The sequence below is a fragment of the Microcaecilia unicolor genome, chromosome 7 (assembly GCF_901765095.1).
Source record: "Microcaecilia unicolor chromosome 7, aMicUni1.1, whole genome shotgun sequence".
NCBI lineage: Eukaryota > Metazoa > Chordata > Amphibia > Gymnophiona > Siphonopidae > Microcaecilia > Microcaecilia unicolor.
The window spans coordinates 275,688,156-275,832,334 of record NC_044037.1 but is presented as its reverse complement, the minus strand read 5'-3'; the positions used below and the strand labels follow the sequence as shown (position 1 = coordinate 275,832,334).

The window sequence follows — 144,179 nt, the reverse complement described above, 5'->3', positions numbered from 1 at the left end:
AAGACTAGTAGAGACGTCGGGAGCGCCGCCTCCTTCACTGACGGTGTGCCTTTGTTCGCTGCCGGAGGTAAATTTAAAAGGGATCTTGTTGGGGGGGGAGAAGAGGGGCGGGCAGTTGGGACATGGGAGAGGGTGAGGTAAGCATGGCGCGGCTCCTGCCATGCTTACCTCGCTTACCGTGTTGGCACGGCCCTGACTGGGCTCCAGGTCCTCATGCAGCTGTTCACACGGTGCACCATGGTCTTTTTTTATTAAACCGGCACCTAGATACACATTATTCATCAATCAGGTCCAGGACCTGTACATTCTTTGCACCTGCCTGCAGCCTCTCCCTCTCCTCTGTTGCGCCTGTCTCTGAAGCGCCATCAACCAGCCTTTGAAGAACTCAGCCATCACTCTCCACTGCATGAAGTTGTATTTGGGTCACAAAGAACAGCATTAACCTTGTCGGGGAAACAAAAAACTCTCCCCCAGGCAGAAAAGTCCAATAAAGTAAACAAATTCAGCATTCAGTATAATCAGTCCAATCTCTACAGAGAAGGTTTACTGCTATGCTTCGTGACCCAAATACAGCTTCATGCAGATGAGATTGAAGGGGGGCAGACTCAAGAAAAATGTCAGGAAGTATTTCTTCACGGAGAGAGTGGTGGATGCTTGGAATGCCCTCCCCCGGGAGGTGGTGGAGATGAAAACGGTAACGGAATTCAAACATGTGTGGGATAAACATAAAGGAATCCTGTTCAGAAGGAATGGATCCTCAGGAGCTTAACCAAGATTGGATAGCAGAGCCGGTAGTGGGAAGCGGGGCTGGAGGTTGGGAGGCAGGGATAGTGCTGGGCAGACTTATACGGTCTGTGCCAGAGCAGGTGGTTGGGAGGTGGGGCTGGTGGTTGGGAGGCGGGGATAGTGCTGGGCAGACTTATACGGTCTGTGCTAGAGCCGGTGGTTGGGAGGCGGGGCTGGTGGTTGGGAGGCGGGGATAGTGCTGGGCAGACTTATACGGTCTGTGCCGGGGCTGGTGGTTGGGAGGTGGGGATAGTGCTGGGCAGACTTATACGGTCTGTGCCAGAGCCGGTGGTGGGAGGTGAGGCTGGTGGTTGGGAGGTGGGGATAGTGCTGGGCAGACTTATACGGCCCTGAAGAGCACAGGTACAAATCAAAGTAGGGTATACACAAAAAGTAGCACACATGAGTTGTCTTGTTGGGCAGACTAGATGGACCGTGCAGGTCTTTTTTCTGCCATCATCTACTATGTTACTATGACACGTGCACGTTTCGACCTCTGTGTTGTAGACTCCTAATGCAGGCTCTATAGCTGAAACATGGCCCGTGCCAAGTCCCTCTGATGGCATAAGTGGCATCTTTCTCCAGGCACCCACTTTATAGAACTGCTCAGATAAAGTTCCTGAGAAGTTTTTTATAAATTAATGGCTAAATATTCCGAGGTCTTCCTTTCTCCTCCAGTTGTGGATGAATTTTTTAAAAATAGATTTCTGTTCTAGTGACAGAGAATAGATTCTGATACCATATAGTCAGTTGCGTGGGAACTAGACACTTTAAATTTTGATAAGTGCCTTTATCGGTCAACCTCCCGCAGTTCTTACAGCCCCTGTACATTACTACAAAGAACAGGAAGGAAAAGTGAATAAATCGCTCCACATATTGGAAAGGGTTCTCAAAGGAATGCTGTATGACTTCAATAAAAAGTTTTATATTTTAATGTGTTAAATTATTTACACAAAGCTTCTCATCCTGTGGCTTAGCAAAAGAGAAAAGGGAAGACTGTGGACACAATTCCTTCATAACCCAATGGTCAACCACCTCCCCCAATCCCATATGCATTTTCCAGGATCCCCCTTATGCTTTGAGGAGCCCTTTTACAAAGACGGGTAGGCGCCTATGTGTGTCCAGTGTGCGTCAAATTGGTACTACCGCCCGGCTACTGCGTGCCCCGGGCAGTAATTCCATTTATGATGGGAGACCAAAACACGCGGTAGAAAATATTTTCTACCACGTGGTGCTTACCTGGCCGTAATCGCAGTTTACGCACGCTGGCCACATACCGCCCTGTTAGCGCATGAGACCTTACTGCTAAGCCAATGGGTGGCGGTAATGTCTCAGGCCAAACATGGATGAGCGCTGGTTTTAATTTTGCCGCTCATCCATTTTCGGCCACAAAAAATGTATCTTTTCCAGCGCGCTGAGAAAATTGACCTGCGTGATTCCAAACCAGGCACCTACACCAGCACAGGCCACTTTTAGGCGTGCCTTAGTAAAAGGGCCCCTGAGTTTGCCCTACAGTGCTGAAGACTCGGGTTTTCCTGGAACAGTCACCAGCCAGAGAATGTGGTAAAGGTGGTTAGCTTAGCGGGGTTTAAAAAAAGATTTGGCCGGCTTCCTAAAGATAAAGTCCATGGACCATTATTAAAATGGACTTGGGGAAACTCCACTGCTTATTTCTGGGATAAGCAGCATAAAATGTTTTGTACTTTTTTGGGATCTTGCCAGGCATTTGTGACCTGGATTGGTGGGCTGGATGGACCTTTGGTCTGTCCCAGTATAGCAATACTTATGTACTTTCTGGGTCCCCCTGATTTTGCACTGTAGATGAAAGTCTGTGTGGTGCTAGAATGAGTAATTCTGATTGGTCTGGGATTAATAAACAGAGGTATATGCTCCCGAGAGAAAGCAGAAGGAAAAAAAGAACTCTAATATTGTATAATTTTGTTTACACCTGGGAATGTCGTTAACTTTTCTTCTTCAGTGGGCAGTTTCGGTAACAAATTGGGGTTGGTTTAAAACAACTGAAGGGGTGCAGCAGCAAAGTATGAATATTATAAAAGAATTATTCTCTTAGGCTTCCGCAGGGCCGCTGAGAGACTGGGCCAGGCCCAAGACAAGGCCGCCTCTGGGGCCCCCCCACCCGAGGTCGCCGGGCCCCCTCCACCCGCCACCGGGCCCTCTTTCCACTCCAGGGCCCTCTGCACTGACCTTAAGCGCCTCACCTTCGAAAGCGCAGCAAGCAGCGGCAGACCACTCCTTCCTTCCTTCCGTGTCCCGCCCTCACGGAAGTTACATCAGGCGAGGGCGGGACACGGAAGGAAGGAGTGGTCTACTGCTGCTTGCTAGGTGAGGCACTTAAGTTCAATGCCAGGGAGCAACGGAGGGTGGGCGGGCCGGACTATGGCGGTGCTGGGCCCCCCCGGAGGCCCGGGCCCGGGGAATTTTGTCCCCCCTGCCCCCCCCTCTCGGCGGCCCTGGGCTTCCACAGCTGGCATCATAATTGTTGCAGTTGTCTGGGTCTTGCCACATCTGAGTAAACACTTACTCAGATGTAGCAAGACCCAGAGAACTGCAATAATTATTAATGAATTGTTTTCTGATTGGGAGCTACTGTGAGCTAAAGAACCTGAAACAGAAGAGCAGGATTAACCTCTCCTCCAGGTAAATTCTGTTTAGTCAGCCTTTTAATTGCTCTGCTTTGTATATAAATGAGAGGGAAGCTCCCTATGGATTCCACTGAAAGGTTAGCAGCTTCTCAGAGCATTTGAGATGAATGTGAAAATCCTGTAAGCATAAATGAGCCTTTTGGCAAAAAACATGCATATTTTATTGCTAGGTGGACATTTAACTTCAGGTACAAAGAGAAATGAGGCTGTAAATCATATTGTGAACGTGTGAAAAGAAATTTTACACAACCCAGCAAAGGAAGGATTGTTTTAAATATTAGGGAGAGGAAGGGAGTTTCAGCTCACATCTTTTTCCGTAGTAGGCATTTTCCTGTCCCTTTTCTGAGGGAAAACTGAGAGCAGAAGAAGCCTCTGAAGGTACATGAACTTTACTTTCCTGAAAATTTGGTGACCTAAAGCGTGAGACAGAAGACAGATTGTGGGTTTATTGATAAATTCTACTATTTTTTAAAATTTCATTAAAAAGCAAAATTTAATTTTTTTTTTTTTGTTGCATTTGTACCCCGCGCTTTCCCACTCATGGCAGGCTCAATGCAGCTTACATGGGGCAATGGAGGGTTAAGTGACTTGCCCAGAGTCACAAGGAGCTGCCTGTGCCTGAAGTGGGAATCGAACTCAGTTCCTCAGGACCAAAGTCCACCACCCTAACCACTGTTGCTACTATTTGAGATTCTACATGGAATGTTGCTATTCCAACATTCCATGTAGAGGAAGTTGGCCCTTGCAGATCACCAATGTGGCTGTGCAGGCTTCTGCTTCTGTGAGTCTGACGTCCTGCACGTACGTGCAGGACGTCAGACTCACAGAAACAGAAGCCTGCACAGCCTTCTACATGGAATGTTGCTAGTGGAATAGCAACATTCCATGTAGAATCTCAATAGTAGCAACATTCCATTAAGAATCTCCAATAGTATCTATTTTGTTTTTGTTACATTTGTACCCCACACTTTCCCACTCATGGCAGGCTCAATGCGGCTTACATGGGGCAATGGAGGGTTAAGTGACTTGCCCAGTCACAAGGAGCTGCCTGTGCCTGAAGTGGGAATAGGACTCAGTGCCTCAGTTCCCCAGGACAAAAGTCCACCACCCTAACCACTAGGCCACTCCTCCACTAATTAGCTTGTTTAAACAGTCTAAAAGCCATTTGCCTAAGCTTCATTTGTTACAGCCCTAGAATAAGGTAGGTATTAAATTGGTGAAAGAATCTAAAATCCTTTTGCCCTAGTTTAATTTTGTTAGTTACAACTTTAGAACAACTAAGATAGGTATTAAGTTAATGAAAAGTCTGAAAAAAATTGTCCTAGCATTTTGTTTAGTGCTTAACTGCCCTAAACAGAAAGGGCACTTTTCTTTTGGATATTGAACTGAATAGGTTGTTAATTAAGGTATTGTGTTATAAAGGTAGAAGAGTTGAAAGGTCACTCTAGGAGACTAATTACAGAACTAATTACCAAAGGAGCTTGCTAGAAGCATTTCCCCTATATAGCAGGGGAAATTTAATAACTGGACAGTCCGTGCTAGCACTGCTACTTTTTAATATATTTATAAATGATTTAGAGATGGGAGTAACTAGCGAGGTAATTAAATTTGCTGATGACACAAAGTTATTCAAAGTCGTTAAATCGCGACAGGATTGTGAAAAATTACAGAAGGACCATACGAGACTGGGAGACTGGGCGGCTAGATGGCAGATGACGTTTAATGTGAGCAAGTGCAAGGTGATGCATGTGGGAAAAAAGAACCCGAATTATAGCTACGTCATGCAAGGTTCCACGTTAGGAGTTACGGACCAAGAAAGGGATCTGGGTGTCGTCGTCAATAACACACTGAAACCTTCTGCTCAGTGTGCTGCTGCGGCTAAGAAAGCGAATAGAATGTTGGGTATTATTAGGAAAGGTATGGAAAACAGGTGTGAGGATGTTATAATGCCGTTGTATCGCTCCATGGTGCGACCGCACCTTGAGTATTGTGTTCAATTCTGGTCGCCGCATCTCAAGAAAGATATAGTAGAATTGGAAAAGGTGCAGCGAAGGGCGACTAAAATGATAGCGGGGATGGGACGACTTCCCTATGAAGAAAGACTAAGGAGGCTAGGGCTATACAGCTTGGAGAAGAGATGGCTGAGGGGAGACATGATAGAGGTATATAAAATAATGAGTGGAGTGGAACAGGTGGATGTGAAGCGTCTGTTCATGCTTTCCAAAAATACTAGGACTAGGGGGCATGCGATGAAACTACAGTGTAGTAAATTTAAAACAAATCAGAGAAAATATTTCTTCACCCAACGTGTAATTAAACTCTGGAATTCGTTGCCGGAGAAAGTGGTCAAGGCGGTTAGCTTAGCAGAGTTTAAAAAGGGGTTGGACGGTTTCCTAAAGGACAAGTCCATAAACCGCTACTAAACGGACTTGGAAAAATCCAAAATTCCAGGAATAACATGTATAGAATGTTTGTACGTTTGGGAAGCTTGCCAGGTGCCCTTGGCCTGGATTGGCCGCTGTCGTGGACAGGATGCTGGGCTCGATGGACCCTTGATCTTTTCCCAGTATGGCATTACTTATGTACTGACACCATATATCACTTAACCACTTATTTTTTTATTTTATTTAGATTTTGCTCACACCTTTTTCAGTAGTAGTTCAAGGTGAGTTACACTGGATATTTCTCTGTCCCAGGAGGGCTCACAATCTAAATTTGTGCCCGAGGCAATGAAGGGTTAAGTGACTTGCCCAAGCTCACAAGGAGCAACAGCAGGATTTGAACTGACCACCTCTGGATTGCAAGACCAGTGCTCTAACCACTAGGCCACTCCTCCACTCAGCAACATTCCATGTAGAATCTCAAATAGTAGCAACGTTGAATGTTCCACTGCACTAACCGCTAGGCTACTCCTCCACTAGCAACATTCCATGTAGAAGCCTGCCCTTGCAGATCGGCCGCGCAGGCTTCTGTTGCTGTGAGTCTGACGTCCTGCACATACGTGCAGGACGTCAGACTCACAGCAACAGAAGCCTGCGCGGCCGCATTGCTGATCTGCAAGAGCAGGCTTCTACATGGAATGTTGCTAGTGGAATAGCAACATTCCATGTAGAATCTCAAATAGTAGCAACAGAATCTCAATAGTAGCAACATTCCATGGAGAATCTCAAATAGTAGCAACAGAATCTCAAATAATTTATTTAGGTTTTGCTCACACCTTTTCCAGTAGTAGCTGAAAATGAGTTAAGTTCAGGTACACTAGGAAGTTTGAAGGCTCATAATCTAAGTTTGTACCTGAGGCAATGGAGGGTTAAGTGACTTACCCAAGATCACAAGGAGTAGCAGGAGGATTTGAACCAGCCACCTCTGGATTGCAAGGCTGGTGCTCTAACCACTAGGCCACTCCTTGGTTAATCATGTGTTGATCACTTGTTCAGGTAATCATCATGTTTTTTAAATCACGTGATATAAAATATTTTAATATTAATAATCACATCTACATTTAAACATGAGTTGCTTAGGGCTAGATTCTATAAATGGTGCCCAAAGATATGCCCCAACCCCCGGATTATATATAGTGTGCTTTGAATTAGGTGCCGAAATCGGCGCAGATTCTAAACCACCATGCGTAACTTAATTGGCTTAACAAGCTAATGAGTGCTGATAACAGCATGTAACAAGCAATAATTAGCACTAATTGGCACTGATTAGAATTTAGGTACACAGCTTGCTTCTAACGCGCTGAGGCAAAAGGGGCGTGGTTGCGGGCAGGGAAATGGGCATTTCATGGGCGTTCCAAAATTTAGGTGCCTAGTTCTAGAATATGGTTCAGTGCACCAAAATCTACACACGGAGTTTTACGCCAGGTTTTCCTTGGCGTAAATGGAGGCACGCAGATATCGGTGCTGAAATATCAACTAAGCATATTCTGTAATGGGTGCCTAAATGTAGGTGCTGATTATAGAATACGCTTAGTCGGCCCTGATTTCAGCGCCGATTTGTTAGGTGCCATATGTAGAATCTCCTCCCAAATGACCTTTATAGAATACTAGTAAAAAAGCCCCGTTTCTGATGCAAATGAAACGGGGGCTAGCAAGGTTTTCTTCAGAGTGTGCATGTGGGAGTGTGTGTCCTTGCCCTCTGCCCTCTCTCCCTCCCCCTCCCCCCTTGGAGTCCAGTCCTTCAGTGTTAAGTTTCCTGCTGTTCTGTGTTACTGAGAGAGTGAGGGCATCTCTCTCCCCTCCCCCTCTGAGTCCTTCACTGTTACAGAGAGAGGGATTTCGTGCTGTGCTGTTTTCCTTCACTCATGGGGAAACCGGATATCTCTGGCGCTTCACACTTCTGGCTGGAGGCTTCATAGAACGTTGGTCTTGCCTTTTATATATATAGACTAGCTTAGCATGCATTTCACACCTAACTGATGGCAGTTAGGCATGTGAATGCAGGTGTATCATTGTGCCTAATTTCTGAAAGTGCCCCTGTAAAATGTATAGAAAAAAATGTATTGTGCAAGTGTATGTAAGGGGAGTTTTTGAGGACCTGTGATTACAAAGGAGCCTTTATGCACAGTCATTTTAAGAGGAGGAGTAGCCTAGTAGTTAGTGCAGTGGATTTTGATCCTGGTGAACTGAGTTCAATTCCCACTGCCACTCCTTGTGACTCTGGGCAGGTCACTTAACCCTCTTCCACCTAGCATATGCCCTCTATCTGTCCCCCTTCCATCTAGCATCTTCTCACTCCTCCAGCCAGCATATGCCCAGTTTCTATTCCCCCTTCTCTCCAGCTTCTGCCCTCTTTCTCTCCTCCTTCCATTAGGCCAGGGGCATAGCCAGACCTCACAGTGGGAGGGGCCAGAGACTGAGATGGGGGACAGCATTTTAGTCTGCTGTCCCCCCCGCCGCTCCCTCCCCACTGCTGCAGCAAAGTACCTTGGCTGGCGGGGTCCTCAACCCCCGCCGGCTGAAGCCTTCTCCAGCGCCGGTCTCTGGCACCGCTGTGTTGCCTGCCCTGCTCTCTCTTCTTCCTCACATCCTGCACACTCCTTTTTTCAGTAAAAGGAGCATACAGGACGTACATAAGTAATGCCACACTGGGAAAAGACCAAGGGTCCATCAAGCCCAGCATCCTTTCCACGACAGCGGCCAATCCAGGCCAAGGGCACCTGGCAAGCCTCCCAAACGAACAAACACTCTATACATGTTATTCCTGGAATTGTGCATTTTCCCCAAGTCTATTTAGTAGCGGTTTATGGACTTGTCCTTTAGGAAACCGTCTAGCCCCTTTTTAAACTCTGCCAAGCTAACCGCCTTCACCACGTTCTCCGGCAACAAATTCCAGAGTATAATTACGCATTGGGTGAAGAAGAATTTTCTTCGATTTGTTTTAAATTTACTACACTGTAGTTTCATCGCATGCCCCCTAGTCCTAGTATTTTTGGAAAGCGTGAACAGACGCTTCACATCCACCTGTTCCACTCCACTCATTATTTTATACACCTCTATCATGTCTCCCCTCAGCCGTCTCTTCTCCAAGCTGAAAAGCTCTAGCCTCCTTAGTCTTTCTTCATAAGCCTCCTTAGTGGCTTATGAAGAGAGAGCAGGGCAGGCAACTTGGTGGTGCTGGAGACTGGCTTTGGACAAGGCTTCAGCTGGTGGGGGTTGGGGACCCCCACCAGCAAAACCAGGGGCCCAGAGGAAATTTGGAGGGCCCCAGGTTCCCATGGCCCCACGTAGCTATGCCACTGCAACAGATGTCTGCCCTTTCTCTTCTCCCTTCCATCTAGCATTTGCCCTCTCTCTCCCCACTTCCATCCAGTATATTTCTTCTTTCTTTTCCCCTTTCCAATTAGTGTGTGCCCTATTTCTTTTCTTCCTATCCAGTGTGTGCCTTCTTTCTCTCCCCTTCCATCCAGCATCTTCTCTCTCCCTGAAGCATCTTCCCTCTTTCTTCCCCTTCCATTCAGCATCAGCCCTCTCTCTCCTATCTTCCATCATGTATTCCCTTTCCCCATCCAGCATCTGCCCCCTTTCTCCTCTTTCCATCCAGTACCTGCCCCTCCCCCTTCCATCTAGCACCTGCCTGCTCTCTCCCCCACCTTCCATCCAGCATCTGCTTTCCTCTCTCCCTCTCTTCCACTGCCGCCCTGCCACCCTGCCACCACTGTTTCATTAAAACCAACTGTGGTAGCAGTAGGGTTACCATATGGCTCCAGAAAAAGGAGGACGGATTGAGCCAGCCGGGTTTTACTTCCATTGCTTTCAATGGAAGTAATTGAGCCAGCCGGGTTTTACTTCCATTGCTTTCAATGGAAGTAATTGAGCCAGCCGGGTTTTACTTCCATTGCTTTCAATGGAAAGCAATGGATGTAAAACCCGGCTGGCTCAATCCGTCCTCCTTTTTCTGGAGCCATATGGTAACCCTAGGTAGCAGCAAATAAAAGCAAATCTATTGTGTGAGACTGCACTGTGCACAGGTATGACTGCAAGCCTTGCCCCCTTCAATGTCACTTCCTGTTCCTGGGCACAGCCAGCAGCTATGTCTGTGTACAGTGCAGCCCTGTGCGATAGATGCACTTTTGTTGCTGCTGCCGATTTAAAGAAACAGCAGTGGTGGGGTGACGGTGGCAGGGATATGGGAATGTCCCAATGCCCCTGCTACATTGCAGAACATTTGAAAGAGGTGTAGAAAATATGGGTGCCATGGCACCTACAGCTCCTTCCATTCCGATACCTATGCCTTCATTGCAAGGAAGTGCTGGAAGAAGGGGGTGCAGGATGAAGGAAATCTAAGGAAATATTTCTTTACAGAAAGGGTGGTGGATATATGGAATTGGTGGAGAAAAGGATGGTATCAGAAATGAAGAAAGCATACGACAAAATTGAGGCTCTCTAAAGGATAGGGATTGCTGAGCTTAGAACTTGGTATAGATGGGCATACTGGATAGGCCATGTGGTCTTTATCTGAATTTTCTCTGTTTCTATAAGTGACTACGTGTGAGAGACTCAAGCTAGCTATAACATCTAATAATTATCATGAAAAAATTATTTATTGTGATTCAACTGTAGGCCTAGGTCTATGAAATCAGATTGTCCTGTGCCAATAAAGCAAGGCTAATTTAGCTCCGGATATTCAGTGCTGGATGATTTACGGGCACTGGCACTGAATATCTGGGGCTAAATTGTACCACAGTGCCTGCTGGAACTTATGCAGGTCCTGGTCGATATTCCTCCATGGCCCACATAAGACAGTTATGTGGGCCTTGGTTGAATATCGGCTGGGACCCGCATAAATTTCCCCAACCTTTTCAACGTACTTGGAGACCCCTCCTCCCTCAGTCCATGACTAAAGGAACCCCCCTGGAATGGCCGCATAACCTCCTTGCTTTCAGTAGGCCCCTTAGGCCTGTCTTAGATCTCTGGTAGTCCAGTGGGGGTGATGGGGGCAGGAGCAAACTCCCCTCACTCCTGTCAGTGGCAGCTTCTTTAAAATGGCTGCCGTGACCCTTTGAGGCAGCCTTGTGGTACTGCTTTGACTATTGGGCCCAATATGTCTGAATGCAACCTAGCACCAGTTTCCCTACTGTCAATATATTTTACCCAAACTCTTAACCTTTTCTCATATCTGTCCCATGTGTGAGCAAAATCCATCAGTGTTAGCCTCCCCATACTTTTTTTTGGAGCCCTGAGGCAATAGCACCACTGTTGTTTGGGGTTTTTGGAATGAGACAAAACCCATTTTGAAATTCAGTACGTGTATCATCTGTATCAGTAAAAGACAGTAGGACTCAGTGCATTTCCTTTGAGGTGGTATTAACCTAGCACTTGAAAGATAAAACTATGCCCCTGAATAGTAATCATTGCTTAGTACTTTCACATCTAAATAATCTTTGTACTTTTTGTTGCATAGTTTTGTTTGAATTGAAAATGCAAAGTATTTTGCTTACAGCCCTTTTTTTCCTTGTGCCTCATGGAATCCCTCAGCAAATCCTCAAATATTGTTCTCAATCTCAATGATATTAAGGATTTTAACTTTTATTTCCCATTTAGACCTTTGATGCATTGTGTGACTAGAATTATTTTATAGTTGCAACTTAGATAGAATACTGTGATAAGTACCATGAGTAACAATACAGATTTATAAGTATTTTTGAATTAAAAAAGGGGTTCATAGTCAATATTTTATTTATTTATTTGTTACATTTGTATCCCACCTTTCCCCACTTATTAGTAGGCTCAAAGTGGCTTACATAGTTCCGGAGAGGTGGTTACAGACTCCGCTGTGAACAAATACAGTATAGGGGTACTATTACAGTGACAAGTACAGTAAAGAAGTATCGGTAAATAGGTTGGGGTGATTCAGACAAAATGTTTTAGGGTGTGATCATGCGTCGGGGTTGAAAACTGTCCGTTTCCTGATTAAAATGCCATATTTCATTATTCGGTATTTATGTCAGATACTGTGGGGTATGCCTTCTTGAGTTTTAGGTTTTTTCAGAATTCTAGATGATTATTCGTAGATTTCAGGCGTTTTGGTAGAGAATTCCAGAACTGTGTGCATATGTAATATTCGATAAGTAGACCTGAATGTCAGTCACACTACAGAGACACCTTCAGAACGATGGCCTAAATCTCTCTGGTATGAGTAAAGACTGACGAAATCATCAGCATTTAATAGCAGTCATGCAGCCTATGATGTGAATGTGTGGTCTTAGCCTGCTTCCAGCAGACTTCGTAACTATTTTAACGAAAGAAATGTCCGTTTCATAAAAGAATACCTAGGCCCTTTCACTTGAAGAAGCAGCATCCGGGTTCTCGTAAGCTCACAAATAACACATTTAGATACCTTAAAGTCCTATAAAAAGTACCGCAGCCTTCGGAAAATCCAATTTTCTTCCCCCCTCCCCCCCATTGAATCTGCTCAGACTCTGCCTTCGTTAGAGAAGACAGACTGAATGGTCTTGGAAATACTTGTTCGGTCTTAAAGGTAGTCTTATTGAACAATTGTCAGGATCACGCCGCTCTTTGCTGTGGTTATTCTGGCTAAACATTCAATGTGATACAAATTCATGACCATGAACTGCACTTTTTGTTGTGGCCCCGCCCCAGCCTCTGCTTTGGTTAGTCACAAACTCAAGAGTCCTTTTTCCGAAAGGGTAAGGGACTAGCTAGTAGTCCTTCAATTGTCTCCCACCAGTAGGACAAAGGAAACCTGGAGGACAACATGACAGTGAGAGAGAAGAAGGGGACAGAGGAAATACACTGACACACAGAAGAACTTAAAAAATAAATCCATCTTTACTTGCACAAGCAATAGGTTACCAGAAGACAAGGATCTCTGTTGGGTTTTTTTTTTTTTAGTTCAAACATTTTTATTAATTTAAAATAAAGCTAACAAAAACAGAGTAATAATTCATGTCCTACTTGATGAGACTGAGAACAGTAAATGCTAACTAAAGAATGATCAGCTTTCATGCAAGCATTCGAAAATTGCTTCACTGTCTGCTATAATGCGAAGGATTTCTACAGCCTATTCATTTGTTTGCTGCTTTCATTTCAAATTTCTATAACATGCATGCAGTGTTCCACCAATAATAAACAATTAATCAGTGCGAATTTTTTTTCCAGTTGGAGAGAATCATCTAAGGAGACAAAGAAATAAGCAAATCCACTAGACGTCTGTGCATTGGATTAGGGTCCCTTCCAAGACCCGAGACTTAAAGATCAGTAATCCAAATTTCAAACCTTTGACATATAGAATAGTAGCTTCACACTTGCTGTCTCTTTCCCAAGTTCTCTTTCTTATTGGGTTGAGGCCAATCAGTAATACTCTAGATCAAGCAGGTTTCATAAAAGTCTGCAATACACGTAATAATGCTTGGCTTTCCATGATAACTTACATCTAGCATCATAGGGCCAGAATAGGTGTATTCTGCTTTCACTAAATGCTAAAAAGGCTTTTAATCATACCGAGTGGCAATACTTGATGAGTGTGTTAGAATGGTTTCCTAGCCCAGTTTGGATGCATCTGTGGTAAGGACAATTTATATTACTATGCCATGCTTTGTATTGTTATTTGACTATTTTTACTGCTGTAATTGTTTATTGCGTATGTTCAACCTATTCTTGCTGTACATCGCCTTGAGTGAATTTCTTCAAAATGGTGGTAAATAAATCATAAATCAATCCATTTTGGAGGAACTTGGAAGGGTATTCCTTTTACTAGAGTCCTGCAGAAATTTGATGGCACAGGCTACATCTTGGAGATTTTGGTCATCCTGAGTCCACTGATCACTCAGGGTCCATTGGGTCTGGCTCATTTTGAGATCTGCCAAGGAAGTTTCGTGCACTGTTGAAGCCACGTGGCTCAGCGTCCTCAACATGCCCAATGCTGATGTCTGCTGACTTCTTTGGATCTCTCTCACAGTGGACACCAGAGTGGTAATCCTTTCCTATGGAAAAAAAGGCTTTCATCTGAGTTCAGTCTAGCAGAACTCTTGTGAATTCCAATTGGGGAGATGGGCTTAATTGGGATTTTGGATAATTTATGATGTATCCTAATGACTCCAACACCTGGACAATTATGCCTATAAATCTTTATGCTCCTACATGAGACATGCTATAGATCAGCCAATTCTTTAGAAAGGGAAACACACGCACTCCTAACTTGCAGTGGGAGCCTCCATAGCTGGATATTTTGTGAATATGGAGCTGAAGAGAAGCCAAAGAGTAAAATGCAATACTGGGAGTGATGTTTCCCTAATACAAATATGCGTTACAATTTGACTTGGATGTATCTATGTGAGTGTATGAATCTCTCATTTTCAGAAAACATAACCAATCTCCATTTTTGGAGGTAAGGGAGGAGGGTGCCCCGGAAACAATCTTGAACTTTTCTCAAAGCACAAAATTACTCAAGGCACTTACAGTAGGTCTAGGATAGGACAGAACCTTCTATCTTCTTTGTTATCAGGAAATACTTAAAGTCAAATCCCCGTCCTCTTTTGCCTAGTGGAATGGGTTTTACCATTTTGGCCACTAAGAGGAAAGAGAGCTCCTTGGTAAGAATTTCCTGATGTGGAGAGTTTGACCAGGATACTCTTAATGAGAAAGTTTGAATAGTTGAAGTCTGTCTTCCATACAGATGCTATTTAGAACCTGGCAGTCAGAGATTATGAAGGAAAGTGGTTTATAAAACTCCTCAGCTTTCTTCCTACTGGTGGGCTGTTTGGAAAGGATACTGGAATTCTGGTTATATTCTCCGAAAGACAGTTGTGGTCAAGGAGCAAGCTCTAGCTTTTGGGCTTTCTTGTCTCTAGCATAATAGAGATCTCTGCTGAGTTGGACTTGAACGAGAGGAATGAAAATATGTATACCTATGAGAATAGTAGACTCTCATTTGCTACACACTCATATATCTCCTGGAGGAAGAGAAGGCTGGTTCAAATATGGTCTAGGAGCGGGATTTAAAGAATTCACAGTGTTCCTTAATGAGGGAAGCTTTTTCCTAAACCTTATCTCTGAAGAGACTTTCTCCTCAGCAAAGCATGTCAGCAAGCTTTTCTTGCCCATCATATCTCAGGACCAAATCCTGCAATCATGAGAGCCTCTGTGCTCCAGTACCTAGTGCAGAAGCTCCCTGTGCTGTGTTGAGAACATCATAGTCTCAAGCCATGTGTTTCCCCCATCCTTTTCCTAGTGAATGGAATTGCATGGCTTTGTCATGAGGTAGAGAGTTTTCAAACTCCTCTACCTTGCACACAATGTTTCACATGCTTTGGCTCATGTGGGGCATGTTCATAGTGATCTGAAAACATTTTCTCTCAAAAGTCTCTAATGCCTGGGCCTCCCTCCCCAGGGGGAACCAAGGAGTGAGACTTGGAGCTTTTGGCCCTTTTGAGAGTGGATTCAACCACTAAACAATGACAAGAAAGCTGCTGCTTCTTGAATCAGGGAACCTTCTGAACTCTATACGTGGAGGAGCATAATCAAAAGGGGCGCCCAAGTTTTCCTGAGGACGTCCTTGCAGGATGTCCCGGCAAAGGGGCGGGGAAACCTGTATTATCGAAACAAGATGGGTGTCCATCTCCCATTTCAATAATATAGTTGGGGACGCCCAAATCTTGACATTTAGGTCATCCTTAGAGATGGTCATCCTTAGACATGGTTGTTTCTGATTTTCGGCGATAATGGAAACTAAGGATGCCCATCTCAGAAACGACCAAATGCAAGCCCATTGGTCATGGGAGGAGCCAGCATTTGTAGTGCACTGGTCCCCTTGACATGCCAGGACACCAACCGGGCACCCTAGGGGGCACTGCAGTGGACTTCAGAAAAAGCTCCCAGGTACATAGTTCCTTTACCTTGTGTGCTGAGCCCCCCCCAAACCCCACTACCCACAACTGTACACCACTACCATAGCCCTAATGGGTGAAGGGGGGCACCTAGATATGGGTACAGTGGGTTTTGGAGGGCTCACAATTACCAACACAAGTGTAACAGGTGGGGGGGGGGGGGGAGGATGGACCTGGGTCTGCCTGCCTGAAGTGCACTGCACCCACTAAAACTGCTCAAGGGACCTGCATACTGCTGCGATGTACCTGAGTATGACATTTGAGGCTGGCATAGAGGCTGGCACAAAATATTTTTAAAGTTCTTTTTTGAGGGTGGGAGGGGATTAGCGACGACTGGGGGAGTAAGGGGAGGTGATCCCCGATTTCCTCCAGTGGTCATCTGGTCAGTTCAGGCACCTTTTTGTGCCTTGGTCATAAGAAAAACTGGACCAGGTAAAGCCGTCCAAATGCTCATCAGGGACGCCCTTTTTTTCCATTATGGGTCGAGGACGCCCATGTGTTAGGCATGCCCAATTCCCACCTTCGCTACACCTCCCACATGCCCCAGGGGAACTTTGGTCGTTCCTGTGACAGAAAGCAGTTGGGGACTCCCAAAATCAGCTTTTGATTATGCCAATTTGGGCGACCCTGTGAGAAGGTCGCCCATCTTCCGATTTGTATTGAAAGATGGGTGTCCTTCTCTTTCGAAAATAAGCCTGATAGAGTTAACTTTCATAGTGATAAAAATATGGGAAATTCTCTCTGTACGTTCTGTGAACAGGCACTTCCTTGGGGTAGTTGAGAAATTGGAGGATATCCAATGTTTCTGACCTGGATTCCTCCTCCATGTCTAACTTAAATGGAATAGTATCCAACATTTCCCAAACACTATCAATAAATGAGAGTTTTTCAGGTGACTTTTTCATTTCATAGGGAAGAATAGGATCCAATAGTAAGCCAGTTGATCCTGTCTCTTCAGAGTATCACATAGGTTCATAATTGAGGCCCAAGGAGTGCTCAGAATCTGTCCAAGTCTGTGACTGTGCCTGATGGTCAACTGAGGTCAATCTTGAGTGAAGGATTCTAAACACAGATGATCTCCTGTGTCTCAGTGAAGCTTCTTCCCCCAATGTGCTGGTGGGGCAGCAGAAGCCCTGTGAAGTTTTAGCATTGATGAATCTCCTTCAGGCAAGCAAGAGGGTTTGAAGGAATTCACTCAAGGTGGTGTACAGTAAGAATAGATCAAACATGAGCAATAGGCAATTACAGCAATAAAAATATTCAAATAACACCTTCAGGCAAGCAAGAGTCTTGAGTATCACAATGAACACTCTTTGAATCAACATCAACCATCTTAAAGTCGTCATCATCAACCATCTTAAAGTCGTCATCATATCAAGCAAGGAGATGTTCTAGATACTCATCAATCTTGTTGAAATCCTTCTCAAAACTTCCAATGCCAAAGGTGTAGAGAGATCTGCACACATCCTCCTGATTCACTTGTGGAGTGTCAGTGACTTGGTTTTGTGTCATTGGAGACTGTCATGAGTCATGACTCTGTTGTCAAAGAGGATGAACGTTCCTTTATGCAAATGCTGACAAGGTATGATGCTAATGCTTCTTGGCTTCCAATGATGTTCAGCATCATGGGTCACAGGCATTGATGAAGGAGAGGATGAATCCTTCATCTTCTTCTGGTGGGAACTGGTCAATGCTTAATCCTTGGAGACCGATTTGATGCTTGACTTGAGGGATGATCGATGCAATCCTGCTGTCGATACATCCTCAGCATCTGATACAGTATCTGATGCTTCTTATACTGATGTCACTGATGCTTCTCATACTGATGGGACACAGAAGCACCAAGAATCCTTTTATGTTGTTCTTCTCAGCCATAAAGCACTCTGTTTGTCATCTGGTAGTATAGGTGACATCACAAGGGATCATGATTGGACCCAAGGCACTGCAAGCATCAGTTATGAAAATCTGCATTGGATAGGTCTTGTTGCATTGGCCATATTTTTAAAAGACACCGGGTCTTTCTTTTGAGACATATCATAGAAAAAAGTGCACAAAAATCAAACAACTTCATTTTTGAAACTTGATTTAACCATGTTGCTCCTTGGCTTGCAAAGAGGCCTGATCAGATGAAAATAAAAAACAAACAAACCCTAAGAAAACTTAGAAACAGCTGAAAAAAAAAACCTATTGAGATTAGCTAGCAGGACAATATCTGGAGAGGCCCAGCATGACAATGAAAAGCATAAAAATGTTTAATGGAAGTTTGTTTTAGATTGTGCGAGGTGTACATATCTTCACAGACCCATGGAAATGGGAGGTGCCGTACAACAGTAACATAGTAAATGATGGCAGATAAAGACCTGTATGGTCCATCCAGTCTGTCCAACAAGATAAACTCATTTTACGGTATGTGATACTTTGTATGTATACCTGAGTTTGATGTGTCCTTTCCATTCTCAGGGCACAGACTGTAGGAGTCTGCCCAGCACTCTTCTTGTACTAAACGTTCTGAAGTTAATGTTGAAGCCCCTTAAAATGTACACTCAAGCCCATCCATATCTATTCAGTCATGATCAGGGTGTAGACTGTCTGCCCAGCACCGGTTTCGCTTCCCAGTTACCGGCGTCTCCGGTAAGATTCTGTGGATTCATTCCTTCTAAACAGGAATTCCTGCGCTTGTGTGGTAGGACTTCTCAAAAGCTCCCAGGTTAAAAACAGAAGAGGAAGCGTCTCCACAGGGGCTCCATTGGATGACATTATCAATTTTTGTCAGAACTTACTATCCTGCTTGTCCTCCGACAATAATTTTTTTTTGCAAGTATACATGAAACTTTTCTTTTGCATGAGTTTTATTGCTTAAACCCTTGAACGTTCTAATTTTTGTGGTTTCCAGACTAGAAAGCCATAAAACTTATGAATCAATTTACTGGACTCTTAAAAGGCCATCTGAGACTACATTTTGTAAAAAAAACTCTGGCATGAGTTACAGTTATGATAAAGCTTGTTACTGAAAGTGCCACTTTCCAATGTATGATAAATGTTTTTTGCTTTTTCAGGCTAGGTATAGTTTAGGTTACTTGAAACGTATGTTTGTTTATTTACCCTCATCAAGACTCAAGGCATCTCTCAATCAGACAAGCTTCATATCAATGGAAGAGACAGAATTCTTTCAGAATAAAAGAGTTCTTGCAGCTGATGGCCCTGGTGCAAAATGAATTTTGTTTATTAGACAAACATAACAATTATCCGAACATGAACACAAGCTTTCAAGACCATGTGGGGGGCCCTGCTGCAGATGTGAAGAAAAGGCCAATGAATGGCATCATTGTCTCTAGGGGGCCCTTTTATAGATCGGCGGTAAGCCCAACGTGGGCTTACTGAACGCTCTTCCAGGACTACTGCCGGCCCAACGCGCCCGCCACCGGTTGTTCCACCCTGAGCGTGTACCATCTCCTCTTCAATCTGTTCAAAATTCTGCTGCACGATTAATTTTTCGCCACAGTCGCTATGCCCATATCAGCCCTCTTCTGAAGTCACTTCACTGGCTCCCTATCCGTTTCCGTATACAGTTCAAGCTCCTCTTATTGACCTATAAGTGCATTCACTCTGCAGCTCCTCACTACCTCTCCACCCTCATCTCTCCCTACACTCCTTCCCAGGAACTCCGCTCACTAGGCAAATCTCTCCTAATTGCACCCTTCTCCTCCATCGCTAACTCCAAACTCTGTCCCTTTTATCTCGCTGCACCTTATGCCTGGAATAGACTTCCTGAGCCATTTCGTCAAGCTCCATCCCTGGCCGCCTTCAAATCCGTGCTAAAGGCCTACCTGTTTGATGCTGCTTTTGATTCCTAACTTGTCACCTGCTCGTAACCTTTATCTTATCTTCCACTCTTCTATAATTCCCTTTCCCTATGTGTCCTATCTGTCTGTCCTACCCTTATCCTTTATTGGTCCTGTCTGTCTGTCCTGATTTAGATTGTAAGCTCTTTTGAGCAGGGACTGTCTTTTCTTCATGTTCAATTCGACTGGTAGCGCTATAGAAATGATTTGTAGTAGTAGTAGTAAATGGCTTGTGTGGTGATAGCCCGGTGGTAACTGGGCATCATCACACGCTGCCCGGTTACCGCTGCGTTAGTGTGGGAGCCCTTATCGCCATCTGCTGTGGTAAAAAGGACCAGGGCAGGTGGGAAAAACGCCCCCGCTATTAGCGCAGGGACCTTTTTCCTGCAGCTTGGTAAAAAGACCCCTAGATAATTCCTACATGGTTCCAATAAACTTGTTCAAAATCTGCATAGAGTCTGTTAAAAAACAAACAAACAAACCCTCACAAATAAGTGCATAAGAGGCCATCACAGATAACAGGAAAGAGAAGCTTAAGCAAAACAGTTTTAAAAGGCTCCCAAACCATTAATTTATTAAGGGCAAAATGAGCAAATTTTAGTAGTAGGCGAATTAATAATATCCCAGACTGAATTTGCATGAACAGAAAATCCTTGTTTCTTAAACAGATGGCTCTGTTTTTCTAGGAAAGTAAACTAGTGATGGAAATGAAAATACAATTATATTTAAACAGCAGAAGGAAATCTCTTTACAGGGACGTAGCCAAGAGAGAGGGGGCCTTGGGGGCCCTCCCACTTTGGGCTCTAACTCTCCAAAATTGCAGCTGCTGGAGCCCCTACCTTTGCCGCTTCAGCTGCTGACGCAGGCTTTCTCACGCATGCTCAGTTCAGCAACTGAATTCAGCATGCGTGGGAGTGCCAGCATCTGTGGCATAATCACGCCGCCCGTAAGAGCCAACTTTTCAAAATGATTGAGGGCGGTGAATTTTTTTTTTTTTTTACAGGTGATGCATTTCCCCCTCCCTTTCTCCCTCCCCTCCAAGTTCCAGGTCCCCCTCCCTTCCTCCAAGTTCCAGGCCCCCTCCCTCCTACTTCCAGGGTCCCCCTCCTTCCCTCCCTCTGGGTTCCAGGGTCCTTCCCCCTCCCTCCAAAATTTAAAAGACATCTTACCTCGTCGGGGTTACGCCGGCAGCAGCAGTGAAAAGCGTGCAGGCTCGGCGCAAGGGCGGGACCAGAGCTGAGAGAAGGGAAGGGCTGAAGCACCGAGCCTGCACGCTCTTCACTTCTGCTGCCGGCGTAACCCCGACAAGGTAAGATGACTTTTTTAAAATTTGGAGGGAGGGTGGGAGGACCCTGGAACTCGGAGGGAGGGGGAAGAGGGACCCTGGAACTCGGAGGGAGGGAGGGAGGGACTTTTAAAATTCTGGGCTGGTGAAGGGAACTTCCGGTGGATGAAATATTGGGGGTGCTTGAGCACCCACAGCACCCACAGAGTCGGCGCCTATGATGCCGCCTACTTCTGCACCAATCAGGCAACACGGGCAAGGGCTCAGGCAGGGTTTAGGTATCGCTGTCACAAAGGTGTGATTTAAATGCGGTGGTGTTAAGCAGCGTTTAAAAACTCATTCATTTCTAGAAACCTTTATTTATTTATTGGGATTTATTAACCACCTTTATGAAGAGATTCACCCAAGCCAGTGTACAGTAGGTACAGTTTTGTTAACAGCATAACAATAGTAAAATAATCAAGAATAAACTAAATACAATCAAATAAGGTAAGTTTAAAAACAGCAAATTTAAACCTAATAATAGAATTACCGTGAAACGTATCAAAAATATACACATTTGACAGCACTGAAATTCAGATAACAAAGATATAATACAATGTTAGCATAATATTAATGAAACATCTAAAACATCTAATAAGCACACATAGAACATTCAAGTATCATAGCTACAATACTAATGCTTTTCTACAATACAGCTTAACATATAGCTGAGAGGTCAAATGCAGATGTATAGATGGGGCCAGATGTGTGGTACAGAGTCAGTTGGGATAAACAGATGGGTGGCTAAACTCAAGACAAGTTCTTTGAATAGTTAAACAAGATATATGGAAGTGGTCTAAGTTATAGTGGGTGTAGCAAGCTAGTCCAGGTGTAGAATGGGTGTATAGTCAGTCACCCTATATACAAAAGGCTTGGGAGACAAGCCAGGCTTTTACCTGCTTCCTGAAGTAGAGATAGTCTTGAGTTAGATATAGCCCTTCTGGGAGTAAATTCCAGAGCGTGAGGGCTACTCTTGAGAAGGCTTGAGAAGTCCAAAGTCTCCAAATTCCCCAAGTTCAACAAACCATCAATACAAAACAGCTGTCACATTCAAAAGTTGATACTTGAAGCTTGAACATTGCAGAACCTCAGTGTTGCAGGTGTGCACGCTGCTGAAGAGTACCATGGGGTAAGTCTTACCGAAATAAGAAGCTAAGCAAGTACAGTCTTCTGAAGATGTATGAATGAAACAGTCAGTGTTGAGACCTAAAGAGATTTAAGAGGCCTGAAAAATGTTAATTTTTTTTGTGGTATCATGGTGTGAATGAAGATTTTGTGTGGCACTCAATGATCTCCACACAGTGTGAGGCTCTTCTATGCTGGGTACTGGACTGTAATTTTCAAACTTCAAGTATCAACTTTAGAATGTGACAGCTGTTTTGTATTGATGAACTTTGAGAATTTGGAGACTTAGGACTTTAGAACGATCTTTAAGAATCTTTCCGGTAGCGGAGGAGCATACTGTGCAGAAGACCCACATCAACATATGAACACTTTATATGGAAGTAATTGCTGCGGGGAGCGGGTGCTGTTTTAAAATGTTTGGGACTATATTGTGAAATACAGATGTTGTATTTTTTAACAGTGGTAGTTAATTGGTGAATGTAAGATAATATGTTGTTAGATAAATGAATTAGTCATCAGTATTTTTATAATGAATATGCATGAGACAGATTTTCATATAATGGAGGCGAAAGGCATGCAAATCTACCTCATACATATTCATTACACAATATATAAATTGTTGATAACTTTTAACAAATCATCCATGAAAGTTATAAATCCATCTTTTATTAAACACTTTAAACTTGTTAAAATATTGATCACAGCATGACTCAATCAAGACCATACACAAAATCTTCCTCTGGGTAACTAAATTGAAGACTAAAATACTGTACAATCATTGCATTCCATTGAATATCCCATGTGTGCTGCTTATCAGTCTTGAATTACTTATCAATTTTCAAACGTTACCCAGGGCAACAATAAAACTACCCCAATGAACCCTGAAGTCAGAGTGCAGTCAAACTGCATTAATTTCAGTAATGTCACTGATCTTTCAGGTCAACAATTGAATTCCTCTTGAAAAATCCCTGCATCTTCAATAAATTTCCAAAAGAGATCCAGACAATAGTTGTACTTTCCTTTTTATATATGAAGTTGTTCTCCTTAATGTCCAACACTCAGAGTCCTTGGGGTAGAAGCCAAAACATGCTCTTCCTTCCTGAAGAACTTAAATCATCATACCAATTGCTCAAGCAGTGCCTCACCAGGCATGTACAATTTTCTATGTGAACTTGGTCTCAAAATAGACCATGTTTCATATGCGCTTCGTCAGGAGACCAAAATCATCTGCCTTCACAGAAAAGGAACCCACAGATACCTCTATAATGGTGTCCCACTGTTGGTCGAAGTGGATAACAGGAGTGTGACAAGGTAGTCGGTACATTCGTCTCTAAGACTCCTGAGACAGGTGCCTTTTGCGCTGAAATGCAGGACTGGGGAAGACAAAGCCATAGTGGAGAGATGAAATTAATTCTTTGCTTCAGTCTTCATCAAGGAAGATTTGGGAGAGATACTGGTGTCAGAAATGGTATTCAAAGCTGACGAGTCGGAGAAAAAGAATGAAATCTCTATAAACCTGGTGGAAGTAATGGGGCAATTTGACAAATTGAAGAGTAGCAAATCTCCTGGACCGGATGTTATTCATTCCAGAGTACTGATAGAACTGAAAAATGAACTTGCAGAACTGTTGTTAGTAATATGTAATTTATCTTTAAAATTGAGAGTGGTACCAGAAGATTGAAGAGTGGCCAATGTAATGTTGATTTTTTAAAAAAAGGTTCCAGAAGAGATCCGGGAAATTATAGACCGTGAGCCTGATGTTTGTACTGGGAAAAATGGTAGAGACTATTATAAAGAACAAAATTACAGAGTATATTCAAAAGCATGGATTAGTGAGACAAAGCCAACATGGATTTAGTGAAGGGAAATCTTGTCTCACCAACCTATTACATTTCTTTGAAGGGGTGAACAAACGTGGATAAAAGTGAGCCGGTTGATATTGTGTATGTGGATTTTCAAAAGGCGTTTGACAAAGTACCTCATGAAAGACTCCAGAGGAAATTGGAGAGTCATGGAATAGGAGGTAGTGTCCTATTGTGGATTAAAAACTGGTTAAAAGATAGAAAACAGAGAGTAGGGTTAAATGGTCAGAATTCTCAATGGAGAAGGGTAGATAGTGGGGTTCCACAGGGGTCTCTGCTGGGACCGCTGCTTTTTAATATTTATAAATGACCTAGAGATGGGAGTAACTAGTGAGGTAATTAAATTTTCTGATGACACAAAGTTATTCAAAGTTGTTAAATCACAAGAGGATTAGGAAAAATTACAAGAGGACCTTATGAGACTGGGAGAGTGGGTGTCTAAATGGCAGATGACGTTTAATGTGAGCAAGTGCAAAGTGATACATGTGGGATAAAGGAACCTGAAGTATAGCTATGTAATGCAAGGTTCCACGTTAGGAGTCTTCGACCAAGAAAGGGATCTAGGTGTTGTCGTTGATGATACGTTGAAACCTTCTGCTCAATGTGCTGTGGTGGCTAAGAAAGCAAATAGAATGCTAGGTATTATTAGGAAAGGAATGGAAAACAAAAATGAGGACATTGTAATTCCTTTGTATTGCTCCATGGTGTGACTGTACTTCGAATATTGTGTTCAATTCTGGTCACCGCATCTCAAAAAAGATATAGTGGAATTAGAAAAGGTGCAGAGAAGGGCGACGAAAATGATAAAGGGGATGGGACGACTTCCCTATGAGGAAAGGTTAAAGCAGCTAGGGCTCTTCAGCTTGGAGACAAGACGGCTGAGACAAAATATTATAGAGGTCTATAAAATAATGAGTGGAGTGAAACGGGTAGACGTGAAGGGTCTGTTTACTCTTTCCAAAAATACTAGGACTAGGGGGTATGCAATGAAGCTACAAAGTGGTACATTTAAAACTAATTGGAGAAAATTTTTCTTCACTCAACGTGTAATTAAACTCTGGATTTCGTTGTCAGAGAATGTGGTAAAGGCAGTTAGCTTAGCAGGGTTTAAAAAAAGGCCATAGACCATTATTAAAGTGGACTTGGGGAATCAGAACAGACTGGATTAAGATAAACTAACAGGCTCAACAAGGCAGGACAGAGGTAACTAAACACAATAGACAAAATAAGGATCGGATCCAGACGAGGCAAGGAAAAGAAGGCAAAGGGGCCAGAACTGGAACCCAGACAGGACAAGGCAAGCCTCGGAACTGGATTAAAATTGGGACTGGGACAAGGCAAGACAAGGCAACACACAGAAGTAGATTAAAACTGGGTCCAGAAAAGGGCAAGACAAGGACAAGGCAAGAACTGGATCCGGACAGGACTAGACTGAAAGAGACAAAACAAAGCACAACTAGACAGGCAAGACAGTGCAGGAGCTAGGCAACAGAATAACAGAAGCAAGACAATACACAAGGCAGGAACAGGATTCAGGATTCTGGAACGGGCTTGGCTTGGCTTGACTGGAACAGGATACTGAAAGGGACTTGGTTTAGCAGGGAACTGGGACAGAACTAGCTCAAACATAGAGCAGGAGCAGAACCTGGCTCAAACACACACAGGAACAGAACTTGGCAGAAACAGAGCTCAAGAGCCAAGAAGCAAACATGGCAGGAAAAGGATTAAGCAGACTAAGGGAAGACAAACAAACAAAGAAGCAATGTGCTTACCAGCATCCACAGCTGGATAGCAGTGAAGTAATCAGGTATGATGCTGGCTTGTACAGACTCAGAATAAACAGACAAGAACCACACACACAGGAAACAGAACAGGGAATACAGAAACAGAGCTTGGCTAAACACAGAGGTTGGCTTAAACACAGAGCTTAACTATAGCAAGTGTCAAAAGCAGGAGCCAAGGGTAGAATCAAACAGATACAGACACCAAGGGCAGGGTGTGGCTCTACAGCCACGCTTTCAGGAAACAAGGTTCAAAAGCAAACTCACAGAAACAAAGGAAAGCATTGAAACACAAGACTCAGAGAAACACAGCATAGACCTTCAGGAGCAAAACACTCAGGAACAAAGCCAAGCATGGATATGATCATAGGCGCCGAATCCGTGGGTGCTGTGGGTTCACTGACCGGAAGTTCCCAAAGTCCCTCCCTCCAAGTTCCAGGGCCCCCTGCCCGTCTGTCCATCCCTCCCTCCCTCCTTCTGAGTTCCAGAGCCCCCCCACGTTCGCCCCTCCATCCCTCCGTCCATCCAAATTTTAAAATCCATCTTCTTACCTCATCAGGGTGTTAAGGCGCCAGCTGCACGTAGTGAAAAGCGTGCATGCTCGCACTTCAGCCTTCCTTTGTCTGTCTCTGAGCTCTGGTCCCGTCCTCATTTCCTGTTTCCGCTTGGGCCGCCGAGAGTTGAAGTGATCTCGTGATACTTCAATTCTCGGTGGCCATTTTGAATCGGCGCCGAGATCAGCAACAGGAAGGATGCATGCAGGGCAGCGCTCCGGGCAGGAAAGAGGGGGCTCTTTCCTGCCCCGAAGAGGTCACTAGACCACAGGACAGTAGTAAGGTAAGGGGAGGGTGGTAACGGGGAGGGGGAGTGATGGGGTGTGTGACAGGGGGAAGAGAAAATGTGACAGGGAGTGGAGCGAAGGTGTGAAAGGGGCGGAGTGGGGTGTGAAAGGGGGGCGGGGTGGGGTGTGTGGTGGGGCGGAGCATGTGTCTTCCTTTTTGGGGGACAAAATATGGTAACCTTAGTGCTAGGATAGAATAGAAGGAAACAGAGAAAAGGGGATTCTGTGCTGGAGCCACTGACACTGGCAATGCCACCACTGAAAGGGGAAGGAGGGTGGATACCAATTTTAGTTTTCACCTGTCAACCTATGTTCAACCCTTCTCTCCCCACCAAGCCCCACACACTGATATTGCCACTGTTTCATACTGTAAATGCACACTTTTCACCTTGTTGTCGTCATTGGAACTCAGCTTTGTAAAGAAATTATGTATGGACGTGAAGCATGATGTTGAATGCTATTAATGTATTAATTTGCTAATGGTTGGAGATTTCTTAGTAACCCAATACATGTGATAGGCTTCAGAGGATGTGACAAATTAATCACTAGAGAGATAAAAACAGACATGGCCCAGAGTAAGAAAGGTATAAAGAGAACAAAAGCTAAAAGAAAATAATCTCTAGTGGGAAGGAAGAAAGATTGTGAAAGCAATACATTTCACACAGAAACGCTGCAAGTTATGCCAGAATACTGTTTATCTTCTAGTGAAATAATATCTCTACTGTATCTTCAAATGTAATACTAATTATAAACTCTCACATACCAGACAGAAAGACAATCTCTGCCTGTTAATGAAAAAGAACAAAAAGTCTTTTCTCTGGGTGAGGCTGGTGCAGGAGAATCAGCTTCTTTCTTTGTTTTCAGGAACAGCAAGAGAGTGACAGGGCCACATTTACGAAGTGCACAAAATGAACATGAACAAGTAGGGAAAGCATGTGGAGCACGGCTCTTGGAATTCTTTCTGATCCTTCCTTTGTGTCTGTGTATATGTGTTTGTGTGTATTTGTGTTTCTCTGTGTTGTGTGTGTCTCTGACCTGAAGGGGAGAAGTGAGGGAAGGTTTGGATGGAGCCGCATCCAAAAACTCTGTTGGTTTGGAACAGGGGCATAGCCAGACTTCGGCGGGAGGAGGGTCCAGAGCCTGAGTTGAGGGGGCACATTTTAGCCCCCCTGGCGCCGCCGACCCCCTGCCACTTTTGACCCCCCCCTGGCATCGCCGCTGCCGCCACCACTTTTTTGACCCTCCCCCCGGTGCCCCTCCCTTTTCGACCCCCCTTCCCGCTGCTGCCAAACCTCCCCCTCTGGCAGAAAGAGGGGGGTCAAAAGGGGCGGCAGCAGCGGAGGGGGGCAGGGCCAAATCTGGGGGGGGCCCATGCCCCTGTGGCCCCACATAGCTACGTCCCTGTTTTGGAAAGAATAATAAAACAAACCAAGCATAATAATACGTCAAACCATTAGACATCACTGTCAACAAATTTCAAAGGGTGAACTTTAAAGTTTAACCACAGGGTACCACTATCTCACAGCACCAGGTATTGAGGTGCTTCTTTTTATTTTATTATTTTTATTAGGATTTATTTACTGCCTTTTTGAAGGAATTCACCCAAGGTGGTGTATGACATAGGTAATAGATAATATCCACTGAAAAGAAATGTTCAAATAACAGTACATATCATGGCATAGTATGTGCGACACAATCAAACATATAAATGGCGAGTGTCGTACTGACTCGCAAATGCGCAGTAGAGACCCTCTCTGCCCCGCCCCGCGTCAATACTTGATGACGGGGGTGGAACAGAGAGGGTCTCTACTGCGCATTTGCGAGGGACGAAATCACCGTCGCTAACGCTCCCCCCACCCGGAGTCGCTGCTGCCTCCCACCCTCCACCCGGCCGGGCCCTCGCTCCGCTATTGAAACAGCGAGGGAACGCAGCACACAGCTCTGCTGAGCTGCCGTCCTTCCTTCTTCTTCTCTGCCTGTGTCCCGCCCTCGACGACATTACATCACACGAGGGCGGGACACAGGCAGAGAAGAAGAAGGAAGGCCGACGGCAGCTCAGCAGAGCTGTGTGCTGCGTTCCCTCGCTGTTTCAATAGCGGAGCGAGGGCCCGGCCGGGTGGAGGGGTGGCGGCGACTCGGGGGGGGGGCGAGCTCGGCGGTGGGGGGGGCCTTGCAGCGGCGACGGGAAGGGGCTTTCAACCCCCCTTTTCCTATACTAGCCCGTTTTTACGGGCTCAATGGCTAGTACTCAATAAAACATCTTAATAGGCAATATAGGATATAAGCAAAAATTGAGTATCTAGAAAGGAGTTGTGAAAGGATTGTGAAAAATTACAAGAGGACCTTACAAGACTGGGAGACTGGCCAGCTTATTTTCGAAAGAGAAAGACGCCCATATTTCGACCCAAATCGGTAGATGGGCGTCCGTTTCCCGTGGGCGCCCAAATCGGTATAATCGAAACCCGATTTTTGGCGTCCTCAACTGCAGTCCGTCACGGAGACGAACAAAGATCACTGGGGCGTGTCGGAGGCGTGGCGAAGGCGGGACTGGGGCGTGGTTATCGGCCAAGGAGAGATGGGCGTCTTTAGCTGATAATCGAAACAAGAAGGGCGTTTTTGACGAGAATTTGGTCCGCTTTATTTGGACCCTTTTTTTTTCAGGTCCAAGTCCCAAAAAAGTGCCTCAACTGACCAGATGACCACCGGAGGGAATCGGGGATGACCTCCCCTGACTCCTCCAGTGGTCACTAACCCCCTCCCACCAATAAAACCCCACTTTACAAATTTTTTTTCCCAGCCTGTATGCCAGCCTCAAATGCCGTACCCACCTCCATGACAACAGAATGTGTTCTATCCTCTGACAGCCTTTCCCTGGTTCTTATGTGGCTCTCGGGTGAGTGTGACACCTTTTCTGTTAAGGGCACTGCAGAGTCACATCAGCAATGCATTGTGGTGGGTGTAGGGTATTGGGCTCCGTGATTCCACTAGCTTGTGTTAAATGCTCACGATGTTGGTACTTGGTAGGCTCTACTCCCATGGTGCTTTTCCCTCTGCTTACTGGGTCAGAGTGTGCCCTGTTTTGTTTCCAGTAGTCCATGAGGTAGTGGCCATTTGTGTAAGACACTTTTAGATCCCTTTCATGTGTTGGCCATGTTACAGCACTTAGTTCTTACCTTGAATGTTGCTGAAAGAGGGCATTGTACACCATTCTGCCAGCTCGGACATACTGCTAATCTCAGTACCAGCGAGACTCATTGCCAGTGGGGCACAACCTCTGATCTGCAGTTAACTGTGAGTAAAGGTGCTTATTCAAATAAAGGACGTTTTCAGCGAGATTAGTCTTCAGGTGTCAACTGCTGTGCCAAGGTTATACACCAGCAACAAGTCCTGTCCCTGGAGCCCTTTTAGTAGGTACTGCAGTGCACTTCAGGCAGGCAGACCCAGGGCCATTCCCCCCCCCCCCACCCCCCACCCGTAACACTTGTGGTGGTAAATGGGAGGCCTCTAAAACCCACTGTACTCACATGTAGTTGCCCCCTTCACCCCTAAGAGCTATGGTAGTGTTGCACATTTGTCCCTCCCACAACCAAATGGCTTGGATTGGGACATTTCTGAGCTGGGCGTTTTTAGTTTCCATTATCGCAAAAAAAAAAAAAAAACGCCCATCTCAGAAGGGACCAAATCCATGGCATTTTGTCCGTCCAAACCGTATTTTCAAAACGAAAGATGGACGCCCATCTTTTTCGAAAATACAGTCTGTCCTGCCTCTTCACATACCCGTTTTCAGACAGACGCCCATGGAGATGGGCGTTCACGTTCGATTATGCCCCTCTGGGTGTCTAAATGATAGATGATGTTTAATGTGAGCAAGTGCAAAGTGATGCATGTGGGAAAGAGGAACCCGAATTATAGCTACGTCATGCAAGGTTCCACGTTAGGAGTCACAGACCAAGAAAGGGATCTAGGTGTCGTCGTTGATGATATGCTGCGGCGGCTAAGAAAGCAAATAGAATGTTAGGTATTATTAGGAAAGGAATTGTGTGTATGTGTTTCATTTGTATGAGTGTATTATTATGTATATGTGTATATATAACCATGTGTATGTGTGTGTTATTCTTCAGTGTATCAAAGTTTTTATGCTGCACAAGCTAAATTTGGGGTGAACTTATTTTTTTTAGAAACCCAAGTCTGGTCTGGCCCATTTTCCAGCCAGGATTTCGGACTTTGCAATAGCCAACTCCATCTAAATACAGGCCACTTACATACCTGGTCAGCAGAATCAGTTGGCCAACAAGATCAGCCGACTATTTCAGCCTCACAAATGGTCCCTCGTAGAAACATAGAAATATGAAGGCAGATAAAGATTATATGGCCTATTCAATCTGCCCATCCATATCATCACTATCCCTTCCTCTCCCTTAGGGATCTTATGTACTGTTCCAAACTTGCTTGAATTCAGATGCAATCTTCATCTTCACCACCTCCACCAGGAGGCTATTCCACAAATTCACCAACCTTTCCATGAAGAAGTATTTCTTTAGGTTACTCCTGAGTCTGTCCCCTTGCACCTTCATCCTATGCCCCTCCATTCCAGATATTCCTTTCAATTTATGACATAGAGGTATTTAAACAGCTCTATCATATATCCCCTTTCTCCCCTTTCTTCCAAAGTATAAATATTGAGATCTTTAAGTCTGTCCCCATACATTCTCTGGACTGACTCCATCCTGTTTATTTCTTTTTTGAAGGTGCAGTCTCCAGAATTGTACACAATATTCTGAACTAGTAAAAAAGGCCCGTTTCTGAAGGCAAGGAAATGGGCCCTAGGCAGGCAATTCCCCCCCTCCCCTGTGCTACGGCCCCCTCAACCCCCCCTGTGCCGGCAAAAACCGCCCCCTGCTGCGGCGCCGCCGTACTGGACTACCTGTTGTGCCCTTTGCATTGTTCATCTTCTCTGGAAGTTCCTCTGTGTGCGTCTGATGTCAGACGCACGCAGAGAAACTTGCAGAGAAGATGAACAACGCGAAGGGCACAACAGCACTTCGGCTGTCGGGGGTTTGGGTCCCCTGTCAGCACAGGTAGTCCACAACAGCAGCGGGGGACAGTTTTTGGTGGGCTGGGGGGGTCAAGGGGGCCATAGCGCGGGGGGTTACAGATGATTCCGAGGCAGCGCATGTTTCCCTACTCCTCTCCTTGCCTTCGAATCAGCTGTCCTGACGTCAGTGACGTCAGTGCGTGTCTGCCTAGCAGACCACCACCTCCAGGGAGCCACGGTCCCAAGCACAGAACGTTGGAGGTGAGAATTATTATATTATTATTATATTATATTATTATTATTATATATATACATATTATTATATTATTATATTATTAGATCACTCTTGGCTTCCCTTTTCCCAATTATGTATAAAATTTGGCCTCACAAATTCTCAACACTATAAATGGATCCAACTCAAACATTGTGTAACTAATACATTAGATATAAGTAAATTAACTACTGAGTTCCCCACTTGCTGGAAACTCTGCAAATCATTTATGTCTTCCAAAAACGTTGCATCTACATGGTACAAAATACTTCAATTAGCTAAATTCAGCTCACCAACTAGTACCATGCAATCATGGGAACATGATCTAAACACCCAACTAAATGAAAAAGAATGGGAAAAATTCTGGTTCAAAACTACTCATACCACCAAATCAGCGTCCATTTCACAATCCATGTTCTACCTAGCACACAGGGCCCTATGGACTCCAGCTAAACTCGCCAAAATGAATACGACAAAAAACAAAAATAATATGAATAAATGTTGGACATGTGAAAAAGATGTTGGAAATCTCAAACATATTATTTACTCTTGTTCATTTGTTCAAGATTATTGGAACTCTGTATGGAACACAATATCATCTACCTTGAATATTCAAGATGTTTTAACATATAACATAGTCATATTTGGATCCCTAATGATATAATCACCACTAGACAAATATCAAGCACAATTATTAGACATAATGTTACATCAAGCCTTAAGAACCCTTTTCTTTTGTTGGAAAGACCTTACCAAAGTAACGTATTTAACTTGGTGGAATTCTGTGTGTATATTAGCTAAATATGAATATGCTGCGGCTGAAAAATATAACTCACTTGTTAAATACAATAAAATATGGACTTCTTTACTAGATCAACTACATAATAACCTCTCTTAGAGTTGAATTTATGTATGATCATGACTTGTTATAGCAATAATTCTTGTATAATCTTAGTCTGAACATGTATGCTGATGCTTTGTTATTGTTAATCTGTTATACTGGTTATTTACTTTTATTTTAGCCATTTGTTATTGACTACAAAACACAATAAAAATATTGGAACAAAAAAAAAAAAGAATTATTATATAGGTTGAGGTCTCACCAGAGTCTTATACATGGGGCATCATTACCTCCTGTTTCCTACTGGCCATTCCTCTCTCTATGCACCCAAGCATCCTTCTAGCTTTTGCCGTTGCCTTTTCTACTTGTTTGGCCACCTTAAGATCATCATATACAATCACACCAAAGTCCCACTCCTCTTTCATGCACAAAAGTTCTTCATCCCTTAAACTGAACTTTCCTTTGGGTTTTTGCAGCCCCAATACATGACCCTGCATTCTTTAGCATTAAATCTTAGCTGCCAAATTCCAGACCATTCTTCAAGCTTCACCGAGTCCTTCCTTATGTTATCCACACCATCAGGAGTGTCTACCCTATTGCAGATTTTGGTTCATGTGCAAAGAGGTAAACCTTGCCAAACAGCCCTTCAGCAATTTCGCTTACACAAATGTTAAAATGAACTGGCCCAAGAACCGAACCTTGCGGCACACCACTGGTAACATCCTTTTCCTCAGAGTAAGCGCCATTTACCACTATACTCTGCCGCCTTCCACTCAACCAGTTCTAATCTAATCTAATCCCGTACTTAAAGACCACTTTCTCCCCCAAAGGGTCCAGAGAGGTTTACAATAAAAATTGACCCCAAATGAAAAACTGTTGGAAAAGATAAGTTTTAAGACTTCTGCGAAAAGCATAATAGTAAACATAGAGGGGCATAATCGAACAGAGACGCCTATCTCCATGGGCGTTTATCTCCGAAAACGGGTCCGTGAAGGGGCGGGGCGGATCGTATTTTTTAAAAGAAAAAGACGCCCATGTTTTATTCGTCAAGGTGTGAGCTGGGCGTTTTTGCTTTTCAGCGATAATGGAAAATGAAATCGCCCAGCTCAAAAACGAATAAATCCAAGACATTTATTCGTGGGAGGGGCCAGGATTCATAGTGCACTGGTCCCCCTCACATGCCAGGACACCAACCGGGCACCCTAGGGGGCACTTTTACAAAACCAAAAAAACAGGTAAAAGAGCTCCCAGGTGCATAGCACCCTTCCCTTGGGTGTTGAGCCCCCCAAATCCCCCTCAAAACCCACTGCCCACAAGTCTACACCATTACTATAGCCCTAAGAGGTGAAGGGGGGCACCTACATGTGGGTACAGTGGGTTTGGGGGGGTTGGACGACTAGTAGCATTAAGCAGCACAATTGTAACAGGTAGGGGGGGGATGGGCCTGGGTCCACCTGCCTGACGTCCACTGCACCCCCTAACAACTGCTCCAGGGACCTGCATACTGCTGCTTGGGAGGAGGGTATGACATTTGAGGGTGAAAGTAAAAAGTTGTGAAACATCATTTGTTGTGGTGGGAGGGGGTTAGTGACCACTGGGGGAGTCAGGGGAGGTCATCCCCGACTCCCTCTGGGGGTCATCTGGTCATTTAGGGCACTTTTGGGGGCCTTATTCGTGAAAAAACAGGGTCCAGGAAAAGTGTCCTAAATTCTAGCTCAAAACTGTTCCATTATCGGCGAAGGGCGCCCATCTCTGTTCGCCCGATAACCACGCCCCAGTTCCGCCTTCACCACGCCTCCGACACGCCCCCGTCAACTTTGTCCGCACCCGCGACGGAGTGCAGTTGAAAGTGTCCAAAGTTCGGCTTTCGATTATACCGCTTTATTTGTTTTTGTGAGAAGAACGCCCATCTCCCGATTTAGGTCGGAACTTGGGCGTTATTCTCGTTCGATTATAAGCTGGATAGTAACATAGTAGATGACGGCAGAAAAAGACCTGCACGGTCCATCCAGTCTGCCCAACAAGACAACTCATATGTGCTACTTTTTGTGTATACCCTACCTTGATTTGTACCTGTCCTCTTCAGGGCACAGACCGTATAAGTCTGCCCAGCACTATCCCCGCCTCCCAACCACCAGCCCCGCCTCCCACCACCGGCTCGGTCTGTTTCTTCACCGGTAAAACAAGCTCATTCCAGATCGCAACAGCTATATATAAAAAAGGCGATGCCAATATCTTTTTATGCTGAGCACTCTCAAAAGATGGAAATATTAACGGGTAGGAATCTTTTGACCTAGAAACTTTTCTGACTGAAGGAGATAGCACTAACTGAGTCAAACTTTCTGAAGCCAAACCATTTTAAATACAAAGCAAGCTAATTTAAAGGAAGCCAGTGAACACAAACCAACAATGGAGAAACACGATCAAACCTTTCCTTTCCAAAAATCAATCTAACAGCCTTGTTCTGCAAAAGTTGTAATCTTTTCATGAGAATATGTAAAATCCCAGTATATAAGAGTAATCCAGGGATTACTAGAACTGGTTTGTAGAACTGTTCAGATTCACTGGGTGGAGGAACAGCAGGAGTTGGAGGGTGAAGAGCCCAGCCCATAGGGATGTATTTTGAGAATAAATGAAAAAGGGATGTTATAGTTGGTGTGGAGTTTGAATGTTATAAAAGTTATGTACACCAACTCTTGGTTGGTACTTATCATCATAAAATCCATTGGACTGCATCTCAAAGAGACTTCTATCATTTCTAAATAGCTTCAGTTCTAGCACAAGAAAGCCTCCACAGACTGCTTCCTTTCCAACACAGGTGCATCTCCGACGTAGCATTCACTGCGTCAGGAAAAAATTCTCTGAAACAAAAAAATGTATTTGATTGTGCCCTCTAACTTTCCGAAAGCACAAAAAATGATCAACTACTCACAATAAATACTAATACTTTTGGCACATACATAATCCCATCTAGTACTGTATGTTCAAAGTGGCGATAGCATCTGACATCAGTCTTATTAGGTTGAACAATCAATCAAATTAAAATCAGGGACATCCACTCCAATTCCTTATTTAGACCACTAGGGGCCACTGTTTTCAATTTCAAAATCCAGTGTTGCTCCTTATAATTCAGTAAACGTTTGAAATCACCTCCCTCCCACACATGCTCCAAAGAGTCTATCTCACACCACTTGATATCATTAATGGAGTGTTTTTGTTGTAGCCAATGAGCCACTAAAGGAGCCGAGATTTGTTCTGTTGTAATGCAAGATTTATGTTCATTCAACTGAAGTTTCATTGGTGTAGTAATTCTCCCAATTTAAGCATTATAACATGAACAAGGTATGGCATACACTACATAGGAGGAATTATAGTTAGTGTCAAACCTAGCATAAAGGCGTCATCCAGAAGACGGACTCACCCAGTCCTGTCCCTCAATCACTGAAGCACACCCTTAACAGTTCCTACAGCTAGTGTATTTCCTCACTTGATTTACTCGATTATACTGAAGTTTTTTTACAAGATAGTAGATCCCCTATAGTAGCACTTCTGCGCAAAGCTACAGTAGACATTTCAAAAGGCATCAATACATGCCAATGGTGACAAATTGTAGTAGAAATTGATGATGATAGGAAAGAATAGGGGAGTAACATGTGAGTTTATCTACCTGAGGCTTCCTTTTATAATACAGATGTTCTCACTGGGCACATCTGGCACCTAAGTAAGCTTTTTTGATAATGGTAGAGGGATATCCTCTATCCATCAATCTCTGCTTCAAAATCATAGCCTGATGTTTAAAATCCATTAATGGGGAACAAATTCTTCTCAATCGTAAGACTTGGCTGATGGGCAAACTCTCTTTCAATTTTCATGGATGGAAGCTATGGAAATAATAAACTATTACGATCTGATGGTTTGCAAAATAGCGTAGCCCTTTCAGAGCTATATGGATGGTATATTGGATTGATTTGATAGTTCTCTTAGCTTCAACTACATATATTGAACCACACTATTGTATCAATTATTCTCTGCCCGTGACACGTCCCTTACAAAAACTGTTTAAAAACATAGCTAATGCATGGTTTAGCAAATGCTAACAGGCAAAATATCACAAAATGCTTTAACGTGTTTTGTGGTAAACCTTTTTCATGCACTAAGCACCCATTAGTAACTCATAGCACCCTTTAGCGTAGGCGCCGACTCCGTGGGTGATGGAGCACCCCCAATATTTCACCCACCGGAAGTTCATTCCCTCCCTCCCTCCGAGTTCCAGGGTCGTCGTCCCTCCCTTCCTCCTTCCGAGTTCCAGGGTCGTCATCCTTCCCTTCCTTCCTCTCTCCCCTCACGTTCCAGGCCCCTCCCTCCGAATTGGAGGAACTGGGAAGACCCTGGAACTGGGAGGGAGGGGACCCTGGAACTGGGAGGGAAGGAGGAGGGAGGGGAGACCCTGGAACTGGGAGGGAGGGGAGGGGGGAGACCCTGAAACTGGGAGGGGGGCCTGGAACTCGGAGGAAGGGGGGACGGGGAGGGGGGACGAGGGGGAGAGGGAGGGGACGAGGGGGAGGGGGGAATGCACCACCTATAAAAAAAAAAAATTTCAGCACCCCCAATCATTTTGAAAAGTTGGCTCCTATGCCCTTTAGTAAAAGGGCTTCTTAACTTGTTACCTGCCTTGAATATTCTGCCTAAATGTAATACAAGCTCCTAAATAACTTGAAATTAAATCTTGCTGTTAGGCCCCATGTTAAGATAACCTTTTGATGTGCTTGTCTCTCTTTGTGGATCAGAATGTATGGGGCATTACTGTATGGTTCAGTTGTGTATAATAAAATTTTCTGCGTGGAAACTATAGCTGCATTTGTCAGTTGGTCTCCTGCATACAAATGTTTGTATATATCTGTTTTTTCAGGGAAAGTTTAGTGTCCAATGACTTACATTTCTTGAATTTGATTGATGGTTGGCATGTTTTAAAAGAGTTGTAAAATTGTTTAAGATTCTCTTTACCCTCAGTCCATGTCATAAAAATGTCTTCAGTGTACAGGCAGTACCAAAACATTTGATGTGGCGTCCACTCAGGAATTTCTCTTCCTGAGAAAAATCATAAAATCATAAAAGATCTACAGCCATTGCCTACTAAAGGATGAATGGTTGAGACAAATATTCCCTGCCCTTCCAATTCTAGGTTTGTTAGTTTGACCACCAAATCTAAAGCTGAAGCTAGTGAGAAATAAAGTCACACCAGAAATCCAACAAGAGGAGAAAAGCATTAAAACCTGCAAAAAATCAGGCTACAAACTGTGCTCTATCACACAACCGAAGAACCTAGAGTTACTCACAAAGGGAAGCAGGGGCGTGGCTACTATTGAGTGAGCCTGGCAAAAGCTCCAGGCTGCCAAGGGTAGGGCCACCTGCTGCCGGACCAAGGAAAGTTTCCTCTCTGTAAATTAGCTGCAGAGTTTTTTTTTCCCTGCTGTGCCTGACCTTTGCAGGATTTGGTTGCCCACACCATGGGGCTATTGAGATTGGAGAGCAAGTACTTCCTGTATCATCCTGTATGAGTCAGCAGGCCCCCAAGGATTGGAAGGTGCTAACACTACTCAGTGGATATGCTGACACACAGACAATAGAGGTGTGTTTTGAAACTGTAAACAGGCAGGTATTGGTCATGGAGGGGGGGGGGGGGGGGAGGGAATTCTATAAATGGTTCTCAAAAATCAGTGCTGGGAGAAAATCAGTGCCAAGCGTTATTCTATAAAGGTCCTGCGTCCTTTGTGGAATAGTTGCTTAGTGCCAATTCCAGTTCACAGCTTTGGGCGCCAGACTTACGCCTGCTGAAACCTGGTGTAAATGCTGGTGCCCAAGTTGGGGGCGGAGACCCATTATTCTGTAATACTGCAGCTCATGGGAATGATGTTGTGCTGTTTTGTACCAGAATTCCTTGTATTAATTGTTGTGTGTCGCTTTGAGTGAGTCTGCAGAGGCAATGGACAAATGTGTAGGGCCATTACTACATTACCCAGCCTCAAGCAGATGTCAGGCAATCAGGGGACGTATGAAAGGTAGGAAAAATATGAAAGGTAGCACTCTGGTTGGAATAAGACTTTCCCTGAGAACATAACATAAGAACATAAGAATAGCCATACTGGGTCAGACCAATATCCTGTTTCCAACAGAGGCCCGTCAAGGTCACAAGTACCTGCCAGAAACCTAATTAGTAGCAAAATTGCATGTTACCAGTCCTGGGGCAAAATGTGGCTTCTCCCATGTCCATCTCAATAGCAGACTATGGAGTTTTCCTCCAGGAACTTGTCCAAACCGCTTTTTAAACCCAGATACACTAACCGCTGTTACCACATCCTCTGGCAATGAGTTCCAGAGCTTAACTATTCTTTGAGTGAAAAAATATTTCTTCTATTTGTTTTAAAAGTCTTTCCATGTGATTTCATTGAGTGTCCCTTGTTCTTTATACTTTCTGAATGAGTGAAAAATCTATTCATTTCTACCCGTTCTACACCACTCAGGTTTTTATAGACCTCAATTATATCCCCCCTCAGCCATTTCTTTTCCAAGCTGAAGAGCCCTAACCTCTTTAGCCTTTCTTCGTATGGGAAGAGTTCCATCCTCTTTATAATTTTGGTCTCTCTTCTTTGAACCTTTTGTAATTCCGCTATATCTTTTTTGAGATACGGTGACCAGAATTGAATGCAGTACTCAAGGTGCCCTAGTCCTGAAACTAATCAGGACACAACTCCCCAAGGCACTAATGTCCTGATGAACAATTGTCTGTACTGTTCTTAAACAGCACCCTATAGCATTGAAACAGCGTGGGGAATTAACTCCCCAATGATCAAAGCTAATATCATGTAAATTTGTGCATGTTATTAGCATTGATCATCCTTTGAAATTTTGGGAGGATTGTACCTAAGCATGCTCTCAGGAACAATCCTCCTGCACTTGTTTGACAAGTCCGGGCTAGTGATAGGGTTAAGGCTCCCATCTCCCCCATCAGAACCAAACAGCCCGGACTGTCACTGTCAGCCCGGGCTGCCACCATGTCCTGGGGGTCCATAAGACCCCCGAACCCCTCTCTCAAAATAAGACGCTGGTGGCCTAGTACCCCCCAAGCACTCACACCCCCCCCCCCCACACTATGAGAAACTCCCTTATATGGTAAGGAAGCCCCGCCCAGGATGCACTGGGCAGGGTTGGGCACCGCCATTTTGTAGGCGGTGCTGGCTGGAAGAGGAGGGAGTGTTGCTCCCTCCTCCAACAAGAGGTACGGGGTGGGGGTTAGGATTTACCACTACACAACCTGGGAGACTGTGTGTATGTGTGGGGGGTTGCGTCAGCAGCCCACTTGGGCTGCTTGACTTTGATGGGGGGAGGTGGTATCCTTAACTCTATCACAAGCTCTGAGCTGGCGTAGGGTTAAGGCACTATTCTGCCCCTACGATCAGAGCGCTGTTCTCTGATCACAGGGGTGGAATACAAGCAGAGCTCATTTAAATCTAATTTAAATGAGCTCTGCATTGCATTATGTCTTTGCTTGGGCGCTTTCAGCCTGATGATCATGGGGGCGCAGGTAAATGTGGGTGCTAGTCTGGCGCTAGGGGCCTCTAGCGTCTGCATTTATCTTTGATCATTGGGCTACCAGGATATTGTAGATGGTGGCAGTCAGGGTATAGAATTCTTAGGAGAACACAGGAATTGCGGCTGGCAGGTGTTCTCTCTCCCTGGGACAGTCAGTTAGCAGGTGGGCTTTCTCGCTCTGGCAGGCAACCCTAGTCAGCAGATGAGCAGGAGCAGGCAGTGGTGAGCCATTATTAACGGGACTCAGATGTTTTCATGATGTGGCTGGTTCAGACCTGGGCTGCTGGCAGCTCCCGCATGAACTGCTCAAGATAACACCCAAAGGTCATGTTATGCCTCAGGAGGGGTTTTTTAATACCCTTTTCTTGGGTTTAGAGAGCCATGATGTCCAGAATAACAAATCTGGGACTTTCCATTGTTATGGCTTGAAGGACCAAAGAACGGGGCCATCGGCGTCATGAGCAGATTGGTCCTGAACATGAAGACCCAGCTTCTGCAAACAAGGTTGTTGATGAAGTTATTTTTGCTCTCCTGCAGCCTTGGCTATGTCAGGAATGTTCCATTCACTGCTCAATAGGACTAGGGCCTACTGAGCTAACAAGCATTAGCATGAGCTGACTTGGCTTGAGTCAGGTTTACAGAATAAAATACTGCCTTTCTTTGTTGGGCCTCTTTTGCTCCCACAAATGTAAACAACTAAATAAATAATAAGCTACCAACCACATCTTCACATTACACTAAGTTTTGTCTCATTTCAATCATAAGCTGTTTTAGCTATTCCACAGTGCCAATTTGCTGAAAAAAAAAAAAAGTGATCAGCTTGGTGAGATTCTCAGCTCGGCTCCACCAATCACAGGGAAACTAGGCCTGTATTTAGGCCCAGGCAATGTAGGCAACAGTCTTCGCCTCGGTACCAAAGTTCCCTCCAGAAACTTATCCAAATCACTTTTAAACCCAGATATTCTAACTGTTGTTACCACATCCTCCAGCAATGAGTTCCAGATCTTAACTATTCATTGAGTAAAAAATAAAATATTTTCTTCTATTTGTTTTAAAGTTATTACCATGTAACTTCGTGGAATGTCCCCTAGTCTTTGTATTTTTTGAAAGAGTAAACAATTGATTTACATTTACCTGTTTCTACTCCACATCCGAAGGGTAATTCTATAATGGACTGCCACATTTATGTGCCTCCTCACGTACTCACACAACGTCCCTCCTTCTCCATCTCACCTACCTACCCACCCACTACTACTACTACTACTTATCACTTCTACAGCGCTACAAGGCATATGCAGCTCTGTACACAATATACAAAAGACAGTCCCTGCTCAAAGACAGGTAAACAGAACAATTAAGAGGTAAGGGAAATAAAGAGGTGGGGTACAGGGCAAGTAAGTAGTGGTTAGGAGTCAAAAGCAGTGTCAAAGAGGTGGGCTTTTAGTTTGGACTTGAAAACGACCAAAGATGGGGCTAGACGTACAGGCTGTGGAAGTTGATTCCATGTGTGAGGTGCAGCGAGATAAAAGGAACGGAGTCTGGAATTAGCAGTAGAGGAGAAGGGGACAGACAGGAGAGATTTATCTACAGAGCGGAGCACACGAGGGGGGGGCATAGGGAGAGAGAAGAGTGGAGAGGTACTGGGGAGCGGCAGAATGAATGCACTTGTAGGTCAGTAAGAGAAGTTTGAATGCGGAAACATATAGGGAGCCAGTGAAGTGACTTGAGGAGAGGGCTAATGTGAGCATAGCGACTTTGGCGAGTCGCGCAGCAGAGTTTTGGACTGATTGAAGAGGAGAGAGATGGCTAAGTGGGAGGCCGGTGAGAAGCAGGTTGCAATAATCTAGGTGAGAGGTGACAAGAGTGTGGATAAGGGTTCACACAAAACCTCCCTACACACACACACACCCCCTCCTTCTCCATCTCACCTACTAACCCACACAGCCTCAGTACACACACACATGTTCCCTCATCTACCCACCCACCCATACACACACTCAAATGAAGAATGTACTTGCGAATGGAGTATCACCTAGACTATAGCCCTACCCCTAAATCCACTCTTGGATTGCGCTTTCATGCAAACTCCACAAACAGGCTAGTAATTTTGTCCGAAGGAAATCATAATTTCCATCGCTGGAATGGCTTTGATTTTGTCCTCATAATATTTAAACTGAAATCCTGTCATTTTTAACGGGCATTTTATCTAAATATCTTTATGAAGGGAACTTTTGATGAATTCAACATGATTAAACTGTATTCACATAGAAGGGAGCTCATAAACACTATAGTCAGGAAATAAGATGTCAAAAAAAGACTGAAATTCCAAGCCCGATGATCAGGAGGGATGTTTATGAGGGTCACTGGTCTTTGCCTCAGGGCAGGTGCAATATGGTAATTGCAGTAACTGTGGCAGAGATGTGCAGATGTTTGGGGGGGGGGTACCAAAAGCTGCCCTGAGCACAAATCTAAAACCTATGTTGCACCAACACTGGGCTCCACTTGCTGCTCAGTCCTTTCACTTTAAGCTGTGCAGTGCAGGAAGGGACTCTGGTGCAAGCCTGAGGAGACTGTGAGACTTGCACCTAAGAGGCTTTTTTACAAGGGCCCGTAGGCGCCTACATGCATCCAACATGCATCAAATTGGAACTACTGCCCGGCTACTGCGTACCCTGGGCACTAAATCCAATTTTGATGTGCGTCCAAAACATGCGGTGCTTACCCTGGCGGTAATTGGCAGTTTATGCATGCTGACGCTTACTGCCTGGTAGGTGGGCAAGACCTTACCGTTGGTCAATGGGTGACGGTAAGGTCTCAGGGCAAAAACGGACGCATGCTCGTTTTAATTTTGCCCCACGTCCATTTTCGGCCACAAGAAAATGCCTTTTTTTCCCAGGCACACTGAAAAACGGACCCGTGCGTATCCAAAACGTGCGCCTACACCAGCGCAGGCCACTTCTAGGCATGCTTTAGTAAAGTTCCTTCCTGTACTGCACAACAGCACAAGTAGAGTGCTACTAGCAGCCTTAGCAGGAGAAGGAGGGATAAGGAGATGCTGAGGGGGAGGGGGAGTGCCAATTTATAGTTTGTAGGGGGCACTCTGCCTTTCAGATTTGTAAATGAAAGTTGCATTTTGCTGCAGATTATTTTAAACTCCGGGTCACTTACTTGTCAAAACTTGCCGACCCTGTGCTTAACTCTTCCAGCTGATGGAATGGTAATCCTTGAGCTCCACTTAGTGTTGGCAGTTTGTATGTACAACAGAAGCAGCTTTGTTTATTTGGATTTATCAATTGCCTTTATGAAGAGATTCAGGTAGAGCTTGACATAAATCTTACAATTTTGTTACCAGCGTAAAGAATAGTCAAAAATGAACACATAAAAGCATGAATTCAATCAATCTGGTAGACTTGGTGACGGGGAATTAAATCCTTGTAACAGGATACAGTTATTTTTCTTATTCCATTTCGGGTGGGGGGGGGGGGGGGGTTGAAGGTTGGGAGGTCATGGCTTTACCGCAAGCCCAGTGACCTTTCTTGGCAGACTATTGTAGAGGTTTGCAATTATCACCTTTAATCCACAGCATCTGGTTATTTGTGATGGTCTCCTGTCCATGTACTAATGTACTAATTACATTTAACTGTGCTCAGGTTCTGAGGTTTTAACAAGAGCATGTCCCTCTGAGTGAGTGGTGCTGGGTACACAGACAGGTATTAACCAAGGCCTGTTCAATTTGATTGGTAAGCTCAGAATAAACCAGTAGACAGTGATCCTGCAGTACACTCAAGGTAAGAGGAATTGAGAGACTTTTTGAGGCTTGGGCTGAGGGGGGTGGGCAGTGGCGGGGGGAGGAGGGAACGGGAATGGAGAAAGGGCTATGCATGGGGAAATATGCTGTCTTTCTAGTCCCTTGCCTCCATGTCCAGCACCTTCTCTCTGTCTTTCTTGTCCTCTCACCTTATCCAGCATTCCCTCTCATTGTTTCTAGGCCCACCCTATGATCAACATCCCAGACCCATTTGTCTCATTACTAACCCCCTGCCCAGGTCGTTCAGGATCTCCTATCTGTGTCTTTATTCACTCCTTCTTTGTGGTCCATCATCATCTGTGTCCCTATCCCCTCAAAGCCATGGAACCAGACCATTTTTCTACCATGATGCCCCCTTCTCCTATCTTACCATCTGCCAACCTCAGCTCTCATTGTTTCTCTCTTCTCCCCCTAGTCCAGCATTTCTCCCCCTATATATCCCCCCCCCCCCATGTCCAGCATCTCTTTCTGTTTCCTACCCCTCTCCCTCTCCAGCATCCCTCCTATTTTTTCCCTCCACTTCCCATATGATCCAACATTTCCTCTCTCTCCTCCTGCTCCCGATGTGGTCCATTATCTTTTCCCCCAACATGGCCCATCATTCACCCTTTTTTATACTGCCTCCAGTTCCAGGTCCAGCATCTCCCTCCTTGCTGCATATGACTTGCAAAGACTTTCACACATATCTCAAAAGCCAGCCAAAGCTGATGAAGGATATCCGCTCTTTTGATTACTACACTTGGGCTCAGACTCAGTCAAACTCCTGGAATGCCCTTCTGCGGGAGGTGGTAGAGATGCAAATAGTAACAGAATTCAAAAATGCTTGGGATAAACACAAAGGAATCCTGTTTGGAAGGAATGGATCCAAAGAAGCTTAGCGGAAATTAGGTAGCAACACCGCTAACTGGGAAGCAAAGTCAGTGCTAGGCAAGACTTCTACGGTCTGTGCCCTGATCGTGGCTAAATAGATTTGGATGGGCTAGAGTGGAGCTTTTCAGGGGCTTCGACAACTTCAGAAATTTAGAACAAGGACTGTGCCGGGCAGACTTCTATGATCTGTGCCCAGAAAATGGCAAGGACAAATCAAGATCAGGTAAACATATGAAGTATCACATTACACCACATATATAATGAGTTTATCTTGTTGGGCAAACTGGATGGACCATAAGGTCTTTATATGCTGTCATCTGCTATGTTACTATTGGGCTCATTTTCAAAACATAAAAATGTCTAAAAAATGGCATAAAGCAGCATTTGGACGTCAGTATTTTTGAAACCAATTTTTAGAGGTTTTTCTCTGAAGTCTGCCAGAAGTGCGTCCAAATCTCAAGGGGGGTGTGCCAGGGGTGTATTCAGGGTGGAACTTGGGTGTTTCTAAGACTTAGACATTTTTCAGCCATAATGGAACAAAACAAAAACGTCCAGGACTAAAACTAAGACATTTTAAGCTAGACCTGTTTTTATAACGAATAAGGCACAAAAAGGTGCCCTAAATAACCAGATGACCACTGGAGGGAATCAGGGGTGACCTCCCCTTATTCCCCCAGTGGTCACTAACCCCCTCCCACCCCCAAAAAAAAATCAGACAAAAAACATTACTTGTAACAATATATATAAAGAAGTAGGGAAAATTCCAATTGTAAATATATCTCTTACTAATTCAGCACAAAATCAAGATATCTATGAACCTTATTCTTATATACCTATTGCTTTGGTTTATATGTCATCAATTTTTCTTTTTCGTTTATTAATTGTTATTTTTTGCAAGTGCAATATGTTTATATACATTTTTGAAATTTTTGAAAAAGTGCTCAGTTCGCCCATCAGTCATATTAAAAGTGACTGGCTGAGCAGAGAACCATCATCGCACTTCAGCGTTCTCAATAGTATCTAGACATTAACCCACATCTAATGGTGGGTACCCCTGCGATCAATCATTAAGATTACAGCATACTGCTTGAAAATGTGAAACCTATTAATGAAATAATCTGTTCAAAGTTGGTCCCCAGATAACTGAATAAGATCTCAATAAGGTAATTAGCAAGCAGTAAATTACTTCTCCGATATTGTAAGGAGTCTTCTACTAGTTAATTTAACTTGATGACACAGCTGGTCTCATAAAGATATATCCATATTCAACAAAGATAGATAACTTATCTGTAAATTTTCTTGTCCCGCCAAAGTGTTGATTGTCTCTGTTAACTCAGTCCAGAGTGTAGTCCATCGTGTAATATCACCAAATCAAACAAATAAAGAAACATTGTCATATTCTGGATTTTACAGAATACGACACTGTTTCTTTACACCCAGCACAATTTGCCATTTTGCATTTTTTTTCTGCTCGGTCTTGCCAGTGTTAACACCACTGCGGCAGTCATGGGTGGCTGGATCATTCATCTTGAGCTTAGATTTATGCTCCAGAAGAAGTTGAAAGTCTCCTGTGTGTGCAGCCATCTACCAGCTACATTGTACTCCGGCATCTTCATTATGATTGCAGTTATGTGTTCCCCATGAAGGTTTGCTACACGAAAGCAGAGATGCTTCATTCCCATTACATTTCAGTTCATCCAGCCAAATTAGTCCACTTCCTACACATGATAAAGAATACAGGCATAAGTCAAGCAGGAGAAATCGGTCTGTACTTTCTGCTAAGCATATCTGGCAGTTATCTCCAACAAGAAACTGCAGTTCAATCAATGGATGCTCAGTTTTTATAGGGCAGAATATCACTGAAACTTCATAATTCAGCATTCAGTTGTGGTAGATTCCCTGTGGAGGAGTAGCCCGATGGTTAGATGGGCTGAGAACCAGGGGAGCTGGCTTTGATTCCTGCTGCAGCTCCTTGTGACTCTGGGGAAGTTACTTAGCCCTCAATTACTCTAGGTACAAAGTAAGCACCTGTATATAATATGTAAACTGCTTTGATTGTAACCACAGAAAGGTGGTATATCATATTCCATCCCCTTTCTCTTTCCAACTTTCAGCAGGGCAGTGACTGTGTAGTGGAACCTGCATTGCCAATTACAGCCCTTGAGGCTCTATTGCAGTGGCGTTCCTAGGGGGGCTGACACCCGGGGTGGATCGCCGATGCACCCCACCCCCCGGGTGCAGCGCCCCCCCGGAACAGCGCGACGCCCCCCCGGCGAAAGAACCCCCCCCGGGTGCACGCCGCTGGGGGGGGGGGGGGGCGGGGTGCCGCGTGCCTACCGGCTCTTCGTTTTCATGCTCCCTCTGCCCCGGAACAGGAAGTAACCTGTTCCGGGGCAAAGGGAGCATGAAAACGAAGAGCCGACTGGCGCGCGGCACCCCCCCCCCCCAGTGGCGTGCACCCGGGGCGGACCGCCCACACCGCCCTCCCTTGGTACGCCACTGCTCTATTGTCAATGTAGGCTGTAGGTTGTAAGAGAATCATCAACCGCACTTAATCTCTTACAGTGAGGCCAGTCTTATGTTAAGAATTATGCAGTCTAGCAAATCATATCCTGAGATGAGCCTGTGCCTGACAGCAGCAGAAGATAACTTGCAATTAAATGTGCCTCCTGCTGCTGGGCCTGGAGATGAAGAGGAGGAGCAGGAGGGCAGGTATCTGTGGGATGAGTTCAGACTCAGTGCTGAGAGTGGGAGGGAGGGAGAAGAGGGATGAGAAGATAAAGGAGCTTGGGAGGGGGGATGACATGAGCGGAGGAAAGAGCATCTGGAAAGAAGGACCAAGAGTTGAGAAAGAGGGAATGTCTTGTGAAAGCAGGGACTGAGAATGGGAGAAGAATGTCTTGTGGGAGAGGGAGAGAAGGATGGAAGAACCTCTGGAGGAAGCAAGAGTATCTGGAAGGAGAAAGTGAGTGAGAAGGAGAGAAGGGGGAGGTGACGTTGGTGGAACAGAGCTTTGAAGGAGAAAATGAGATGACTGGTTTAGTACCTAGAGGGAGAGAGTAAGGAAAAGGGAAAAGAGCCTGGAGGGAAAGGGTGAGAAGTTTCTTGAGGGTAGGCAGGGGTTGAGAAGGGAAGAAAGGGTTAGGAGGCAATACAAAGAGACAGGGGACTGAAAAAGGGATAAGAGAAAGAGACAGGCCTGTGAAAGGGATAAGAACATTGTGAAAATGGGGCTGGAGGGTAGATAAAATATGTGGAATGATAAGTTGGGTAGGGGGTAAGAGAAAGGGGCTAAATGCCAGGAGGGGTTGAGTGAGTGAATGAGTCAGAGAGCTTGGGAGGGGATGAGGGTAGTAATACCCTGTTTCCCCGAAAGTAAGACATCCCCCGAAAATAAGACCTAGTAGAGGTTTTCCTGAATTGGTAGATATAAGGCCTCCCCCGAAAGTAAGACCTAGCAAATTTTTGTTTGAAAGCAGGGCCCCCGAGAGCCGGACAAGGCTGCACCCGGGCCGCCCCTCCCACCCGAGGTCGCTGGCCCCCCCTCCACCCACCCTCCGTCGCTCCCGGAACTAACCTTAAACGCCTCCTTTCACCTTCGCAGCAAGCAGCAGCAGGGCAGACCTCTCCTTCCTTCCGTGCCCCGCCCTCACGGACGTTACGTCAGGCGAGGGCGGGACACGGAAGGAAGGAATGGCCTGCCCTGCTGCTGCTTGCTGCGAAGGTGAAAGGAGGTGTTTAAGGTTAGTTCCGGGAGCGACGGAGGGCGGGCAGGCCAACCCCGATGTTTCCCCGAAAAATAAGACAGCCCCTGAAAATAAGACCTAGCGCATTTTGGGGGGGCAAAAATTAATATAAGACAGTGTCTTATTTGGGGGGAAACACGGTAGGAGACTAGGAACTTGGTGAAAATGTAGAAATAGAGAGGGAGAGAGAGAGAGAGAGAGAGAGAGAGAGAGAGAGAGAGAGAGAGAGAGAAATAGAGAGAAAGAGAGAGAGAAAGAGAGAGAGAAATAGAGAGAGAGAAAATAGAGAAAGAGAGAGAAATAGAGAGAGAGAGAAAGAGAGAGAAATATATATATAGAGAGAGAGAGAGAGAGAGAAAGAGAGAGAGAGAAATTGGAGGGGCGGAAAAGGTTGTAAGTGGAGGTGGACAACTGGTAGTTAGGCAAGAGTTGAAAAAAGGTAGATTGAGAACTGGGGGTAAGTGAAGGAGAAAATTAGGAGTAAAATCTAGCTATGAGTGGACAAAGAGTCAGAGAAGAGAGAAATGGGAAAAATGACGAAAGTGAAACATCAGTAATACATGACAGAAAAAGAAGGAAAGAAGACAGAAAGAGAGAGAGAAGAAATGTACAAGAGACCTGGGAAAGAACTTAGGAGATGACTGAGGTGAGGAACGTGCAAAAAAAGAGACTGGGATTAACTCATTTAGAAAAAAGGTAGTATTTAAGTTTGAATGGAAATGAAAGGAAATAAAATGCCAAAGCAGTAAAGGTAAAAAAAGAAAAAAAATTCAATTTGTAGAGATTGGCGTGTCGCTTTTGGCAAATGCGCATCTCTTCTATTTTGATTTTAAACAGAACAGCAGAAAATGCAGTTTCTGTTTATCATTTGTGGATTTTAATTCTGTAGTAAGTGACCGTGGCCCTTATTTTAGAAGCATCCCCTCATGTACAGATTGGCATACATGTGTAAATTCAGTTTCAGAAAGGGATTGTTTACATATGGTAATACACACCACGCTTAGTTTTCCAGGAGGTGTGGTAGTGGAAAGGGAATGGTAAAAAGCTCCCTGCGGTAGTGGTGGGGGCCCTTTTTCCCGCATGCCAGGGCCTTTTTTATTTATTTAATTTATTTATTTGTTGCATTTGTATCCCACATTTTCCCACCTATTTGCAGGCTCAATGTGGCTTACATTGTTCCGTCATGGCAATCGCCATTCCGGAGTGAGAGATACAATTGGTATTATATAAAGAGTATGAATGATATAAAAGAATTAAGCAATAAGGTATAGGGAGAAAGCATTCAGAATATCAGGTAAGTAAGATGCGTTACAGTTCCTATTATGGATCATTGTGGTATGCCTTGTTGAAGAGATAAGTCTTATCTTCAGTGATTTACGAAAGGTGATTAGATTGTAAATTATTTTCAGGTCACGTGGCAATGCATTCCACACCTGCGTGCTCCTGATTTAGATTGTAAGCTCTTTTGAGCAGGGATTGTCTTTTCTTCATGTGCAATTGTGAAGCGCTGCGTACGACTGGTAGCGCTATAGAAATAATTTATAGTAGTAGTAGTAGTATTTTAGTCCTTTACAACTGGGGAAGTGAAGATTTAGGAATGTGCGGGGCTGATCTTTTAGCATTTCTTGGTGGTAAATCAATAAGGTCTGACATGTAGGCCGGAGCATCTCCGTGAATGATTTTATGAACCAGAGTACAGACCTTAAACGTAATACGTTTTTAAAGTTTTTTTTTACCACAGTGGGTAAAAAGCCCCTCCCCCATAAAATGGCCATGCGATAATATTACTCTTACCGCGTGGCCATGCGGCAGGGAGCACTTACCGCCACCCATTGAGGTGGCAGTAAGGGCTCCTGCGTTAACTGGGCAGAGCATGGTGCTGCCCAATTACCGCCAGGTTAAAGTGGTGGTAAAAATTCTAAAAATATTTTCTGCTGCACCAGAAATGGCACATGCTCAAGCCAGAACTACCACTGGTGGCCACTTTGGGCCAGCAGTAGTTCCGGGTTGCCATGCAGAAACTCTTTCGTAAAAGGGTTCCAGAATTAGGTTATAGAAAATATGCTGTCCTAACTTCAAACGCTGAGTTAACTGGGCACCATTCTGAATATCAGCCAATGCACCGACCCATGGGAACCATGCATGTCCTGGAACTGAATATCCATTTGGCTGTGACTGGGAGCAGTTTATAAGCTGCATACTGCTGCGGAGTGAATATTACCCCACAAATTAATTTGGTTATGGGATTTTAAAATGTTTACACAGTTCTAAAGCTAAAAATCTGACTCAACTGCTCCTATTCGTTTCAGTTTCTTTCTCAAAATGTAATATGTCATAAAGGTTTTGTATTTCTGTCTTGGCTTGCATCATAGGCAGTCAATGGCCCAACTGTTTGGGGAGGCTACAGGGGGCGGGGTTAAGGGTGGTGCCAGGGGTGGGGCTTACATCCATAATTGTCTGACAACACACAGAAACATAAATAAATAAATAAAAGTAATATAGTCACAATTAATACCTTTAAAAATTCAACATCAGATCCTCCAATATATTATAAAACTATGTCTGATGTTATGACAAACTAAAATTAATTTAAAGTGTTGATGTCACCTTAGTACGGCCGACACACAATCTCTCCACTGCAATACACTATACACAAAGTTGTGCAAAAACACACTCAGAACCTTAGCAAACCATAACAGCACTAATTCCAAGGACAGGACGAGCTACAACCTTATGCAGCACTGTAATTACACCAGGCTCTAAAACACCAATAGATTACCTAGTGAAAAAAACAAAACCAAAAGGGCTGCAAATAGTCCACGCTAGCAGAATACTGCACCTTGATCACACATGAAAAACACATGACAACAGATATGACCATAAGGAACTAGAAATCACATGAAGGCAAAATACTGAACTGGAAAGTTACCTCAAGAAGTCAGACTCGGCATGCAGCAATACTAGAGAAATTGAAACTTACGTGCAAAATATCACAGATGCACATTTCCAAAAGCTGACATATTCCAATTAATAAATTCTGAATAAAATACTTTTTTCTACCTTTGTTGTCTGAGCATTTGGTTTTTCTATTCGCTTTGGTCCCAGTGTCTTCTGTTTTATGGTGTCTTCTTTGCATTTGATATTTTTTCACTTACCATGTCCACCATCCTCCTGTGTCCTTATGTGTTCTGTCTACCATCTGTAGCCCTGTCCCTATCCTTCCTCCAGTTGCAGCATCTGCACTTAAAGTGTTCCGATCTAGCCCTTAAATTCAGCATTTCTCCTCACTTCCCGCCCCTCCATTCATGTGCATTTACTTCCTCTGTCTTCCCTCCCCTCCATTCATGTGCATTTACTTCCTCTGTCTTCCCTCCCCTCCATCCAGCATTTCTCCTCCCTTCCCTGCCCCTCCACTCCATCCATGGCCAGATTTCTCCTCTCTTCCCTCCCCTCCATCCATATTCCATATGCATCTCCTTCCTGTCTTCCCTCCCCTCCATCCATCCATGCCCAGCAACTCTCCTCCCCTCCATTCATCCATCTATGTTCAGCAACTCTCCTCTCTCCCCTGCCCTCCCCTCCATTCATCCATCTATGTCCAGCAACTCTCCTCTCTCCCCTTCCCTCCATATCTAGCCAATCTCCTCTCTCCCCTGGCCCCTCCATCCATCCATATCTAGCAATTCTCCGCTCTCCCCTACCCTTCCCTCCATGTCCAGTGATTTCTGTTCTCTCCCCTGACCTCCTCTCCCATCCATGTCCAACGATTCTCCTTTGCCCCTGCCCTGTCCTCCCCTCCCATCCATGTCTGGTGACTTGCCCCAGCCTCCCTTTTCAGCCCCCCAGTTTGAGGTGTAACCCAGCCCCACCTGCCTGTCCTCAGCTCCCCAATAGCCCACCATTCCATTCCTGCCGCAGCCGCCCTGCGTTTAAAACTTGTTAAGTCGCAGTAGCAGCTCGCCTCCAGCCTTTCCCTTTCCGCTCAATGTCCCGCCCTCGCGAAAACAGGAAATACGTCATCAGAGGACGGCGGGACATTGAGCGGGAAGGGAAAGACTGGACTCGAGCTGCCGCTGCGACTTAAAATGACATGTTTAAACGCAGGGTGACTGCGTTGGGAACGGAATGGAAGGCATGTTTGGGAGTTGAGGGTGGGCTCAGCTGGGGTGGGGGGGGGCGAAGGCGGAAGATACCATTTATTCTTGGCTGTACAGGTGGGGCCACATTGGAGGAGAAAGCAGGCGGGGAAGGTCACAGCTGGGCTGGGGAGGGTTAGCCTCCCCAAGCCTCTTATACAGGGTGCCTATGGCTTGCATTTTAATTGATTTAATAAACAGATATGAACCCTAAAATAGTTCCAAAATTTCAGGGCCTCCTAATTAGAGTGGAGGCGTGGCCTAGTAGTTAGAGCCCCGGTCTTGACATCCAGAGGTGCCTGCTTCAAATCCCACTGCTGCTGCTTCTTGTGATCTTGGGCAAGTCACTTAACTTTCCATTGCCTCAGGATCAGGGAAATATACCCATTGTACATGAATGTAACTCACATGGAGCCTACTATTGGAAAAGGTGTGAGCAAAATCTAAATAAAATCATTTGCACTGGCCCAGGCCTCTGTCTTAGAGGAGAAGTCAAATCCTTGAAGACACACCTCTTCAACAGAGCCTATAAAAAGAACCTCTAAAGACACAAATCACTACACAACCCACCCACACAACCAACTACACCTCCCACATCACCCAACTTAACACCCTCTTCTCTTTCTTTAAATATCTTCGTCCTACCACCGACTATATCTATTATCCTCTCATGATTATGTCATAATAACACTCTGTAAGCCACATTGAGCCTGCAAATAGGTGGGATAATGTGGGGTACAAATGTAATAAATAAATAAATAAATAAATAAATAAATACTGCACAGGTATGGAGAATGAATTACTCATCCTTAGAGGTCATCTCTCCACAGCAAGGCTAAACACATAAATTGGACATTAAAGGGGTCTTTTACTAAAAATTAGCTTGAGTTATCTGTGGCGGGGCCCATAGGAATAAAGTGGGACCTGTTGCAGATAATTCAAGCTAGCTTTTAATAAAAGACCCCCTAAATTCATTAGAAAAGTTTGTTAAATAAAAAATAATTTTTAGATGATTGCTGAATGAGAAAGGAAATAAAAATGGACCCCCCCCCAAGTAACTGAATGAGAGCTGGTGGGGCTATAGCCCTGTCTGAGAAGATTCCGAAGAAGGTGGAAAGGGAAAAGAGAAAACGGAAGCCGCTAGGCCCAAAATAAATAAAGATAGAATATCCAGTGGCGTACCAAGGGGGGGGGCGGTGGGGGCGGTCCGCCCCAGGTGCGCGCCGCTGGGGGGGTGCCGCGCGCCTGTCGGCTCTTCGTTTTCATGCTCCCTCTGCCCCGGAACAGGTTACTTCCTGTTCCGGGGCAGAGGGAGCATGGAAACGAAGAGCCGACAGGCGCGCGGCACCCCCCCAGCGGCGTGCACCCGGGGGGGTTCTTTCGCCGGGGGGTCGCGCTGCACCCGGGGGGTTATTTCACCAGGAGGGGGGGTTGTGCTGTTCCGGGAGGGGGGCCCTGCACCCGGGGGGCGGGGCGCATCGGCGATCCGCCTCGGGTGTCAGCGCCCCTAGGAACGCCACTGAGAATATCACTGCGTTACACCATAGCCAGCCAATATTTTTGGACTTACCTGGCTGTGCAGTGAAGACCTGAACTGCACGGGGATAGCCCATCATTCGGCATACAACAGCTGCATCATTGAGGTCCCAGTTATCATCACAGATGGTTCCCCACTGTCCATTGTACAGAATTTCTACCCGGCCCGTAATATTCTGTTCTATAAGTCTCACGATACCGCTGGTGGTTGTGGATGCTATGGTAAAAAAGAGGCATATTTTAATATGTGATTCATATAGATAGACAAGTTGAGTATCGATTCATAGCCTGGACTAAAAATTGAACATCTTCAGTATTTTTACAATTAGGATTCCTGTGTCAAGTTCATTTGTATTTTTCTCTGGATGATATACAAAAACTAGCTCCTGTTTTAATATTTTCGCATATAGAGTATTGTAGCTCGCTGTACATTGGTCTTTTGAAGAACTGTCCGATTAGAATGGAACTTTTACAAAACATGGTTGCAAAGGTACTTCGTCATAAATCTAGATTTGACGGTGTTACACACCTTTTCAGATCCTTGCATTGGCTTCCTATGGCTGCAAAAATTGAATTCAGTTTATCATTTATCCATTTATTCAGTTTGCTGTACCATTTCTCTTGCATGCAGAATGATACGGTTTACAAAACATAAGCAAAGCATAAAAACAAACCTACTACTACTACGAACACCATAAAAAAGATAGGAAAGCACGTTAACACCAGTTGAACAACACCCAAACATACCACTTAAAATCTAAGGGCCCTGTATACTAAGGTGCGTTAGTGTTTTTAGCACGCCTACACTTAGCACGCATGCTAACCATGTAGGTGCCTATAGGGATATTGTAGGCACGTACATGGTTAACGCGCATTAAAAACGTTAACGCGCCTATAACGCTGCTTAGTAAATATGGCCCTAAGACAATTATATGAATTCAAAGCTTTGTGTGGTATTTACATTTTTATATGGCCAAAGGACTCCGTACATGGCTGCTTTATTACAATTCAGAACAGGCCGCAGCTCCAGCCATGCAACTACAGTTCCCCAGCATCTAGATCCCTGAGTCTTTACCACTGCATTTGACTCCTAACTCACTTACCCTGTCCTTTATACTCACCTCTTCATTCCCTTACCCTTAATTGTTCTGTCTGTTTACCTGTCTTATCTAGATTGTAAGCTCTTTGCGCAGGGACTGTCTTTTGTGTATGGTGTACATCGCTGTGTATGCCTTGTAGCACTATAGAAATGATAAGTAGTAGTAGTAGTAGTCTACAATCCTCATGCAAGAAATTGTTCAGCTTCGTGGAATTCTCTTTCATCTGATATTAGACTTACTCCCTGTTTAATAAGAGACTGGTGGTGTGCTAATGCTGACACAGCCCATTCACTTTGAAGGGGCTGTGTCGGTGATGCCGAGTGGCTTAGTAAACAGGGGGGTTAAACAACATTACTTATTTTTTCAAAGGTAGTGAAGTCTTGGCTTTTCAAAACATTTAAAAAAACTTAGGGGTCCTTATACTAAGGTGTGCTAATGGATTTAGCACGCGCTAATGATTAGTGCATGCTAAATGCCGTGCAGACCATTGCAAACCTATGGGCTACATAGCACAACACACACTAATTTGTTAGCACATGCTAAATCCATTAACGTAAATTAGTAAAAGGATTCCTTAATGATTTATGTTTTTGCATTTTATTTAGCTTTGGTTTATTTATTGAATTTTGTAAACTTCTCTGAGCTACTGGTTGAAATGGTACATAAATATTTTTATGTTATGTTATGTATAGGTATATGTCTGTGGGGAAATCTTGTACGTATGTGCAGTGTATGACAGATGCTGGAGGGTTGTGCCTGATGGTGGGGTGGGAAAGTGTGAGGGATATTTTTTTTCTTACATTTGTACCCCGCACTTTCCCACTCATAGCAGGTTCAATGCGGCTTACATATTGTATACAGGTACTTATTTGTAATTGGGGCAATGGAGGGTTAAGTGACTTGCCCAGAGTCACAAGGAGCTGCCTGTGCCTGCAGTGGGAATCGAACCCAGTTCCCCAGGACCAAAGTCCACCACCCTAACCACTAGGCCACTCCTCCACTGTTGCTACTATTTGAGATTCTACATGGAATGTATTCCAACATTCCATGTAGAAGTCGGCCCTTGCAGATCACCAATGTGGCCACGCAGGCTTCTGCTTCTGTGAGTCTGACATCCTGCACATACGTGCAGGACGTCAGACTCACAGAAACAGAAGCCTGCGCAGTCTTCTACATGGAATGTTGCTAGTGGAATAGCAACATTCCATGTACAATCTCCAATAGTAGCAACATTCCATGTAGAATCTCCAATAGTATCTATTTTATTACATTTGTATCCCGCACTTTCCCACTCATAGCAGGTTCAATGTGGCTTACATATTATATACAGGTACTTATTTGTACCTGGGGCAATGGAGGGTTAAGTGACTTGCCCAAAGTCACAAGGAGCTGCCTGTGCCTGAAGTGGGAATCGAACCCAGTTCCTCAGGACCAAAGTCCACCTCTCTAACCACTATGGGCGTGTAATGTGTGTAGGGTGTCAGGTTGTTTGAGGGTTGAGGAGTTTTGGTGCCGTGTGAAAGTGATGGTGTCTGATTCAGGACGTTCTCAGTCCTCTCTACCATGTTCTCTTTCCTTTGTTCTCTCTGCACTTTCCTCCACTCTCCCTCCCTCTCCCATCTCCACTGCATTCACTCCCCCATTCCTTCCTTTCTGCTTGCCCCTTGCCAGTGTGTTTTTTTTTTTCTAGCAAAAAAGGTGCCGATGCTCAAATGCTAGGCCACCCTTCAGGGGTGGGGTGATCACTGAGGGACCCACCCCACAATGGCCAGGCCCCCTGCAACCAGTCACAGAATCTATGACAAGGCAGAATTGGTGTGTAGAGCCTGAGCTCTTGCATTAAAACGTGGGATCCGTAGGTCAATTTTAGCAGACAATGGAAAAGGTGCTGGTACTCAGTACCCCCCAAGTACCCCCTCAAAAAAAAGCCCTGCCCCTTGCGCTCATTCCCTTTCTCTCCCACTTCCCCTCAAGTTTCTTTTTATTCTCTTTCACTAGAACAATGGTATAGAGAAGGTGAGACACTGCCATCTCAAGGACTTGACTTAAATTAAGACCCTTCTGTGCCTCCCAGATCTGACCTTATGATAGAACCTGAAATACGCTTCCTCTTTAACCCTTTTTGATTTCATCCCTCTTCCAGCCATCATTATACATTCTTCCTTAATTACAACACACTATCCCAATTTACACCCTCTTCCCACTCCCTACCTCTACCACCTTCCTCCCTTACCCATCTTACTTACCCCCTTTTTATTGTCCACCTCTTTATATACTACTAGTAAAAAAGGCCCGTTTCTGACACAAATGAAACGGGCGCTAGCAAGGTCTTCCTCGGCTTCCCTGCAGCCACCCATGTCCAGCGACCCCCTGCCCCCCCTGCAGCCACCCATGTCCAGCAAACCTCCTCTCTCCCCTGCCCCCCTCCTGCCACCCATGTCCAGCGACCCTCCTCTCTCCTCTGCCCCCCTCCAGTCACCGATGTCCAGCGACCCCCTGCCCCCTCTGCAGCCACCCATGTCCAGCGACCCTCCTCTGGACATGGTTCAGCTGTGCGGCATGTTTCCCCCCCCCCCCCCCACCCCCGGGTTCTGAAGTTGACATCATAATGGCTATGGTGATGTCAGCCTGATCTACGAAGCCTAGCAGACCAACTTGGAATGAGCCACGGTCCCAGGCAGCAAGTCAGAACACTGGAGGTGAGAATTATTATATAGGATATTCTGCTGTTTTATCCATTTTGCGTTATCTTGTAAACCTGTTATATTTGTAAGCCGCATTGAACCTGCTAATAAGTGGGAAAGCGCGGGGTATAAATGTTACAATACAATACAAGTCAGAATAAGCACAAATATGATGCAGAAACCCATTTTCCTTACCTGATTCCCCCTTTTGACCTTTAAGTCCTTGTACTCCTTGAGGTCCTGTGTCAGAGAGAAATAAACACAGTCCACATTTTGCAGCATAAAACCTATTTTTGTGTTTGCTTATGAATGATGATACAAATAATACTTGGGGGCTGTTTTACTAAGCCGCGTGGCGCTTACAAGTGTCTAATATGCATCAATTTGGAGTTACCACCCAGCTACTACGTGGCCCGGGCGGTAATTTCATTTTTTTATATGCATCCGCTACGCAGGCCGGAAAATAATTTTTCTTTTCCTGCACGTGGCGGAAACTGAGCGGTAATCGTCATTCTACGCTTGCAGATGATTACTGCGCGGTTACCGCGTGAGACCTTACCGCTAAGTCCACGGATGGCGGTAAGGTCTCAGACCCAAAACGGACGCGTGTAAATTTTTATTTTGCCGCACGTCCATTTTCGGCAAAAATTTTAAAAAGGGCCTTTTTTTACAGGTGTGCTGAAAGAAAATGGATCTGCGTGCGCCCAAAACACGTTCCTACACTAGCGCAGCCAATTTTGCAGCGCAATTTAGTAAAAGGACCCCCTTGGTAACTAAGATAATACAAATATAGTACTTGGTAACTGTGAGAGCTACTATGGCGTTGCCTTGTCAAATTAACTGCGATTATAAAATAGTTACAACTAGTAAAAAAGGCCCGTTTCTGACCCAAATGAAACGGGTGCTAGCAAGGTTTTCCTTGGCTCCCCTGTAGCCACCCATGTCCAGCGACCCTCCTCTCCCCCTGCAGCCACCCATGTCCAGCGACCCTCCTCTCTCCCCTGCCCCCCTCCAGCCACCCATGTCCAGCGACCCCCTGCCCCCCCTGCAGCCACCCATGTCCAGCGACCCTCCTCTCTCCCCTGCCCCCCCTGCAGCCACCCATGTCCAGTGACCCTCCTCTCTCCCCTGCCCCCCCTCCAGCCACCCATGTCCAGCGACCCTCCTCTGGACATGGATCAGCTGTGAGGCATGTTTCCCCCCCCCCCCCCCCCCGGGTTCTGAAGTTGACATCATAATGGCTATGGTGATATCAGCCTGATCTACAGAGCCTAGCAGACCAACTCGGAATGAGTCACGGTCCCAGGCAGCAAGTCAGAACGCTGGAGGTGAGAATTATTATATAGGATTTGTTCTCAAGAGTGAGGCTTGTACAGTGTGGTATATGCTGAAAATGGACTCACGCAGCCATTAAAAAAAATATTCACTAAGGTGGGGATGACTGGAGGCATTATTCCCCAGATTCTATATATGGCAACTAAAGCTGTATGTGCAAATCAGCGCATAGAGCCAATTTGCACATGCAACCTAACTGATTAATGAGCCAATCAGTGCCAGTAATTGGCTGCTAACTACCACACTGATTTTTCAAAATGATTTTCTATCATTTTTGTTGCTTTTCCAGTTTTAAATGCACACGTCCAGAAATTCTCCAAACACTTATGAATCTTCAAACTTTTGAATAAATAATTATCTTTAAAGCTTTTGCTTGGTGCTGGAAATTAGGCACATAAGTGACAGCATTCTAGAACATTGCCCAATTGCTCGGCACACCCAGACCCACTCATGCCTCTCCCAGAGTTGCGTACTTTATGGAATAAGCCTAAATTTTTGCACGGTTTATAGAATATGCTGAGCGCAGGTCCATGCGACTAAATTTAGTCACAGTCAATTAATGCCAAGTAAAACCTTGTGTAAATCCTGACGCCTAAATTAGGCGCAGAGCATGTGTATTCTATAACAGCGTGCATAGATTTTAGAAACATCCACAAACTGCCCATTCCACGCACATAACCACGCCCACTTTTCAACTGTGCGACTTAGATTTACACGCATCACATTACAGAATACACTTAGCAAGTAGTGTGCGTAAATTCTAATTAATGCCAATTAGTGCTGATAATTGGTTGTTAACATCAAATTATCAGCACTGATTAGCTTGTTAACTAATTAAGGTATGCGCATTGTTATAGAATATACTTTGATTTCTGCTTGGAAATCTCAGCGTGATAAATAGAATCCTGGGGTTTAGAGACTTTAGAGACCTTCTGAGAATTCATCCCCTACTAACCAGTGGTGTAGCTACGTGGGGCCAGGCCCCCATAGATTTGGCCCTGGATCCCCCTGCCGACAACCCTCTCGACCCCCCCTCCTGCCGCCAGCCCTCCCCCCAAGTCGTTGCCTACCTTTTCTGGCGGGGTCCCCAACCCCTGCCAGCCAAGGTCCTCTTCTTCCGGTGCAGGACATCAGACTCAGAAACAGAACGAAGCCTTGCGCCAGAAGAAGAGGACCTCGGCTGGCGGGGGTTGGGGTCCCCCACCAGCAAAGGTAGGCGACAGCGGCGGTGGGGGAGAGTTGGTGGCGGGAGGGGGTCGAGAGGGTCGTCGGCAGGGGGGGGGTCAAAGTTGGTGGTGGCAGTGGCGGCGGTAGGCAGTGGCGGGGGGTCGGTAGTACCGGGGGGGGGGGCTAAAATGTGCCCCCTCACCGCGGGCTCTTGACCCCCCTCCCGCCGAAGTCTGGCTACGCCCCTGCTACTAACTACTCCATGCTTCACAGCTTATGAAATTCTAGTGGACTACAAGTCATAAGAAAGATAAGATCTTACCTGGGAGCCCTCTGATTCCTTGTTCTCCTTTTACTCCGCGATCACCTTTTGGTCCAGTGATGCCCTGGTCACCTTTGCTTCCCTTTACGCCTATGGGTCCTATAACACCTGATAATATTTATCATCAAGAATTACCAACTTATTTTGCTTTAAAATATGCCAGTATACAAAAATGGAACATTTGGGTGACTGATATTGCTTCATTTACTCATTAATATAACTGCTTTTTACAAGTCTGGTGCAATATTATGCGTTAGGACTTTAGATGATTCTTTTCAGAGTAATTAGATAATGTTCTTCCTGCTTCTGATGTTGTCATTTCCTGAAAGAATTATTTTCTGCTTCACATTCCTTCTCTGGTCCACTTAACTTCCCTTCCCCCCAACTATAGAAGCATTCGAACACAAAGAATTCTCATTATTCCATCTCTAAAAATGCTCATTTTTCTGTGACACAAAACGAAGTACAGCAAATGCTTTTGAAAGCACTTTACCTGTGTTTCCATGGTCTCCTTTCACTCCCTTTTGTCCCGGAGTCCCTGCAATTGCAACCCCAAGAAAGATGCTTTAATGCAGGACCACACTTCAGAGCTTTGGAAGTATTCAGAAAAAAACAGAACATCTGAGATTCGTGCTGTGATTCCATGGACCGAAACATGACCGTCTAAGATTAGGATTTGGTTTACGGCCTATAATCCCTTGAGTGCATTTTGATCGGAAGTGAAGAAAAAAACAAAATCGAGTCCCCAGTATCTTTAAAGAACTTAATTATACTGATTCTGATCTCAAATTGATTTTTTTTTAGGTATACTTGTTAGTATTCACTCCAATTAAAAGTCTCATTATAAAGTCCTTATTTAGGAATTCCACCAAGTTGTCCCCCTGAAATGCTTCAGACTTTCAGGCGTAGTCATATTTGGAATGGTGCCACTTGTGGTGTAGCCATGAGTGGACCCAGGTGGGCAGGGGTCCACCCATTTTGGGCTCAGGTCCATCCAGCAGCAGCACACTCTTGCAGTTACTGGCAGGAATCCCCAAGCCCTGCCAGCTGAAGACCTCCTTCAAAGGTTCCCAATTCCTTGCTACCAAGCTTCAACAATTGGCAGCAGCATTCCTATGTATGCTTAGTTTTCACACACAGGGCCGCTCTTAGCAAGTGCGGGGCCCTATGCAGACCAATTTGATGGGGCCCCACCCCCCGCCCCCACCCTAGCTCCAGGGCCGGCCACCGCTCCCTCCGAGCTGCTCCCTCCTAGCTCTAAGGCCCCCTCCCCCCTAGGGCCCCCAGCTCCAGGGCTTCCCCCCCAGGGCCCCCAGCTCCAAGGCCCCCTCCCTGCTCCAAGGCCCCCATCCCTCCCTCCCAGCTCCAAAGGCCCAGCTCCCAGCTCCAAGGCCTCCATCCCTCCCTCCCAGCTCCAAAGGCCTCCATCCCTCCCTCCCAGCTCCAAAGGCCCAGCTCCAAAGGCCCCCCTCCCACCTCCCAGCTCCAAAGGCCCAGCTCCCAGCTCCAAAGGCCCCCTCCCTCCCAGCTCCAAGGGCCCCCTCCCTCCCAGCTCCAAGGGCCCCCTCCCTACCAGCTCCCAGCTCCAAAGGCCCCCCTCCCACCTCCAAAGGCCCCCTCCCTCCCACCCAGCTCCCTCCCTCCTCCCTCTGAATTTTAAAAGTTACCTCGTCGACGTCGGGACGGGTTACAGCGCCGGCAGGTAGCAGCAGCAGTCAGTGAAAAGCGTGCGAGCTGCTCGGCGCTTCCTTTCCCTCGCTCAGCTCTGGTCCCGCCCTCGTGGAAACAGGAAATGAGGGCGGGACCAGAACTGAGCGAGGGAAAGGAAGCGCCGAGCAGCTCGCACGTTTTTCACTGACTGCTGCTGCTACCTGCCGGCGCTGTAACCCGTCCCGACGTCAACGCGAGGTAACTTTTAAAATCCAAAGGGAGGGGGAACTGGAGCTCGGGTGGTCGGGGCGGGGCGACTTCAGGCTCGCCGCACGGGGCCCCCTTGAGCGCGAGGCCCTATGCGGTCGCCTCACCCTAAGACCGGCCCTGTTCACACATGTGAAAACTGAGCATGTGCGGAATGCCAGCGTCAGTGGCGAAAGAATGTTGCCACTAACTGCTAAGCTTGGCAGCAGAGAGTTCTGGGCACCTTTGAAGGAGGTTTTCAGCTGGTGGGGTTTGGGGACCCCCCCCCCCCTTCCCATGTGTACTTATATTATACTAAAGGCAAACCAGCAGAAATCATTCCTAGATTGAAACTGTGCACCTGAGCAAGCATAAATATTACCATGTAAAGAACACACATACAGGTGTATTTTTATAATGTACATTCAGTATGTAAATCTGTTCCATCTCTGCTGCCCTCAAACTCTGCCTCAGAACATGTCTATATACTTGTCGTCTAAAAAGAAACACAACAGCAATAGGGTGGAAAGAACCCAAAGTCAAATGATCAATCTCCACAGCTGTTTGTATTTGTATCGACAGCAGGCTACATATAACGCTTGTCAAGTTATTTTTTTGTGACAGATATTTAAACGCTCCATCAGTCGATACATAATTGAGCACTCATCGATTGATGTTTACAATTTTGTAGACCCCTGAGGAAGGCGTTTTTAGCCGAAACATGGACTGTGTTGGGTCTTAATAAAGGTTTCCTTTGGAGCATCTTACCTTGCTGTGGAGATTGATCATTTGACTTTGGGTTCTTTCCACCCTATTGCTGTTGTGTTTCGCTTTTGTGGAAAGTGTGAACCCCATTTGGTTGTGTGTCTAAAAAGAAATACCTTCGTAGCACTGTGTGTAACTCCTGGGAATATTATGAGCCCTTATACACACATGGAAAATCTTTACATGCAAAGAATACTTCAGTGTTACTAATTGTTGTACGTTTTTTTCTTGTTTCTTTGGTTTGCTAGAAGAAATATTCATTCGTTTTATTACCTGCCTCTCCCTGTGCTCCTTTTTCACCATTAAGTCCTGGTCCTCCTGCTATTCCTGAAGGAGAGAAAGACACTCATAAGAACAAAAGAATTGTTATACTGGGTCAGACCAAAGGTTGATCTGTCCCAGCATCCTGTTACCAATAAGTACCCAAAAGTACCAAGGTCCCATGCTACTTACCCCAAGGATACCTTAACCCATTAGTGCCCAATGTTTCCAAACTAAGCCAAACGGGAACAAATTGATTTGTTCCCATATGGGAACATCGGGCACTAACTGGTTAATAATGTTTTATGGACTTAATGTTTTGTAGGACAATTAAACAAGACAAATGCAGTATCGCTAGAGCAAAAATAGTAACCTAATACCAAAACAAGGCTCCAGAAACAAAATAACTGGTGCTTATTCAAAAAAATGGAGAAAAAGCCCTCAGAAACCGTGGGTAAATTACCCAGGGTTTAGCGCGTGGTTCTATGTTATTCACATTGACCTATAACACATGCCACAGTTCTATCACTGGGCAAAAAACTCCATTTTAGACAGACCCATAATTCTTTGGTCTTAATGTTGCTGTTGAACAGTGGCGTACCAAGGGGGGGGGGGGGGGGGGCGGTCCGCCCTGGTTGCACGCTGCTGGGGGGTGCTGCGGTGCGCGCCTGCTGCGAGAGTTCGCTAACTTCTCTCGTTCGCTGCAGCTCCCTCTGCCCCGGAACAGGTTCTGTTCCGGGGCAGAGGGAGCTGCAGCGAACGAGCAAAGTTAGTAAACTCGCAGCAGGCGCGCGCTGCGGCACCCCCCCCAGCGGCATGCACCTGGGGGGGTTCTTTCGCAGGGGGGTCCACGCTCCATCGGGGGGGGGGGGGGGCGCTGCACCCAGGGGGGGGCGGGGCGCCGCCCCGGGTGTCCGCCCCCCTAGGAACGCCACTGCTGTTGAACAAAGTGAATTTCTCTTAAAACATTCAAAAAAATATTTTTTAAGTGAATTTTTCTCTTTCAAGTGAATTTTACTTTTCCTTTTTCCTTTTCTCTTCTTGGTAAGGTCACTTGCTAAGGTGACAACGACAGCATGTCAGAAAAGTTTACACTTAGCTTTTAAATCGGGTACTCTTCACTGTCCGTTCATAATGTTTTATGGACTTAATGTTTTGTCTCTAGCAGAGGTGTAGCCAGAGCCCAAGGTGGGGGGGAGGCACATTTTGATCCACCGCCCTGCCACCGCCCCCTACCTCCGCCACCTCCCCTCCACCGCCTCACCGCCCTGCTGCTCCCCACCCACTGCAGCTGCTGTATATCTTGGCTGGTGGGGGTCCCCAACCCTTGTCAGCTGAAACACCACCGCAGCAAATATCTTGGCTGGCTAATACCTTGTCCTACCTTTTCTTCCCCTCACATCCAGCACGCTCCCTTTATTGAAATTGAGCATGCTCATTTTCACTAAAAGAAGCGTGCCAGATGTGAGGGGAAGAGAGAGCAGGACAGGCAATGCGGCAGCAATGGAGACGAGCGCTGGACCAAGTCTTCAACTGGCAGGGGTTGTACTTTCTGAAAATGTAAACATTCAAGTCATGTTTACCCATTCCACTCAAGATTTTATAGACCTCTATCATATCTCCTCTCAGCCAGTTCGTCTCCAAAATGTAGAGCCCTAACCTCTTTAGCCTTTCTTAATATGAGTCACTCTATCTCCTTAATCATGTTGGTCACCCTTCTCTGTACGTTTTCTAATTACACTATATCATTTTTGAAATGTGGTGACCAGAAATACACACTGTACTCAAGCAGCAGTCACACCATGGAGCGATACAGTTGCCTTATGAAATTTTTTGTTTTAATCGCTATTCTTTTCCTAATTCCTAATTCTGTTTGTTTTTTTGGCCACCATCACACACTGAGGAGAAGATTTCATCAAGTTGTCCATGATGACACTTAGATCCTTTTCCTAGGTGATGATTCCTAATGTGGAACCTAGCATCATGTAGCTATAATTTGGGTTTCTCGTCTCTGTCTACATCATTTTGCACTTGTCCAATTTCAATTTCATTTGGATGCCCGGTCTTCTAGTCTCCCAAGCTCCTCATGCTATAAATTAAGACATTTGCCTGGGGAGGGTTAATGGGAAAGAAGACTAAACAGAGGCAAAAGAATTTAAGACCCTCTAATAAAACTAATAACTAACTGTTAATGTTATAGGGCTGCAACAACTAAATTTAAACTACTGCAAACAAGAAAAATATTTCAGGGATTCAACGCTTTCTATAATGAGTAAATTTAAAACAAATCGGAGAAAATTTTTCTTCACCCAACGTGTAATTAAACTCTGGAATTCGTTGCCTGGTGAAAGTGGTGAAGGCGGTTAGCTTAGCAGAGTTTAAAAAGGGGTTGGACGGATTCCTAAAGGACAAGTCCATAAACCGCTACTAAACGGACTTGGAAAAATCCAAAATTCCAGGAATAACATGTATAGAATGTTTGTACATTTGGGAAGCTTGTCAGGTGCCCTTGGCCTGGATTGGCCGCTGTCGTGGACAGGATGCTGGGCTCAATGGACCCTTGGTCTTTTCCCAGTATGGCATTACTTATGTACTTATATTGTTAGTGCACACCTGGATATCCATTGCCACCAGGGTCACCTTTTTCTCCTTTCTGTGTAATATTTGTAGATTGCCCTGGAGGACCCACCATCCCTTTTTCTCCTGGATCACCTGGAAAAATGGACAAAGAGCGTAGTTAGTGGACACCATGACTTATAGACCAGATCTTTTTTTAAATCTTTATTTATAAGTTTTTAGAATAATACAATAATAATAATAATAATAATACACATATGTGTAAGAAATGAACAAGCTCCATATGGTTTATCCAATTAATCATCAAACATTTTCAAAGACTAAAATAAAAGCAACAAACCAAAAACAAAAAACAAAAAAAAAAAGAAAGAAAGTAGCAGTAGGTTAACAGAGACTAAAGCATCACTATGCTCATATTAGCCCTCTCCTCAAGTCACTTCACTGGCTCCCTATCCGGTTCCGCATACAGTTCAAACTCCTCTTATTGACCTATAAGTGCATTCACTCTGCAGCTCCTCTGTACCTCTCCACTCTCATCTCTCCCTACATTCCTCCCCAGGAACTCCGTTCACTGGGTAAATCTCCCTTATCAGCACCCTTCTCCTCCACCGCTAACTCCAGACTCCGTTCTTTTATCTTGCTGCACCATATGCCTGGAATAAACTTCCTGAGCCGGTAAGTCAAGCTCCATCTCTGGCCATCTTCAGATCTAGGCTAAAAGCCCACCTTTTTGATGCTGCTTTTAACTCCTAACCCTTACTCACTTGTTCAGTACCCTTATTTTATCATCCCCACCTTAGTAATTCCCTTATCTCTTATTTGTCCTGTTTGTCTGTCTTAATTAGATTGTAAGCTCTGTCGAGCAGGGTCTCTTCATGTTCAAGTGTACAGCGCTGTGTATATTTAGTAGCGCTATAGAAATGATAAGTAGTAGTAGTAGTAGTAGTGTTCTAGGCCCAGAACATTTGAATGTGATTCCATAGCACCTTAGACTCCAAAATTCTCAACAACATTTCTGACTTGATTGATCTCCCAACCAGAAACAGAACCAGTTCATCACGGACTTACCTAAATCTCCACTACCCAAATTGCAAAGGACTCAAATACAAAACAACCGATGTGTCCAACTTCTCCTACATAAGCACATGACTATGGAACGCACTGCTAAAAGCTGTGAAAACAATCTACGACCATCTAAAATTCAGAAAATCACTAAAGACCTACCTGTTCGGTAAGGCATACCCTACCGACCCAACATAAATGCCTCAACTGTGCAACACATTAACACCAAAGATCGTATTGGACATTATCTAACCCTTCCTATCTTCAACCCCTAATGTGCCTGAATCTTACCTACCCTATTCCACCCTAACATCTAATTGTATTTGTTCCTCTACCGGACTTGGCAAATGCCCTTACGATACTATGCAAGCCACATTGAGCCTGCAAATAGGTGGGAAAATGTGGGATACAAATGTAACAAATAAATAAATAAAATAGATCTTAAGACATATCTTTTTGCCGGTGCTTTTGTGTAATAGCCTTTTTCTTTTTGTTTGGGTTGCTGGTGCAATCCTGGAAGTCGTAGTCAGTTTCTTTATGGTTTGTCTCTTCCCCTCTGTCCTATTTATATTGTTGTTCTTGCACGCCTGACCTATACCTTTCAGTTTTGTCACCTCGTTTTTTTCTCTCCGTTGTAGACTTATAAGCCACCTAGATAATTGTACTTGATGGGCGAATAGTAAGCCCTTATTAAACTTGGAAACTTGGATATTCAAATAAAAATACAGAGAAAACAAGACTACTACACAAAAAAAAAATCATTACTAATGCTCTCTCTCTCTCCCTGAATTTTATAAATGCAGAATTGTGCCACGTATCTTCAGAATGCATGTATCAGTGGTTTTATACTTCCAGGTAGAAAGTTATTGGGAAATGGAACAACCCCTACACACACATCACTATCTGGAATGTATTATGGGAGATCAGAGTTCTGTCAATCAAAATGGCTGCCCTCCTGTCATCATCTTGTTACTCATTGAATGTGAAACTTTTGACAAATGAGGTATCAGAAAATTAACAAGTAGCTGACAGTCCTTAATAAGAGGGTAAGAACTTTGTTTTTACATTTCTTTTTAAATTATTGATCTTTTATCTGCATTTTCACAGCAGACTGCCCAACGTGGGACAACAACTAAATGAATAAAACCTAACAGTCAATAAATACATTAATGTCTAAAACAATACTGCTTACTGGGCCTTGAATTTATGTATTTACTTACTGGGATAAAATATTTATGATATATCATTTATTCATGCTTTGTATTTACTTTATATATCTACATAGAATAACATGAAATAGGATTTTTTAAAATCAAAATTCTTTAATAAATAAAATTAACTCAATAATTGTTTTCTGCAGTAGCACCTAGGATGAGAGGAAGCAGGAAGAATTTGGAAGGATTTTTTTTCTAACAAAGGCTTTTTTTTTTTTTTTTAATAAAAAGGAAATTCAGTTGGCAGTTAGGATCTATTCTGCTCTGCCTTATGCTGGTGTTTCAGAACTCCTCTGTCAGCTCCAGCATTCTGCCTAAGTGAATCCAGTCCTTTGTCAGCTCCAGTGTTTTTTTGTTGTTACATTTGTACCCCGCACTTTCCCACTCATGGCAGGCTCAATGCAGCTTACATGGGGCAATGGAGGGTTAAGTGGCTTGCCCAGAGTCACAAGGAGCTGCCTGTGCCGGGAATTGAACTCAGTTCCTCAGGACCAAAGTCCACCACCCTAACCACTAGGCCACTCCTCCACTGTTGCTACTATTTGAGATTCTACATGGAATGTTGCTATTCCAACATTCCATGTAGAAGTCGGCCCTTGCAGATCACCAATGTGGCCGCGCAGACTTCTACATGGAATGTTGCTAGTGGAATAGCAACATTCCATGTAGAATCTCCAATAGTAGCAACATTCCATGTAGAATCTCCAATAGTATCTATTTTATTTTTGTTACATTTGTACCCTGCGCTTTCCCACTCATGGCAGGCTCAATGCGGCTTACATGGGGCAATGGAGGGTTAAGTGACTTGCCCAGAGTCACAAGAAGCTGGGAATCGAACCCAGTTCCCCAGGACCAAAGTCCACCACCCTAACCACTAGGCCACTCCTGTCCTAGATCTATTCATCATACTTTAAAAACATTCCTACCTCGGCCCCAGCTGTCCCAGGAAACAGAGCTCTCAGTCACGAATTAAGCTCAGGTCCTCCACATGGTAGTTGTTGATCTTCCTCTTAATTTTACTCTTTGTTTCAGTTAATGTGATGGGAGTTGGATATCAATAGTATCTTAGCCAACTTTGGTGGTAAAGGTGTATGTGAACAATATCAGAGCTGAAAGTTAGAGCTTACCCTTTTCTCCTGTCTCTCCTGGATTGCCTTTAACACCTACAAGAGATTACTTTTTTTGAATGTTACATCACAGATAAATATTTGTGTTCAATTTTTAAAACCATATGGGGTAATTCTTTAAATGATTAGAATGCCGTGCAAACAAAAAGAACCAGTTTACTCCAGGGGCGTATCTGGAATCCGGCAGTAGGGGGGGCCAGAGCCAGAGAGGGGGGGCACATTTTTGCCCCCTTCCCCCCCCGCCGCCGCCTCTCTCCACCCCCCTCCCCGCTGTCAACCCTCCCCCGCTGCTTACGTTTGCTGGCGGGGGGCCCCAACCCCCGCCAGCCGAGGTCCGACCCTCAGTCTTCATATTTCGTCTTCCTCCGACTCCTCCGTGGCCATGCTGCAAGGAAGTAACGCTGCAGTGCTGATTCGTTGAATCCAGTTCGGAGTCTGACGTTGCAGCACGTTGTACGCGGGGAGGGGGGGAGGGTTGACGACGGGGAGGGGGGCCAGGGCGAAATCTGCGGGGGCCCAGGCCCCTGTGGCCCCACGCAGATACGCCCCTGGTTTACTCCCGTGAGCCAAAGGGTGGGAATAAGCACAAAACAGATAAACCAGGACAAGTTCCAAACTCTTTATTCAAAATGGAGAACACAGAACTTTGATGGAGCCTGGACACAACACAGGCCGTGTTTCAGTGACAAAGTCTTCCTCAGGGGTCCTCCATTATTTGGAACTCCATGTACTGATATTAATTGGATTTGATTCCTTTTCTGTTTTGGATCATTCATAACAGGCCCCCTGAAGAAGACTTTGCCTCCAAAACATGGTCTGTGTTGGGTCCAGGCTCCATCGAAGTTGTGTGTGTTTTCTATTTTTAATAAAGGTTTTTGGTACTTCATCCTGGTTCACCTGTTTTGTGACCATTCCCATTCTTTGGGCTCTAATGATTAGAATACCGGCATATATGTGGTATCTTACATGGCATGCATTTGACAGGTGGGGCATACATGTAGACAAATTTTGGCTGGAGTGTGGATGGCACTCACACGTGCATAACTTTTAGAATACTTGCAGGCTTATTTTCGACAGAGAAGGACGCCCATCTTTTGACACAAATTGCAAGATGGGCATCCTTCTCACAGGGTCGCCCAAATCGGTATAATGGAAAGCAGATTTTGGGCGTCCCCATCGCGGGGATGACCAAAGTTCCCGGGGGTATGTCGGAGGCGTAGCAAAGGCGGGACTTGTGCGTGCCTAACACATGGGCGTCCTCGACCCATAATGGAAAAAAAAGGGCATCCCTGATGAACACTTGGATGACTTTACTTGGTCCTTGCTTTCTTACAACCAAGCCACAAAAAGGTGCATGAACTGACCAGATGACCACCGGAGGGAATCGGGGATGACCTCCCCTTACTCCCCCAGTGGTCACTAACCCCCTCCCACCCTCAAAAATGTTTTTAAAATATTTTTTGCCAGCCTCTATGCCAGCCTTAAATATCATACCCAGCTCCATTACAGCAGTATGCAGGTCCCTGGAGCAGTTTTAGTGGGGTGCAGTGCACTTCAGGCAGGTGGACCCAGGTCCATCCCCCCCCTACCTGTTACACTTGTGGTGGTAAATGTGAGCCCTTCAAAACCCACCAGAAACCCACTGTACCCACACCTAGGTGCCCCCTTCACCCAAAAGGGTTATGGTAGTGGTGTATAGTTGTGGGGAGTGGGTTTTGAGGGACTCAGCACACAAGGTAAGGGAGCTATGCACCTGGGAGCTTTTCCTGAAGTCCACTGCAGTGCCCCCTAGGGTACCCGGTTGGTGTCCTGGCATGTCAGGGGGACCAATGCACTACGAATGCTGGCTCCTCCCACAACCAAAGGGCTTGCATTTGATCGTTTCTGAGATGGGCGTCCTTAGTTTCCATTATCGCTGAAAATCAGAAACGACCAAGTCTAAGGGCGACCTAAATTTCAAGATTTGGGTGTCCCCGACCGTATTATCGAAACGAAAGATGGACGCCCATCTTGTTTCGATAATACGGGTTTCCCCGGCCCTTTGCTGGGGTATTCTGCGAGGACGTCCTCAGGAAAACTTGGGCGCCCCTTTCGATTATGCCCCTCTTGGGGTCCTTTTACAAAGCTGTGGTCAAAAGTGGTTTAGTGAGCCCTTATGCAGGTCTTTTCCACATACTAAGGCCTATTTTCCCAATTACTGACCATATGCTACTGTTGCCATTAGAACACAGCCATTAACAAAGATTAGATTATGAGCACTTACCAACACCTGTTTTATAGGTGGAAGGGCTCATGTACTAATCCTGCGCTAAACAGTATGTGATAATGTAGATGAGCTAACCAGAGGCGTAGGTACGGGGGGGGGGGGCACGGGGGCCTGGGCCCCCGCAAATTTCATCCGGGCCCCTGGTTTGGCTAGCGGGGGTCCCCTACCTCCACCAGCCGAAGCCTTCTTCAGCGCCGGTCTCGGCGCAGCTACGTTCGCTGCCCTGCTCTTTTTTCTTCTTGCTCCTCCTGTGTATGCTGACACTTCTTTACGTGAAACTGAGAAGGAGCGTCAGCGTGCACAGGAGGAGCAAGAAGAAAGTGTTGGAATGTAATTGTATTTTTACATGCATTGCCTGTCACCTATTATTTCTCTGTGATTACTCTGTGACCTCTGATGTGAATTACTTAGAGAGGTCACACAGCTATGCAACTTCCTGTGGGGGTTAGATGCAGCAGATGCAGCACATGGAGCACATGGAGCTCATGATCTCTCCTAACCTGAGAGGATCTATGGTGGTGTGAGCATCCATTACCATCTAAGCACATGGAAGGAGCTGATAATACAAATGTATAGTAATATGTATATATATGCCTGTCTGATTATAATCTAACTGCAAACTGTGAGTAAACAGATGTTTTGTTACTTCAACTTTAAAGTGACTCAGCAGTGAATTATTCTGGGGTGAATGAGAGAGAGATGAAGAAAGAAATTAACATTTCTAAAGCTGAAGCTGTGTGTACTAAAATCTGCTAATTATTTACTACAAATAATCCAACAAAAGGGTTATGGGCCCAGGCCCAAGAATTGAAAAAGAAGAGAAATATTACCAGGCAGAAAAAAAGGCCACATTTTTCTCTTAAGTTTTAAAGGAAAGATTCAGTCTGTCTCTCTCTCCCCCCACACAGCAGACAGAAGGCTAAGAAAATGGCTGAGGGAAGAAATTCACCATTGTTCTATTCTCTCAAGGTGCCTAAATTAACTGAGTTTAATTATCAGCAGTGGGAATTAAGATTCATATGTCTCCTTCGAGCAAAAAGATTAAATATATGCTTAGACCAAGACAGAACAGCTGAAAATATGGCTGAATGGGACAATGCAAACTATTATGTGAAGTGCATGCTTTTGGAAGCTCTCTCAGAGAAACAAGCCATATTAGTGGAGGGAAAAGATACACCAAAGGACATTTTATATAAACTGAGAACTATGTATGCAACTACATATGCAAAGCAGCAACCAATTTGGTTGGCAGAGTTGAATGAAACCAAATTAAGGGATAAAAGTAAATGTAATGATCACATTATGCATCTTATGTCTTCATTTCAAAAGTTAGAACTTTCTGGAATTCCCATGTGTGATGCATTGAAAAGAGCATTTCTTTTTACCTCACTATCAAAGAAGTTTGATGTTTTTAGGTCTGTAAATGAGGCCATTGAAGGGCAATCTTTTGAACAGGCAACATCAAAACTAAGGCAGGAATGCATAATAAATGATTCTGAGGAGATGTGTTCTCAAAGTCAGTCAGAGAGAAATGAAACAAATTTCTTGGCAAAGAACAGAGGAAGGCGGAGCTATGGGAAAACTCCACCCAAGGGCAAGCTGATTTGCTACTCATGTGGAAAGGAGGGACATGTATCTAAATGGTGTAAGGAAACACAAAACACTCCCTCTAGCTCACCTAAGCCAATGGAACTAAAGAATTTTCAAACCAGGAAATGTATGAAGGACAAAGATAAACACAAGGGCTTTCTAATGGCAGAAAAATCTTTGACTATGGTAAATAATAATTCAAATGAAAGTACTTGGATTTTGGATTCAGGGAGCACATGCCATTTAACCAATTGTAAGGATTTCTTTCAGGAAATGTGTCCAGAGGAAGGTATTCTTAAAAACTGCAAACGCAGGGACTGCTAAGATCCAAGCAAAAGGTATTGGATTCTTAAAATGCAAAGTGTCTAATGAAGTTAAAGAAATTCCTGTAAGTGATGTCTTGTATATTCCCCAAGCAGTTTGCAATATGCTTAGTGTATCTACATTAGATAAGAAGGGATTTGTGATTCATTTTGAAAACAGTAAGTGCACAATCTCTAAAAATGATGAAGTGTATGCTGAAGCTTTTATGCATAATGATGTTTATAAACTGAGCATTTCAGGTGAAGCCTCACATATGGCGCAAGTAAGGAAGAATGATGGTAAATGTAGTCTGGAAATCTGGCACCGCCGCCTGGGACATCGTGATTCTAAGGTGATCCAGGATCTTTACAGTAAGCAACTGGCCACCGGCATTCAGATAAGTGCAGATGCTGGTAAAATGGAGAAATGCATAGACTGTGTTACTCAAAAAGGTGTAAGACCCTCATTTCCTGCATACACAGGAAATAGGAGTAATAAAGTGCTGGACTTAATACACAGTGACTTATGTGGACCGTTTAATATCCCATCATTGGGAAATAACAGATTTGTGCTAATATTCTTGGATGATTTCTCTAGATATTGTGTGGCCTATTTGCTGAAAGAGAAAAGTCAAGTCACAGACATGCTGAAGAAATACGTAGCCATGGTGAGCAATAAATTTGAAAGAAAACCAAAGGTTCTTCAGACCGACAATGGTGGTGAGTTCACTTCACAAAGCATGCGCACATTTCTAGAACAAGAAGGCATTCAGCATATCACAACAGTAGCTTATACACCAGAGCAAAATTCTGTTGCAGAGAGAAAATTTAGGTCACTTGTGGAAATGACCAGGTGTATGCTGTCAGATAGCAATCTCCCTAAAAGACTATGGGGGGAAGCCATTCTCACAGCAGTGTACCTACAAAACAGAATGCCAACTAAAGGCGCTGAGCGCACACCACATGAGACATGGCATGGTAGGAGGCCAAACCTGTCACACATAAGAACATTTGGAAGTACAGCATATGCTCATGTACCAAAGCAAAGAAGGCATAAGCTGGATTCCACAACAGAAAGGGGCATTTTAGTTGGCTATACTCCAGGACACAAAGGATATAGAATTTTGAATCTGAAAACTGGCATTGTTGGCATAAGACATGTTACATATTTTGATGAAAACAAAAGGGTTGATAAAGGCTGGATTATCCCAGATGAGCCTGATCATCCAGAATATGAAACTAGAACCATAATAGACATGCCAGTGTATATAAATGCCATACCAAGGCAGATGTCTGAAAGCAACTCACCTGTATCTAACGAGGAACAGGCAGAGGAAGCAGACACAGAAAGGATCATTGAAGAAGACAGTACAGTTGGAGAAGGGGAATCAATTGGAGAAGAACTCTCAGATTTAGAGGATGCGGAAAGGTCAGACCAACCTGTTGTCAGACGCTCATCCAGGGAAAACAAAGGTGTTCCACCCCCAAGACTGTCTTACCTAACAAAGTCAGCAGAAGCTCAAGAGCCCTTAACATGGGATGAGATTGAGAAAATGCCAGCAGAAGAAGCTGCTGAATGGCATAAAGCTGCACAAGAAGAAATTGATGCATTGGATAAAAATAATACTTGGATTCTTACAAAATTACCTCCTGGCAAGAAAGCTATAGGATGCAAATGGGTATTCAAGTTAAAAAGGAATGCACAAGGAAAAGTGGAAAGGTATAAAGCCAGATTAGTGGCAAAGGGATATCTTCAAAAATATGGAGAAGATTTTGATGAAGTGTTTGCACCTGTAGTGAAACACACGACAATCAGAACACTTCTGAGCATTGCAGTCTCAAAAGGCATGCAAGTCAACCACATTGATGTGAAAACAGCATTTCTTCACGGAGATATAACTGAAGACTTGTACATGGAACAGCCAACAGGTTTCATAAATACAAAACAAAGACAGCTAGTGTGTAAATTAAACAAAGGTCTTTATGGATTAAAGCAAAGTGAAAAATGTTGGAATGAAAAATTGCATGAAATATTGACAAATTTAGGATTTAAGCAAGGTGAAGCAGATAAATGCTTGTACACTAGGTGCACAAATGGACAATATGCATACATTTTAGCTTTTGTTGATGATCTGCTCATTGCAAGCAAAAGTGAGCAAGAGTACAAGGACATTGTAAAGTGTTTAAACCTCAATGTTGAGATAAAAGAACTTGGTAATGTGTCATACTATCTTGGTATAGAAATTGAGAAACAAAATGATGGTTCTTATCTTCTAAGCCAGAAGCAGAAAATAAATGAGCTTATTGAAAGTTTAGGTATGCAAGATGCCCAAGTTGTAAGCACTCCCATGATCACTGATTTTCTGAAGGATGAAACAGTAAGAGAACCTTTACCAGATAACATCCAATATAGATCAGCCATAGGTAAGCTTTTATATCTAGCTACCACATACAGGGCTGATATAGCAAATGCAGTAGGAATTTTGAGCAGAAGGGTCAGCTCACCTACCAAATCAGATTGGACTGCAGTTAAAAGGATGGTAAGGTATTTAAAGGGTACCATTGATTGTAAATTAAAGATTTCAGCCAATAGTAATCCAAAACTAATATGTTATTGTGATTCAGATTGGGCAGGGGATCATTCTGATTATAAATCCACAAGTGGATATGTGTTTATGTATGGAAATGTACAAATTTCATGGGCCAGTCATAAACAAAGTATTGTGAGTTTGTCTTCTACAGAAGCTGAATATGTGGCCGTATCGGAAGCGTGCAGAGAACTGATGTGGATTGAAAAACTTTTGCTGGATTTCGGAATAGCTGAAAAGAGACCAATCCAGTTAATGGAAGATAATCAGAGCTGCATCCGACTGTCACAGAATGACAAGGTTCAGTCACGCACCAAGCACATCGCAACGAAATACCACAACGTGCGAGAGTTGGTGAAAGAAGGGGTCATCAGTCTACACTATTGTCACACCAGTGAGATGACAGCTGACATCATGACCAAACCGTTACCCAGAGAACATTTTGTGAATCTGCGTATAAAGCTTGGACTTTGTATGAATAAATAATTGCATGACAGTTATGCATGAGAAGGGGTTTGTTGGAATGTAATTGTATTTTTACATGCATTGCCTGTCACCTATTATTTCTCTGTGATTACTCTGTGACCTCTGATGTGAATTACTTAGAGAGGTCACACAGCTATGCAACTTCCTGTGGGGGTTAGATGCAGCAGATGCAGCACATGGAGCACATGGAGCTCATGATCTCTCCTAACCTGAGAGGATCTATGGTGGTGTGAGCATCCATTACCATCTAAGCACATGGAAGGAGCTGATAATACAAATGTATAGTAATATGTATATATATGCCTGTCTGATTATAATCTAACTGCAAACTGTGAGTAAACAGATGTTTTGTTACTTCAACTTTAAAGTGACTCAGCAGTGAATTATTCTGGGGTGAATGAGAGAGAGATGAAGAAAGAAATTAACATTTCTAAAGCTGAAGCTGTGTGTACTAAAATCTGCTAATTATTTACTACAAATAATCCAACAGAAAGAAGATCAGGGCAGCGAATGTGGCTGCGCAGGAGATCGGCGCTGAAGAAGGCTTCAGCTGGCAGGGGTTGGGGACCCCCGCCAGCAAAGGTATTTGTTTGTGAGGGGAGGGGAGGCGAAGCGGTGGGGGGGAGGCGAGGCGAGGCGTGGTGGGGGGGTGGCGGGGTGGCACTCAAAATGTGCCCCCAATCTCAGGCTCTGGTCCCCTCCCACCCCTGGCGCTAACTGATTAGCATAGAACACGCCTACTTTCTACCCTCTGGCCCGCACCCAGCACTAAAAAATAAAATCTGTATTTCAGCATGTGGGCAGCACGTGAACATGTAAAAATTACTACAGGATGCATGAGCATGTCCCATGGTAAGCAAGCATTAGTGCTTACCACAGCTTAGTAAAAGGTCCTCTTTATGTAGTATGTGGCCTCTTTAAATATCAGATCCTATTAATTCATTAATCACAAACCTGGATCTCCTTTTTCGCCAGGAACTCCAGGAGCCCCAACAGTTCCTGCTGGGCCGGTATCTCCTTTCAGTCCCGCGTCACCTTTTTCTCCTTGTTCTCCTATTATCAAAGTAAAAATTGTGGATAAACTGAAATCACACTGTACTAATATACACTTCTGATTTTTTCAGTCTATAACTGGGGTGCCATAGCCAGTGTTGTTCAAGGCCAAAGTACTTAAGTAAAATTAAAACTACATTTACATTTTAATACTTAAGTAAAAGTACAGTGAAGAACACATTAAAAAATGTACTAAGTGAAAGTAAAAAAAGTTATTGCCTAATATACTACTTTTTGAGTAAAAAGTACCACAAAAACGATGATTGTAACTATTGTTAATGTTTTATCCCAACAACTTTATTGCTCTACAATTCAATCCACTTTGCTTTTAGTAAAAGTATATTTTGAAAATGGCTGTTGTTTATCATTTATTTACACTTAATATGTTGTCTTAATTGTAATACAAGTCAAAGCGGTTTACAATTAAAAGTATAAAATCAAATAAAAGAACTCCAATACACAATAAGGAAAATACAATCAAACAAGAAGAGAATACACGCAAGTGTTGACATCAAGAACATAGGTCCCCTTTTACTAAGCAGCGGTAAGCCCAACGCAGGTTTACCACTTGCTAAACAGGAAGTACCGCCGGGCTACCGCAGCAGCCCAGCGGTATTTCCCGCCCTTAGCACGCCGTCATATCCAGCGCTACAAAAAAGGTGGCAGTAAGGGCTCTCCCCAAAATGGCCACTCGGCAAGTGCTTTACTTGCCACACAGCCATTTTATATGGTAAAAGGGGGCCTTGGTGCTCGTGAAAAACACACACTGACGCCAGCGAAGGCCCCCTTTTGCTGCAGCTTGGTAAAGGGGGCCCACAGTTCTCAGTCCAGATTATGCGATTGCACTTGTGAGTCATCAATCCACCACAGCTAAAAAGGTGCTCAGCAACTGCACCAGCAGGAAGTGAATTGTTCAGTCTGATTAGGGTTACCATATTTTGTTCCCCCAAAAGGAGGCCACATGCCCCGCCACCTTTCATGCCCCGCCCCACCCATTTCACGCCCCGCCCCGCCACCTGTCACATTTTCCCCTCCCCTCTGTCACACACCCATCACTCACCCTCCCCGTCACCCCCTCCCCTTACCTTACTACTGCCCTGGTGGTCTAGTGACCTCTTCGGGGCAGGAAAGAGCCCCCTCTTTCCTGCCCGGAGCGCTGCCCTGCATGCATCCTTCCTGTTCGTGATCTCGGCGCCGATTCAAAATGGCCACCGAGAGTTGAAGTCTCGTGAGGTCACTTCAACTCTCTGCGGCCATTTTGAATCGGCGCCGAGATCACGAACAGGAAGGATGCATGCAGGGCAGCGCTCCGGGCAGGAAAGAGGGGGGCTCTTTCCTGCCCCAAAGGCGGAAGAGGTCACTAGACCACCAGCGCAGTAGTAAGTAAGGGGAGGGGAGGCTAGCAATCTGCCCGTTTGTCCAGAAATCTGGACAAACGGGCAGATTGGCAAAACCCACCCGGTTGCCAGAACATGCCCTCAAAAAGAGGACATGTCCAGGTAAATCCGGACATATAGTAACCCTAAGTCTGATAAAAAGTTCCTTCAAATCAGGCCAGGCTGCAGTATTACTGATGTCTTCTTACTGGATCTGCAGGTATTGATCAAGGGAATTTCTATCAGAAACATTTGACTTACTTATAGCAAAGAATGCTTTATCATAATTATTCACCTATACTAGAATATCATTTGCAAAAACACAGTTCAGCAGATGCAGCACAATGAATATTTAACATATCCCTTATATGAAAGAAAAGAAACCTCATAGCTCCCCAGGCAAAAGAATACCCCTGTGAGAAGAACTCACTCAGAAGTGGAAGTAAAATCTTATCGTTGGTTTCTAAGTGTTCCTAGAAAAAAGAGGAGTTTAAAAAAACTCCATATCTGGAGAAAAAATGACCCCCCCCCCCCCGAAAAAACAAGAAGCACATATGATATGCAAACCTTAAACATACAGAGGGGTCCTTTTACTAAAGTGTGCTGAAAAATGGCTTGCGGTAGTGTAGACGCGGGTTTTGAGCACGTGCCAATCCATTTTTCAGCGTGCCTGTAAAAAAGGCCTTTTTAAAATTTTTCCCAAAAAATGGATGTGCGGCAAAATCAAAATATGAACAACAAATGTAGAACATGCACACGCAGCTGGGGGGGAGGGGCAAAACAACCCCTAGGTATGGATCGTAATGTAACTGACTGGATCACAACCTGCTTCCGCTGAGGATAAGAGCTGTACTAGTGGTATGCTGCAGGGATTGGTTCTTTTTTGCGAGTGATATCGGAACGGATAACTTGGCAACGCCGTGTTTTACAACTGGAAGAGCAAATAATTAACCCATTTTTAACCCTGATCTTGCCCAGATATGTGTTATCAGTGGTAATAGAGCCAAGCCTTTGGAAATTACAGGGTCAATATTCAACGCCCCCATCAAGGTAAGTGCTACTCACCAGGGCTAGCCATTGATTTTCAGTGGCATTATCTGGATAATACTTCTGAAAATCTATAGCGACCACCCTGGCACTATCCAGAAAGTGTTGAGGCAGTCTGGGGGTGGAGCCAGAAGTTATCTGGCTATTGCACATATTCAACACAGGTACATGGATAACTATCCAGATAATATAGATCAGCAAATACTGTAGTTATCTGGGTGTTGACAATGAATATTGGCAGTGGTGTACCAAGAGCAGGGTGCTGGGTGTGGTTCCGCCCTGGGAGCAGGCAGGAACAGGGTGCAGTGAGCAGTTGCGTGGCTGTTGCCTCTGCTGGTCCCCCTGCCCCAGAACAGGAAGTTGAGATCAGAGGGGGCAGGAGACCGGCAAGGCTGACAGCCAAGCAACTGCTCGCTGCATCCCCTTGCTTGGAGGAGGAAGGGCAGGGGGGAGGGTATGATGCGCCTGGAGGAGAGGTTGCTCCACCCCAGGGGCAACCAAGCTAGGTTCACCACTGAATATTGGCAGTAGCCAAATAACTGGTACTGAATATCCAGATATAAATGCCATGGCCAGTGTTTGAAGTCAGTGCTGACTGTAGTCTTTAAATAATGGAGGGGGAGGGGGGTATTTGTTTTTCAAGCCGACTGGGGTACATATTCCATGCCAGAGGCATTGAAGTGTTTTCAACAATGGTCCACATGATCAGAAATCTGTGTGTGTGGGCCACGTGAATATTTTAGCCTCCAATACCATGATTTAAACTCATCAAAAAGTGTGAATTTCTTCTAGCATTGTGACTTCATATTCACCAAATAGTTCTAATGCTATCTACTGTAGGTAAAAAAAAAAAAAATTGCAAAAACTTTTATGTGGGCTATAACCAAAGGCCAGGTGGACCAAATTTGGCCCATGGGCCACGTTAGCCCTGTTCGGTGCCTTAATGTACTAAACAACAATAAACCAATCAGTAACAATATCCACAACCAGTGTTCTTAAATATTTACAGCTTCAGCTTCACATTTGATGATACTCAGTCAGTCAGTACCCTCCATTGCATCACATTGTTTTAGGTTGTGCATCTTGTCTGTTTTTACCAACATGTGTCTCTGGAAAGTGCTGTGTAAATCTGCTATGTCTTATGTAACCTATGACAGTGATTCCCAAACATTTTACAATGACGCAACCCCTAAAAGATTTTTTTCATAACCTAAGGAACATCCCTGAATCCCATCCAGCTTCTGCTCCCCTTCCCCTCCCCCCCCTGCTGCACCCTCAATTCAACATCTTCCCCCTCCGCCCGACTACCTCATGCTGCTTTGGAGGAGCCTACCTCTGATTTAGTTTAGCCGAAGAGGACCGTGCCCATGCTGCCTGAGCGTCGAGGGAGTCAGCAGCGTGCTTCTGCCCAGGGGCGTATCTGCGTGGGGCCACAGGGGCCTGGGCCCCCGCAGATTTCACCCTGGACCCCCCTACCGCCGTTAACTCTCCCCCGCCTACCGCCAACCCTTTCCCCGCCTACCACTGTCACCTACCCTGAGGTCCGCTCCTGCCGGCTTTTTAAACTATTACTTCAGCTGGCGGGGGACCCCAACCCCCGCCAGCTCAGCCGAGGTCTTCTTTAACTTCTTCATCCTCGTGCTGTTAAAGCTGCATGATGCATCCTTCCAGTTGGACGGAGTTTGACGTCGCAGCACGTTGACGTCCGTACAACGTGCTGTGACGTCAAACTCCGTCCAACTGGAAGGATGCATCATGCAGCTTTAACAGCACGAGGATGAAGAAGTTAAAGAAGACCTCGGCTGGGCTGGCAGGGGTTGGGGTCCCCCGCCAGTTGAAGTAATAGTTTAAAAAAACGGCAGGAGCGGACCTCGGGAGTAGGTGACGGCGGTAGGCGGGGAAAGGGTTGGCGGTAGGCGGGGGAGGGTTAATGGTGGTAGGGGGGAGGGTTGACGACGACGACGGCGGCGGGCGGGCGGGGGAGCGGTGGTAGGGGGGGTTATAATGTGCCCCCTCACTCTAGCCCCTGCCCCCCCTACCGCCGAACCTCAGATACGCCCCTGCTTCTGCCACTGATGCTGGCACTCCCGCACACGCTCAGTTCATGCTGTTAAACTGAGCACGTGCAGGAGTGCTGGTGTCGGCAGCTGAAGGCATGCTGCTGACTTTCTCGCTTGCAGAACCCTTGAATAGAACTCGCACAATCCAGTTTGGGAATCACTGATCTATGATACTCATAATATTTTACTGACGTGAGTATAAAAATGAGCTATCTGCAGATGATCTTTAAAATAAACAGCAACCTGCAAGAAACTGCCTGGGTACAGCTCACCAGCTCACCTTTCATCCCATTCTCGCCTTTTGTTCCTTGGTCTCCCTTAAGTCCTGGTTCTCCTTTCTGACCTGGCTCACCTGAATTGAAAAAAGCAACAAAATATTTCTCACTTAGGTGTCCTTTTATTAAACTGCACTAAGTGCTAATGCACACTTAACGCAGCAAAAATATCCTAACGTGGGATGTACGAAACCAGTGGTCGGCAAACTCATTAGTCAACAGAGCTAAATATCAACAGTACAACAATTGAAATTTCTTTTGAGAGCCAAATTTTTTTTAACTTAAACTATATAGGTAGGTACATTGCTATTAATTTAATTAGGGTACTCCTAAGCTGGCCTTTGCTAAAAACTCAGTCCTGGCCAGCATTGTGCAGTAGGACTGAACTCACTCAGTTGTCTTGGCTATTTCAAAGTGCAAGGAACTTGTGCAAACAGTATCTACCATTCACTACTTTTAATAGAATTACAGCATTAAAACCAACCATTCAAGGAAACTGTATAACTCCACCCCCACCCCACGCAGCATGAGTTTGAGGTGCACTGCTACCCAGCCCCGCCCCCACCTGCCCACCACCCTCAGCTCCCCAACAGCTCTCCTCTCTCCATTCCTGCCGGCCGTGGTCACCCAGGGTTTAAACCTTACCTTTTTATTTTAAGTCGCAGCGACCGGCGGCTCACTTCCAGGCTCCAGCTTTTCCTTTCCCGCTCAGTGACTCCCACCCGCCCTCGCGGAAACAGGAAATACCTCATCAGGAAGGCGGGGCATTGAGTGGGAAGTAAAAGGCTGGAGGAGGTGAGCCGTCGGCCCGTCGCTGCAACTTAAAATAAAGAAATTTAAACGCTGGATGGCCACCGGCAGGAACGGAAAAAGGACGGAGGGCTGTCGGGGAGCTGAGGGTGGGCGCCTATGGACTGACTGTGAGCGCCGGACAGTGGCGGGGAGCGGACTCGCGGGAAGAGCCACACTCAAGGGGCTAAAGAGCTGCATGTGGCTCGCGAGCCGCGGTTTGCTGACCACTGTACTAAACCATTCCACATTAGTTTAGGCATGTGCATGCGCTAATCGCACAGTAATAATTTTTTTGAGGGTGCATGTCAGGGGCAGTGAGCTGGCGTTCTTGCACTAATCCGTTAGCACATCTAACATGATAACGGGTTAGTGCAGTGGGTCCCAAACATGGTCCTAGAGGCACCCCAGCCAGTCAGCTTCTCAGAATATCTACAATGAATATTTATGAGAGGGATTTGCATACACTGCCTCCACCTCATGCAAATCTATCTCATGAATATTCATTGTGGATATCCTGAAAAGCTGACTGACTGGGGTGCCCCAGGGACAAGTTTGGAAACCACGTGTTTAGTGCGTGGTTAACACAGGAACCCTTACTGCTTCCTAAATAGGTGGCAGTAAGTGCTCTCATGGTAATATTTTAAAATGTAAACAAGAAAAAGCAACACTGGGCCTTCAAGAAAGAGACAATGGCAGTCCTTTATTGTGAAAAAGACCCGACACGGACCGTGTTTTGGCGCACAAGCGCCTGCCTCAGGGTTCTGACATAAAAACACAAAGATAATTATAAATACACATTTCACAAAAATTAACATCCATATCATAAAGTAATAAACAATTAAAATGCAAAAACATAAAAATAATCTCTCTATATAAAACGCACCTCCAACGTTCTAATGAAGCCTCAACTTCACCAACGTTCTAAAAAAGGGTCATGGTGTAGATCGCTTTCTCTCCAAGACTGCCTGCCCCGCCCTCACGTCACAACGCGATGACGTCGAGGGCGGAGCAAAGACATTGAACGAAACTCAACGCTCATCTGTTGCTACTCAACGCAACGTGACGACAGACGCAAAAAGGAGCAATGGAAAAACACCTACACGACTGAGGGGAGGAGTAAGGGATCGCAGAACTGTTGCCACGCAACGAAACGTGACGTAAGACGCATCACTAAACAAAACAATGAAAAACAAAGGCATCGGAACAAGGGAGGAGAAACAGCTGCACAACCGGTCACTTTCTGTGCAGCACGGAGACAACGAACAACACTGGAACGCAAAAAGCATACCGCTCCGAGCAACAAATCCGACCCCCTGCAAACGGAAACCCTGAATTCGCACAAAAGCCTTTCACCGGTATGTGCTCCCTCCACCACAAATGGAACGCAAAAAACATAACCCTCCCAGCCACAAACAGGCCCCACCCCTTTTCAAAAGGAAAAAAGACCCCCCCACCCCCTCCAAATGGAAACGCAGAATTCTCAGAAAAACCTTTCGCCGGTATGTGATGCCTCCAACCCATGTTCTGCCTCCAAACCAAACGGAACGCCAAAAGCATACCCCTCAGAGACACTACCAAGCCCCCGCCCCCCCTGCAAACGGTAACGCTGGATTCGCAGATTAGGCACTGCGACAACACAACACGCACTGAATTAAACAGGTACAGGGAAATTATTAGGGGAGACTAATATGCATGAAAAAGGAGGAAGGGTGACAAAAAAAAAAAAAAGAAACCCTTACAAAACGAAGGAAACCTGACAAAAAAAAAATATATATATATATATATATTTAAGCCATACAAAAAAGCACAGTTGCAGCCTACCATGCTCTCTCAAACTTTCAAAAATACTCACTTATAACCAATATGAAACAGAAAAACAAAACAAAAAAAAACAACACACATGCAAATGTCTATCAGCTCATTTTACAAAATTATATTACACATAGTACAACAAAAAATATCTTAAAATATGAAAAAAACCCAGAAAATAATACAATTTGAAACATTAATGTCAGAAACTCATGACCTTGCTAGTGCCCGTTTCATTTGTTTTGGAAACGGGCCTTTTTTTTACTAGTAAGATATAAAATACAATATTAAAAATAAATGTATGAGGATCAAAATCTTGTCAGTGATAACCCAAAGTGTTTAAAAAAACCAAACTAAAATAAACTTCCATGAACCATTATGTACAATCATATACACATTAATAACACCATTTACAAAATCATAGAATGAATTAAAATAATATGATATATTAACCTATTTTGATATGACTCACTCTGTAAATATTACACGCAGCTTTGTGAAATAACCCCAAAATGTTTAACAAGTTTTTGTTTTTGATAAGAACGATGAGTGGAAATAATATTAACATTTCAACAGGTACATATTTTACAGTGCAGGCTGCTAAAAGTGTTCAAGTTTCAGCAGACACTTCCAAAAAATAAAATCATTTAACATGCAGATTTTCCTAGAAATTCTGACACCTTTAGTGATCTGAGCTGTACTATTAGATGCTATAACATTATAGTCAGTGCCCTCATCTCTTGTGATTCTGAGGTTGTGGGAAGAGGAACAAAATCCAGGCCTGCCCATGGAATTCCCCAGTGTCTATGGAGTCACCGCGGGGAGACTGAGGTCCAGAGTGTTGGCAATGGCTGTCAAAATCCATCCCATCCCATGGAATTCCCCAGTCCCCATGAGGTCACCATGGGAGACTGAGGGCCAGATTGTCAGCAATGGCTTTCCTATATCTCTCCCTGCTCCTTACCTGGCATATTCTCAGCTTCTTTTGAACACAGCAGCAACACTGTGCTTCAAGTCATCACACTTTGCAGGGCCGCCGAGAGACAGAGCCGGGCTTGGGGCAGGGTTGCCACCGGGCCCAGGGCAGAATCATCATCGCCACTGCTGCCCCCCTCCCTTCCGCCTGCCCGAAGTACCATGGCTGGCTCCTTCCTCTGCCCAGCATTTACTACACTGTAGTTTCATCGCATGCCCCCTAGTCCTAGTATTTTTGGAAAGCGTGAACAGACGCTTCACATCCACCTGTTCCACTCCACTCATTATTTTATATACCTTTATCATGTCTCCCCTCAGCCGTCTCTTCTCCAAGCTGAAAAGCCTTAGCCTCCTTAGTCTTTCTTCATAGGGAAGTTATCCCATCCCCGCTATCATTTTAGTCGCCCTTCGCTGCACCTTTTCCAATTCTACTATATCTTTCTTGAGATGCGGCGACCAGAATTGAACACAGTACTCTAGGTGCGGTCGCACCATGGAGCGATACAACGACATTATAACACCCTCACACCTGTTTTCCATGCCTTTCCTAATAATACCCAACATTCTATTCGCTTTCCTAGCCGCAGCAGCACACTGAGCAGAAGGTTTCAGTGTTTTATCAACGACAACACCCAGATCCCTTTCTTGGTCCGTAACTCCTAACGTAGAACCTTGCATGACGTAGCTATAATTCGGGTTCTTTTTTTCCCATATGCATCACCTTGCACTTGCTCACATTAAACATCATCTGCCATTTTAGCTGTTGAGGAAAATATTGATTAGTCCAAAATTCTGTTCGTAGTGTTGCAAATTTGCACTACTGTTGGTGATATTATTATTGCAAATGATTTTTATTAAATATGAGTTTTCCAAGTACTGGGTATATACATTTCAGTTTCCTTTCTATCACCCCACCACCACCACCTTTGCTCTAAGGGGAGAGCCCTTCAAGCCTAAGCCCTTGCTAGCACTTGCTATAACTGATCTAAATCCAAATTCAAAATCCATTATCAGGTATAGTGTGTTTGTCTGTGTGTATAGAGTAAGTTCACTTCCAGCTCTCGACCCACCCCACAATTGTCTTCTGACCCTGAACCTGCCCCACATTTGACCCTGGCCCCAATTCCTCTTCTTTTTTGTCTACAAATTAAGCCCCGAGTATAGTTGCTTGCCCTATTAAATGGTATTATTTTATCAAATGCTTATCATGTCAGGTGATCACTATAATATGTAGTATTATATTTCTTTTACCAGCTGGTACATAAACAACCATTATTTCTATTTATTGTCTGTTATTTTCACTTTCAGGCACATTAGCGCTTACTGTTAACAGCCTAATGTGTCCTGTTTATCTTGTACAAATATGGTTGGTTGTAACTGTATATGCTTAAAACTAATAAAAATTGATTGAACTAAATTTAAAAAAAGAAGGATAAGAAATAAACAGATGCTCAACATATAACTAGTGCATTATACATTAACCCCCAGATTCTCTGTATGGCGTCGATCCAAGATGTGCGCTCAAATAAATTGGCTAACTAGCCAATTAGGGTTAGATTCTATTTATGGTGCCTGAAAAGTCCACACGGAAAAGAATTATGCCTAGGTGTATTCTCTAAAGTACACCTAAGTTTTATTACTATTATTATTTGTTACATTTGTAACCCACATTGTCCCACCTCTTTGTAGGTTCAATGTGGCTTACATAGTGCCGGAGAGCAGTTGCAGACTCCGGTGTATACAAATACAAGTTGAAGTTGTGATAGGGTAATGTTCATTTGGCAATGTCCCTATCCGTTTCCGCATTCAATTCAAACTTCTCTTATTGACCTGTAAGTGCATTCACTCTGCCGCTCCCCAGTACCTCTCCACTCTTGTCTCTCCCTACGCCCCCCCTCGGGTACTCCGTTCTGTAGATAAATCTCTCTTATCTGTCCCTTTCTCCTCTACTGCTAATTCCAGACTCCGTTCCTTTTATCTTGCTGCACCTCATGTCTGGAACTACCCGAGCCTGTACGTTTAGCCCCGTCTTTGGCCGTTTTCAAGTCCAAACTTAAAGCCCACCTCTTTACCACTACTTTTGACTCCTAACCTACTACTACTACTATTTAGCATTTCTATAGCGCTACAAGGCGTACGCAGCGCTGCACAAACATAGAAGAAAGACAGTCCCTGCTCAAAGAGCTTACAATCTAATAGACAAAAAATAAATAAAGTAAGCAAATCAAATCAATTAATGTGAACGGGAAGGAAGAGAGGAGGGTAGGTGGAGGCGAGTGGTTACAAGAGGTTAAGAGTCAAAAGCAATGTTAAAGAGGTGGGCTTTCAGTCTAGATTTAAAGGTGGCCAAGGATGGGGCAAGACGTAGGGGCTCAGGAAGTTTATTCCAGGCGTAGGGTGCAGCGAGACAGAAGGCGCGAAGTCTAGAGTTGGCAGTAGTGGAGAAGGGAACAGATAAGTAGGATTTATCCATGGAGCGGAGTGCACGGGAAGGGGTGTAGGGAAGGACGAGTGTGGAGAGATACTGGGGAGCAGCAGAGTGAATACATTTATAGGTTAGTAGAAGAAGTTTGAACAGGATGCGAAAACGGATAGGGAGCCAGTGAAGGGTCTTGAGGAGAGGGGTAGTATGAGTAAAGCGACCCTGGTGGAAGACGAGACGGGCAGCAGAGTTTTGAACCGACTGGAGAGGGGAGAGGTGACTAAGTGGGAGGCCAGCAAGAAGCAGATTGCAGTAGTCTAAACGAGAGGTGACAAGGCCTTGACCTTTTATCCTCACCTCTTTATTCCCTTACCCTTATTGTTCTGTCTGTTTACCTGTCTTAACTAGATTGTAAGCTCTTTGAGCAGGGACTGTCTTTTTATATATGGTGTACAGCGCTGCGTATGCCTTGTAGCGCTATAGAAATGATAAGTAGTAGTAGTTCATGTGGTAGGACCACATAGAGGAATTGTCTATTGCTCATGTTTAGTTATTCTTACTGAACAGCACCTTGAATTAATTCCTTCAAAAAGGTGGTAAATAAGTCCTAAGAAATAAGTTCTAAGAAATAAACGAAGAGGAGACAATCTCAAAAGGAGGCAAGTGGGTTTGTAAAAATACTACAGGTAAATATTTTTGCTTTCTCCAAGGACAAGCAGGACACATTTCTCACAAGTGGGGTATCCCTAACATCCAGGCTCACCAAAACAACAAAGATTGATCAAATGGAACTTGCAACGGCGAGGACAGTAATCAGATTAACCTGAAACTATAAACGAATTGAGTGAGAGTCCAGAATAAAACAGGCCTAGGGGGGTGGTATTGGATTCTAGACCCCAAAGAGATTCTGCAACACTGTCTGCCCAAACCGTCTATCGCATCAAGTATCCTGCTCAAGGCAGAAATGAGATGTGAATATGTGGACTGAAGACCACGTTGCAGCCTTGCAAATTTCTTCTATGGAAGCTGACCGCAAGTGGGCTACTACTAATTATAATCATTTCTATAGTGCTACCCAGGCCCGTGCCAAGGGTCTATGCCACCCCCCCCCCCCCCCCCCGCAGAAGAACAGTTGGCGCGCGCGCGCCCCCCCCCCCCCGTGAAGATGATCGCTGCGCGCCCTGGGGGCCTTTAAATCTTTTACTTGCAGTCGCAGCAGCATCTGTGAAAGCGGAGCGCTGCCGACGTCTCCCTTCCCTTCGCGCTCTTGGTTTCCTCAGTGTCCGCCTTCTTCTGACGTCAGAAGAAGGCAGGACACTGAGGGAACCAACGAGTGCAAGGGAAGGGAGACGTCGGCAGCGCTCCGTTTTCACAGACGCTGCTGCGACTGCAAGTAAAAGATTTAAAGGCCTCGGCGGTGCGGGGCAAGGGTAAGCACTGCGGCGGCGCCCTCCAGAGGTGGGCGCCCTCCTGCGGTGCTTACCTCGCTTACCGCATCGGCACGGCCCTGGTGCTACCAGACATACGCAATGCTCTACCAACGCTGTACACATTATATGCAGGTACTTTTTCTGTCCCTAAAGACCTCACAATCTAAATTTTTGTACCTGGGGCAATGGAGGGTTAAGTGAGTTGCCCAAGGTCACAAGGAGCTGCAATGGGAATCAAACCTAGGTCACCAGGATCAAAGCCCACTGCAGCTACTCCTCTGTTTCTGCAATACTTGTGCTTAACATGTGTATTATGCTCAATTACAAAATTCAAACAAACTTTGATACAGATTCCTCCATCATTAAGCAAACCAGCAAATAGCTGAAAAATTATAATAATAATTTCAGAAGCTTAGCCGGAAATGGGTGGCGGAGCAGGTGGGGGGAAGAGGGGTTGGTGGTTGGGAGGCGAGGATAGCGGACGGGCGGGAAGTACTGCTGGGCAGACTTGTACGGTCTGTGCCCTGAATAAGGCAGGCACAAATCAAGGTAAGGTATACACATATGAGTTTGTCTTGTTGGGCAGACTGGATGGACCATGCAGGTCTTTTTCTGCCGTCATCTACTATGTTACTATGTTAAGAATGTTCCATTGTTAAAACAGTTACCCCCGGTTTCTATATTTGGCACCCCGAGTTGGGCATGGAAACCAGCACTAAAAGCTATTCTACAAAGCGGGGGGTGGGGGGGCCCTTTTACTAAGCTGCATATGCGCCTACGCACACCCAACGTACGCCAATTTGCAACTACTGCCTGGCTACCGCATGGCCCGGGTGGTAATTTCATTTTTTATGCGTGTGCGTGTGCGTGTGCGGCGCTAACCTGGCGGTAATCAGCATTATACGCGCTGATGATTACCGCCTGGTTAACGAGTGAGACCTTATCACTAAATGAATGGGTGCGGTAAGGTCTCAGGACCAAAATGGACACACACCAATTTTCATTTTGCTGCACGTCCATTTTTGACCCCAAAAAGGGGCCTTTTTTGCAGGTGCGCTGAAAAATGGACCTGCGCGAGCATTCCAATACATGCGTCTGCAACGGAACAGGCCATTTTTTCAGCGGACCCCAGTGTTTCCCAAGTCCACTCCTGGAGTACCCCTTGCCAATCAGGTTTTCAGGATATCCACAACGAATATGCATGAGCTTGCTTTGCATGCACTGCCTCCATTATATGCAAATCTCTTTCATGCATATTCATTGTGGATATCCTGAAAACCTGACTGGCAAGGGGTACTCCAGGACCGGACTTGGGGAAATACTGCTCTAAAGGGTACGTGGCCCTTATAGAATAGCGTTTAGTGCCATTCTTTTCCAGCACTCATGTTTGAGCACCATGTATAGAACTCCCCATTAAAGTCTCTCTCATGGAGTTTAATTACTCACGTTGACAAAGAACTTGGTTACAGCCAGCCACCCTTTGTTTTGAAATGCTGCAGATTTAAAGGCACTACTTAGCTTTAAAAAACAAAACAAAACAATAAAAAAAAAAGTAACAACCAGAAAGAAAACCCTTCCCCAGTAGCAGTAGGGAACCAGAAACTCATGAACCTCCGTGCCTCACTTTGATCTGATGCCTCCTTGAATCAACTGTGTCAAAAGCGGCTGCAGACCTCAACTTACTTTAGATAAGTGCTGCTCGCTCACTCATGGTGTCTCAGCCAATTAAGGGGGCAAAATGTTTGACAGCAGCAGGGCCGCAGAGAGACAGAGCCGGGCCCGGGGTGGGGCCACCACCATCCCCCCCACACTCATGCTGCTGCCACCCTCTGCCTCCCCCGCCCCCTTACCTTCCTGCATCTGCTCTTCCCTTGGTCTGTCATTCTCCTGCTCCTGTGTACTGAAAATTTACAGCAATCACAGAGACTACAGTTAACCAAAGACAGTGAAACGCCACCTATTCTCGGACAATGTCTCAGACTGAAAAGCCCATCTAGCTATCTAATCTGACAAAAGAAGCCCACCTACTCTCAGAGACAAAGAATCCTGTCAGATGCCTTATGGATGTGTATATCACAGCAGATGTCCGGACAGAAAGTCTTATGATGTCATTAAACATGTGACCAGTTACCATGCCCCATCTCAAAACCAGATGAAGCCAGTTCCCAGACACCCCACCTGACTTCAGCCTAGGGTCCAGCAAGAAAATATAAAAAGCCTGGAAAATGCCCAGCTCTCTCTCTCTCTCTCTGGGGATCTGCCTCCTGCCTTTCTGCTGGACTTCACACACACCCTGATGACTTTCTCCAGGATCCAACTACAATTCTGCAACAAAAGACTTCTATTTCACCAAGGATCTCCATCACTCCACCCAGCAGCCTCTATCAAAGTGAGTTACCATTATCCAGCATAATTTATAATTCAGACTTGATATCTTGAAAAGCACATTTCACTTGTGAAAGATTCTTAAAAACTGCCTCTCTCTGGTAACATTATTACATTACCTGTATTGTAAATAAACCTTTTAAAGTTAAATATATGGTCTTTATGTTTTGAGCACGTCTTTAAATCTTGCAGTGCAGGTTAATGTACTTCAGCATATATAGTATTTAATTCCCCCTTTTCTTACATATTCTTATTCTTATCTTATTACCTTATAAGTAATTGGTGGAGACTAGAAATATGCATTATCTAACACTTCTAACATCCAAATAAAGTTTTTCTTATTGGAAGTTCAGTATTTCTGAAAGTCATTAATGAGTTTTGCTGATATCTGACAGATTTTGTTAATACCTCACCAAGCCATGTAAGCGTTTACGTGTGCCCAACCTGCACCAAAATGGAGTTACCACATAGCTATCGCTTGGCTCTTGCAGTAATTTCATTTTTGGCTTGCATCCAATATGCACGCCGAAAAGTAATTTTATTTTCTGCGCGCCAAGTGGCATTTGGTGCGCGTAGGTCATTACTGCCTGGTTACCACTTGGGACTTTACCACTAGGTCAATGGCTGGCGGTAAGGTCTCAGACCCAAAATAGACATGCAGCAATTTTGATTTTGCCGCACGTCCATTTTCAGCAAAAATTTTTTAAAAAGGCTTTTTTTACAGGCGCGCTGAAAAATGATTCTGCATGTGCCGCAAAACCCGCGCCTACACTACCTCAGGCCATTTTTCAGTGCACCTTAGTAAAAGGACCCCCAACAGTTTTAAAGTAAAAAAAATTACAGGCAGGTCAAACAACTCCAAATAAATAAATGACCTTGCTGCATCTCAGCTTTAGCATCCTAGTAATAAAGTGCAATAATAATAATAATTATTATTTGTTACATTTGTATCCCACATTTTCCCACATATTTGCAGGCTCAATGTGGCTTACATAATACCGTGAAGGCATTCGCCAAATCCGGTATGGGATAGGTACAAAATGTTGTATTGGGATAGGGAAGATAATTAGACTTGTTTGCTTATTTGAAGCTGTTTTCTGTGCAAAGCATCTTTTTGTGATGCATCTTTGGGATAATTCTGGACATGTTCAGTCTAAAATACTGTTGTTTTTTTTAACCCACTTTCTTTTCAATAATTCCAATTTGGATTATGTAGATCTCAATAGCCACAGTTTTCAGTGAACACAAACATTAAAGGAAGTAAATACCTGGAATAAGTGTGATATTGTCAAGCCTCATGGACAAATCCTGGTTATCAATTCGTATCCTCTGGATTTCCTTTTCTAAGTCATCCCACTTTTTGGCATGTTCAGGTCCATTGCAGGCCTCTGTACTGATCACCTTCTGGCAAAGGTTAGGCTGCTTGTCAAGAGGAGTGTCGGATCCTGAAGAATTTGCACTTACAAAAGCTGCATTGACCAACTTATCTTCTGTTTCATTGGAGAAAGACCCGGCACAGGAAATTTGTAGCATTTGTTGAATATTTTTGACTTCAGTCTGCAAGTGATGCACTATAAAGAAGGCAGTGGTGTGAATGAATCAGAAATATACATTACACAATTGAACCCTCAGATCGCCTAATAATTTAATAATAGCAAATAATTTCAATTCCTCAATCATTAAAATGCTCAGCGGATTCTGGGAAGCACTCAAGAACAGCACAATAATCTCCAGGCTAATGGCCTCTGCGAAACAAGTTTGTGAGATCTGTCATAACAATTTGCCATTTTTATTTATTTACTAGTAAAAAAGGCCCATTTCTGACACAAATGAAACAGGCGCTAGCAAGGTTTTCCTTGGAGTATGTATGTTTGAGAGAGTGTATGTGAGAGTGACTGTGTGTGAGAGAGAGAATGAATATGCGAGTGTGTGTGTGTGTGTGTGTGTGAGAGAGAGAGTGAGTCTGTGTGCGAGTGTGTCTGTGAGAGAGAGAGTGTGTGTGTGAGAATGAGAGTGTGTGCAAGTGCGTATGTGAGACACAGTGTGAGAGAGAGAGTGTGTTTCACACAGATACAGTGTGTGCAAGAGAGAGTGTGTGTGTGAGACACAGACTCTCTGTGAGACTGAGTGTATGAGACCAAGAGAGTGTGTGAGTGACTGTGTGACACATAGAGAGTGAATGTGATACAGTGTGAGACATAGAGTGTGTGAGAGACAGTGTGTGAGAGTGAGAGAAAGACATTGACTGTGAGAGAGAGAGAGAGAGAGAGAGAGTATGAGAGAGAGTGTGTGTGTGTGTGAGAGAGAGTGTGTGTGTGACAGAGATACCTCCCCCTTCCCTCTCTCTGGTGTCAGCCCCCCCCCCCCCTCTCTCTGGTGTCTGAGCGTTACTGTGCAGGACTCTGAGCTCTGGCTGTGCTTCAAGGAACTGATCAATCCTATTTAATAGAATGCACCTCCAACATTCTGAGGCCGAGAAACTTTGTGTGGTTGGTCACTTCTGCTTGTGACGAACCCGGAAGTACGTGATGTCAATTCAGGAGATGGATACAGAGAGCAGAAATGCCTCAGCCATGCAGTCAGCTTCAGAATGTTGGAGGTGCGTTTTATTATATAGGATGTCTTTTTCGTTTATTAATTGCTCTTCCAGCTTTGGGAGATGTACAACATGGCATTAAATAATCATGTTAAGGATTGATTTTGGGTAATGGCATGAAGGGAAAGAAATATATATATTAAAAAATTATTATAAAATTATGGTAGCTTAACAGTACCATACAATAAATCCCCAGGTCTTAGCATAATTTCTGAGGAACCTATATCATTGTTTTTAGCGTTCAGATCCCTCCAAAAGCACATTGAGGGGCCCTTTTACTAAGCCGCGTAAGCATCTATGCGCACCCAATGTGTGCCAAAATGGAGTTACCACCCCTGGCTACCGCTTGGCTCTTGTGGTAATTTCAAGTTTGGCGCATGTCTGATATGCGCATCCGAAAAATAACTTTTATTTTCGGATGTGCGTATCTGATGTGCGCCAAGTGGCATTTGACGGGCATAGGTCATTACCGCCTGGTTACTGCGTGAGTCTTTACCGCCAGGTCAATGGCTGGCGGTAAGGTCTCAGACCCAAAATGGACACGCGCCAATTTTGATTTTGCCGCACGTCCATTTTAGGCAAAAATTTTAAAATGGCATTTTTTTTTTGCAGGCGTGCTGAAAAAAAATGGATCTACACACTCCCAAAACATGCGCCCACACTACCGCAGGCCATTTTTCAGTTCACCTTAGTAAAAGGACCCCTGAAAGAGCCAGGTCTTATCAGCCCTTCTAAAAGCCCAGATTGACGTCACCCTGGTGGACGTCTCAAAGATGTGAACTCTACAGTTGTGGTGGTATTACAGAGAAAGCTGTGTCCCTCATCCTCCTTAAGCTCCTTTCTGCAAGCACTGGTATCTCCAGAAATAGTTCTTGCAAACACTCCGGTTTAAAGCTATGGCAGAGAGGATTTAAAGGGCCTGGAAAAAACTGTTGTGTCCTTGGAATAACAGGGGCAAGACTTGAATTTCGATTTTTTATTTGATTACTTAGGGAACCTTTTACTTATTATTTTATTTTTTATTTGTTGCATTTGTATCCCACATTTTCTCACCTAATGCAGGCTCAATGTGGCTTACACAGAGGGGCATAATCGAACGACGCCGGCCATCTCCGGGGCCGGCTCAGAAAGAGGGCGGAGCCAACCGTATTTTTGAAAAAGATGGCCGGCCATCTTTTTTTCGATAATACGGTTGGGGCCGGCCAAATGTCAGAGATGGCCGGGTTTGAGATGGCCGGCATCGGTTTTTGCCCATAATGGAAACCGAAGCTGGCGATCTCAAACCCGGCCAAATCCAAGGCATTTGGTCGTGGGAGGGGCCAGGATTCGTAGTGCACTGGTCCCCCTCACATGCCAGGACACCAACTGGGCACCCTAGGGGGCACTTCTAAAAAGTAAAAAAAAAAAATTAAAATAGCTCCCAGGTGCATATTTCCCTTACCTTGGGTGCTGAGCCCCCCAAACCCCACTCCCCACAACTATACACCACTACCATAGCCCTAAGGGGTGATGGGGGGCACCTACATGTGGGTACAGTGGGTTTCGGGTGGATTTTGAAGGGCTCCCATTTTCCACCACAAGTGTAACAGGTGGGGGGGTGGGCCTGGGTCCGCCTGCCTGAAGTCCACTGCACCCACTAAAACTGCTCCAGGGACCTGTATACTGCTGCGATGGACCTGAGTATGACATCTGAATCTGGCAAAAAAAGTTTTCTAAAGTTGTTTTTTTGAGGGTGGGAGGGGGTTAGTGACCACTGGGGGAGTCAGGGGAGGTGATCCCTGGTTCCCTCCGGTGGTCATCTGGCCAGTTCGGGCACGTTTTTGGAACTTGGACCTGAAAAAAAGGGACCAAATAAAGTGGACCAAATTCTTGTCAAGGCCGGCTTTCTTTTTTCCATTATCGGGCGAAGCTGGCCATCTCAATGCACGCCCCTGTCCCGCCCCCGTCCTGCTTTTGCTACTGTGCCGACATGCCCCCTTGAACTTTAGCTGGCCCCGCAACGGAACGCAGTTGAAGCCGGCCAAAATCGGCTTTCGATTATACTGAGTTGGCCGGATTCAGGAGATCGCCGGCCATCTCCCAATTTGTGTCGGAAGATGGCCGGCGATCTCTTTCGAAAATAAGCTGGATAGTGTCCATTATGAGCTTTGGCTTTGCTGTGTTGCCGAGTGTAGGTATCTATGTTGGGTTGGTGGGGTATGCCTTTTTGAATAGCTATGTTAGGCTATATATGTACCTAATGCAGCAAAACTGGCCTAACTTGGGATGCGCTAAAGAATTCTGCATTAGTTTTGCCATATATGTGTGCTAACTCTGTGCTAAAGAGTTTTTCATATTTTTTGAGTGGTATGTCAGGAGTGGAGAGTGGGCGCGCCTGCGCTAACCAGATACTGTGTCTATATTACCATGCGCTAACTGGTTAGCAGACGGTTACTACCTGAGCCCATACTGCTTACAAAATAGATGGCACTAAGGGGTCCTTTAACTAAGGTGCACTGAAAAATGGCCTGCGGTAGTGTAGACGCGTGTTTTGGACACATGCAGAATTATTTTTTAGCGCACCTGCAAAAAATGCCTTTTTTTTTTCCGAAAACGAACGTGTGGCAAAATGAAAACTGCCACATGTCCATTTTGGGTCTGAGACCTTACTGCAAGCCATTGACCTAGCGGTAAGGTCTCACGCAGTAACTGGGTGGAAATGACCTACGCGCATCAAATGCCACTTGACGTGTGCAGCTGCTGCGTGCCAGAAAATAAAAAAATATTTTTCAGATGCGCTTAGCGGACGTGCGCCAAAATTGAAATTAACGCAAGGGCCACGCAGTGACTGGGTGGTAAGTCCATTCTGGTGCACATTGAGCGTGCGTAGGCGCCTACACGGCTTAGTAAAAGGGTCCCTAACTGCTCACCTGCTAATTTTTCAAAATGGCTGCATGCTAATGCCAACATTACTGCTTGGCAAAAAACAAAATAGAGTGGACCAAAAAGACCAGCAGCAGCCAATGAAAGGTGTAAATTTGTTTATTGACAAAACACCAACACAGAGCAGTGTTTTGGGTGGGACAAACTGCCTACCTCAGGGGTCACATACACTGTGAAACAGCAAATCCTATATAATAATTCTCACCGCCAACGTTCTGACTTGCCTGGGGCCGTGGCTCATTCCGAGTTGGTCTGCTAGGCTCCGTAGATCAGGCTGACATCACCGTAGCCATTATGATGTTAACTTCAGAACAAGGTGGGGGAGGGAACATGCCTCACAGCTGATCCATGTCCAGAGGAGGGTCGCTGGACATGGGTGGCTGCAGTGGGCGCAGGGGGAGAGGAGGGTCGCTAGACATGGGTGGCTGGAGAGGGGGCAGGGGAGAGAGGAGGGTCGCTGGACATGGGTGGCTGCAGGGGAGCCGAGGAAAACCTTGCTAGCGCCCGTTTCATTTGTGTCAGAAACGGGTCTTTTTTACTAGTATTTTATAAAACCGAGATGCAGAAGTAACTGAAATCCAATATCAAACAGTGAAACTTCCCCGAGAGGTGAAAAAATCAACCTTTTCAAAAAGGCATACCCCACCGATCCAACGTAGATGCCTAATCCCTGCAACACAACAAAACTAAAGTACGTAATGTGCCACATGAACTTTATCTTACCACTACATCACTTTGTATTTGTTCTCACCGGAGTCTGCAAACGCCTCTCCGGTACTATGTAAGCCACATTGAGCCTACAAATAGGTGGGAAAATGTGGGACACTAATGTAACGAATAAATACATTTTCAAAAATCCTCTCAATTGAGATCCTGCCATCTCGATTTTATACAACACTTGCAGTCTCACAGTGCATGTGACCCCTGAGGCAGGTGGTTTGTCCCACCGATACACAGTTCTGTGGTCAGGTCTATTTCATGTGAGGTACTTTGTCAATAAAGAAGTTTACACCCTTCATTGGCTGCTGGAGGTTGTTTTGGTCCAACTATTCTACTTTGTCTTAATGTCCATAGCAGGGGCGTAGCCAGATGGCCAATTTTGGGTGGGCCTGAGCCCAAGGTGGGCGGGCATGGAATTTGTTCCTCCCCCGGGCCCCCTCCAGTTTGCTCCTCTCTCCACCCCTCCCTGACCACAAACCCCAAATATTAAATTCTTTAGCTGGCGGGGATCCTCAAACCCTGCCAGCTGAAGATTTCCTCCTTCTCCTCCAGCAGCCAGCATTCTTCCAAACAGCAGCCAGCAATGATGCTGTTGCCAGCAGGCTGTGCATGCTCATTGCTTTTGCATGTACAAAAACTGAGCATGTGCAGAAGGGGCAGTCTCGGCGTCAGCTCAAGGCAAGTACTGCTGGCTGACATTTGGAAGAGCGCTGGTTGTCCAAGGAGAGAAAATCCCCACCAGCTAGAACAAGAGTGTCACAATTTTGGGTGGGCCTGAGTCCAAAGTAGGTGGGCCCTGGCCCGCCCAGGCCCACCTGTGGCTACGCCACTGGTCCATAGGGTTTTTTTTTCCTGTTCCTTTTTTTTTTAAACATTACTGCATGGCCACGAATGAAAATAATAGAAAAAAAATGATTTTTTACCACTGTGGTAAAACAGGCCTTAGTACAGGGAAAGACTTTCATTACGGTCTTTACATGTAGCTCAAAACTCTGCTGCATGTGTACTTGGAGGTCTGGCTAGGACTGATCATACTAGCCCCTAGCTTATTAAACTTCACTAGTTGTTAATGATATTACAAATATTGCAAATAGTGTACGTCTAGCCCCGTCTTTGGCCATTTTCAAATCCAGGCTAAAAGCCCACCCCTTTAACGCTGCTTTTGACTCCTAACCACTACTCACTTGCCTTGTACCCTTTTATCCCCACGTCCTTAATTCCCTTACCTCTTAGTTGTTCTGTCTGTTTGTCTGTCCTATGTAGATTGTGAGCTCATTGAGCAGGGACTGTCTTTTCATGTATGGTATACAGCGCTGCGTATGCCTTGTAGCGCTATAGAAGTGATTAAGTAGTAGTAGTAATGTAGAAGCCCGCCCTTGCAGATCAGCATCGCAGCCACGCAGGCTTCTGTTTCTATGAGTCTGACGTCCTGCACATACAGGACGTCAGACTCACAGAAACAGAAGCCTGCACGGCTGCGTTGCTGATCTGCAAGGGCAGGCTTCTAGATGGAATGTTGCTAGTGGAGGAGTAGCCTAGTGGAGTAGCCTAGTGGTTAGTGCAGTGGAACATGGGATGTTGTTACTATTTGAGATTCTGGAATGTTGCTCTTACTTGAGATTCTACATGGAATGTTGCTACTATTGGAGATTCTGTTGCTACTATTTGAGATTCTACATGGAATGTTGCTATTCCACTAGCAACATTCCATATTTAGATTGTGAGCTCTTTGAGCAGGGACTGTCTTTTCGTGTATTGTGTACAGTGCTGCTTGTGCCTTGTAGCGCTATAGAAGTGATAAGTAGTAGTAGTACTGTGGACTCTTTGTGAGAAGTGTGCATTCTTTTAGAAGGGTGTGCACTATTCATGACATAACCCCCCCACCCCCCCCACACACACAAATTATGGTTTTTTTTTCCTGTCATTTCAAATGAATGCAGAACCCCTACTAATCAACTTCCCAATACATGGACGGGATGATAGTTTAGAATCCAATTGCAACACCAAATGAGAAATTTCTGATTTCATAGGCAGCTGATATTGCGTCAATATATGTGAAGTGGGGAATACGGAGAATCAGTGTGAGAAATCATGGCTTCTCTTCTTAAAGATTATAAAACCATTTTCAGTAAACTATGATTTAAGCTGATGAAAATATTGTAAAATTTTTGTTGAAGCTAAATCCTCATGAAGTAAACGAACAAATAAGATATTGGCAGTATACCGCCTACATTCAGTTCCCTGTTGCTGAACCTTATGTGATAAAGGTAACATATAAACATTAAATGAAGTGACTGATAATGAGAAGCCATACAGTCAGAAACATCAGAGCCATTGTAGACCTGATGATGCTGATTAGATAAATAAGACACAAAGGAGGTAATTCTTTAAAGGGGTGCCTAAAGTAATGGGCATCAAAGATGCCATCAAATTTTGGCCTCATTTGGAGTACTGCGTGCAGTTCTGGAGACCGCACCTACGGAAAGATATATAAACAGGGTGGAGTCGGTCCAGAGGGCGGCTACAAAATTATTAAGCGGTCTTGAATGGAAAAATTATAGGGACAGGCTTATGAACCTCAACATGTATAAGCTGGAAGAGAGGAGGGAGAGAGGAGACATGATAGAAACGTTTAAATATCTCAAGGGCATTTATGTACAGGAAGAGAGCCTTTTTCAAATGAAGGAGAGAGCTCTGGAATGAGGGGGCATACGGCAAAGTTAAGAGGGAATAGGCTTAGGAGTAACCTAAGGAAGTATTGTTTCACAGAATGGGTGGTGGAGGCGTGGAATGGCCTCCCGGTGGAGGTGGTGGAGTCTAGGACTGTTCCAGAATTTAAAAATGCATGGGATAAGCATGTGGGATCGCTTAGGAACAGGAAGAATTAGGGGTTACAGAGGATGGGCAGACTGGATGGGTCATATTTCTATGTTTCTAAATTGACATGCACCTAAGGGGGGGGGGGGTCCTTTTATCAAGCCATGCTAGAAAGTGGCTGGTGCTGCAATTAGCGAGTGGGTTGGGTGCGTGCTTTGGCCACTTTCTAGTGTGGTGGGAAAATGCCGGAATTGTAATTTGTCAATTATCTCATTATACTCAGCTTCAGTATCACCTTAATATTGTCATATTCAGAATAGCATGGTCTAGTTCAATTTTTTAATAGGATCATCAGACCCACGTAACTACCTCAGTAATGGCTTAAGTGAGTTAAGCACGATTCAGAGGTGTTATTGTAATCCTCATCGATCCTTATTATTTGCTTATATTTTTCAAGATTGTTTTCTCTTTTTTTCATAACTATTCATTAAGCTTAGTATCTATTTGATTTTAGTACTTAGCTTTAAGCTTTTAAGCTTCAGCTTGCATAATGGAGACCCGGATTCACCGACATAGATCCATGTTTCGCAATACGCTGTGTCAAGGTAGTCTCCTGTTTTCTTCAAGCGGTTTTTCAAATTGGAATTTGTGTCAGTAATGGCCATGTGCTAATTTCACAATTGGTGCACAGCCATTCCTGCCTGAGCCCTTACCGCCATCTATTTAGTTGGTAGTAATGACTCACGCGCAAATCCTGCGGTAATCAGGCAGCACGCGACAATGGCCGTGCACTGCCCGATCACTGCAGGGCACGCCTACTTCCCACCCTCCATGCTAGAAAATAATTTCTATTTTCTAGCACAGGGATTGGTGCTCGCTGATCACAGAAATACCGCAGGACACCTCAGTGCACCCCATGGTGGTGCTGTCTTGCCGGACGCTACCACACAATAGTAGAAGGGCACCTAAGGGTCCCAGCACCTAATCGTAAGGGGGGGGGGGCATACATATGAATGGAGTATAGGCAGACCATGGGCATGTCTCCCAGTTAAGCTCATAGTTTATAGAATATTATAAACCGCACAGCACTTGGTGTATCTAGGCATGCCAACCCTGCCATTGATATGGCATAAGAGGGCACAGCTGCACATGGGCACACCAATGCCGATTTAACACTAGTATTCTATAACGGACTCTTGGTGCCAAGATGCTGTTATAGGATCGATGCTGAGTGCACAGCATTGGGTTGCCTAAACTGAAGCGCCAATGTATAGAATTGCCCCGTAGATATTTCCTGGTTTTAATGGTCTGTTTTCTGAAATGTTCAATACTGTAGGAACCTATTACTTGCCCCCTGTATTTCTGACTATGCTCTTTTTTTGGGAATGATTATTTTTATGTTTTACTTCTATGTTGAGATTTTTTTTCTGTGTTATTTCTCTGTTATTTATTGTGTAATATTGTTTTATGCTTTTTTTATTGTGTTATTTTGTATTTACTGGTATCATGTATGTTTTTGGGACCCATCCTGGGACTTATGCACAGATGGATTATAAATCTAATTAACTAAGGGGCCCTTTTACCAAAATGCAGTGAAAAGTGGCCTTAGCGTGTGCTTACAGTGCAGTGGACTTTGATCCTGGGGAACTGAGTTCGACTCCCACTGCAGCTCCTTGTGACTCTGGGCAAGTCACTTAACCCTCCATTGCCCCTGGTACAAAATAAGTACCTGAATATATGTAAACCGCTTTGAACGTAGTTGCAAAAACCTCAGAAAGGTGATATATCAAATCCCATTTCCCTTTCCCTATATGAGATTCTACATGGAATGTTGCTGTTGCTACTATTTGAGATTCTGGAATGTTGCTACTATTTGAAGATTCTACATGGAATGTTGCTAGTGGAGGAGTAGTCTAGTGGTTAGTGCAGTGGACTTTGATCCTGGGGAACTGAGTTCAATTCCCACTGCAGCTCCTTGTGACTCTGGGCAAGTCACTTAACCCTCCATTGCCCCTGGTACAAAATAAGTACCTGAATATATGTAAACTGCTTTGAATGTAGTTGCAAAAACCTCAGAAAGACGGTATATCAAGTCCCCTTTCCCTTGCGCAGGTCATTCTTACTGCATAGGTAAAGTGGCAGCTTTTTCTATTTTGTCTTAGTGGCCACACGTTAATTTTCCTATTAGCACATGGCCATTAGTGTGTGAGCCCTTATTGCCACCTATTTTGTAGCTGTAAGGGCTCACACGTTAGCTATGTGCTAATGGGTTAGTTCATGGCAGTGCCCATGTGCTCAATGATAGTGCATCTCACGGTAGTGCATTTTTTTTGCTGCTGTAAGCACGCATTAGTGCTTACCTCAGCTTAGTGAAAGGTCTCCAAACTAACTAAGGGACCCTTTTACAGAGAGTCGGTATGTCTAACGCGGGCTCACAGCTTGCTCGTCCGGGATTACCGCTGGCCCAACGTGGCCGGCAGCGATAGTCCCGCCCTGAGCGTGCACTATTTCCGGGGGAAAAAGAAAACTCCAGGAAATCGATTGCACAGCAATAACCTGGCAGTAATCGGGCATTGCTGCGCGCTGCCCAGTTACCATAATGAGTGCGGGAGCCCTTATCGCCACCTCAATGGATGGTGGTAAGGGCTCCCCGCCCCATGGCCATGCGGTAAGAGTTCTATTACCGCATGGCCATCAGCCTTATTTTCGAAAGTGATGGGCACCCAGATTTCGACCCAAATCGGGAGATAGGCGCCCATCTCGCAAAAGCATGTGAGTGGGACCAGTGCACTACGAATCCTGGCCCCTCCCATGACCCAATGCCTTGGATTTGTTCATTTTTGAGCTGGGCGCCTTCGGTGTCCATTATCGCTGAAAATCGAAACCACCCAGCTCAAATCTGCACAAATCCGATGCATTTGCCGGGCACAAACCGTATTATTGAAAAAAAAGATGGGTGGCCATTTTTTTCGAAAATATGGTCTGTCCCGCCCCTTCACGTACCCGTTCTTGGACATAGAGGCCCATGGAGATGGGCGTTCGTGTTTGATTATGCCCCTCCATGTGTGTCTGGGGGCTTTTTACCTACTGCGGTAAAAAGGGCCCTGGCATGTGGGAAAAACGGCCCCTGCAGCTTGGTAAAAGGACCCCTAACTGAATAAACACATGAAACACAGCTGAAATGATTTCTGGTTGCATGTTTCTGTATGCTGAGGATAATACTTACCTCTATAAGCTAAAATCACAGCTAACAGCAGAGTTACTAGAGTGAGAAGGATTAGGCAGGCTAGGATGGCAACCACAGTATTTTGGCTTGGTGATTTTCTTTTTTTATTTGGCCCTACAATGTAAAAAAAATCAGAATGGAAATGACAAAGCCTTGCTTAGCATGATGGTTTGTTTATCCCCATACACTTCATTGATTATTCTAGTGTAGAGTGCTAGTAACAGCATTGTTAACAGTATTGATCCAGGAAAATATGAGATTCTTTGCATGTCCCTTTACCGGCTCACCCTTAAAACTTAGCCCCAAATCTCCTTGTTGCTGTTTACAGTTTTCTTAGGATCTGAGAACCTGACCAGTTTGATGTACAAAACTCCTGGATATTATGTCATTTTGACTAATTTTCCTGCTGTAGCAGGGTGTGGAGGAGTGGCCTAGTGGTTAGGGTGGTGGACTTTGGTCCTGAGGAACTGAGTTCAATTCCCAGCACAGGCAGCTCCTTGTGACTCTGGGCAAGTCACTTAACCCTCCATTGCCTGCCACATTGAGCCTGCCATGAGTGGGAAAAAGTGTGGGGTAAAAATGTAAAAAAAAAGGTATCTCAGCTTGCTAAGAACTCTTTGAACTAATGAATGGTTTGAAGGAGAAAAACAATACCTTGGGATATTTAAAGAAGAATATTCCCAAAGACACTGTAATAAACTGAAAAATGCATTGTTGCAAATTGAATGCAATGAACTAAGAAACAAATACAATTTATAACTGCTTTTGAAAGGCACTAAGAAAAAGATCCTGTTTCAAAAGTACTGTAACTCCACATACAGAGCATTTAAATGATTTCCCCTTTATGTGTAGAGAGGTGTGGTAGCCGTGTTAGTCCACTCTTAAAGGTTATCAATAGAAATCAAACAAAATAAAACATGGAAAAGAAAATAAGATGATACCTTTTTTATTGGACATAACTTAATACATTTCTTGATTAGCTTTCGAAGGTTGCCCTTCTTCCTCAGATTGCTTATTTCCGATCTGAGGAAGAAGGGCGACCTTCGAAAGCTAATCAAGAAATGTATTAAGTTATGTCCAATAAAAAAGGTATCATCTTATTTTCTTTTCCATGTTTTATTTTGTTTGATTTCTATTGATAGCCTTTATGTGTGATATTCCAATCATAATTTGTCTTTAAAAATGTTTGATGTTAAAAATAGAACATCAATGTTGGTTTACATTTTTTTTAAATTTTATCTATATTTTTATTTTATTTTTGTTACATTTGTACCCCGCACTTTTTCCCACTCATGGCAGGCAATGGAGGGTTAAGTGACTTGCCCAGAGTCACAAGGAGCTGCCTGTGCCGGGAATCGAACTCAGCTCCTCAGTTCCCCAGGACCAAAGTCCACCACCCTAACCACCCTAATCACTAGGCCACTCCTCCACTCCAACCAAGTATCACACATGTACAGTAAAGTAAAAACAAACAAACAAAAATACCCAAACGACTAAAGCCCATACTAATGAGATCATAGGAAATAAGTATAAACTAAAATAAAAAGGAAAAAAGCAACTAACACTTCATTGGGATTACATCGCTGCTGTTATAGGAGAGGAAGCCCTATCGTCTCCCTCCATAGCCTCCCCAGTAGAAGGAAAGGCAGACAATTGTAAAGACTAAAAAAAAAAAACATATTTCCAAGATCTATATTTTATCAAACATGCTCCCATTTGTTGAACCGCAGGGCTCAATAACAAAAATTGCCTCCTCTTCCTTTGGGTCTTGGTGGAAACACCTGAATAAATTCTGACCTTATAATTCATAGATGTCTTTTCTCAGTGCCTGAAAAACCTAACTATTCTTTATCTGATAGCTATGCCTTTTGGTTTGTGTTCATATTTGAACATTCTGCAACAGTAATGTATAACTTCCATTGCAGTGACCTGATGAAGGGAGCTTAACTGGCCAGTACTATTTATTTAGATTTTGCTCACACCTTTTTCAGTAGTAGCTCAAGGTGAGTTACATTCAGGTACACTGGATATTGTCTCAGTTCCAGGAGGGCTCACAATCTAAGTTTGTACCTGAGGCAATGGAGGGTTAAGTGACTTCCCCAAGATCACAAGGAGCAGCAGTGGGATTTGAACCATCCACCTCTGGATTGCAAGACTGGTGCTCTAACCACTAGGCCACTCCTCCACTAGCAAAATTCCATGTAGAATCACCAATAATAGCAAGATTCCATGTAGAATCTCAAATAGTAGCAACGTTCAATGTTCCACTGCACTAACCACTAGGCTACTCCTCCACTAGCAACATTCCATGTAGAAACCTGCCCTTGCAGATCAGCCACGCAGGCTTGTGTTTCTGTGAGTCTGACGTCCTGCACGTATGTGCAGGACGTCAGACTCACAGAAACAGAAGCCTGCGCGGCTGCGTTGCTATTCCAATGTAGCTCAAGGTGAGTTACATTCTGGTACTCTGGATATTTCTCTGTCCCAGGAGGGCTCACAATCTAAGTTTGTACCTGAGGCAATGGAGGGTTAAGTGATTTGCCCAAGATCACAAGGAGCAGCAGTGGTAACTTTAGTACTAGTCACCAAAGTACTAAATTAGTCTACTAAAAAGGTCTCACCTACAGCTTGAACATTGACCTTTATTTCTATGTACTCAAGTAGACTGGCACAACAACCACAAGGTTACGAAGCTGCGGCAAAAGGGGGGGGGCACACGTTTTTGACACATGTTGAGGTCCCCTTTTACCGCAGTAGGTAAAAGGCAAATCTTTCTTTTTTAAAGGAATGGCCATGTGGCAAGCGAAGCACTTGCCATGTGCCTATTTCGGGGGGGGGGGGGGGGAGAGCAGTTACCAGTGGCGTTCCTGGCCTGGATGGCACCCAGGGCGGAGCGCCAATGCGCCCCCCCCCGGGTGCAGCGCCCCCCCCTGCTAGATGACACCTCCCCCCTCCGGCTAAATGACCCCCCCGGGTGCACACCGCTTGGGGGGGGGGGTGCCACGGCGCGCGCCTGCTCCTCCGAGTTCGCTAAACTTCTTTCATTCGCTGCAGCTCCCTCTGCCCTGGAACAGGGAGCTGCAGCGAACAAACGAAGTTTAACAAACTCAGAGGAGCAGGCACACGCCGCAGCACCCCCCAGCGGCATGGACCCGGGGCAGACCGCTCACACTGCCCCCCTCCTTGGTACGCCACTGGCAGTTACTGCCACCCATTGAAGTGGCAGTAAGGGCTCCCACACTAACCCAGCCGTAACCGTTGCCCGATTACTGCCGAGTACGCTACAAAAATAAAATTGGTGTGTGCTGGGGGTGGGAAATACTCCTGGGCTGCCCGGCAGTACTTCCATTTTAGCAAGCGGTAAGCCCACATTGGGCTTACTGCCGCTTTGTAAAAGACCCCCCACAATTCCTTATATGCAACTTTCTTTAAATCAGTCACCTTACTTTCTAATTCTTCTTACTCTCTTACTTATCTATATGTTCCATCTTTGCTTTACCCTTCCCTATCAATTATAATGTTCTATTGCGTATTGTGTTGACATTGCAAATAGTAACCGGATGTTAGAAAACTTAAAAAAAAACTGAAAAGAAAGATTCTAAAGAAGGATGTAAATTTTCCTGAAGCAGCGAAATTATTCGCGAAACAAGACGTTCTTGTCGAGGAATAATAGGATGAAGAATAGCTCCTCATATCCACACCTAAAAATGGTCGAAACCATTTAAGGCACGGAAAGACTGCTGGAGAAAGCAGCAGCAGTTTACACCTATAACAGAGGAAGAAAGTTATAACAGAGAAAATCAGAGCGAGGAGTCTCAACAGCACCAGCCGGCTGGAGAACATAAAACATAAGATAAGTGCGGGTTTGAGATAGGACAGTAACAGTGCCGTGACAGAAGACATATAAAGTGCGTGGGGAGGGGGGGGGGGGAGCATGGAGAAATAAATTAGAATATAGTTAAAATGAAGGTTTCTGATAGTTGAAGTAATGTGTTTCCACAGGGTGTATATGTTTAAAATAAATACAAAATTACAATTCGAATGCAGACCAGGCAATCAACACTCTAATACAAAAAAAGGATCTGCTGCTGGTAAATGACAGAAATTACCTCCTGCGGAGGTTATCTTCGTGTTAGCAGGGAAAAAGGCCTCAAAGAGCTTCCAGGTCATCAATAGATCTACGGAAGCTACACCGGGTCTCAAGACCCTACTTTCATCCTTGGCCAAAAACCTGCTTTAAATTGTTAAATTAACACAATTTAATCGTGGATACAATGTATATGTTTATTTATTTATTTATTGCATTTGTATCCCACATTTTCCCACCTTTTTGCGGGCTCAGTGTGGCTTACAATATGATATGAATAATGGAAATACAATATGTTACAACTTGGTTATGGATTACATTGTGCAGAGTTATGCGAGACGATCGAAGTATCGTTAAGAATGTAACAATGGGACATAGACATTGAAACATTGGAAGGAGACAATGGGAAGCTTAAAGGGCAGAATTAAGACACAAAGACATATGGTGTACATCTTTCTGTGAGTAAATGTATGAGTGATGTGAGATTACAGGGGATGAGAGATCAGAAGTAGATATATGGCGCATTGAAGATTAGTGAGTGTGGACTCTATGTGTTTTGGCTCTTTCCGTACATTTTTTCAAAAAGATGGGTCTTCAATAATTTGCGGAAGGAAGCTTGTTCGTGAATTGTTCTTAGGTTGTGCGGCAGTGTATTCCAAAGCTGCGTGCTCATGTAGGAAAAGGTTGACGCGTGTAGAGTCTTGTATTTCAAGCCCTTGCAAGTAGGGAAGTGGAGGTTGAGGTATGTTCGGGATGATCTTCTAGCGTTTCTGGGTGGCAGGTCTATCAACTCAGACATATATATATGTGTCTTCCACCTTCATAGACAGTTCAATCGGTTATATGTTACTTAATAACCCACTTATCTTTATAGTGAGAACTCTCAAATCCGCGTGTTGTACTGTTTCCCTCTCTTCTTTCTATTATCTATGTGTTAAGCCATATAACCGATTGAACTGTCTATGAAGGTGGAAGACACATATATATATACATTGTATCCACGATTAAATTGTGTTAATTTAACAATTTAAAGCAGGGTTTTGGCCAAGGATGAAAGTAGGGTCTTGAGACCTGGTGTAGCTTAGGTAGATCTATTGATGACCTGGAAGCTCTTTGAGGCCTTTTTTCCTGCTAACAGCAGCAGCAGGTCCTTTTTTGTATTAGAGTGTTTAAAATAAGCCAACAGTGAAACAAGAATGGGTTTTCTCATTAGGAGTTTTTTTTACATTGCTATTTACACTGGTGCTAAAATTAGAAAACATAGGACCGATGATAAGACTTTTGAACAAGAAGGTTGTCATGCACCTGTGAGGGTGACAAACCAGGAGTGGAAGCATTGAGGTCTGGTTAATAACTTTATATAAAAATCAAAAACAAATACACTCCTGGGGAAATCACACTCAGAGTTTCCTTGGAGTAGACAGATAATAGATGATACAAAACCAAGGGGCCCTAATATAAGGAAAAATAGAGTAGTAAATAGTATACTATGCCATACTTTGTATTGTTATTTGAATATTTTTACTGCTGTACTTGCCTATTGCTCATGATAGATCTATTCTTACTGTACATCGCCTCGAGTGAATTCCTTTCAAAAGGGCAGTAAATAAATCCTAAGAATAAAAAAGATTGTATCTGATAGCCTAAGTTGTCCCTGCTTAATTAGCATTCCCACTTCACCAGAATGAAAAGAATATACATTACCACTGATGTCAAACATAGACATCTGCATCAGAGGAAAGTTACTGAATATAGCCTCTTCCGACTTGCTGTCCACAGCTTCCATAGTGAACTTGAAATTCAGATTCTCCCCAGAGCGCTTGTTCATTCAGAGAAAAGGAAGAGCAGTAAGTTCCCAGTTTCTGGACCTGCTGTTTTATTCTGCCTCTAATGCATTTCCCAACTTGTAAGCACTTTCAGTTGCTCAAACGTTCAGGATGTGCCCTCAGCGAGTGACTTCAGCACATGAAGCAAGCAGGAGATTGACTTCATTATAATTCTTCAGAATGTATTGTAGCCTTTTTTGGGGGTGGGGGTGGGGGTGTAAATCTTTATAAACAAAATTGGATTCTACTGCTGCATTTGGAAACAAGAAAAAGCCTAACCCAGAGATTTCATTCCAAATGCGCGACCCCCCCCCCCCCCTACGAGAAAAACTACACTGGCTCCCACTTAAAGAACGCATCACGGTCAAACTTTGTACCCTAGTCCACAAGATCATCCATGGAGACGCCCCAGCCTACATGTCAGACCTAATAGAACTACCACCCAGGAACGCAATAAAATCTTCTCGCACTTTCCTCAATCTTCATCCTCCCAATTGTAAAGGTCTGAAATACAAATGGTTGCATGCATCTACCTTTTCCTATATGAGCGCACAGCTATGGAACGCACTACCATGCAACTTGAAAACGGTCCATGAACGGGCCAATTTCCGCAAACTACTGAAAACGTATCTCTTCGACAAGATTTATCACAAAGATCAACACATGTAACTGTACAATCTTTAATATATATAGGAATGTCTTGTAACGTCTTTTGCTGTAATACAACCATGTACTTCACCACCATGTAACCCTAACCCTCCATAAACCAAATGTATATTCTCTTCTATTTCCAATATCCACGACGAATTGTAAGCCACATTGAGCCTGCAAAGAGGTGGGATAATGTGGGATACAAATGCAATAAATAATAATAACCTCAAATTCTGGAAGATGGTAAAAGCAAACCTTTTTTGGAGGCACATTTCAGCATGAACCAGTGAAACTTTTTTTCCTACTGAAAAGTGCCAGATTGATAAGTAGCACAGAACCCCCTTCTTCCGATAAAAAGTGCAGTCCGTCTATCCAGGGAAAAGATATAGCAGAGGCAGCTATGAATGTGTTTTAAGAATCTAGAGAGCATCACAGTGGCCTTCATTTTACACACCCAGTTCATCCTGGAAGTTATAGACCCCTCCCCCATCAGTATATTCCTCCTGCCCACTGTAACCTCACTACTCTAGGAAGCTGTGATCTTGATTTTCACTAGTTTTCCTACATAGCGCTGCTCTGAGCTAGCACCTGTGGAGGGGCATTTTTGATACGATGTCTAAGGGAAAAAAGTTGCCCTGGAGAGCTGTGCGAGTGTCCCATTTTCGGCCCGAGACCCTGAAGAAGCAGCGAAACGCTGGCCATCGTCGGCTCGGAGCGGGAAGTGAAGGGCTACATAGCACAACACCAGAGCGAGCAACTTCCATTATACACCACTTCTAAAAAGATAAGTGCAATAGTGTATAGTGGATATCGCATAGAAGTGATCTACACCTGCATGTTAAAAATGAAAGTATTTATTTATTTTATTGCATTTGTATCCCACATTTTCCCACCTTTTTGCAGGCTCAATGTGGCTTACAATACATCTTGAAAATGGAAGACATTAGGAAATAGACATATACTTAGTGTTACAGAGTATGCAAGTCGCTTCGTATATTTTTTGACCACAGATACTGTAAGAAGTTTGTATCTGTGGCATTAGAAGGTTTTTTTCGCCTATGATGAAGAGAAGACCTTATAGGTCTGTTTAAGCTCCATAAGATCACATCTGGGATTGGAGCTCTTTGAGGCCTTTTTCCTTCAAACTAAGTCATTTGTGAACAAGTGGATTTTTGAGTATTTGGTTGACGTTTCTGTAACTCCACTCCACGATCACAGTGTTCTAGTAAGTCCGACTTTGAACATATTGCTCAAAACACCTGGAATCTGAACAGCGAATATAGCAATTTTCAAAACTGCAAAATGTATATATATATATATATATATTTTTTTTTTTTAAATATGGCCACTTGCTAGATGCTTTGTGCTCTATGCGTTTATCTTTTTGGTCCATTTTTGAAAAAAAAAAAAAAAAGTCTTCAGTGAAAAATGCCCAAAATCAAGCCATTGGCACTGAGCCCTGCATCCACAACCTGACTTACCATCAGGTACCAAGTGTTTTTAACCAAAGTTTGATTATCTATGAGAGTGAGCTGAGTTTATATTTATTTTAAATGCTTATACTAAACTATTAAAATGGTTAAAAAAAAATAGAAAACTGAGTTTGTTCTCCTTAAAACAGTAAAATCCTGAATTTTAGTTTAAATTCCTCTTCTGCTCTTGGAGAGCAGAAGACGAGGTTAGTATTTCTGAACGTTTCCCCTGTTTCAAATAGGTGCACTCCTGAATAGCTGCTGCGACTACAAACATCGCTGTTCTGGGAAGTTACATCTTTTGGAAATACCCTTTTTTTGGGGGGGGGGGGAGGGGGACTAGTGACGCTACAGAAGCAGGAGTTTCAGTTCACACTGTTTTTCTTTTCTTCATGAAGTGGTGCCAGTTTTCTGTATGAATACGGAGGTCACATTACTCTCCTTTCGTTGGGAACATTTGGAGGGATCATTCAGAGTTCTCAGATATTTAGGTGTTTGTAGAATTTTATTACGTTATCTGGAAGCAACTAATAAATTGCATAAATCTGATCATTTGTCTTGTTTGCTGGATCCAAGAAAGGAGAGGCAGGCCTCCAAAGCTGCTATTGCTTATTGTCTGAAGGAATCAATTGCTCCAGCTTGTATCCTCAAAAGCAGAGACGTTCGAAGGTCTCAGGGTTCATTCAATCAGAGGGATGGCAACATCTTGTTCTAAGTCTTGCTCAGTCTCCCTGGAAGAGATTTGTAGAGTTGATACCTAGTGGTCTTTATATTCCTTCTAAAAGTTAGATGTGCAAGCTGGGGAAGCAATGGCCTTTTTAGAGCCGGAGTATTTGTGTCAGAGGCTTCTTCTTGAAGTAAGAATTGCTTTATAACGTTCCATACATTCTAGACGGAAAAAAGAGGAGGCAGCACAGATAGGAGAGGGTGGAGGCTGGCCGGGGAGACGGTCCACCACGGGAGATGCGGCTTGGTCGCACTTTATTCGCAGTGCCAGTTACCAGTGGAGGGGCCTGACATGGTCTGTGTTTTGGTGGGGCAACCACCTGCCTCAGGGGTCACAATTAAACTCTAATAACAAAAAATATACATACTAAATGAAATACAAAACAAAACATGTAAAACTAAACATAAAAGACTAATTAAAAAACTAGACATAAAAAAACTTTAAACCAGTGGACTATACAGAAAGATTGATATTCACTGCCAGTGCACAATCGTACATATTAAATACACATCTGACTAAAAGCAAAGGCATTCATTGTGAAGTCTAGACAATACATGGAAATTGTATATCAAAAGAACTGACATACCTCTATAGGCAAGGGATTTTATTCTAATTTACTATCCAGCTTATAATTGAAAAAGAAAAACGCCTATATTGCGACCTAAATCGGGAGATAGACATTTATCTCACAAAAACGAATAAAGCGGTATAATCGAAAGCCGAATTTGGACGTTTTCAAGTGCACTCCGTCGCGGATGCGGACAAAGTTGATGGGGGCGTGTCAAAGGCGTGGTGAAGGCGGAACTGGGGCGTGGTTATCGGCCGATCAGAGATAGGCGCCTTTCGCCGATAATGGAAAAAAATATGCGTTTTTAGCGAGAATTTAGGGCACTTTTCCTGGACCCTGTTTTTCTACGAATAGGGCCCCAAAAAGTGCCCTAAACGACCAGATGACCACTGGAGGGAGTTGGGGATGACCTCCCCTGACTCCCCCAGTGGTCACAAATCCCCTCCCACCACAAAAATATGCCGTTTCACAACTTTTTATGTTCACCCTCAAATGTCATAACCACCTCCCTGGCAGCAGTATGCAGATCACTGGAGCAGTTATTAGGGGGTGCAGTGGACGTCAGGCAGGTAGACCCAGGCCCATCCCCCCACCTGTTACACTTGTGCTGGTAAATGGGAGCCCTCCACACCGCCCCCCAAACCCACTGTACCCACCTTCACCCCTTAGGGCTATAGTAATGGTGTAGACTTGTGGGCAGTGGGTTTTGAGGGGGATTTGGGGGGCTCAACACACAAGGGAAGGGTGCTATGCACCTGGGAGCTCTTTTACCTTTTTTTTTTTTGTAACAGTGCCCCCTAGGGTGCCCGGTTGGTGTCCTGGCATGTGAGGGGGACCAGTGCACTACGACTCCTGGCCCCTCCCACGACCAAAAGCCTTGGATTTATTCATTTTTGAGCTGGGTGCTTTCATTTTCCATTATCGCTGAAAAACAAAAACGCCCAGCTCACAAATTGTTGAATAAAACATGGACGTCTATTTTTTTCGAAAATACGGTTCGGTCCACCCCTTCACGGACCCGTTCTCGGAGATAAACGCCCATGGAGATAGACGTTTTCATTCAATTATGCCCCTCCATGTACTCTATATACTCTGATTGGAACATTCTTCTGTATTTCTTATTCCAGAAATGGCGATTGCCACTACGGTATTTGTAAGCCACATTGAGCCTGCAAAGAGGTGGGAAAATGTGGGATATAAATGCAGAAAATAAATAAATAAATCAGGCCAGGTAGGAAAGCGGGGATGGGTCAAAGGCCCAGCTGGGGGGGGGGGGGGGGGGGGGGCACCGCTGCTGCAGCCTCCAGCACTCTAGAGCAACAGTTCCTCCTGCTGGTGGCTGTAGGCATGCACACATGCGCCAGTGGTGCCTTTGAAGTTTCACTCTGGGAGGCGGGCTGGATGCTCCCCACTGACGTCAGGTCAACCCGACCTATTAAAGGGTGATGGGGCCCTGCTTTCACTGCCTTTACAACTGCTTGCTTGTCGGCCAGCATTCCTGTCTCCAACCTATCTGTATTTCTGTCACCAGCCTTTCACTATGCTCCTGTATCTAGCCTACCACATCGTTCCTGTCTCCAACCTACCTGTGTTCCTGTCTCCAGCCTACCCCAGTGCTTCTGTCTCCAGCCTACCCCAGTGTTCCAGTTCAGCCTCAGTGTTCTCCTCTCCTGCCTAGCCTTCCAGTCTCCTACCCAGCCTTGGGGACCTAGGCTCCAGAGTTGCCTCAGGTCCAGGTTCTGTCAGGCCTGCCCTCAAAGGCTCTTGTCAGAGCCACCCCAGGTCCCAGTTCTCCTGGTCCTGCTCCCAAGGGCTCTTTTCAAAGTCTCTCCAGGTCCAGGTTCTGCCGGGTCTGTGCCCCAGGGCTCTTTTCAAAGCCATGCGCTGGGCTCCTCTTGTCAAGGAGTGACTCTTCTGCCATCTGACATCCTGATTGGGAGCCTGGCAGCTGTCTAAGGTCTCACCATCTAGACCTGAGACAATTGGGATATAGGAGGAGTCCGCATTCTTAGTAGACTGGCCACACAGACATCCCAGCAGAGCAGTGGAGCACCCTAGAGGGCACTACAGTGGACTTCACATAAAAGCTCCCAGGTACACATCTCACCATTGCTCCCTTATATTGTATAGTGAGCCATTCAAAACCCACCAAAAATATACTGTACCCAACTGTAAACCACTACAATAGCCCTTATGGCTGCAGGTATCACCTATATATGGGCACAGTAGGTTTTTGGTTGGTTTTGGAAGGATTACACTTTCCACCACAAGTGTAACAGTTAGAGTGGATTATGTGCCTGGGTCCTCTAACAACACAGACACCCCATCCGCAACCAGCTTAGCGAACTATTTTAACGAAAAAATTATAAAACTCAGGCGCATGATACCTTCCAATACTACCGACTATACAAGCATCCTTGAATGCCTAGATCCAAAACTGGGGGAATACCCAGCAGATCGTTCATGGACCAACTTCGACATAATCTCAGTAGATGAACTCTCACAATGGCTTAAAAAATATGGCAAGTCTCAATGCAAACTAGACATTTGCCCTGATAGCCTAATAAAAGCCGCCCCCAAACAATTCAAGAAAGACCTTACGGACCAAGTAAACCACAGACTCCAAAACGGTTTATTCCCCTCGAATAAAGGAAACATCCTACTCACTCCTCTGCCAAAAGACGTTAAGAAAAGCACAATGGACCTAACGAATTATCGACCAGTTGCATCTATTCCGCTCATAACCAAAATAATGGAGGGCATAGTTACAAAACAATTCACTGATTATCTAACTAAACACTCAATTCTACATGAGTCACAATCAGGATTTCGATCAAATCACAGCACCAAAACTTTACTAGTAGCGGCAATGAACTCATTAAAAAAAACAATTGCAACTGGAAAGAACATACTCGTACTACAATTTGACATGTCAAGCGCCTTCGACATGGTGGATCATGGAATACTACTTCATATACTAGAATACTTCGGAGTCGGAGGCCCAGTCCTCAAATGGTTCGAGGGATTCCTCACCACCAGATCCTACCAAGTAATAACAGACGCCGAAAGATCACCTCCTTGGACATCAGAATGCGGAGTTCCTCAAGGATCCCCCCTCGCACCAACCATCTTCAACCTAATGATGACACCTCTAGCCAAACTATTAGCCGATCAAAACCTTAACCCTTACATATATGCAGACGATGTCACGATTTACATCCCGTTCAAACACAATCTAAACGAAATCACCAACGAGATCAACCAAAGCTTCAGAACCATGCATAGCTGGGCAGATTCATTCCAGCTAAAACTCAATGCAGAAAAAACTCAATGCCTAGTACTCACTTCACAATACAACACATACAATTACTCTACTATAACTACACCATACTGCACCCTCCCTATATCAGAAAACCTGAAGATTCTTGGAGTTACCTTCGACCAAAACCTCACTCTCGATACCCACGTGAAGAACATGACAAAAAAGATGTTCTACTCGATGTGGAAACTCAAAAGAGTTAAGCCTTTCTTCCCGAGAAACCTTGGTACAATCTATGGTAATTACTACTACTACTACTTAATTAGTCACCTGGACTACTGTAATACTCTGTACGCTGGCTGCAAAGAACAAACTATTAAGAAACTCCAAACAGCCCAAAATACCGCAGCCAGACTCATATTTGGAAAGACCAAATACGAAAGTTCAAAACCCTTAAGAGAGAAACTTCACTGGCTTCCACTCAAGGAACGTATTGAATTCAAGATTTACACGATCGTACACAAGATCATCCACGCAGATGCCCCACTGTACATGTTTAACCTTGTGGACCTACCGCCCAGAGATCAGCCCGCAAATTCTTCAACCTGAATTTCCCCAGTTGTAAAGGACTTAAATATAAGCAGGCATACGCCTCTACCTTCTCCTACAGAAGTACACAGATATGGAATGGGTTACCCCCAGCCCTAAAAACCATGGATAATCTAAGTAACTTTCGCAAACCTCTGAAAACACATCTGTTCAATAGAGCCTACAAAAAGAACCCTTAAAGACACAAATTCACCTCCTAAACTATCCTATCTAACACCATATTCTCCAATTCCTCATCCATCTTCAGCTTACCATCGATTGTATCCATTATCCTGTCATGACTTTGTCATAACAACACTCTGTAAGCCACATTGAGCCTGCAAATAGGTGGGAAAATGTGGGGTACAAATGCAATAAATAAATAAATAAATAAATAATAAACAACTCTAACTAATAGAGCCATTCAGAAGATATTCTGTGACTGTTCAGAGGCAGCCACAGGATCTCATGTGTAATTATTTAAAACATGTTTTGTACACATTTCTAAGTAAATCCAAGTGGCTCACAATGATTACATAGTAACCATAATCATAAATAATATCATAAGTACATAAGTATTGCCATACTGGGACAGACCAAAGGTCCATGAAGCCCAGCATCCTGTTTCAAACAGTGGCCAATCCAGGACACAAATACCTGGCAAGATCCCAAAAAAGTTCAATACATTTTATGCTGTTTATCCCAGAAATAAGCAGTGGATTTTCCCCAAGTCATTTTAATAATGGTCTATGTACTTTCCTTTAGGAAGCTATCCAAACCTTTTTAAAACCCCGCTAAGCTAACTGCCTTTACCACATTCTTTGGCAACGAATTCCAGAGTTTAATTATACGTTGAGTGAAGAAACATTTTCTCTGATTCTTTTTTAATTTACTACTTTGTAGCTTCATTGCATGTCCCCTACTCCTAGTATTTTGGGAAAGAGTAAACAAACGATTCACGTTTACCCGTTCCACTCCACTCATTATTTTATAGACCTCTATCATATCTCCCCTCAGCTGTCTTTTCTTCAAGCTGAAGAGCCCTAGCCGCTTCAGCCTTTCCTCATAGGGAAGTCATCCCATCCCCTTTATCATTTCCGTTGTCTTTCTCTGTACCTTTTCTAATTCCACTATATCTTTTTTGAGATGCAGTGACCAGAACTGAACACAATATTTGAAGGTGCAGTTGCACCATGGACCGATACAAAGGCATTTTAACTCCTCATTTTTGTTTTCCACTCAATAATACAAGGTGGGATGGGGGTGTGGTTAAGAGATGGCCGTCCTCGGCCGATAATGGAAAAAAGAAGGGCGACCCTGATGAGCATTTGGCCGACTTTACTTGGTCCCTTTTTGTTCACAACCAAGCCTTGAAAAGGTGCCCAAACTGACCAGATGACCACCGGAGGGAATCGGGGATGACCTCCCCTTACTCCCGATTATGCCGATTTGGGCGACCCTGGGAGAAGGACGCCCATCTCCCGATTTGTGTCGAAAGATGGGTGCCCTGCTCTTTTCGAAAATAAGCCTGATGGTGTCAAAAAATAGGAACAAAAGAAACTGTGATGTGAAGAAAATCGAAAAGAAAAAGAAAAGAGGAGAAAAGGAATCGGTGGCATCAGTTATTAAGCAGTGGCCAGGCTATGAGGTCTCCTATAGCACTCAACTATTTCAACCCCTTGAGCCTCCTGAACGACCATCAATCATTTGCTAAACCAAAACCTCTAGACACATGCAAATATCATTTATTTAAATCTTAGATATTTTAAATGATTTTTGTACTAAACACTAAAGAAATGAAAAACGAGTGTAACCTTTACTAGGTATAAAATAGTATGAAGCCCTTGCGCTAAGAAACCAAAACGAAACAAATAAATGGCGACTACTTATCTGCACTTGCAGCTTCAGCGCTGAACAAAAACAATTTCTACTGCCCAATGCTGGTATCTCTATTGAAGACAGCGTTTCGGTCAAAAGACCTGCTTCCGGGGACCAGGGGCGTCGCGAAGGCAGCTGACACCCAGGGCGGGTTGCCGCTGCGCACCCCCCCCCGGGTGCAGCGTGGCGCACCCTCTCCCCTCCGGAGCGCAACCCCCCCGAACATACCTGGAAGGCGGTGAGGGGCGGGTGGGAGAGCCAATCCGCCGAGTGCACACCGCTGGGGGGTGTCGGCGCCTCGCTGGTTCCCTGTTCTCGGCAGAGAGAGCAAGGAACCAGTGAGGCGCCAACACCCTCCAGCGGCGTGCACCCGGGGCGGACCGCCCCACCGCCCCCCTTCCTACGCCACTGCCGGGGACTGTAGAATGTCGCAATAATTACGGCCGACTCACCGGCTCAATTCAAATAGAATAAACAGGCTCAGGGGGCAGTAGAAATTGTTTTTTTGGGATTCTGCCATGACTTGTGACTTGGATTGGCCACCGTTGGAAACAAGACACTGGACTAGATGGACTATCGGTCTGACCCATTATGGCTATTCTTATATTCTTGTTTGCTTTCATTGGGACAAAGGGTTAAGGGAATCACGTGAAGCAGATTCATTTTGGGAATCAGGATTTTGACGGAAATACATTCAGTCCCACCTGTCCTTCCAGAGTCTTCAGGAAACTTTGTCTCACACTCAGCAATTCAGCAGACATGGTCCAGTAATTCAGAAGATATACCCTGAGGACTCATAACAGCTCCTGACAAGTTAAAGACTCTAAGACTGTTATTCTAAATTCCATTTCTTCATCCATAAGGTTGTATATTATCTACTCCCCGGTTCTTCTTCAGTAACGTCATGGAAGTTAAGAGGTGAGGTTGTCTCACATGCCAAGCTAAATTCAGTTTTAGCTCTCTGCTAACCTACCTGCAACATCCTTACATGCAGACAGTCAGGTTTTCAGGATACCCACAATGCATATGAATGACATCGATTTGCATGCAAGGGAGGCAGTGCATGCAAATATGCATATTGATTGTGGATATCTTGAAAACCAGACTGGCTGGGTATGTCCCGAGGACTGGGTTGAGAACTCCTGCTCTAGAGAGACAGAGGGGCTCAAAAGGAGAAAACAGCATCTTGAGCCTTTCTGCCATTATAATCAAAGCAGTTTACATATTATATACAGGTACTAATTTCGTACCTGGGGCAATGGAGGGTTTAGTGAATTGCCCAGAATTGTATGCATAGGAGCTGGCTCTGGGTGCTTGAGCACCCCTATTGTTGAGAAAATTCCTTGTATATGTCCAGGGAGGTGTTATTTCCATTGGGCTTAGAACCCCCAATAATTTTGCAAAGTTGACTCCCATGGTTGTAAGGAGCTGCAATGGAAATGGAACCTGGTTCCCCTGGTTCTCAGGCCACTACACTAACCATTAGGCTTCTCTTCCACTCAAGGGAGACTGAGAAGGGAGTGGCTAAAATGGGAAAGAGTGCCTTAAAGGAGGGGTGAAGGGCTGGTGTAAAGGATCTAGAGGTGGTAGGAAAGGGCTGAGAAGCAATGTAAAGAGACAAGTGACTGTGGAAGGGGTGGAAGATAGATGAAAGGGTCAGGTCTTTGCAGGGTTTGAGAGAGTTTGGAGATGGGACTGGGGAGTAGAAGAAAGAGGGGGAAATTGTAAGGTGGGTGGGGATAAAAGAAAAAAAAAGGAAAGGACTTGGTATCAGGAATGGTTGCATGACAGGAAAGAACTGGGACTGTGGAAAGAATGAGAGTCAAAGAAAGAGAGATGAGAGAAGTAGGGGATGGGTCCAGAGGGTGGAAATAAGAGACTAGGGAATAGCTGAAATAGAGAAGAGGATTAGGAAGCTGAGAAAAGACACAGGTACTGATTTGGGAAGAGGTGTGAGTGGGAGATGGGAAGTTAGTAGTTAGAAACAGTGGCGTTCCTAGGGGGGCTGACACCCGGGGCGGATCGCTGATGCGCCCCGCCCCCTGGGGTGCAGCGCCCCCCCCCCCCCCCCCGGAACAGCGCGATGCCCTCCCCGGCGAAAGAACCCCCGATCCCCCGGCGGAAGAACCCCCCCTGGTGCACGCCGCTGGGGGGGGGGGGGGGTGCCGCGCGCCTGCCGGCTCTTTGTTTTCATGCTCCCTCTGCCCCGGAACAGGAAGTAACCTGTTCCGGGGCAAAGGGAGCATGAAAACGCAGAGCCAACAGGCGCGCGGCACCGCCCCAGCAGCGTGCACCCGGGGTGGACCGCCCCCACCGCCCCCCCCCCTTGGTACGCCACTGGTTAGAAGACAAATAGAAAGATAGAGACTGAGGACTGAAGGTGAGAGAAGGGAAGAATAAGGGGTAAAATCTAGATACCAGTGGAGAGAAAAGAGAAATGGAGAAAAAAAAATGAAAGGGAAAGATCCTAGAAAAGAACTTAGGGTGAAAACTGGCAAAAGGAAAGGGGAAAAGAGAGACTAGAACCAACCCACTTGGAAAAATAAAACACCCAGACACTAAGGACTAAATTCTATAAATAACACCTAAAAAATAGGCATTGAAAAAAATAGCACTTAACGTTAGGTCTTGTTTATGGAATAGTTCCTAGCACTGGGAATCATGACCATCTATACCAACGAAACCTTGCTGTAGATCCCCACAGTTAAAATAGGCATGGATCCCCTTTATTCTATAACAATGTGGGTAACTTAAATGAACACCCCTGATCCACCCATGACCTTCCCATGGCTGCACCCCTGTTCTCAGTGGCGTTCCTAGGGGGGCTGACACCCGGGGCGGATGGCCAATGCGCCCCGCCCCCCGGGTGCAGCGACCCCCCCGGTGCAGCACGACCCCCCCCCCAGCGAAAGGACACCCCCCACCCTGGCGAAAGAACAACCCCCGGGTGCACGCCGCTGAGGGGTCCCACACGCTGGTCAGCTTCGTTCGTTTCCATGCTCCCTCTGCCCCGGAAAAGGTTACTTCCTGTTCCGGGGCAGAGGGAGCATGGAAACAAACGAAGCTGACCGGTGTGCGGCACCCCCCCAGCGGCGTGCACCCGGGGCGGACCGCCCCCACCCCCCCACCCCCTTGGTATGCCACTGCCTGTTCTGGACCCACTTGTAAATTTATGCTGCTAAATTTTAATTAAATCCAATTAGCACTAATAATTACTTGTTAAGATCTCAAAGGAATTGGAGAAGGTGCAGAGAAGGGCGACAAAAATGATAAAAGGGATGGGACGACTACCCTATGAGGAGAGGTTAAGACGGCTGGGACTCTTTAGCCTGGAGAAAAGGCGGCTGAGGGGTGATATGATAGAGGTTTACAAGATAATGAGTGGGGCAGAGCGGACAGATGTGAAGCGGTTGTTTACACTTTCTAACAATAATAGAACCAGGGGACACAAGATGAAATTAGAATGTGGTAGGTTTACTCAGCGCGTAGTTAGACTCTGGAACTCATTGCCGGAGAAGGTAGTGACGGCAGCTGGCCTTGCTAAGTTTAAAGGGGGTCTGGACAGATTCCTGAAGGAAAAGTCCATTGATCAATATTAAATTTGGGGTTTTGCCAGGTTCTTCGGGCCTGGATTGGCCACTGTCAGAGACAGAGTGCTGGGCTTGATGGACCTTTGGTCTTTTCCCAGCGTGGCAGTGCTTATGTACAATTGTCAGTGTTAATTGACTTGTTTTTCAATTAAATTCCACGTGCAAATTGGGTGCACGCCCAAATTTGCGTGTGTAGCTTTTAGCAACTTTTATAGAATTCGGGGACAACGGTAGAAAAGAAAACAAATATATTTTTAGGGATCACAATGTGTCAGATTTGGGAAATTTGCATCCTATTTTTGTATTTGCCAAAGAACAGAAAGAAAAGCATTTCTATTTCTCATTTTCCAGTAATGCACTACTCAGATTCTGGCTTACTGAATTTTCTGTTTCAGCTTTGGTTTGCATATTTCTGTTCCTAGTACGTGTTCCCTTATTCAGAATTCAAGTCAGAGGATCTGGTGTGTGGGTTCGCTCTAGAAACCTGTAGCAGCCTGTTTAGTTCTGTATTGGTGTCCTAGAGCCCATAATATTTGCACAGCTGCCTCCTTCTAGAAAAGGTCCTTACAGTTTGAGTTCTGGGAGGTAGGGCTGTTATGGTATAGTAGGAGTGTATTTCTTTTTGCAGGGCTTTATGGTACTTCATGTGGTTTCCTCCCTTGAACTATTTCTGCCTCTGGATCCACCTACTTTTCACACAGGTAAAAAGTCTACTTGATCTTTATGATGATCCCTGCGCATACTTTTATCCAGGCAAAGGGTGGGTAATGCTCAGACAGCCTAATTAGCTGGATAAATGGTCTTTGAAAACTGCCATGTAATAATGCAGTATTACAGCATATACACTAAATTTATCATTACAGAAGTTAACTCCTGATGCAGTAAACAGTAGGAAAACACACTAGAATCAGGATATAAAATGAAAGATGCACTAAGATAGCAGTAAAAACATAATGTATGCCTAGCACCTATTTTTTTACATCTGAAAGGTGCATTAAAAATGGTAGAACACCTAATTATATTGCTGTTTTTAGCTTCAGTGGAGGCTCTCTTGCCTGTGACTGCCAAGCCAGAGCAACTCTGCCCTGAAACTACAGACCCATGATCTCTCCTTATACCCCTCCCCCCATTCCTTAATCCCATCACTCCCCAGCTTATCTATCTACCTTCTCAGCCATCCATTCACTAACCCTCCATTCTCCCACTTATGTATGTACTAGCCGTTGAGCCCGTGAAAACGGGCTACTTTTGGAATGGGGGGGGGTTTCCGAGCCCCCCCCCCCCCGGAGTCGCTGCCGCCGCCCCTCCACCCGGCCCGAGCAGCACTGTAAACTTACATCAGCACGCAGCAGCAGGCACATCAGCAAAGCTGCCGTCGGGGCGGGCTTCCTTCTCTGCCTGTGTCCCGCCCTCGTGTGACGTAACGTCGGCAAGGGCGGGACAAAGGCAGAGAAGGAAGCCTGATGGCAGCTTTGCTGATGTGCCTGCTGCTGCGTGATGATGTAAGTTCACAGTGCTCGGACCAGATGGAGGGGTGGCGGCGACTCCGGGGGAGGGGGAGCGGTTCCGACGTCTGCAGCATGCCAGTAGAGACTCTGTCCCGCCCCCGCTTCAATACGTGATGATGGGGGCGGGACAGAGAGGGAAGTCTCTACTGCGCATTTGCGAGTGAGTACGGTCACTCGCCGTTTGTATGTTTGATGTAGCTTCCTACCTACCTACTAATTCAACCCATCTGCCAAATCCCTACTCTCCTATCTACCTCCACCAATGTTCCCTCCAAGGTGCTGATTTGCAGAGTTTCTCCAGCAGTCATGCACATGAACACACATAATCATAGTAACATAGTAGTAGATGACGGCAGAAAAAGACCTGCACGGTCCATCCAGTCTGCCCAACAAGATAACTCATATTTGCTGCTTTTTGTGTATACCCTACTTTGATTTGTACCTATGCTCTTCAGGGCACAAACCGTATAAGTCTGCCCAGCACTATCCCCGCCTCCCTACCACCTGCCCCTCCTCCCAACCACCGGCTCTGGCACAGACCGTATAAGTCTGCACAGCACTATCCCCGCCTCCCAACCACCAGTCCCGCTGCCCACCACCGGCTCTGGCACAGACCGTACAAGTCTGTCCAGCACTATCCCTGCCTCCCAACCACCAGCCCCGCCTCCCGATCTTGACTAAGCTCCTGAGGATCCATTCCTTCGGCACAGGATTCCTTTATGCTTATCCCACGCATGTTTGAATTCCGTTACCGTTTTCATTTCCACCACCTCCCGCGGGAGGAGGAGGAGCAGTGGGGGACCATGCTGCTGCCCTCGCCATTCCTCCCCATCTGTGCCAGTCCTGCAAACAAGTTCAAAAACTGAGGACAACCCTTGGAGATCAATCTACAGAAGTATCATCTGTGAGTCTGTAAGTTGAGGCCATAAGTGGCAGCCCTCTTGCTTTACTTTCATATACTGACAAAGAAAAAAATATTATATATTGTAAGGAGGCCCTAGATAGGACCCCTGCCAGACCAAGAATAAGCCCCAAGGGGGAGGGATCCTGCTTCTCTGGGCATAGAGCTATCAGTCACAGGAAGGAAGGGCCCTTAGAGCCAAGACTGAGATTCCAGTTGACTAAGGAAGAGGAAGCAGAGGGATGGGGTAAACCTTGGGTGGAGGAAGAGACCATGGACTTGGAGCTGACAAACCTTCAGGCTGAGGAGGGGCCAGCAGAACTGGATGTGGAAGGAGCCAGACTGGGCGGTCTCGAAGGAGTTGGTGCCAACACAGCAGAAGAAGATATGGAGTTAAGTTTTTGAACTTTTCCCTTTCTTTGCTTTGTGCTGAAGATTTAGAGGAACCCTTTTTGAGTTTTGTTTGTGGCAGAAGTGGACAGGCTAATGTGAGAAAGTGAAACACTGCAAGGGAGGTGGCTATCAGCGGCATGATCGAAAGAGAAGGACGCCCAACTTCCGACACAAACCGAGAGACGGGCGTCCTTCTCTCAGGGTCGCCCAAATTGGCATAATGGAAAGCCGATTTTGGGCGCCCTCAATTGCTTTCCGTCGCGGGGACGACCAAAGTTCATGGGAGCGTGTCGGCAGTGTACCGAAGGCGGGATGGGGGCGTGGTTAAGAGATGGGCGTCCTCGGCCGATAATGGAAAAAAGAAGGGCGTCCGTGACGAGCATTTGGCCAACTTTACTTGGTCCAATTTTTTTCACAACCAAGCCTTGAAAAGGTGCCCAAACTGACCAGATGACCACCTGAGGGAATCGGGGATGATGTCCCCTTATTCCCCCAGTGGTCACCAACCCCCTCCCACCCTAAAAAAAAATTAAAAAACATTTTTTCCAGCCTCTATGCCAGCTTCAAATGTCATACCCAGCTCCATCACAGCAGTATGCAGGTCCCTGGAGCAGTTTTTAGTGGGTGCAGTGCACTTCAGGCAGGCGGACCCAGGCCCATCCCTCCCTACCTGTTTCACTTAGGATGGTAAATGTGAGCCCTCCAAAACCCACCCAAAACCCACTGTACCCACATCTAGGTGCCCCCCTTCACCCATAAGGGCTATGTAGTGGTGTACCGTGGTGGGTAGTGGGTTTTGGGGGGCTCAGCACACAAGGTAAGGGAGCTATGCACCTGGGGGCAATTTGTGACGTCCACTGCAGTGCCCCCTAGGGTGCCCAGTTGGTGTCCTGCCATGTGAGGGGGACTAGTGCACTAGAAATGCTGGCTCCTCCAACAACCAAAGGGCTTGCATTTGATCGTTTTTGAGATGGGCGTCCTTGGTTTCAATTATCGGCGAAAACCGAAGTCGTACATCTCTAAGGTCTCCGACCGTATTCTCGAAACGAAAGATGGACCGTATTATCAAAACGAAAGATGGACGCCCATCTTGTTTCGATAATTCGGGATGCCCCGCCCCTTCACGGGGACATCCTCAGAGATGGGCGTCCCCGTTCGAAAATGCCCCTCCACGAAGACTAAAGCCAGGGCTGTAGTTTCCTTTTTGCTGTGATATTATTTTTGCAAGTGAAGTGAACTATAGACATACTTTGTTAAGAAGGACCAGTTAACCAGAGCTTTCATTTAAAGAGAGAGAAGGAGCTGAGACTGAAAGCCTCTTAGATGGGAGGGGCCCTGACCTACCCAGGGCTTTGAAGGGCAGGATGGGTGGAGTGACATGACTTCCGGTGCCGACCTGTCTGGGCTGAATGTAAAAACTTTAAGGAGAGTACTGCAGGGGGAATAAACCTCCCTGGGACCAAGCTGTGATTGCCACTTTATTTGACCCTATGACTATACTTTAATCGGAAACTTCATGAGGAACTCCTTAGTGATTGACTGGATTATAAAATTTCCCAAAAGGGGGCACATATCACCCTAATAACTGACGTGTTGTTGAAAGAAAAGACTTGCTTGTAGGGACCCCTATAATGCAGAACGCAGCTAGAGGAGAAGATCTGGCAAAAGGATGAACAGAGGTACAGTACATGTATATATGGCAATATAATTTTAAAATTTTTCAAAAAATGCATTCCACTCAAATATTTGATTCAACCTTGTAGGAGTAACAGACACTTAAGTAAGATCATAGGCGGTCGGTGGCCCGACTGTTTGGGGAGGCTAAAGGGGGCGGGGTTAGGGGTGGGGCAGGGGTGGAGCTTAAATCCATAATTGTCTGATAACATGCAGAAAAAATAAATAAAAATAAAAGTCACAATTAATACCTTTTATTAAATTTAGATATTAGATACAGTATGTATCATATGTCAAAGAATAAAGTGGTTGCTCAAAGCATATACTAACCACAATCGCTCAACTGCAAAACACTATGCACAACTTTGTCCAAAAACACACTCAGAACCTTACTGTACCATAAATATTACACTGGGCAGACCTAATATACCAATACACCACCCATACGGAAAATGCAAGACTGTCAACAATATGAAACAAGGGATCATATCATCACAATTCTCATGTAGAACCACAAAACACCCTAATTCATGTTTAATGTGGGTTAAAATGCCATAAATAAGTAAATAAATATAAACTTTTGATGTTGAGCACCTGATTCTCAAAGTGGACATATTCCAAACACTATAATGAAAATAAAATGATCTTTTCTACCTTTGTTGTCTGGTGACTTTTTCTGATCATGCTGGCCCAGTATCCCTTCTGCTGCTATCTGTCCTCAGAGCAGGTCAGGAAGTCATCCTCGTTAAATATCTCCCTGGCAACCCAGGACACCTCCAGCCAACCCCCCCCCCCCCCCTGCTTTCCCAGCAGTAAGGTAAACAAACCATAAACCAATTTCTACAACTGCTAGAGGGCTTTCACTGCAGCTCCTGCTGTGAGGATGGAGGTAAATCAACAATTTAATCCTCTCAGAGCAGCTGGACTCCACAGCTGATCCATTCTGCTGCAGCAGGGGGGGAGGCTTAGCCTCTCCAAGCCTCTTATACCGGGCGCCTATGAGTAAAATCCATCATTTTTCTCATTGCCTTAAATAAGTACATAAGTGTTGCCATACTGGGACAGACCAAAGATCCATCAAGCCCAGCATCCTGTTTCCAACAGTGGCCAATCCAGGTCGCAAGTACCTGGCAAGATCCCCAAACAGTACAATACATTTTATGCTGCTTATCCAGGCCCGAAGGATGGCCTGGTATTTGAGTACTGGCACCTTTTTTCACTAGAAAAAAAAACATCCATTTTAGAAACAATGAAAGTATAAATTATCAACAGGGCAAAACAGGAACATGAGTACCTCTGTGGAAGGCAGCACGTGAACATTTATGCTATGGAATGGCATAAATGCCTTGTTTCCAGAAGCTGTCACACAGCCTGGTATCCTGTGCTAGTTTCACCTTCGGAGGGTCATTAACCACTGAAGGATTAAGGAGGTGACCTCCCCTAATCTCTCCAAAGGAGTACTTTTCTGACACCTAGAAATCCAGGTAAGCAGGTCTGTTGTCCACCTTTTTTGAATATATACATTTATTCCCCTTCTGAAATGGGGTTAATCATCCATATTTTAGGCCCCGGAGGAAATGAAGCAGACCACTCCTGCTGCCTATTTGCAGGTCTTCAGGAATCAAAGCTTGCACACTGCTGCCCGTTCCCACAGCCCCTTCTTCTATTACAAGGTTTAAGCTCTGAAAGAGGAGATGTGCCTGTAGGAGAGAGAAGGGCGTAGGGAGCACAGGAGACGGGCAGCATTGTGCATGCTCTGAGTGCCTATGGCTTGCAGTGCTGTAAAGGTGATGCAGGTGGCAGGCAAGATCTGATTTTGTACCTGCTCTGCCTCTGGGCCTTCTTATTGAGGAGCACAGTGGGGGTCAGGCTGATCAGCTGCAGCCTCCGGTAGCCAATCAAGAATCCTCCTGCCCTGCCAATGGCCCAATCAGACTGTTTGTGTCCACAGTGACTAAAATCAGACCCTCCCTCTTTAAGAAGCCACTTCAGATATATTTTCACTCTGTTTAATGAATTATTATTTTTTTAATTTTTAAAACTCTAAACTGTGTAAATTAAAGCATCTGCCCATCTAAAATGGTCTCTCTTCCAACGACATGTATTTTCCATGTGCTGGTAAGTAAAGATGGTGTTTAAGTCATGCTGAAAAAATGCTCAGAAGAGGCAGTATTCTTTATGAAAATCCAGCAATTAACGTTACTTGCTGATCAAATCATTTCCCTAATTCCAATGAACTCAAGTTCTCTTTTGTAGCTGTTGTTTACTTCTGTTTTATAGAAAGAGAAGTGAAAGTTCCACAGACTCCCCTCGGGTCTTGTCTTGTGATGTATTAGGAAGGAAACTGTGGTGTGGAAAACATTTGCCATTACAGATAACCTAATATCAGTGCCTTGGCTCAAGGATTGTTTTTTTTTTTTTTTCCTGAAGAGCAACCTGTGTTGTTCCTGCTATGATTTTTTTGGGATGAGATAAGAGACATTTCACAATAAAAGGCGATTGAGCCTTATGCTCCTGAAGCTCTCCCGTTAGTGAGTGCTGAAGTTTTTCACATAAGTATTTAATCTCCGCCCCCTAAAATATGGGTCAATGTGAAGTAAAAATCTGTATCTCAGCAACAGTGTCATGACTGTTCTGCAACATTTGCAAATTCATACAACTGCCCATCATAAATTTTGATGGGTTTAATTCCTATGCGAATGATTTTAAAACGTCAAACTGCCAGCTCTGCAGTCTTTCTGCTTTAGCTGCACATTTCTTTATGCCAAGGTGTCCAGTCCCCATCCACTTAGTGGAACCTGTTCATGTCTCTTATATAGGCATCACTTTTCAGTCTCCCATCCATGGACTGTGGTTTGCAATGATTCTACTTTAAAATACCTGCACTCACATTTTTACCTCAGATTTCACATCTGACTAGTTTTTTTTTGTTGTTGTTTTTTTATTTATTTTTTTGTTACATTTGTACCCTGTGCTTTCCCACTCATGGCAGGCTCAATGCGGCTTACATGGGGCAATGGAGGGTTAAGTGACTTGCCCAGAGTCACAAGGAGCTGCCTGTGCCTGAAGTGGGAATCCAACTCAGTTCCTCAGCAACATTCCATGTAGAAGTCGGCCCTTGCGGATCACCAATGTGGCCGCGCAGGCTTCTGCTTCTGTGAGTCTGACGTACGTGCAGGACGTCAGACTCACAGAAACAGAAGCCTGCGCAGCCTTCTACATGGAACGTTGCTAGTGGAATAGCAACATTCCATGAAGAATCTCCAATAGTAGCAACATTCCATGTAGAATCTCCAATAGTATCTATTTTATTTTTGTTACATTTGTACCCTGTGCTTTCCCACTCATGGCAGGCTCAATGCGGCTTACATGGGGCAATGGAGGGTTAAGTGACTTGCCCAGAGTCACAAGGAGCTGCCTGTGCCTGAAGTGGGAATCAAACTCAGCTCCTCAGTTCCCCAGGACCAAAGTCCACCACCCTAACCACTAGGCCACTCCTCCACTGTTGCTACTATTTGAGATTCTACATGGAATGTTGCTATTCCACTAGAAGTCGGCCCTTGCAGATCACCAATGTGGCCGCGCAGGCTTCTGCTTCTGTGAGTCTGACGTCCTGCACGTACGTGCAGGACGTCAGACTCACAGAAACAGAAGCCTGCGCAGCCTTCTACATGGAATGTTGCTAGTGGAATAGCAACATTCCATGTAGAATCTCCACTAGTAGCAACATTCCATGTAGAATCTCCAATAGTATCTATTTTATTTTTGTTACATTTGTACCCTGCGCTTTCCCACTCATGGCAGGCTCAATGCGGCTTATATGGGGCAATGGAGGGTTAAGTGACTTGCCCAGAGTCACAAGGAGCTGCCTGTGCCAGGAATCGAACTCAGTTCCCCAGGACCAAAGTCCACCACCCTAACCACTAGGTCACTCCTCCACTTCAGGCCATTCAACATTATTTTAATCACAATTATTTTCATGCTTTGATCCTTTCTCTGTTCACGACATGTCTCGATTATTGTAATATCGTATATGCTGGTCTTCCGCAATCAACAATAAAAAAAAACTTCATACTCTCCAAAACAGTGCTGTTCATCATCTTTGTCATACCCGTCGAAATGATCATATCACACATCTTAAAAGCTCACCATTGGTTACCAGTGAAACAATGTATCATTCTTAAAGTGGCTACGCTTACTTTTAAGGTTTTCCATTTAAGCACTCCTGATTATCTATCACGTCTCACAATCCTGTAGTCTCCTGTCAGACTTTTCTGTTCACTCAAAGCTCATCGCCTAGTTCTTCCTGGTCCTAAATCTGCTCAACTTGAATCTCTCTACCTTCTTTTTTCTGGCTCCTTTTATCTGGAATGGGCTACCTCTGTCTCTTCATAGCATTCTCTCCTTTGAAAACTTCAAAGATGAATTAAAAACCTAGTTGTTTTCTGATACCTTCGGCGAGGGTCTTAGATTAGGGTTCTCAGTGACAGTTAGACTCTCTTTTTATGTTTTGTTGATGTCTCCCTGCCCTTTAGTCTATTGTTTGTTGCTGTCTGATTGATTTGACTATCCTATCAAAATTGTAGTTCCTAAGTACATAAGTATTGCCACACTGGGACAGACCGAAGGTCAATCAAGCCTAGCATCCTGCTTCCAACAGTGGCCAATCCAGGACACAAATACCTGGCAAGATCCCCAAAAGGTTCAATACATTTTATGCTGCTTATCCCAGAAATAAGCAGTGGATATTCCCCAAGTCATTTTAATAATGGTCTAAGGACTTTTCCTTTAGGAAGCCATCCAAACCCTTTTTTAAACCCCGCTAAGCTAACTGCCTTTACCACGTTATCTGGCAACAAATTCCAGAGTTTAATTTTCTCTGATTCATTTTAAATGTACTACTTTGTAGTTTCATCACATGCCCCCTAGTCCTAGTATTTTTGGAAAGAGTAAACAAATGATTCACATCTACCCGTTGCACTCCACTCTTTATTTTATACACTTTTTCTTTTTCTAATTTTATATGTTTTTAATTGATTTGTACACCACACTGCTTTGCTCTCCAGTTAAATTTAATTAAACTGTAAATCCTGCCCTTCCCTGGTCCTGAACGCCTCTCTACAGGCACTGGGTCAAGCCCCAATTTAACTTATTAAAGTGTAACTCTGGTGTAATCATACCAGTTAGCAACTGGAGAATATTGATACAGTTAAGGCTGGGTGGTATTAGCAACGAATGCCCCTAAATATGTTTGGGATTACAGGCCCTCCTTTGCACTGGTCTGTACTCAGTCATAGCTCTCTGTATGTTCTTGGAGATTAGCACATCTTTAGTGATTAGACTAAATGAGTTTAACATTTAGCATGCTGGAAATTCTGGTGGTATTCAAAACTAATTACCTTAACAAGGTTTGACATTAGAGGAAGGTCTCTTGTGGTGAGAGGCTGATCTTTATATAAAGGATATTACTGATCAAACATGACTTAAGAGGATGAAAGAAACAAAGAGAGGCAATGAAAAGGGGGCTTTAAAGATGGCTCCTGTTGGTGACATAAAAATATCCCTGGAGTTACAATTGTCTGATCTCCTGCTTTCCCTTTGTAGTGAATCTTCCTTTAAAACTTTCAAGGCCAACCTGAAGGCCTGGCTCGTTAGACGAGCTTTTGGAGGATCAGACTGATTAGATGGTATGAGCCTTTACCAGGTTGAGACCTTCCTTTTCTGTTCTCTTTGCTTGTCTGTCTGAACTGTACTGTATGGTGTGAAAGTTGACCTTTCCTATTTTGAATTGAAGTTGTTTTTTTTTTGTTACATTTGTACCCCGCGCTTTCCCACTCATGGCAGACTCAATGCAGCTTACATGGGGCAATGGAGGGTTAAGGGACTTGCCCAGAGTCACAAGGAGCTGCCTGTGCCTGAAGTGGGAATCAAACTCAGTTCCTCAGTTCCCCAGGACCAAAGTCGACCACCCTAACTACTAGGCCACTCCTCCACTCCTTTCCTGTTTCAGGGGTCCTTTTACAAAGGTGCACTGAAAAGTGGCTAGCGGTAGTTTAGGCGCAGGTTTTGGGCGCGCGCAGAATCATTTTTCAGTGTGCCTGTAAAAAAAGGCCTCTTTTATTTTTTTTTACCTGAAAATGGACATGCGGCAAAATCAAAATTGCCGCACCTCCATTTTGGGTCTCTGACCTTTCCGCCAGCCATAGACCTAGCGGTAAAGAATTTGGGCGGTAAGGACCTACGTGTGTCAGATTCCACTTGGCGCCCGCCCGCTAGGTGCGTCTGAAAATATTTTTTCAGGCGCGCATAGCGGATGCGCACCAAAAATGAAATTACCGCAAGAGTCATGCGGTAATCGGGCGGTAAGTTCATTTTGGTGCGCCTTGGGCATGCGTAGGCGCCTACGCGGCATAGTAAAAGGGGCCCTCAGTTTTTCAGCCTGTACACTGCCCTGTATTGCTTTAGCAGCTACAGTGGTCTAGCAAATCGAAGTCAACTATAAACTATAGGTGAAAGTTTGGCACACCGGCAAGCGCATTCTATAGCGGGACATGGCACTATGAATGCTGGCTCCTCCCATGACCAAAGGGCTTGCATTTGGTCGTTTCTGAGATGGGCGTCCTTAGTTTCCATTAACGCCGAAAATCAGGAAATCACTAAAAACCAACCTCTTCAAAATGGCCTACCCCAATGACCCCACGTAAACCTCTTCACCCAGCAACACTGCTTGACTATAATCGTACTGGACAACAAGCAATCTTCAACCCTTGCGACTCTCCACTTATAACTCATACGATCCCTATACAACCTTGTATCTGTTATCAACCGACTGGGCAAACGCCCTTGACGGTACTATGTAAGCCACATTGAGCCTGCAAATAGGTGGGAAAATGTGGGGTACAAATGCAATAAAATAAATAAATAAAATAAATATCTACTCCTACCCTAGTTAAGAAAATATTCAAGCACCATTCTGACCTCATTTGCAACTTTCTTCAAATTAGTACCGTATTTTCGTACTCCTGTTACTCTGTCTTATTTATCTCTATGTTCCACCTTTGTTTACACTCTATGTTGTCTATTAGAATGTTTTATTATGTATTGTGTTAACATTGTAATGCAGCATACTATCAGGCTTATTTTCGAAAGAGAAGAACGCCCATCTTTTGACACAAATCGCAAGATGGGCGTCCTTCTCACAGGGTCGCCCAAATCGGTATAATGGAAAGCCGATTTTGGGCGTCCCCAACCGCTTTCCATCACGGGGACGACCCAAGTTCCCGGGGGCATGTTGGAGGCATAGCGAAGGCGGGACTTGGGCGTGCTTCACACATGGGCGTCCTTGACCCATATTGGACAAAAAAGGGCATCCCTGATGAACATTTAGATGACTTTACCTGGTTTTTTTTTCTTATGACCAAGCCACAAAAAGGTGACCACTGGAGGGAATCGGGGATGACCTCCCCTTACTCCTCCAGTGGTCACCAACTCCCGCCCACCCTCAAAAAAAAAAATTTTTTTTAATACTTTTGCCAGCCTCTATGCCAGCTTCAAATATCATACCCAGCTCCTTGACAGCAGTATGCAGGTCCCTGGAGCAGTTTTAGTGGGTATAGTGCACTTCAGTCAGGCGGACCCAGGCCCATCCCCCCCTACCTGTTACACTTGTGGTGGTAAATGTGAGCCCTTCAAAACCCACCAGAAACCCACTGTACCCACATGTAGGTGCCCCCCTTCACCCATAAGGGCTATGGTAGTGGTGTACAGTGGTGGGTAGTGGGTTTTGGGGGGCTCAGCACACAAGGTAAGGGAGCTATGTACCTGGGAGCAATTTCTGAAGTCCACTACAGTGCCCCCTAGGGTGCCTGGTTGGTGTCCTGGCATGTCAGGGGGATCAGTGCACTACGAATGCTAGCTCCTCCCATGACCAAAGGGCTTGCATTTGGTTGTTTCTGAGATGGGCGTCCTCAGTTTCCATTATCGCCGAAAATCAGAAACGACCAAGTCTAAGGATGACCATCTCTAGGGACGACCTAAATGTCAAGATTTGGGCGTCCACGACCGTATTATCGAAACGAAAGATGGATCCCCATCTTGTTTCAATAATACGGGTTTCCCTGCCCCTTCACCAGGACGTCCTGCGAGGACGTCCTCAGGCAAACTTGGGCGCCCCTTTCGATTATGCCCCTCCACGCTACATTGTTTGAATATTTTTACTGCTGTAATTATCTATTGCTTATAGTTTGACTTTTTCTTGTTGAATACCACCTTGAGTGAATTCCTTCAAAAAGGCGGTAAATAAATCCTAAATAATAATAATTTATACATCCATAGGTGTCAGTGTTCTAAAGTACAATAAGGCTTACTATACATGTCAAAGAGGGGCATAATTGAACGAAAACGTCTATCTCCATGGGCGTTTATCTCCGAGAACGGGTCCGTGAAGGGGTGGACCGAACCGTATTTTGGGAAAAAATAGACGCCCATGTTTTATTCAACAATGTGTGAGCTGGGCGTTTTTGTTTTTCAGCGATAATGGAAAATGAAAGCGCCCAGCTCAAAAACGAATAAATCCAAGGCATTTGTTCGTGGGAGGGGCCAGGAGTCGTAGTGCACTGGTCCCCCTCACATGCCAGGACACCAACCGGGCACCCTAGGGGGCACTTTTACAAAAACAAAAAAAAAAGGTAAAAGAGCTCCCAGGTACATAGCACCCTTCCCTTGTGTGTTGAGCCCCCCAAATCCCCCTCAAAACCCACTGCCCACAAGTCTACACCATTACTATAGCCCTAAGGGGTGAAGGGGGGCACCTACATGTGGGTACAGTGGGTTTGGGGGGGTTGGACGACTAATAAGCATTAAGCAGCACAATGCAGGGCCGTGCCGATGCGGTAAGCGGGGTAAGCGCCGCAGGGGGGCGCCCACCTCTGGAGGGCACCGCCGCGGTGCTTACTCTCGCCCCGCGAGGCCTTTAAATCTTTTTACCTGGTCGCAGCAGCGTCAGTGAAAGCGCTGCCGACGTCTCCCTTCCCTTGCACTCATTGGTTCTCTCAGTGTCCCGCCTTCTTCTGACATCAGAAGAAGGCGGACACTGAGGGAACCAAGAGCGCGAAGGGAAGGTAAACGTCGGCAGCGCTCCGCTTTCACTGATGCTGCATAGGCGCCCCATATAAGAGGCTTGGGGAGGCTAAGCCTCCCCAGCCCAGCTGTGACCTTTCCCGCCCATGCTGCATTGCCTCCCCCCCCCCCAAACGTAGCCACTTTCCCTCCAGGCCCGAGGCCCGCTCATCCAGACCTGCCAAGTCCGGAGTCTCCCGCACTCCCGAGTCTGGGCCGGCAAAGTGGGAAGAAAGTCTCCTCTTCAGCGCGAGTCGCGCGATAAAACAAAAAAAAGAAGCAAGAGCGGGGCCGTGGCAGCCTTCAAGCATGGGCTGTCTGCGCTGCAGCCGCTCCTCTCTCTGCCCCTGGAGGAGCAGGAAGGAAGTTGACATTGACTTCCTGCTCTGCTCCGGGGACAGAGAGGAGCGGCTGCAGTGCCGATAGCCCATGCTGAAAGCTGCTACGGTACAGCCCCGCGCTTGTTCCAGCAGCCAACTGTTGCTCCTGGGGGCTCCAAAGCGGTTGAAGCTGTGTGTGGTGTCGGTCCTCCCAGCTGATTCCTGCACTTTGGGTGCGTGTAACGCGTGCTACCTTTTTTTCTTTTGTCTGGACTCGGGGCGCTGCTGCTGCTGAAGAGGAGAAGCAGCAGCAGTGGCCAACAAATTAATACCGGGTGGAAGGGGGAGCGAGAGGCACTAGGCAGGTATAATGGAGAGAGTGGGAAGATGGGGAGAGAAGGAGGGGACATGGAGAAGGGCTGGAGTCCTGCAGAAAGGGAGAAGCTGCTTAAAATGAGGAGAAAATGGGAGGGGGGGGGGGGGTGAAAGAGGGAAGACACTGGAAGGGAGAGAGAAACTAACATGAGGAGAAACATTGAAGGATGGGGAGAGAGAGGGGGGCATGATGAATGGAAAAGGGTAGAGAGAGAGACACTGGATGGAAAAGGGGATAGAGAGAGAGAGAGAGACACTGGATGGAAGGATTGGGAGAGAGGGGGGTAGATGTTGGATGGCAGGATCGGGAGAGGGGGTAGACGAATGGAAGGACATGGAGAGAAAGAGGGAAGAGGAAGACAGAAGGATGGGGAGATAAAGAGGGAAAACGGATGGAAGGATGAGGAGAGGGGGGATAGACGGGACGGGAGAGAAGAGAAATCACTGGACTGGACATGTAGGGGAGGGCAGGGGAGAGAGGAGAATTGCTAGATATGGAAGGATGGAGGGGTCAGGGGAGAGAGGAGATTTGCTAGATGGATGGATGGAAGAACCGGGGAGAAAGGAGATTTGCTAGATATGGATGGAGGACAGGGGAGGGAGGAGAGTTGCTGGACACGGATGGATGGATGAATGGAGGGAAGGGGAGTGAGGAGAAATGCTGAATATGGATGGAGGGGAAACTGCTGAATTTAAGGACTGGATTGAAACGCTTTGAGGGCAGATGCTGCAACTGGAGGAAGGATAGGGACAGGGTGCCACAGATGGTAGACAGAACGCATAAGGACACAGTAGGATGGTGGACATGGTGAGTGAAAGAATATCAAATGGAAAGAAGACACCATAAAACAGACGACACTGGGACCAAAGCGAATAGAAAAACTAAATGCTCAGAAAACAAAGGTAGAAAAAAGTATTTTATTCAGAATGTATTAATTGGAATATGTCAGCTTTTGGAAATGTGCATCTGTGATATTTTGCACGTAAGTTTCAATTTCTCTAGTATTGCTGCATGCCAAGTCTGACTTCTTGAGGTAATTTTCCAATTCATAATTTTGCCTTCATATCTTTTGATTTCTAGTTCCTTTTGTCATATCTGTTGTCATGTGTTTTTCATGTGTGATCAAGGTGCAGTATTCTGCTAGCGTGTACTATTTGCAGCCCTTTTGGTTTTGGTTTTTCAACTAGGTAGTGTATTGGTGTTTTAGAGCCTGGTGTAATTACAGTGCTGCTTTTCCACGCATAAGACTGTAGCTCGTCCTGTCCTTGGAATTAGTGCTGTTATGATTTGGTAAGTTTCTGAGTGTGTTTTTGCACAAGTTTGTGTATAGTGTTTTGCAGTGGAAAGATTGTGTGTTGGCCGTACTAAGGTGACATCAACACTTTAAATTCATTTTAGTTTGTCATAACATCAGACATAGTTTTATAATATTTTGGAGGATCTGATGTTGAATTGTTAAAGGTATTAATTGTGACTATTTTACTTTTATTTATTTTTCCTGTGTGTTGTCGGACAATTATGGATGTAAGCCCCGCCCCCTGGTACCACCCATAACCCCGCCCCCTTTAGCCTCCCCAAACAGTTGGGCCACCGACCGCCTATGCTGACGCTGCTGCGACCTCTTCGTTGCCGTCGTGTCGTCCCACCCCCCACTTCACGCGATTTGCGAACCGCGCTGCCGCTTAGCACTGCTTAAAAAAAAATTTACACGTCAGCAGGAACAGGCTGCTTCAGCCAATCCCAGGAGCCTTCCTTCAGCCCTCAGGGGCGGAACACGCTGAAGGAAGGCCCCTGGGATTGGCTGAAGCAGCCTGTTCCTGCTGACGTGTAATTTTTTTTTTTAAGCAGTGCTAAGAAGCGGTTCGCGAATCGCGTGAAGGGAGAAGACAATTTGCTGGAAATGGAAGGGAGGGGAGAGAGAGAAGGATTGCTGGCTATGGATGGAGGAGGGAAGGGCAGAGAGGGACAAGGATGGACATGGGGGCCCAGGGAGAGGACAATTTGCTGGAAATGGAGGGGAGGGGAGAGAGAGGAGGATTGCTGGCTATGGATGGAGGAGGGAAGGGCAGAGAGGGACAAGGATGGACATGGGGGCCCAGGGAGAGGACAATTTGCTGGAAATGGAGGGGAGGGGAGAGAGAGGAGGATTGCTGGCTATGGATGGAGGAGGGAAGGGCAGAGAGGGACAAGGATGGACATGGGGGCCCAGGAAGAGGACAATTTGCTGGAAATGGAGGGGAGGGGAGAGAGAGGAGGATTGCTGGCTATGGATGGAGGAGGGAAGGAAGGGCAGAGAGGGACAAGGATGGACATGGGGGCCCAGGAAGAGGACAATTTGCTGGAAATGGAGGGGAGGGGAGAGAGAGGAGGATTGCTGGCTATGGATGGAGGAGGGAAGGGCAGAGAGGGACAAGGATGGACATGGGGGCCCAGGGAGAGGACAATTTGCTGGAAATGGAGGGGAGGGGAGAGAGAGGAGGATTGCTGGCTATGGATGGAGGAGGGAAGGGCAGAGAGGGACAAGGATGGACATGGGGGCCCAGGAAGAGGACAATTTGCTGGAAATGGAGGGGAGAGAGGAGGATTGCTGGCTATGGATGGAGGAGGGAAGGGCAGAGAGGGACAAGAATGGACATGGATGGGAGGGCAGGACCCAGGGAGAGAGGAGAAATGGATATAGAGCAAGAAATGAAGAAGAAAGGAGAAAAGTAAAGAAATAAATGGAAAGGAAGCCCGGGAAATGGAGTTAAGAGGACAGATAGCAGCAGACTCAGATACTGGCCAGCATGATCGGAAAAAGAAAGTCACCAGACAACAAAGGTAGAAAAAAATCATTTTATTTTCATTTTAGCGTTTGGAATATGTCTACTTTGAGAATTTACATCTGCTATCTTATTTTGCAATGTATAGCAATTTGTTTCTAAGAATATTGCTGACAATTCCTGTCAGTGTAGCAAGTGGAGCGATCATTTTCACCGGGGGGGGGGGGGCCGTGCTCATTTTCACCGGGGGGGGGGGGGGGGGGGGGGGGCGCCAACTGATAGTCTGCAGGGGGGCGCCAGCATAGGCGTAGACTGGGGGGGGCGAGGGGGGGCAATGCCCCCCCAAACGACGCGAGGCGCCGCCGCGCCATTAGTTTAAAAAAAAAAAAAACACATGTAGGCACGCGCTCCTCTCGGTCCGCTTGGCTTCCCTGCCCTCTCTATCTGCGTCCCGCCTTCCTCTGACGTCATTTCCTTTCGGGCGGGACGCAGACAGAGAGGGCAGGGAAGCCAAGCGACCGAGAGGAGCGTGTCCGTCTACCTCTCTCTCTTCCTCCCTCCCTCCGGCGCAGGCAGCAGTCTTCCAGCGTTCCTGGCAGCGGTAGCGTTGTACACGCTGCCTTTGGCTCTGCCCCGAAGCCTTCTCTTCGTTCCTGTTCCCGCATAGGTGGGAACAGGAACTTGAAGAGAAGGCTTCCGGGGCAGACCGAAGGCAGCGTGTACAACGCTACCGCTGCCAGGAACGCTGAAAAAGCTGAAGACTGTTGCCTGCACCGGAGGGAGGGAGGAAGAGAGGGGGTAAACGGAGTCACCATCTTGGACCTCGGGGGGGGGGGGGAGCAGAGGGAAGATGGATGGGACTGGGAGGGGTGGGAAGCAGAGGGAAGGAGCAGGAAATGAATGGGACTGGGAGGGGTGGAAGCAGAGGAAAGGAGCAGGAGATGAATGGGACTGGGAGGGGTGGGAAGCAGAGGGAAGGAGCAGGAGATGAATGGGACTGGGAGGGGTGGGAAGCAGAGGGAAGGAGCAAGAGATGGATGGGACTGCGAGGGGTGGGGAGCAGAGGGATGGACCAGGAGATGGATGGGATTGGGAGAGGTCAGGCACAGCAGAGGGAAGGAGCAGAAGATGGATGGGACGGAGGGATGGTGAGCAGAGGGAAGGAACAGAAGATGGATGGAACTGGGAGGGTTGGGGAGCAGAGGGAAGGAGCAAGAGATGGATGGGACTGGGAGGGTGGGGAGCAGAGGGAAGCCTACTGGAAAGAAGACACTGCATAAAACAGAAGACACTGGGATCAAAGCGAATAGAAAAACTAAATGATCAGACAACAAAGGTAAATAAATGTAGTTTATTCATAATTTATTAATTGAAATGTGTCAGCTTTTTGAAATGTGCATCTGTGATATTTTGCCTGTAAATTTCATTTCCTTCCTCCATATTAGCATATTCATTTGCATATTTATATATGCAAATGATATGCTAATATGCTCCGCCCATTCTTTGCCCCCCCAAATGAAACAGTCAAACTACGCCTAAGGGCGCCAGAGACCCTAGGCACGGCCCTGGGGGGATGGGCCTGGGTCCACCTGCCTGAAGTCCACTGCACCCCCTAACAACTCCTCCAGTGACCTGCATACTGCTGTCAGGGAGCTGGGTATGACATTTGAGGGTGAAAATAAAAATTTGTGAAACATCATTTTTTTGTGGTGGGAGGGGGTTAGTGACCACTGGGGGAGTCAGGGGAGGTCATCCCCGATTCCCTCCAGTGGTCATCTGGTCATTTAGGGCACTTTTTGGGGCCTTATTCGTGAAAAAACAGGGTCCAGGAAAAGTGTCCTAAATTCTAGCTAAAAACGCATACTTTTTTCCCATTATCGGTGAAATGCGCCCATCTTTGTTCGGCAGATAACCACGCCCCAGTTCCGCCTTCACCACACCTCTGACACGCCCCCATCAACTTTGTCCGCATCCGCGACGGAGTGCAGTTCAAAACGTCCAAAAATCGGCTTTCGATTATACCGCTTTATTCGTTTTTGTGAGATAAACGTCCATCTCCCGATTTAGGTCGGAACTTGGGCGTTTTTCTCGTTCGATTATAAGCAGGAAAGTGCAATATATACTACCCCATGTACTACAGCAAAGAATACGTGGTAGGAGTCTATTCTGTAATGACATCTGGGCACCAGGTATCCAAGTTCCAGTTTAGGCAGTGGCGTACCAAGGGGGGGGGGGGGGGCGGTCCGCCCCGGGTGCATGCCGCTGGGGGGAGCCGCGGCGTGTGCCTGTCAGCTGAGTTCGCTAACTTCGCTGCACCTCCCTCTGCCCCGGAACAGGTTACTTCCTGCTCCGGGGCAGAGGGAGCTGCAGCGAAGTTAGCGAACTCAGCTGACAGGCGCGTGCCGCGGCCCCCCCCCCCCAGCGGCGTGCACAAGGGGGGAGGGGTGTCATTTTGCCGGGGGGGGGGGGGGAGGTGTATAACACATTTTTCTCTGCTTATTTGTGATCATGGCCTGGAGGCAACCAGTTTGTACAAAGGGAGTGAGAAAAGGGTAACAAACCTTTAGCCAGTTTCTATATGAAAGTTCATTGAGTAGTTATCAATTTCTCTTTCTGTGTGTCTCTCTTTTTATCTGTTTATCTTTTTATTTATCTAGTGACAGATATAGGGAGGGAGGGAGAGAGAATGATTTTTAAAATTTTGTATTTATAGTAAAAATTTGCTACAAAATAAAACAAGTAATACACTTGCTAACAGAAATCAGGAAGAGAGTTACCATGTATACTAGTCAAGTAATAACAGAGAGATAATGATTTGCTGAACTAGCTATTATGACCCTTATTGTTGAAAATTATTTTCATGTACTCTGTGTCTGTGGCTGACCTCCTATACCAGTGTGTTTACTCTGCCTGCTGCCACCAGTGCTTCTTTTTTTTTGTTACATTTGTACCCTGTGCTTTCCCACTCATGGCAGGCTCAATGCAGCTTACATGGGGCAATGGAGGGTTAAGGGACGTCAGACTCACAGAAACAGAAGCCTGCGCAGCCTTCTACATGGAATGTTGCTAGTGGAATAGCAACATTCCATGTAGAATCTCCAATAGTAGCAACAGAATCTCAATAGTAGCAACATTCCATGTAGAATCTCCAATAGTAGCAACAGAATCTCAATAGTAGCAACATTCTATGTAGAATCTCCAATAGTAGCAACATTCCATGTAGAATCTCCAATAGTAGCAACAGAATCTCAATAGTAGCAACATTCCATGTAGAATCTCCAATAGTATCTATTTTATTTTTCTTACATTTGTACCCTGCGCTTTCCCACTCATGGCAGGCTCAATGCGGCTTACATGGGGCAATGGAGGGTTAAGTGACTTGCCCAGAGTCACAAGGAGCTGCCTGTGCCTGAAGTGGGAATCCAA

The 144,179-nt window shown here is 45.1% G+C and overlaps 1 protein-coding gene across 1 annotated transcript; it reads right to left on the bottom strand.

The window, feature by feature from the left end:
* Positions 1 to 45,752: 45,752 nt before the first annotated feature.
* LOC115474100 (macrophage receptor MARCO-like) lies at positions 45,753 to 111,021 on the bottom strand. Its single transcript, XM_030209427.1, has 13 exons — positions 110,848 to 111,021; positions 105,057 to 105,170; positions 94,044 to 94,346; positions 82,968 to 83,039; positions 78,106 to 78,204; positions 69,920 to 69,955; positions 66,553 to 66,651; positions 63,952 to 64,005; positions 61,511 to 61,555; positions 61,018 to 61,125; positions 58,389 to 58,433; positions 54,444 to 54,626; positions 45,753 to 46,709 (listed from the first exon to the last, which is right to left on the bottom strand). Exons 1-13 carry the CDS (start codon positions 110,969 to 110,971, stop codon positions 46,576 to 46,578), a joined length of 1,416 nt encoding a protein of 471 aa, XP_030065287.1. The 5' UTR covers positions 110,972 to 111,021; the 3' UTR covers positions 45,753 to 46,575.
* Positions 111,022 to 144,179: the final 33,158 nt, after the last annotated feature.

Bases quoted from the DNA above. Each gene is read 5' to 3' on its own strand.
- LOC115474100 (XM_030209427.1), bottom strand. From the start codon at position 110,971: ATGAACAAGCGCTCTGGGGAGAATCTGAATTTCAAGTTCACTATGGAA. The intron at 105,171-110,847 runs GTAATGTATATT...TTTACATTGTAG, and splicing joins GTCTATGTTTGACATCAGTG to GGCCAAATAAAAAAAGAAAA. The intron at 64,006-66,552 runs GTGTGCACTAAC...TCTCTCCTTCAG, and splicing joins TGGTGGCAATGGATATCCAG to GAATAGCAGGAGGACCAGGA.